Genomic DNA, 129,297 nt, shown 5'->3' on the forward strand with positions numbered 1-129,297 from the left:
GGTCTTGGAACTGATGGGAAGCTGAGAAAGATGGCAACAAAGTATAGGAGAGCTATACAGTTTCTAGGTCATATATCTGGATGGGAAGCAAATAAAAGATTAAGGGAAAATATTAGTTTAGTTCTGGATACACTATTTGACAACCAGATAGAGATGTCCAGTAGGCAGTAGGATATATAAATCTGGAGCTTAGTACAGTTGCCTAGTCTGCAGATATACAATTAGAAGACATTTATATGTGGTACTGGGTAATATTGCCCATCAATGGCCCATTGAATTTTTTTTAAGAAAAACATAAAAACCTCCAAACTAACCAGTACTGTATTGTCAGTATTCAGTTACAAGGAACAGAACCCACTGTAGCTGGTTTAAGAGGAAAGGGGTTTGTTACAGAATATTAAGTGGCTTACTTTAAAAAGCTATAAAAAAAGACTCCATTCTAAGGTTCTAGAAACAATTCCCAAAGCCACACTACAGAACTGGGTAGCTGAAGGAGCTGCTGCCTTAAAAATGATCAGGGATCTGTAATATTAGCAAACTGCCATGTGAGAAACTACTAACACTACCTGCTTCCAAACCACATCACGTTCACTAAAATCTCCACCAGCAAAAATATGACCCTGTGCCTTGACTCTCTCCTCCTAGATTAACTGCAAATCTAAGTCTCATACAATGTATCTGTCTGATTGTCAGAAGGTAAATTATACCCAGAACTCTAGGACATTTGAAGAATGGCTTGCTTTGTTTTGCTTTGGCTTTGTGTGTTGAGCTTTCTGCCTTCCACATGTTGTAAGGAAGCTGAACTGAAACGTGTGGTGAGTGAGCCAGACCCTATTACCTACCATGAAGACCAAAAGCAGAACACTGGGGAACATGAACACTGAAAGTGTAAGAAGTTTGGCCATACCAAAGAAGGTATGGCCAGAGAGGTGAGCACCACAGTGAGTGTACAGCATGGAAGCCAGTGGAAAGGAAGCAGAAGAACAAAGCAGCACCAGAAGAAGCAAGGAGTGAAGGAAGGTCAATGTCAGAAGCTGCTAAGAAGTGAGCGTTTAAACAGCTGGATAATTTCTAAAGCAGGGGCCCATCCATGGCCTGTTAGGAACTGAGCCGCATAGCAGGAGGTGAGTGGCTGGCGATCGAGCAAAGTTTGATCTGTATTTACAGCAGCTCCCCATTGCTTGTATTACTGCCTGAGCTCACTTCCTTCAGATTTTAGGGGGCATTAGATGCTCATAGGAGCAAGGGCCCTAGTGTGAACTGTGCATTTGAGGGATCTGGGTTGTGTTCACCTTATGAGACTCTAACAAATGCCTGATGATCTGAGGTGGAACAGTTTCATCCTAAAACTATTCCCCCCCAACCTCCCACCCCTTCCCATGGAAGAATTGTCTTCTGGGAAACCAGTCCCTGATGTCAAAAATGTTGGGGACTAAAGAGTATCTGATAGAGTTAGCAAAAACAAGGTCCTTTGGTGGCCTTGGCAAGAGCAATTTCAGTGAAGTGGTTATGAAGGATGCTTGCTTGAAATGGGTTAAAAAGTGACTGGGAAGGATAAATTGATTTCAATTTTATCTTCCTCTTAAGTGTGAAGTAATCTGTTAGGGCCTGAGTTTTCCTCGTCTCTTAAAATGGATTTATGCACACCTTGTATGTTTGTTTTATGTGCAACCTGATATGGCCAGGCGTTCACCACTATGATGGAAATCAAAAGAATTAACCTCACTTTTGTACCTAGGATCTCCCCAAACACCTCCTGGTTGTTGGAATTTGGGAGAACCTAGTCATTCACTACCTCATTTCTTCCAGCTTCTTCCAAATTGAGAACAGATTCATGTGACCAATGGATATCAAAGTATCAGTTTTATTCATGGTAAAGTTGGAATGAAGAAAATAGTTTGGGCTTGAGGTGAAAATGCCTTTCCCTTGTATTGAATGTGCATTCCCAGCCAGGCAGAGGAGCTAGAGGGGACACTCTGCCCAGTCTATTTACCACACTGGAGATAAGATATGAGAAAGGTCCCAGTCGTTATCCATTTTTGAGGCAAGTAGCAGGAGAGCAAGAACCAAGAGTTAAGGCCATACACATACAGTGACCCCATCTGGCAGGAAAACAAGAGGAGGCACCAAGAAAGGAATGAAGAGAAAAATGGATACGTCCTTTATGATAATTCCTCAAGACTGTTAAAGCATTTCCAGAAACCATAGAGAGGAAGAGAGAGGTACTCCCAACCTAAGGGATGATCATGTCTCTCATGGCCCACAAACAAGATGACTTTTACATCAAAATCCATGCATGGTGGAAGGGGAACATGACTAGGTCTTCATTTGCCACAAAAGCTCACAGGACGAGGAATGGGGAAGTAGCCTGACCCAACAGCCTTCACCATACCAAACACTTCAGACTAATAAGTAGATTCAGTTCTTCAAATAGGATACAGTTATAGCAGATACAGAGATATGGAGGTACCCAGATTCTCCTCCAAGGAAGGACTTGCTGCCAAGCAGCCATGAGTGCAAACAACAGTCTCCAGCCGACTTATTTTTCAGCATTTGCCTAAACTTCAGAGAGCTTTGAGACCCGACCTCACATATTCCCAAGCAGCCTGCATCTAGTGACTAATCAACACAGGGGTATACAATTCTGTCCATTTTGGTCAGATGTGAGACAACTCTGTTGTGAAATATTTGTTCTGGAGCTTCCATTCAGGTTTGCTGAGGCTTTTTTGGACCCGAATTCACCTTTACCCTCATCCTGCTTCTTTTCCCTTCCTTTTACAGATGCTAATCTCTAAAAAATATTTGACATCCTAAACTCTATCTCTGTATCAACTTCCAGACAATCCCATCTACAACAATATTGTAGTGCAAATAAAGAATAAATTCATGGTGAACACAGCTGTTTCCTTTTACCTCCCCAGAGAAGCCTTCTAGAGTAGCTTTTTTTTTTTTTTTTTTTTTTTTTTTTGAGATGGTGTCTCGCTCTGTCACCCAGGCTGGGGTACAGTAGCACGATCTCAGCTCACTGCAACCTCCGCCTCCTGGGTTCAAGCGATTTTCCTGCCTCAGCCTCCCGAGGAGCTGGGACTATAGGTGTGTGCCACCACGCCTGGCTAATTTTTTGTATTTTTAGTAGAGACAGGTTTTCACCGTGTTAGCCAGGATGGTCTCAATTTCCTGACCTCGTGATCTGCCGGCCTTGGCCTCCCAAAGTGCTGGGATTAGAGGCGTGAGCCACTGTGCGCAGCCGAGACTAACTTTTATAAAGAGGCTGCCTCCTCTCTGCCTGCTAACCTGTACTCCAACCTCTCTGCCCCAGTTTGATTTCAGATATTCCAGTACCCAGTCTCCCCTTTAAGATTCTCTGTTTGATGACTCAACTCACCTCCTTCTGAAAAATCCATGTTCTCCTGTAGGAGGCTGTGCCACCCCTAGAGGCATCCCATATTTGCTATTACACACAAAGCCTCACAACTAAGTAGTCAGATGCTTGTCAAGGCTCTCCTCTGTCAATTACCACTGGCCTCTGAAGGTGCAGAACAGAAGAGGTTGGGTTCAAACCATGAGCAAGAGTGAACACAAGAGCTCTAAGCCCCGTTTGGAGTTTCCACTAGAGAGAACTGTGACATATCTAGTGCCTATGACAGAAATACTCCCTATCAAGATGAGCCAGACAAGGTCTAATCTTGTGCTGAGAAAACAATCATTCTCCTATCAGCATGCTGTTGCTCTTCTCCTTTCTGGAACAATGGACACATTTTCTGTCTTGTTTGAGCCAAACTATACCACAGAAAAAAATTCTGTCAGTCTTCATTGATTGATCTCTTTATCATTCAGATGAAATGGAGTCAGCTCTATGCATGTTCCAATTAAACTCTATGTGGGGGAAACTGTTGGGGGCCAGGAAAGCTTCTGAATTTCCCTGCTACTCTAAGATCAGAATTAATGTAAACAAAGAACTTAGCACATTGCCTTAGACATAATAAGTGCACTTTAATTGTTTTTTGCTTTGAAAGGTGAATAAGTTAAACTACCTCTATTTACAAATGACATAATCTAATACATAGAAAATGTAAAGGAATACACTAAAAACACAATTAGAACTAATAAACGAGTTCAGCAAAGTTGCAGAATAAAAGGTCAATTTACATCAAAGGTGAGGGTGAAAAGGGACAAAAAGATCAATTTACAAAAATCAACTGTGTTTCAATAATAATGGGAGACTTTAACACCCCACTGTCAACATTAGACAGATCAAAGAGACAGAAAGTTAAAAAGGATATCCAGAACTTAGCTCTGCACCAACTGGACTTAATAGACATCTACAGAACTCTCCACCCCAAATCAACAGAATATACATTCTGCTCAACACCACATCGCACTTATTCCAAAATTGACCACATAGTTGGAAGTAAAGCACTCCTCAGCAAATGTAAAAGAACAGAAATTATAACAAACTGTATCTCAGACCACGGTGCAGTCAAACTAGAACTCAGGATTAAGAAACTCACTCAAAACTGCTCAACTACATGGAAACGGAGCAACCTGCTCCTGAATGACTACTAGGTACATAACGAAATGAAGGCAGAAATAAAGATGTTTTTTGAAACCAACGAGAACAAAGACACAACATACCAGAATCTCTGGGACAAATTTAAAGCAGTGTGTAGAGGGAAATTTATAGCACTAAATGCCCACAAGAGAAAGCAGGAAAGATCTAAAATTAAAACCCTAACATCACAATTAAAAGAACTAGAGAAGCAAGAGCAAACACATTCAAGAGCTAGCAGAAGGCAAGAAATAACTAAGATCAGAGCAGAACTGAAGGAGATAGAGACACAAAAAACCCTTCAAAAAATCAATGAATCCAGGAGCTGGTTTTTTGAAAAGATCAACAAAATTGATAGACCGCTAGCAAGACTAATACAGAAGAAAAGAGAGAAGAATCCAATAGACACAATAAAAAATGATAAAGGGGATATCATCACCGATCCCACAGAAAGAAAAACTACCATCAGAGAATACTATAAACACCTCTACGCAAATAAACTAGAAAATCTAGAAGAAATGGATACATTCCTCCAAACATACACCCTCCCAAGATTAAACCAGGAAGAAGTGGAATCTCTGAATAGACCAATAACAGGCTCTGAAATTGAGGCAATAGTTAATAGCCTACCAACTAAAAAAAGTCCAGGACCAGATGGATTCACAGCCAAATTCTACCAGAGGTAAGAGGAGGAGCTGGTACCATTCCTTTTGAAACTATTCCAATCAATAGAAAAAGAGGGAATCCTCCCTAACTCATTTTATGAGGCCAGCATCATCCTGATACCAAAGCCTGGCAGAGACACAATAAAAAAACAGAATTTTAGACCAATATCCCTGATGAACATCGATGCAAAAATCCTCAATAAAATACTGGCAAACAGAATCCAGCAGCACATCAAAAAGCTTATCCACCATGATCAAGTGGGCTTCATCCCTGGGATGCAAGGCTAGTTCAACATACGCAAATCAATAAACATAATCCAGCATATAAACAGAACCAAAGACAAAAACCACATGATTATCTCAATAGATGCAGAAAAGGCCTTTGACAAAATTCAACAGCCCTTCATGCTAAAAACTCTCAATAAATTAGGTATTGATGAGACGTATCTCAAAATAATGAGAGCTATTTATGACAAACCCACAGCCAATATCATACTGAATGGGCAAAAACTAGAAGCATTCCCTTTGACAACTGGCACAAGACAGGGATGCCCTCTCTCACCACTCCTATTCAACATATTGTTGGAAGTTCTGGCCAGGGCAATCAAGCAGGAGAAAGAAATAAAGGGTATTCAATTAGGAAAAGAGGAAGTCAAATTGTCCCTGTTTGCAGATGACATGATTGTATATCTAGAAAACTCCATCATCTCAGCCCAAAATCTCCTTAAGCTGATAAGCAACTTCAGCAAAGTCTCAGGATACAAAATCAATGTGCATAAATCACAAGCATTCCTATACACCAATAACAGACAAACAGAGAGCCAAATCATGAGTGAACTCCCATTCACAATTACTTCAAAGAGAATAAAATACCTAGGAATCCAATTTATAAGGGATGTGAAGGACCTCTTCAAGGAGAACTACAAACCACTACTCAACAAAATAAAAGAGGATAGAAATAAATGGAAGAACATTCCATGCTCATGGATAGGAAGAATCAATATCATGAAAATGGCCATACTGCCCAAGGTAATTTACAGATTCAATGCCATCCCCATCAAGCTACCACTGACTTTCTTCACAGAATTGGAAAAAACTACTTTAAAGTTCATATGGAACCAAAAAAGAGCCCGCATTGCCAAGTCAATCCTAAGCCAAAAGAACAAAGCTGGAGGCATCATGCTACCTGACTTCAAACTATACTACAAGGCTACAGTAATCAAAACAGCATGGTACTGGTACCAAAACAGAGATACAGACCAATGGAACAGAACAGAGCCCTCAGAAATAATACCACACATCTACAACCATCTGAACTTTGACAAACCTGAGAAAAACAAGAAATGGGGAAATGATTCCCTATTTAATAAATGGTGCTGGGAAAACTGGCTAGCCATATGTAGAAGGCTGATACTGGATCCATTCCTTACACCTTATACAAAAATTAATTCAAGATGGATTAAAGACTTAAATGTTAGACCTAAAACCATGAAAACTCTAGAAGAAAACCTAGGCAATACCATTCAGGACATAGGCATGGGCAAGGACTTCATGTCTAAAACACCAAAAGCAATGGCAACAAAAGCCAAAATTGACAAATGGGATCGAATTAAACTAAAGAGCTTCTGCACAGCAAAAGAAAATACCATCAGCGTGAACAGGCAACCTACGGAATGGGAGAAAATTTTTGCAATCTTTCCATCTGACAAAGGGCTAATATCCAGAATCTACAAAGAACTCTAATTTACAAGAAAAAAACAACCCCATCAAAAAGTGGGCGAAGGATATGAACAGACACTTCTCAAAAGAAGATATTGATCACGCCTGTAATCCCAGCACTTTGGGAGGCTGAGGCGGGCAGATCACGAGGTCAGGAGATCGAGACCATCCTGGCTAATACAGTGAAACCCCATCTCTACTAAAAATACAAAAAATTAGCCAGGCGAGGGGGCAGGCGCCTGTAGTCACAGCTGTTCGGAAGGCTGAGATGGGAGAATGGCGTGAACCCCGGAGGGGCGGAGCCTGCAGTGAGCCGAGATTGCACCACTGCACTCTAGCCTGGGAGACAGCGAGACTCCGTCACAAAAAAAAAAAAAAAAAAAAAAGACACTGATGCAGCCAACAGACATACGAACAAACCTGCATGTTGTGCACATGTACCCTAAAACTTAAAGTATAATAAAAAAAAAATGCTCATCATCACCAGCCATCAGAGAAATGCAAATCAAAACCACAATGAGATACCATCTCACACCAGTTAGAATGGTGATCATTAAAAAGTCAGGAAACAGCAGTCGCTGGAGAGGATGTGGAGAAATATGAACACTTTTACACTGTTGGTGGGACTGTAAACTAGTTCAACCATTGTGGAAGACACTGTGGCAATTCCTCAAGGATCTAGAACTAGAAATACTGTTTGACTCAGCCATCCCATTACTGGGTATATACCCAAACGATTATAAATCATGCTGCTCTAAAGGCACATGCACACGTATGTTTATTGCGGCACTATTCACAATAGCAAAGACTTGGAACCAACCCAAATGTCCATCCATGATAGACTGGATTAAGAAAATGCGGCATGTATACACCATGGAATACTATGCAGCCATAAAACATGATGAGTTCATGTCCTTTACAGGGACATGGATGAAGCTGGAAACCATCATTCTCATCAAGCTATTGCAAAGACAGAAAACCAAACACCGCATGTCCTCACTCACAGGTGGGAATTGAACAATGAGAACACTTGGACACAGCAAGGGGAACATCACACACCCGGCCTGTTGTGGGGTGGGGGGAGGGGGGAGGGATAGCATTAGGAGATATACTTAATGTAAATGACGAGTTAATGGGTGCAGCACACCAACATGGCACATGTATACATATGTAAGAAACCTGCACATTGTGCATGTGTACCCTAGAACTTAAAGTATAATAAAAATATATTTAAAAAATCAATTGTGTTTCTATACATTTACAATGAATACACTAAAAATGAAATTAAGAAAACAAATTCTGTTTACAATAGCATGAAAAAGAATAAAATACTTAGGAATGAATTTAACAAAAGAAGTACAAAACTTACACTCTGAAAAATACAAAACATTGCTGAAAGAAATTAAAGAACACCTAAATAAATGGAAAGTCATCTCATGTTCATGGATTGGAAAATTTAATATTGTTAAGATGGCAATACTCCCCAAACGATCTACAAATTCAACACAATTCCCATCAAAATTCTGGACCAATAATCTGATCCTAAAATTTATATGAGAGCGCAAGAAACAGAAGAGCTAAAACAACCTTGAAAACAAACAACAATGTTGGAGGATTCACGCTTCCCCATTTCAAAACTTAATACAAAATCTACAGTAATCAAGACAGTGTGGTATTGGCATAAGATAAGACATACAGATTAATAGAATGAAATTAAAAATCTATAAGTAAACTCACACTTACTGTCAATTGATTTCCAACAAGGGAAATTTTTTCCCATTGAATTGATTTCCAACAAGGGAACTACAATTGAGTCCCAACAAGGGAAATCAATTCAATGGGAAAATAAAAGTCTCTTCCATAAACGGTGCTGACACAATCTGAAAAAAAAGAAGTTAGATCCTACCTCACATCTGTATAAAAATCAACTCAAACAGGATCCAATAACTAAGTGTAAAAGCTAAAACTATAAACTTCTTAGAAAAACAGAGGTAAAGCTTCATGACCTTGTAGTAGGCAATGATTTCTTAGCTACGACACCCAACATATAAGCAACAACAACAAAAAAGAATAGGTAAATTGGATATCATAGCATTTAAAAAAAAACTTTCCTGCTTCAAAACACACAATTAAGAAATTAAAAAGGCAACCCATAGGATGGGAGAAAATTTCTGCAAATCATATATCTGATGAAGGACTTGTGTGTGGAATATATAAAGAACCCTTACAACTTAACAATAAAAAGACAAATAACATAATTTTCAAAAAAGCAAAGAACCTGAATAGACATTTTTCCAAAAAAGATATATAAATGGCCAATACGCACATGAAAAAAATGATCAACTTCATTAGCCTCAGGGAAATGCAAATCAAACCTACAATGGGCTGCTATTTCATGCAGATTATGATGGTTCTAATCAAAAAGTTAGATAATAACAAGTTAGCAAAAATGTAAAGAAATTGGAACTCTCATGCACTCCTAATGGAAATGTAACATAGTACATCTTTTGGAAAACAGTCTGGCAATTTTTCAAATAATTAAATATAGCGCTACCATATAGCTCAGCAATTCCCCTCCTAGGTATATACCCAAGAGAAATAAAAACATATGTCCACATAAAACCTTGTGTGTGAATATTCATAGTAGCATTCTTAATAATAGGCAAAATTTAGATATAACCCAAATGTCCATCAACTAATGAATGTATAAATAAAATGTGGCATAAGCATACACTTGAATATTATTCAACCACAAAAAGGAATGAAGAACTGATACATGATACAGTGTGGATGAACCTCGAAAACATTATGTTAAGTGAAAAAAGACAGTCACAAAGGATTATATATTGTATTATTCCATTATATTTAATGTCCAGAATATGGAAATTCACAGAGAAAGAAAGTAGGTTTGTGGTTTCCTAGAGCTAGGAGCAATGGGGGAATGAGGACGGATGGCCAAGGGATTTCTCTTTGTGGTGATGAAAATGATTTAAAATATATTGTGGTGATGGTTGCACAACTCTGTGAAAATACTAAAAACCAGTGAATTGTATGCATTAAATGGGGAAATTGTATGTTATCTGAATTATGTGTTAATAAAAACTTTTTTAAATTATTGATTTAAGACTGAGTAAAAGAAGTGGTTATGGATATCACGTTATGGGTTTAAATAAGGTCATTGGCTGAAGTCAAAAAGTTGAGGAAATTCCCAACTAGAAACCTCAACTTCCTCACTGAAATAGAAGGCAAATCCATCTGCCAAGTAGGAGTTTATAATCAGATAATGGTACATCAGAGGTAAAGACTGCAGAGGTGGTACAGTTCCAGGTGATGAGAGGTTCCAAGGTGTGTCATGAAAGTGGGTGGCTAAGCTGGAGAAGAGGGAGAGGAGGTGGAGGCCCAGGAAGTGACAAAGCTTAATACACCTCAAAAGTACTTGTTGAATTGAATGAAAGGATTACTTCCCCTGCCAGCACTGTATGATACATTAAGGCCTCAGTGTTACTTTAATCATCTTGGAAATTGTCACCATGTTTGCCCTAAGTAAGTTTCTTTCTTTTTCTACTAAATTTAGGGATAGGCGTATGAGTTTCAATGGAGACCATACTCAAGTTACCTCTCACCTATGGATGAAAAAAGGAAAGAAAAAGAAATTGGGGTTTTCCAAGTGTACTATGATTACACTGAGAGTATAAAAACTACTTAGGAGAATAAGCTTCTAGAAATTTAGAATGAAAACAATGCATACGCAAAACAATAAATAAGATATTAAACACATTTAACTACTGATTCAAGAAATTCACCTAAGACCTACTTTCTTTGTAGCCCCAAGTTCAGTAGAGTCAGAGGGAGGATTTCTGGGAACCCGAAACGCCTTTTCCTTGCATTCTCCCTCTGATCCAGAAGATCTTCTCAGGTCCCAGCCAATCTTTCCATTGAGGCCACCATTCTCTCACCTGTAGGGTCCCTATACCCCCCTATGTCATAGAAAGGTTTAGAGCTGAGCATCATCCCCCCATTTTCATTGCCCCCATACCAGTCCCTTCTACTAACACAAACACACAATGATAATAAAGGTTCAAGGCAAAATATAGAAACCTATCTATTTGTATTAAGCACAAAGGAATTTAATAAAGGAAATTGGGTGTTTACATGTGAACTAGAATGGCTGGAGGAGCAGGCTCAAGGTTGGGCCTCCAGGAATAACTCCTAGAACAATGCAGAACTGACTATCCAGGCAAGCTACTTGCTCTGCAGCAATCAGGATGGTGAGCAGTCAGCAGGCTGACACTGGAACTTTTGAGTTCATGAACCCACAAGGATAGCTGTGTCCCAGGATCAGAAAGTCAGGATCGAGAAGCTACTGCTGCCACACCACAACTGCCTATAACCATCTATGAAGCTAATGTCTGAACACTAGAACACCACTTCAGAAAAACGTGAGATCTTGGAGATGGTCCAAGATCTTGTTCACACACAGAAAAACAGACAATAGAAGGAAGGTGGCTTCTGTTTCACTTCTGCTTTCTACATGTAAAACAAAGCGTATTTAATAAATTCATCCAAAGGAGTCAGGGAAATGTGGTTTCCAGCATTCAAAAAAAGAGCTGGAAATGGCTGAGTGCCAATCAGCTATATCCAGCATACAAACACACTATAAATGCATACATGTGCATATATGTACACACACAATCCCAGATGACAAGATTATTGGCCCTTTTTGTTATGTGAATTTTTGTAATAACCCAAACAGAAAATAGAAAATAATACAAATGAGAAACATGGAAAATTACAAAAGTCCCAAAATTTCACATAGGCTATAGAGTCTTGGCCTCTACAGTCACTGGTTACCGACTTCCTCTAAGGAATTAAGTGCATGTCCTATGGGCAGCCCTGTGGTTTTAATTATCTTGAGGTTCAGGCTCACCAGTGCTCTCTAGTACTCAATAATAAGGAGTCTGACTCCATTGTTGATGTTTAACAGCTGACAGCTGTCAAGCCCTGCCACGCCTCCTTCCTTTTGTGCCCCACATCCAAGCAAGCTGATAAAAAAAAGAAAAAAAAAAAGAAAAAAGAAAAAAAGCCTTGGTGCTCCTTTGGCACCGATGGGAAATTCAAACCATACAAACGTTGGCCAGCATGAGGAACCCAGCATCCCAGCCCCACTCCCTAACTATTATAAAACCCCAGGCAGGGAGGTTTCCCCTCCCTGCTCTTTCAAGGCATTTTCAGATCTGCTTGGGAGCCTGCCCTGTTCCCTCTAGAAAACCTCATTACATGTGCAATAAACCTTCCATCCCCTCTTTGTGTATGTGTGGCATCATGAGTCTTGACATCTAAACCAAATTTTGTGTGGGAGGTCCATCTCACCACCGAGGGATACCACAAGAGGTTCCACCCCACAACTCGCCACCAAAACACTCCCATATCATACATTTCTGACCCCATCTTTTCTCCCTCATGATCCTTTCTCCTACCTACTGATACCGTCCAGGCAGAAGGGTGTGTCTCTTTGTATTCAGTGGAGACTTGGCTTCTCTGCAGGACAAGATTGGGTGAAGCTCAATTTGCCAGAGCTCTGCTTTGCCCAGCGAAGTTTCTTTCAGAGCACTTCCTCCCAAAGACCGCGTTAACCTTTCTCCCTATTGTCAAATCTTGATTATCGCCTCATGCCCATGTGAAACTCCCTTAGTTGATAATTTCATCCACGATTGCTTGCTGCTGTCGTTGGTGTCTGTTCTCTCTGCTCTGCTCTGCTCTTTTGGAGCTTTGATGCCTGGCTTAGCACCTTTGCCCACCTGAAGACTCCTTTGACCTTGGAATATGAGTGATGATACTCTCAAAGACATTTAACTTCAATGATATTCACCTTGCAAACTACTAACACCACCATCCTGCCTCTCATCACTGTCATCACTTTCAGCCGAGATTCAGACATCTCCAGTCATTTGTCTGCTCCCATACTTTCTTCTTAATACTGCTCACTTTGTCTGGTATCAACTGCCCTTAGACATCTTCATTTGGATAACTCCTTCTCATCCTACTGGACTCAGAGCTTTCTGTTCTTTGTCAGGGCTATCACTGCCTTTCTATTGTCCCCATTATACAAAATACATTAAAAATAACAGGAATTGTAAATTGGCATCTTACAGTCTGCCTCTGGCTAGATGCTATATTTTATTTGGCCAGCAATGGGTTTTTGAAAAAACACATTTTTCCAAAAGATTTCAAAGCAGGATCTCAAAAAGATACTTGGATGGCCATGTTCTTTGCAGTATTATTCACAATAGCCTAGAGGTGGAGGCAACTTGAATGTCCATCCACAGATAAATGGATTAACAAAATGTGTTATATACAGAAAATGAAATATTATTTCACCTTTTAAAAGAAGGAAATCCTGTCACATGTTACACCATGGATGCACTTGGAAGACATTATACTAAGCGAATTAAGACAGTCATAAAAAGACAAATACTGTATGATTCCACACATATGAGTTATCTAAAGTAGTCAAATGCATGGATACAGAAAGTAGAATGTTGGTTGGCTGGGGCTGGTAAGAGGGGGAACATAGGGAATTGTTGTTTAACATGTATAAAGTTTCAGTTTTGTGAAATGAAAAAGTTCTAGAGATCTATTGCACAAGAATGGGAATATACTTTATACTACTGAACTGTACACTTAAACTTAAGATGATAAATTTTATATATTTTTATCATAAGTAAAAATAAAAAAACAAAACTTCTAAAATTTGAATGCCTTTAGAGGGACACTCTACTTCACCTGAGGCCCAACGCTAGCCTGATTTACGAGTTTAAATGAACTTTCAGGCCCCCATAAACATTAATTTTGAGTTTGGAATAATGAGAGAATTTAAAAGTGAAATAAGATGAACCTGGAGTTCTTATTAAATAGGAGTGTGGGATTTAACATTGAGAATGATTCCTTTGTTCGGCAAACATTCATTGAACTCTAGCACCTGGCACTTGCTAGGTACTCCAAATACAAAAGTGATCATCTCAGTTCCTGCCCTCAAAGATTTTATATTCTAAGCAAACTGAATTACAGTATAGTTTAATAAGCATTGTGATCAAGGGCTGTGCAGGTTATCAAGTGCTCCCTCCACAGAAAGGAAGAGCTATGAGAACTGGTAAGATGGGCATGGGAGGATGAAGAAAGATAACCAGGGGCATCTCCTAAACTGAGCATTGTAGGATGAATAGGAGTTATCTGGGGACAATCACATATTTGAGAATTTTCCATTTCTTCTTACGTTATTGATTTCTAGTTTCATTGCATTGTGGTTAGAAAAGATACTTGGTATGACTTCAGTCTTCTTAAATTTGTTGAAACTTGTTTTGTAACCAAACATGTGATCTGTCCTGCAGAATGTTCTATGTATACTTGAGAAGAATGCGTTCTGCTGCTATTGGATAGAATGTTCTATGTATGTCTGTAAGATCCATCTGGTCCATGGTATTGTTTCAGTGCAGCACTGTTTTCTTATTTATTTTCTGTCTGAATGTTCTATTGTTGAAAGTGAGGTATTGAAGTCCTCCACTATTATTGTATTGCTATGTCTCCTTTCAAACCTGTCAATGTTTGCTTTATATATTTAGGTGCACTTATGTTAAGTGCATATACATTTATAATTGTTATATCTTCCTGATGAATTGTCCCTTTTATCATTATATAATGACCTTTTTTGTCACTTGTGATAGTTCTTAAGGTCTATTTTGTGTGATGTAAGTATAGCCAGCCTGCTATCTTTTGGTTACATTTGCATGGAATGTCTTTTTCCATCTCTTCACCTTCAGCTTATGTGTGCCTTTGATTCTAAAGTGAGTCCCTTGTAGACAGCACATTGTTAGATCTTGTTGTTTCATCTACTCAGCCACTCTATCTCTTTTGATTAGGAGTTTAATTCATTTATGTTTAAAGTAGTTATTTATAAGCAAGGATTTACTACTGTCATTGCTTTCTGTTTTGTATTTCTTTTGTTTCTCTTTCCCTTTTTTCTGTTTACCTTTGTGATTTATTGACTTTTTATAGTGATTTGCATTGATTCCTTTCTCTTTTTTGTGTGTGTATGTCTACTATGGGAATTTTCCTTGTGGTTACCTTGATTGCATGAAACACACTAGTCTATTTTAAACTGATAACTTGTTTTCCACTGTATACAGAAACTCTATATCTCTCATACACACACTTTATATTATTGATGTCACACTTTAAATCTTTTTTTTTTTTTTCTTTTTGATACATGGTCTTTCTGTGTCACCTAGGTTGAACATGGCTCACTGCAGCCTCAACCTCCTGGGCTTAAGTGATCATCTTGCTTCAGCCTCCCAAGTAGCTGGGACTACAGGCCTGTGCCACCACACCCAGCTAATTTTTTTGTTTCTTTTGTAGAGACAAAGTCTTGCCATGTTTCCCAGGCTGGTCTCCAGCTCCTGGGCTCAAGCAATCTTCAGCCTCCCAAAGTGTTAGAATTATAGGTGTGAGCCACTATACCCAGCTTATATCTTCTTTTAATACTGTATATCTATCCATAAATTTTCATATTTATAGTTATTTTTTAAACTTTTTTCATTTAACTTTTATACTAGAGCTAAATGTATCCACCAACATTACATTACCACAGTTTTCTGTGTTGGTCAATGTATTTACTTTTACTACTAAGTTTTGTACTTTCGTGTGCTTTCATATTGCTGTTTAGTGTCCTTTCATTTCAACTTGAAGAACTCCACTTAGTATTTCTTGTAAGACAGGTCTAGTGGTAATGGAATTTCTCCGTTTTTTGTTTGTCTGGAACATTTTTTATTTCTCCTTCATTTCTGAAGGACAGTTTTGACAGGTAACGTATTTTTGGCTAGCAGGGTTTTTTCCCCCACTCCCCCCACTCAGCCCTTTGAATAGATTATCTCACTCCCTTCTAACCCACAAGGTTTCTGCTGAGAAATCCACTGACAATCTTATGGGGGCTTCTCGTAAATGATGAGTCACTTTTCTCTTGTTTTTAAATTTTTCTTTGTTCTCAGCTTTTGATAATTTGATTATAATATGTCTCTGTATATAGGGTTCATCCAAATTGGGATTTTTTTAAGCTTCATGAATCTGGCTATTTATCTACCCAGATCTTGGAAGTTTTCAGCCATTATTTCTTTAAATAGGCTTTCTTTTTTTTTTCCACTCTTCTCCTTCTGGGATTCCCGTAATGCATAAACTGTTTCACTTTATAGTGTCCCATAATTCCCTTAGGCTTTATTCACTGTTTTCATTCATTTTCATTTTGCTCTCCTGGCTGGATAATTTTAAATGACCTGTCTTCTAGTTTCCTGATTATTTTTTTCTGCTTGATCAAGTCCACTATTGAAGCCCCTTAGTGAATTTTTAAGATCAGTTATTATATTCAGCTTCAGAATTTCTGTTTGGTTCTTCATAATTTCTGTTTCTGTTGATATTCTTAGTTTGTTCATGTATCATTTTCCTGATTTCTTTTAGTTGTCTATCTGTGTTCTCTTGCAACTTGCTGTGCTTCTTTAAGATGATTATTTGAATCCTTTGTCAGGCAGTTCATAAATTTACATTTCTTTATGATCAGTTACTGGAGATTTCTTTCGTTCTATTAATTGTGTTACATTTTCCTGATTCTTCATGTCCTTGTAGCTTTGCATTGGTATTTGTACACCTGAAGAAACAGTCCCTTTTCACAGTCTTTACAGACTGGCTTTGATTAGGAAAGGCCTTCATCAATCAACTCAGCTAGAGATTCAGGGCCCTCATTCCTAGCTGCTCTAGGCATTCAGCCTCTTTCTTTCAGGAGCCCATATCTCTTGCTCCCTCTGGTGTTTGACTGTGTCTGTTCCATCAGTGATCTGTGTGAGGCAAGATGGAAACTGGCCTCTCAATCAGCACTGTGAAAGGCTTCTTTCACAGTTTCCCTTCTTTCCCTTCTTTCCTAAGGGAGAAGCCTCAGTTATGCGCATTATCCCAATCTCTCAGAGCCATGCCAGCAACAGCTGCCCCAGGAATCTGGACTATTTCATTTTCTTCAGTGCTCTCTGTGACGCAGAGCATAAACCAGCCCTTTGGCAACAGCTGCCAAATTATCATTTTTAGGGAAGCAGTGTGGTAACTGCCAAACCATCACCTGAGGGACACCTGACATTCCTGGTGGGTTGGGGGAGAGCCTTCTCCTGCCCTGCTCATGCCTGTCTAGCTACTGTAACAATACCAATCTTTTCAACACTCTGTGTGTGCTAAACTAGCCCCTTGGGGAGCATCTTGAAAGGCTGGGAACCACTGGACGTTTTCCCCACTCTCCCCCACTCCCCACAAAGGAGGAGTCACTGAACTGTGCTGATTTGGGCAAGGGGCTGATGTAGGTAAAGCGAAATTCATTTTGTTATCTGTTTCAACACAGCTGCTCTTGGTTTTGTGCCTATCCAAGGGTACTGCAAGCTGTTAATTAGAATTAGTCTTCTCATAAAGGTATTTTGTTACTTACATCATTATTAAATCTGTGTTTCTGTAGAAGAATGAGGGCTGGGACTTTCTATTCTGCCATCTTGTGGACATCATTCTTCTATGCTGTTATTCTCCAACATTATCATTTTTCATGGCTACATGGTAGCTGTATTTAACTGTTCCCATATTATTCGACATTTGGTTGTTTCCTAGTGTGTTATTATGAATATTCTCATAGACAAATAATTCATAATTGTTTATTAGGAGTACATTTCTATGTGTTCAAAGGACATGAATGTTTTAAAGACATTTGATACACATTATCACATTGTCCTCCAAAAAAGCTGTACTAATATCCACCCCTATTGGTCCAGTGAGAAAGTTTTATTCCTCTGAATATTTATCAAAACTGGGTATTATCTGGATGATGCTGGAAACCATCATTCTCAGCAAACTATCGCAAGGACGAAAAACCAAACACCACATGTTCTCACTCATAGGTGGGAATTGAACAATGAGAACATATGGACACAGGAAGGGGAACATCACACACCAGGGCCTGTTGTGGGGTGAGGGGAAGGGGGAGGGATAGCATTAGGAGATATACCTAATGCTAAGTGACAAGTTAATGGGTGCAGCACACCAACGTGGCACATGTATACATATGTAACAAACCTGCACATTGTGCACATGTACCCTAAAACTTAAAGTATAATTAAAAAAACTGGGTATTATCATTTAAACGATACTTGCTATAAGTAAAAATTCATACCTTCTAATTGTTTTAATTTGTATTTTTCTGTCATTTAAGGTTGAATTCAATTTGTGAGTGTTTACTGGATATTTGTGTTTATTTGTATGGGCGAATTCCCTCAGGCTCCCCTCAAGTTTTTTTACATTGTTGATTTGTAAGGGCTTTAAAAAATATATTGAATATACTAGGTGTGGTGGCTCATGTCCAACACTTTGGGAGACCAAGGTGGATCACTTGAGCCCAAGAGGTCAAGGCTGCAGGGAGCCAAGATTGTGCCACTGCACTTCAGCCTGGGTGACAGAGTGAGACCCTGTCTCAAAAAAAAGAAAAAAAAATATATATATATATAATGTGTGTGTGTGTGTAGAATATATTAATCCTTCTTCTGTATTATGTATTCCAAACATATGATTCCAGTTTTTCATTTGACTTGATTTTGTTTGTGCAGATTATCTGCTGATCAGAAATGCTTTCATTTTAAATAATCAAATCTCTCAATTTTTTTAAAATTTTGCCATTAAGCATAGAAATAACTTCTTTACACAGATGATCTCTTTTCTATATTTTTATCGTTCACATTTATATTCTTAATAGATGTGGAGTTGTGTGTTCTAAAGCAGAAAACTTTTCTAAATGATAAGCCAATTGTTACAGCATCATTTATTGAAAGTCCCTTCCTGTCCTCATTGATTTAAAATGCTACTTTGTCACAATTGCAAAAATATGGAACCAGCCCAAATGCCCATCAATTAATGAGCAGATAAAGAAAATATGGTGTGTAATACATGGAATACTGAAAATATTATATACTCAGCCATAAAAAGGAACAAAATAATGGCATTCGCAGCAACCTGGATGGAATTGGAGACCATTATTCTAAGTGAAGTAACTCAGGGATGGAAAACCAAACATCATACGTTCTCACTCATAAGTGGAAGCTAAGCTGTGAGGATGCAAAGGCATAAGAATGACACAATGGACTTACGGGACTTGGGGCAAAGTGGGGAAAGAGGGTGAGGGATAAAAGACTACACACCGGGTGCAGTGTACACTGCTTGGGTGACGGTTGTACCAAAATCTCAGAAATCACTGCTAAAGAACTTATTTGTGTAAAAACATTTTAAAATAAAATAAATGCTATTTCATCATATACTAATTTTTTATGTAGAGTTCAGTGTTTCTACATTTTCTCCATTATGCTATTAATTTATTTACTCTTGCACCAACAGTGTACCATTTTCATTATTTTTGCTCTATAGTATTTACCTGGAGTCAGCCAAACTGTAAAGTTTAATGGCACAGTCTCCAAGACTACCCTCACCTCTGACACTGACTGCAAGTTTGAGGGGTTTGCAAAATGACCCTCAGATTTAATAATTCTGTAGAGTGATTTACAGAACTCACTGGAAGCTATTATATTCACAGTTATAGTTTATTACACAGAAAGAATACAGATTAAAATTAGACAATGGAAGAGAGACACAGGGTAGAGTCTGTGAGTGTTCCAAATGCAAAATTTCCATTGTCCTCACCATGGAGTCAGGACACATTACCCTCCTGGCATCAATGTGTGACAATATGCATGGAGTATTGCCAACTGGGAAAGATATCCAAACTCAGTGTCTGGAGTTTTTACTGGGTCTTTGTTATGTAGGCATGATTGACTGATTGATTCCCCATGTGGCTGAACTCAGTCTCAAGGTGGACTGATACCAGATGACCAAGGCCTCCGCTGTAAATCACATGGTTGATCTTTCCGGCATGGCCAGCCCCACTCTAAAATTAAGAGTGGTCAGTTCGCACCCTAAAAACAAAGACACTTTTGTCATTGACTACCTCCTAGAAGCCAAGGGCAAAGGCCAGACCTCACTTAAGTAGAACCAAATCCTTTACTACATAGTATTATGTAAAATTATGTAAAGCAAGTCCCTTCTATCATTACTCTTCCTTCCTAAAAATGGTGAGCTAGTTTCAGACCCTGCTTCATGGGCGTGTGACCTATGTAGTCTAACAGGGCCCAGGGCTCAAAAGGGCCCCATATGTGGTTTTTAATGCTCTACTGTCACTGTCTTAAAATTCTTTTATCTATTTATTTTTATTACATTTTTTTCTTTAATTTTTAGAGATAGGGTCTCTCTCTGCCACCTACGCTATAGTGCAATGGCACAATCATAGCTCACTGCAGTCTCAAACTCATGGCTTCAAGCGATCCTCTAGCCTTGGCACCCTAAAATGCTGAGGTTATACATATGAGCCGCTGCACACAGCCTTGAAATTCTTAATACATTTATTTTTCAACTTTGTTTTATAAGTGAAGTCCAATGGGACAAAGGCGCATGCATGTGAGCTGAAAAGATATTCATATGCGTGTGCCTATCATTCCTTGCTGTCCCATTTGTATTTAACATTCACAATTCCCTATAAGCATAGAATTCTGGTGGGACCATGATGCATAGGAGTTCAGTGAGACTCAAAGCAAGTACAAAGTAGGTGTGTTACAAGAGGTAACCCTTTTCATTCTTCAAATACAGAAAGAAGGCATTTTAATAATGCAAATAACCAAGTAAGTCTACCGTATCCTTTCTTACTTATGTTATTTCCCTGCATTAGCTAATCACTTATGCTAAAAATGATGACATCGAAGGAAACAGAAAGATAGGGCAACCCATGTTCTATGTCCTTTCAGTCCTTCTTTACTCATCAATAAGCTGAGGGTAGAGTGTGTTGGTAGAATGTGCATGAAGCGATATAGAGAGGTGAAGTAAAAAGAGTTAAATATGTTTTATACAGCATTTCCACTGCTGTGTAACAGTAAAAAACATGCATGTGCAAGCTACAAAATATAAATTGTGTATTTTCAGTGATGACACATATGAGTAAAGGGCTACTATATTTGCATTTAAAATTGGCATTGCATAATATAAAGATGAACAAAAGGCTGGGCACAGTGTCTCACGCCTGTAATTCCAGCACTGTGGGAAGCCGAGGTGGGTGGATCACTTGAGGTCAGGAGTTTGAGACCAGCCTGGCCAACATGGCAACACCCTGTCTCTACTAAAAATACAAAAGAAAAAAAAAAAGCCAGGCAAGGTGGCGGGCACCTGTAATTCCAGTTACTCGGGAGGCTGAGGCACTAGAATCACTTGAACCCAGGAGGCAGAGGTTGCAGTGAGCCGAGATCATGCCACTGCACTCCAGCCTGGGCTACAGAGTCAGACTCTGTCTCAAATAAAATAAAATATAAAATAAAATAAAATAAAATAAAATAAAATAAAATAAAATAAAAATAAAATAGATGAACAGAAAATTTCATACTAGTAATTGAAAATTCCAATTGTCTTTACCTAGAACAACATTAAATAGCAAATTTAAAACATCATGACTAGTTGAGAAAGAGAACATTGAAGAAAAGAAAGGAATGGGTTTTGTATTTTAATAACTGTAACAGCACTTTTTCTCTTCTTTTTGTACCAGGGGCTCCACAATTTCATTTTGCACTGGGCCTTGAAAATTGTGTGGCCAGCCCTGACCAGTCTGTATTGTTTATCCTTTCAGAAAAAGTGAAGCATCATATTGTTATTATCTAGAAAATACCATGCTTGGATTTGAGTAGGGATGGCATTAAATCAGCAGTCACATAGGTATCCTAAATGTGTGGAGGCACAGGATTTAAAACAAAAGGCAATGCCAGAATAATATAGTGCATGCTCCATTTAAAAATATTTAATGTAAAAGTTTTAAGCAGTCATGGTAAAAGCAAACAGACAAAAAAATGAATTGCAGCTCAGTTTGCTTGGATATCACGTCCTCTGCTAATGTCTGTGTCCTTTATCCTTCTGCTAAAACTGATAGATTACTTTGAGGGAGAAGTTGCATCTTTACCACATCATTTTCTGATTCAGGAACATGAATATGTCTCCATGTATTAATTTTATTTATTTATTTATTTATTTATTTATTTGTTTATTTATTAAGACAGGGTCTCTCTCTGTAACCCAGGCTAGAGGGCAGTGGCACAAATACAGCTCACTGCAGTCTCGCCCTGCTGGGCTCAAGTGATCCTCCTGCCTCAGCCTCCCATGTAGCTGGGACTGCAGGCATGCACAATCATGCCCGGCTGATTTTTTAATTGTGCCTGATGACTGTCTTTTTAAAACCTTCGTAATGTTTTGCAGTGTTCTTCATTTGGGGACATATATATTTCTTGCTACATTTGTTCCCATGTATTGTATTATTTTTTGCTATTGGGGATGACATTTTTTTCTATTACATTTTCTGAGATAAATGATATAGAGGAAAACAACTGAACCTTTTTTCTTAGTTCTAGATGGTTCTTGGTTGATTCTCCTGTATTTTTTCAAGGAGATAAACATAATAATTTTCTATTTTTCACAAGGTTACACAGTTTATTTCTTTTTCTTGCTTTATAATTGCTAGCCCTCCAAGGAAAATGTTAAATAATAGTGGTGATCATAGGCTCAGAGTAGTATGGTATCGACTTTTAAGATTGAAATTTGTTATTATGTTTTCATGCCTAGTCTGCCAAATTTGTTTTTAATGAGAAATGAATGTTCAATTCTATTAAATTCTATTAAATGCCATTTTAGCATCTATTTTGATGTTCTTGTGGTTTTTCTCCTTTAATCTATTGACATGTTAAATTACTTAATAAATTTTCCTAATACTGAATTGTCTCTAAATCATTAGGATAAAACTTATTTGCTTATAGTGCATGGTTCTTTTAACATTTTGCTATTATTCTCTTTTCCAAATATATAAATATATACAAATATATATAAATATATAAATATATATAAATATACATAAATATACAAATATATATACAAATATATATAAATATATAAATATACAAATATATATAAATATATAAATATATATATAATATATATAAATATATAAATATATAAACATATATAAATATATAAATATATAAACATATATAAATATATAAATATATAAATATATTATATATATTCCAAATATATATAATATATATATTCCAGATATATATAATATATATTCCAAATATATATATTATATATATTCTGAATATATATATTATATATATTCCAAATATATATAATATATATTCCAAATATATATATAAATATATATTCCAAATATATATATAAATATATATTCCAAATATATATATAAATATATATTCCAAATATATATAAATATATATTCCAAATATATATATAAATATATATTCCAAATATATATATAAATATATATTCCAAATATATATATAAATATATATTCCAAATATATATATAAATATATATTCCAAATATATATATAAATATATATATATTCCAAATATATATATATAAATATATGTAAATATATATATATATTCCAAATATATATATATAATTTATAAGATAATGGTTTGTAGTTTTCATCTTTATGCTGTTCTTCTCAAACTTTTGAATCATTTTCTGGGTAATCTTGTAAAATGAATTGGGAAGATTTCTATATTCTCTCCATGCTCTTAAAGATCTTAAAAATAAAAACAAATTATTTGCTACTTGAATATTTGAAAGAACTCACCTATAAAACCTCTAGGTATGGGGACTTTTTTTTTATAATTCTTTAAATTTTTTTCCAATGCCTTTTTGGGATCTATTTATTATTTCCACCTGTTTGTAAGTAAATTTTGGAACTTTTTATTTTCTTAGAAAATCCCTCATTTTCCTAAAGTACTTAAATTTATCATCATAGAATTATATCTAATCTCTTTTCTCTCTCTCTTTCTCCTTTTTTTTTTCTTTAATAGAGACGAGTTCTCACTGTGTCACACAGGCTGGTCTCAAACTCCTGGGCTCAAGCAATCCTCCCATCTCAGCTTCCCAAAGCGCTGGGATTACAGGCATGAGTCCCCACGCCCAGCTCTCCTTTTAAAAATTATCTTTTTTATGAGGATGCAATCTGTCAAATTGAGAATTAGAAAATTCAGTGTACGTATGACTATGTGTCTTTAACAAAAAATGACCTATGGGAAAAATGAGCAGGATAGTTATTCTAGACTTGAAGACTGAACAACAAATTAACTAACTGCAGTGTGTAGACCTTGTTTGCACATGGATTTGAACAAAACAGTTGTTAAAAGAGTTTGAGAACTTAAGGTAAAGTTGAACACAGACTGAGTATTAGATGATACAAAGAAATTACTATTACTTTTGTTCAGTGTAATGGTATTTATTATGGTTAAGGTTCAAATTTTTAAAGTCCTAATTTGTTTGTGATATATACTGAAGTATTTATAAGTAAAATACTATATTGTATGAATTTCCTTAAAATACTCCAAGGGAAAAATAAGTTGGGGAGAGTCAGGAAAAGAGGGAGGGAGAAAGGAGAGAAGATAAATAACAAGAATGGCAATGTGTTGATAATTGTTGAAGTTGACTGATGGGTACATAGGAGTTCATTGTCCTATTTTAAATACTGAAATGTCTAAAACTTTTCCCTCTGTATATATGGGTTGTGCCTTTTACCATTCTGAATGTTATGTGTGTTTTCTTCTAGAGACTTTTGTATTTTATTGTGTTTGTAACAAGCTTTTAATTTACTAGTCATTCTGCTTTAAAAGTAGTTTAAGATTTTATCTAAAAATAATTTATCTGTATTTTTTAGGTTAAGCTTGTTGTTCTGTTTCCTGCTCCTTGAGTTAAATGTTTAGTTCATTTATTTTCTCTTTCTGGTTACTAATTAGAGCATATAAGGGTATGAGTTTTCCTTTGAGTTCAGTCTTGGTGTATCTCAGTTCTGGCAGGCACCATTCTTATGAGGGGATACTGTGTATATATGGCAGATTGGTACTGAACATTCATTGTACTGTGTTTCTAGTGTGCCTTATTGAACTGCAGAGCCTAGAAAGCTGAAAACTACATTTCCCAGATTCCCTAGCAGACAGGATTTTAAAGGAGATTTAGATTTAGCCAATCAGATGCATTCATGCAAGTTTTTGGAAGGCAAAAAGAAGGCAGAGGCAGAGCTTCTGCGGCTTCTGCTAGCAGGCACAGTTGGAAGTAACTAATTTCTCTCCAGCTAAATTAGCAGAGGTCCTAGTGCACTCTTTAGTTTTGTGGATGTCATGCACAGGCACAAGGTACCAGGTTACTGGAGCAGATCATAGCATAGGCTGAGGTTCCAGAGCCCTCAGCAGTAATGACAGTTTCCTGTTTGTTGTGGCATCCTTGACAGTCCTGCATTTTTCTGTAGCAGTGGCTTTCTGACGTGGAAGACATAGCAGCTGCCATGGTGACACCATTTTGCTGTGTGGTTTTCAGAGTCATTTCCAAAAGCTCACTCTAGCATCTGCTCTTCACAGCATTCCTACAAACCATTTAATTCCTTGTCATAATCTTCCTAAATCTGTTCTCTGTAACTGAACCTTAACTAATATAATAAATGAAATTAGCTGTGTGGTTATATTCTACTTATGGTATAGAATTGGTTGCATTTGCTAGACCCAAAATAGCAGTAGCTTAAAAAAGTTAGAACTTTATTTCTCTCTAAAATAAATGCCTGCGCGGGTATGGCTAGTCCGCACTACAAAGTTGAGGTCATTTCTATTTTTTTGCCCTGACATCCCTAGGCTGTTACTCTTGTCTGCATTGTCCAAAATATCCCACCACTGTGTCTGGTGAGCCAAAGAGAAGGGAAAGAGAGAGAACGTTCTTCCTTTGAAAGGCATAACTTGCAAGTTGCATGTTACTAAGGATCGCATCCTACTGGCCACACTTGGCTGCTGGGAACAGTGACCCTTTTGGTTCCTCCCTCTTGATATCTTGAAATATTTTATTATATTTGTAATACTCAAAGAATGGCCTGGCCTAGAAAGGGAAAACATCCCTAATTGTGCCATATCCCTCCCCTCCCCATTATTTTGTTTTAGGAATTACAACTAGTTACTGAAGGCTGGGTTCACCTGCAGACATGTTTTGATTGGCTGTCGGAGTATTTTTAAAAAGTTTACATTTCAATGGCTTTAGATAAGCATGTGTCCCCAGACCACCACATTGCACACCACTCCCTATTGTCTTGTGGTCAAGACTGATCCATTAATTTACATTACTTTCCTGACCCCATGGGCATTTGAGTTTGTGAATCAACCTAAATTCTTTTTTCTTTTTCTTTCTTTTTTTTTTAAGAGACAGGATCTCACTTTGTCCAGGCTAGAGTGCAGTGGTGCGATCTCAGCTCACTGCAGCCTCAACTTCCTGGGCTCAAGTGATCCTCCCACCTCAGCCCCTCAAGCAGCTGGGGCTACAGGTTAATTTTTTGTATTTTTTTTGTAGAGATGGGGTTTCTCCATATTGCACAGGCTGGTCTCGAACTCCTGAGCTCAATCGATCCACCCACCTCAGCCTCCCAAAGTGCTAGGATTATAGGCATGAACCACCACACCTGGCCCCTCTAAATTATTGTTTCTTCTGACTATGTAAAACCTTCAGGATTGGAGAGTTTACAATCCTTGACTTTAAAGGAAATCAAAGGACTGCCACTGACCAATTCCTTTTCACTTATTTCCCTTATTTTTATCATGGGATATACCACATCAGTTATTTCCTTTCTTACTGAACTTCTCCTATTTTATCAACTCTAGCTTAGCCTCTTTGTTGATACTATGTCCAAGGAATGTGAACCTGATAAACTAATACTTCTGGATGTGAATTTTAAAATAGTTTATGAACTAATAATTTCTGGCTCTACTTAATTTCAGTCATTTTTGACCTTCTGAAACCCAAATTTTTCTTTCTTCTTCACCAGATTATTATTCCTTCTCCTGGAAACCAGTTCTCCTCTCATATTCAAAATCCACATAAGAAGCACAGTTCCTATATGACCCAGCAATTTCACTGTATACCCCAAGAATCATGAGAATATTTGTCCACACAAAAACTTACACACTATACAGATATTTATAGCAATGTTATTCACAATAGCCAAAAGGTAAAAGCAAACCAAATGTCCATCAGCAGATGAATGGATAAACAAAATGTGATATATCCATATTATAGAATATTGTTCAGCCACAAAAGGGAATGAAGTAATAATACATGCTCCAATGTGGGTGAATCTTGAAAACATTATGGTAAATGAAAGAAGCCAGTCACAAAGGGCCACATATTGTATGATTCCATTTCTATGAAATGTCCAGGATAGATAAATCTATAGAAACAGAAAGTTTATTTATGCTTGCCTAAGGCTGGTAGAGGGTGTTGTAGGCAGTGGAAAGTTTACAGTTAAAGGATACGGGGTTTCTTTTTGGGGTGACAAAAATATTTTAAAACTGATTGTGGCAATGAATGCATAAGTCTGTGAATATGCTAAAAACTCATTGAATTGTACACTTCAAATGGGTAAATTATATGTGTTAAATAAAATTTGGCTGGATGCAGTGTCTCAGGCCTGTAGCCCCAACAACTCAGGAACATGAGGCAGGAGGATCACTTGAGCCTAGGAGTTCAAGATGTTAAATATAAAACTTTAGCCGAATTCAATTTAAAAGCGTTAACTGAACAAAGAACAATTCAATTTGTGAATCAGGCAGCCTCCCGAGTGAGAGTAGGCTCAGAGACTCCAGTGCAGCCACATGGTGGAAGAAGATTTATGGACAGAAAAAGGAAAATGACTTACAGAAAATGAAAGTGAGGAACAGAAACAGCTTGATTGGCTACAGGTTGGCATCTGCCTTATTTGAACAGTTTGAACAGTTGGCCACCTTTGGCCAAAACTCAGTGATTGGCACAAGAGTAGGCTACAGTTTGTTTACAGTTCCATTTAGGTTATAGTTCACAATGTACAGAGAAACCTTTAGAGTGAACTTAAAATATGTAAGGAGGCAGCTTTAGGCTAACCTTCATTTAACAATTGTTACGGTGAGCTACGACAGCACCACTGCACTACTGCAATCCAACCTGGGTGATAGAGCAGAATCTCCTCTCAAAAGAAAAAAAAAATTATAGGAGGCCATTAGTTTGAACTGAGCCAAAACTAAGTTGTTTATCTGACCTTTCAAGAAATCAAGAGAGGGAGAGAAATAATAGCCAAATCCCCAAACAGACTATTTTTAGCTGGCATGAGAAGGAAGTCCCCTCTGCTTTAACATTTACAAGGAAAGTAGCTTTGAAACAACCAACACACTTTTTGTTCCTGCTTTTGCTTTCGTCCACCCTTTTCTGTCTATAAAGCCAAACTCCTCTACTCAGCTCACTGGAACACTTAATCTATTTCATGGAATAAGCTCTTGCCCAATTCTAGAGTCACAAATAAAAGCCAATGAAGATCTTTAAACTAACTTTGTTGTGATTTTGTCTTTCGACATATGGCACATGAATTACATCTCAATAAAGCTGTTTTTAAAATCCATATATGAACCCTCATATATATAGTTAACTGATATTTGACAAAGATGTCAAGATGATTCAATGGGGAAAGGACAGTCTTTTCAACAAATGGTGCGGGGAAAATTGGATATTCATATCCAAAAGAAAGAAATTGGACCCTTACCTTATATCATATACAAAAAATTAACTCAAAAGTGGATCAAAGACCTAAACATAATATCTTAAACTCTAAGATTCTTAGAAGAAAACATAGGAGAAAAGCTCTCTGTCATTGGATTTGGCAATGATTTCTTAGATATGACACCAAAAGCATAGGCAATATAAGTGGAAATAGATGAATTGGACTATATTAAAATGTACAACTTCTGTGCATCAAAGGACACAATCAACGGAGTGAAAAAGCAATCTACAGAATAGGAGAAAATATTTACAAATCATATGTCTGATAAGGGATTAATATCCAGAATGTATTTTTAAAACTCTTATAACTCAACAACAACAACAAAACGTTGGTTTTAAAATGGGCAAAGGTCTCGAATAGATATTTCTCCAAAGAAGATATGCAAATGGCCAAACATATGAAAATGTACTCAATATCACTAATCATTAGGGAAATGCAAATTAAAGCTACAATGTGATATCATCTCTTACCCATTAGGATGGCTGTTTTTTAAAAACGGAAAATAACAAGTGTTGGTGAGAATGTGGGGAAATTGCAACCCTGTGAATTGTTGGTGGAAATGTAAATTAGTATAGTCATTATGGAAAACAGTACAAAAGTTTCTCAAAAACTTACAAATAGAACTACCATAAGACTCAGCAACCCCTCTGTTGGGTGTATACCCAAGAAAAATGAAATCAGCACCCTGTAGATGTAACTGTGCTGCCATGTTCATTGCAGTACTATTCATGATAGCCAAGAGATGGGAAAAACCTAAATGCCCATTGACAGATGAATGGATAAAAAGAACTGTGGCATAGCTCTATTTATACCACAATTTTTAAAATCTATTTACAAAGAAATATGCTCAGTCTTTAAAAAGAAGGCAATAATGTCATTTGCAACAACACAGATGAACCTAGAGGACATTATGCTAAGTGAAATAAGGCACACATAAAAAGAAAAATACTGCATGATCTCATATGTGGAATCTTAAAGAAAAAGTTGAATATGTAGAAACAGAGAGTTACACGGGTGGTTACCAGGGATGGTGAAAGGGAGAAGTGGGTCGAAGGGCACAAACTTGCAGTTATGTAGAATGAATAAGTCTAGAGATCTAATGGACAGCATGAGGACTACAGTTAATAATATTGTATTTGAAATGAAAATGTGCTTAGTCAGTAGAGTTTAGGTGGTCTTACACACACACACACACACACACACACACAAACTTGCACACAAAGTAACTATGGAAGGTGACGGATAGGCTAGTTTGCTTGGCTGCAGTAATCATTTCACCATGTATATGTATATCAAAACATTGTGTTGTACACCTTAAATATATACAATAAAAAAGTGAAAAAAGTCATCTATCAGCACTAATGACATCTCTATACATGTCTGGGCTTCAGATAGAAATAAACCTTGGGATCCCTGAGCAAGTTGCTCTCTCTGTCACTAAAAGACAGCCTTCTGAAAACTTACATAAACTTGCAGCAGCTCTTACCTTCCTTTGGGACTTAGACTTGCCCAGAGGACCTCTGTCAGCACATTTACCATGGCATCTCCAAAGGGTCCATCATAGTGTGGTGTATACAATTAAGAATCATCTCATCATTAATGCGTGTATGAAATTCACTGTTACTTTTAGATTCTGGTGTATCAACTAATGATTGCAGTTTGGCAATCTCAGGCCCATAACTCCCACCGACCCCCCAATTAATAAACTTAATCTTATCTCAAGCCCCCATTTCTGCTGATGGCAAAAATGCGTCTCATCATTTCCAAACAGATTCAATTACTTTAGACATTTCTCAGTTAGTCCAGGGAACCGTGTTTCGTCTTCCCCCTGGAGTTCTGCCCATATAAGGAGGTGAGTGAAGAGAGAAGCATAAGCACCTGTGGGAAGGGGGCCATCACATCCTATGGTTCTCTGTCCACTCCAGTCTCTGCTGAGATGTGACTTGTCTTCCTGGTCTTCAACTTTTATTTATTTTTTTTTTTGAGGCAGAGTTTCACTCTGGTGCCCAGGCTGGAGTACAGTTGTGTGATCTCAACTCACTGCAACCTCTACCTCCCAGGTTCAAGCAATTCTCCAGCATCGGCCTCCCAAGTAGCTGGGATTACAGGCATGTGCCACCGTGCCCAGCTAATTTTTGTACTTTTAGTAGAGACAGGGATTCTCCATGTTGGCCAGGCTGGTCTTGAACTCTTGACATCAAGTGATCTGCCCACCTCAGCCTCCCAAAGTGCTGGGATTACAGTCATGAGCCACAGTGCCTGGCCTTGCCTGGTCTTTCGTCAGTAGCATCTGTTGTGCTGCAGAGGCCAGGTGTCCAACTGTGAACTCCAGTCTGTATCATTCAGGCCACTCCCTGTGATGGCATCCTCTCCTTGTGGCCTCAGAGTCCCTTCTCCATCATCCCTCTTTCTGCTGCTTCTGCAACCCTCCTGGAGGAATGGGGGAAATGTAGGAAGTCTTCCACCCTTTGGGTCTAAGGGAGACTCAGACTGGCGTGTGTCCTCTTTGTTGACACACGTCGCTCACAAGCTGCTGCACATTGTTGAAGCAGAGGGCTTCACTGGGAAGCCTGGCCCCATTGGGATATTGACTTAAACCTATCTCAAGTTTCTCTTAGGTCCCCTCCCGTGGCTATGCTGAGTCAGGGATGCAGCACAAGATCCCTTCTTGAAGATGCAGTGACTACTTCTTCTCCTTCCCTTATTGCTGGACTAATGTTAGCTCCTTTTAGGTGGAAACACTGGTTCTTTCTTCATCAAGGAATTTTCCCAGCTTTTTTGTTTATGGCATAAACTTCACGAACTGAGTCCTTACGTTTTTGGATCTGAATAGACTCCCAAAAGGGCAGACCCTTGCTATTGAATTCTTTGACTTTCCAGTCTACTGTCACTGGCATAAATTTCAAGCATCTATTTTAGAAATCAAGAGCCACAAATCTAACTTTTGTTCTCTGTGACTCACCTGTCCAAGAGTCACTAATGCTCAGCTCCAGAGACTAGTTATAATGGTGGAAGGGTCATGTGATGAAAATATATTATCCCTAATTTAAACTAAATATTATCTTCTTCTACCTGCCCCTGTATAAGGGAAGTCTGTAATCACAGGGGCTCTAAGAGGGTGAGAGTCAATGGAGCAGAGTAGCTCTGATGGCCAAGTCAGGGAAGGACAAGTGTTGGATTGTCCTTTCAACAACTGATTCCTTTCAAAGAAGTTATTCCCAACTCTAAACATGTCATCAGAATCCCCTGAGGGTTTTTCATTAATTTCTTATTTAGACTCAGGGGCGCATGCACAGGTTTGTTACATGGGTATATTGCATGATGCTAAGGCTTGGGCTTCTATTGATCCTGTCACCCAAAGACAGAACACAGTACCCAAAATGTAATTTTTCAGCCCTGACCCCCTCCCTCCCTTCCTGCTTTTGGAGACCTCAGAGTTTATTGTGTCCATCTTTATGGCCATGTGTACCCAATCTTTAGCTCCAACTTATAAGTGAGAATATGTGATATTTGGTTTTCTGTTATGTGTTCATTCACTTAGGATAATGGCCTCTGGCTGCATCCATGTTGCTGCAAAGGACATGATTTTGTTCTTTCTTTTGGCTGTGTTGTATTCCATGGTATATACATACCATATTTTCTTTATCCAATCCACTGCTGATGGACTCATAGGTTGAATCTGTGACTTTGCTACTGTGAATAGTGCTGCAATGAACATATGAGTGCATGTGTCTTTTTGGAAAAACAATTTATTTTCCTTTGGGTGCATACTCAGTAATGAGATCACTGGGTCAAATGGTAATTCAATTTTTAATTCATTGAGAAATCTCCAAACTGTTTTCCCTGTAGGTTTTTGGTTTTTGTTTTGTTGTTGTTGTTTTTTAGCAAGGCACACTCCCAAGCCCCACTCTGGACCTGTTCACAGAAGGCATCTAATTTTTTAAAAATTTTCAAATATTCACAGTGATGATTTTGATGTATACCTGCTATTAGAAGCCATGAGTTGAAAACAGCTGTGGCCTGAAGACCCTTCATAAAGAGGTTGTCTAGGGGAGGATCTAGAAGTGTCTAGAATCAGGTATGTAATCTGAAGTTGGGATTCACCTATCTCCACTGCTTGTAGCAGAATGCAGAGCTAACCCCAAGCAGAGGATCAGCAGGCCAAGGGGACACTTAGCAGGAACTGTCAGAGCAAGGGAACAGGTGCCAGCAAAGTCACAAGACCTGAGAGGGTGTAGAGAACTTGGCAGGCAAAAGAACAAAAAAAGCAGAGATAAGGAATCCAGATAAAGGAGCTGATGATTCTATGTTGACCTTCTGTCCCCCAGTGAAGAAAATTCTAATTTTTTTTCCTGCTAAATCAGGAAGCAGTTCCAGGAGATTTTAGTCAACAATTTGCCACCTCTGACAGACGTTGGCATAGGCTGCTGGTGTGCATACCTGGTGTGCTGCTGGAAATAAAAGGGGAATAGAGTTAGGACAAGGAAATGGGGAGATGTGCAGCTAAGCTAGATTTGAGTAGATTGACTCGTGGAAGGAGCCATTTCAGACTACAGGAATTCTGGAGTCAAAAAAACAAAGCAAAAAACGATGCCTTGCTGACAGAACCAAGAACTGCACTTCCCACCGTTTAGCTGTCCACCAGAGTCAAAACACTCATTCTGAGTACATGTCTTGATGTCTCCTGGATATGAGTGGTATTGCAAATATTTTTAATTTAAAAAGAAGCCCTCCTACAAAAACATTAAGGTTAGCAGATAGTACATGCTGCACACCGTTCTGATTTTTTAAAAATAAACAAACACAAAGCTACCTTGAACTGTTAGAAGGGCCTGCTCTATGTAAGGCAACTAACTTCCTTCTTTTTTTAAGTAACAGGCCAGTGAGTGAGGGATCTTTCACCCCAACTCTGGCCAACACATATCGATTTATCTTTTATTTTATAAAATGAAATAAACATAACAAAATTTACCATCTTAATTTCTTTAACTGTACAGTTCAGTAGTGTTAAGTGTACACATTGTTATGCAACCAATCTCTAGAACTTTTTCATCATGCAAAACTAAAATTCTATACCCATTTGACAACTCCCTAATCCTTCCTCCCCCAGCCCTCAGCAATTACCTACTTTCTGTCTCTATGAATTTGACTACTTGAGGCTAGGTGCCGTGGCTCATGCCTGTAATCCCAACACTTTGGGAAGCCAAGGCAGGAGGATCACTTGAGGTCAGGAGTTCGAGACCAGCCTGGCCAACATGGCAAAACCATGTCTCTACTAAAAAAAAAAAAAAAATTAGCTGGGTGTGGTGGCACATGCCTATATTCCCAGCTACTTGGGAGGCTGAGGCAAGAAAATTTCTTGAACCCGGGAGGTGGAGGTTGCAGTGAGCCAAGATCTTGCCACTGCACTACAGCCTGGGTGACACAGTGAGACTCCGTGTCAAAAAAAATAAAATAAATAAATAAATAAAATGAATTTGACTACTTTAGATACCTCATATAAATGAAATCATATAGTATTTTGGGACTGGTTTATTGCACTTAGCATCATGTCCTCAAGGTTTATCTGTAGTGTAGCATATGTCAGAATTTTCTGCCCTTTTAAGGCTGAATAGTATATAATCCATTGTGTTTTTTTATCCATTCATCTGTGGATGGACATTTGGGTTGCTTCTGCCTTTTGGCTACTTTGAATAGTGCTGCTACGAACATGGGTGTACAAATATCTTGTACCTTCAATTTTTTTGGATAAATATCCAGAAGAGGTATTGCTAGACCAGATGGTTGTTGATGAAAAGAGTCAAATTCTGTAAAATATTTGAAGAGATTTATTCTGAGCCAAACATGAGTGACCCTGGCCTATGACGCAGCTCCAGGAGATCTGAGCATGTGTATCCAAGGTGATTGGCCTACAGCTTGGTTTTACACATTTTAAGGAGACATAAGACACCAAGCAATACATGTAAGATGTACATTGGTCTTGTCTGGAAAAGCAGGACAACTCTAAGCAGGTGAGGGGGCTTCCAGGTCATACATGGATTCAAAGATTTTCTGACTGGCAATTGGTTGAAAGATTTTAGTTATTACCTAAAGACCTGGAATCAATAGAGGGAAGTGTCTGGGTTATTATAAGAGATTGTGGAGAGCAAGGTTCTTATTATGCAGATGAATCCTCCACGTAGCAGGCTTCAGAGAGAATAGATTTAAAATGTTTCTTATAAGACTTAAAAAGGCAAGGTTTCAGAGAAAAGGGAACACTTATACACTGTTGGTGGGAGTGTAAAATAGTTCAGCCATTGTGGAAACCAGCATGGCAATTCCTCAAAGAGCTAAGAGCAGAATTACCACTTTATGGACCCAGCAATCCCATTACTAGGTATATAACCACAGGAATATAAATCATTGTAGGCCAGGTGCGGTGGCTCATGCCTGTAATCCTAGCACTTTGGGAGGCTGCAGTGGGCAGATCATGAGGTCAGGAGTTCAAGACCAGCCTGGCCGACATAGTAAAACCCCGTCTCTACTAAAATTACAAAAATTAGCCGGGCATGGTGGCATGCACCTGTAGTTCTAGCTACTTGGGAGGCTGAGGCAGGAGAATCACTTGAACCCAGGAGGCAGAGGTTGCAGTGAGCCGAGATTGCACCACTGCACTCCAGCCTAGGCAACAGAGTGAGACTCCATCTCAAAATAAATAAATAAATAAATAAATAAATAAATAAATAAATAACTCTACCATAAAAACACATGCACACGAATGTTCATTGCAGCACTATTCACAATACCAAAGACATGAAATCAACCCAAATGCCCATCAATGATAGACTGGATAAAGAAAATGTGGTACATACACACCATGGAATACTATGCAGCCATAAAAAAGAACACAGTCATGTATTTTGCGGGAACATGGATGGAGCTGGAGGCTATTACCCATAGCAAACTAATGCAGGAATGGAAAACCAAATACCACAAGTTCTCACTTATAAGTTGGAGTTAAATGATGAGAACTTATGAAGACAAAGAAGGAAACAACAGACACTGGGGTCTACTTGATAGGGGAGGGTGGAAGGAGGGAGAGAAGCAGAAAAGATAACTATTGGATATGGGGCTTAATACCTGCGTGATGAAATAATATGTAAAACAAACCCCTGTGACATGTGTTTACCTACGTAACAAACCTTCACATGTGCCCCCAGACCTAATATAAAAGTTAAAAATAAGAAACAAGCAAACAAACAAACAAGACTTTAAAAGGTGCCAGACTCTTAGTTAATTCTCTGCTGGATCAGGGAAAAGACCTGGAAGGGAAGAGGAGAAGGGGATTCTCTAGAGGATGTAGATTTTCCACATAAGAGACAGCTTTACAGGGCCATTTCAAAACATGTCAAAGAAACATATCTGGGAGTAAAATACTTCCATTTCTTTCAGGTCCTGCTATCCGTCATGTGATGCTATACCAGAGTAAGGTTGGAATTTGGTGTCTTGTTGCTACAGAGTCTGTTTTGTCAGCCTTAAGCTCTCTGTTTTAATGTTAATGTTGGTCAGTTGTGCCTGAATTCCAAAGGGAGGAGAGCATAATGAGGCATATCTAACCCCCTCTTCCCATTACAGCCTGAGCTAGTTTTTCAGGTTAACTTTGGAATGCCCCTGGCTGAGAGGAGGGGTCCATTCAGTTGGTTGGGGGGGCTTAGAATTTTATTTTTGATTTACATGGTAATTCTATTTTTAATTTTTTGAAGAATCACCATATTGTTTTCCACAGTGGCTGCATCATTTTAAATTCCAACCAACAGTTCACTTGTCCTAATATGTGTGAGGTGATATCTCATTGCGGCTTTGAATTGCATTTCTTTGATAATTTGGGATGTTGAGCATTTTTCATATACCTGTTGTCCATTTTTGTGTCTTCTCTAGGAAAATGTCTATTCAGGTTCTTTGCCCATTTTTTAATCAGGTTATTTGTTTTTTTACTTTTGAGTTGTGTGAGCTCTTGATATTTTTGGATATTAATCCCTTATTATTTGCAATATTTTCTCCCATTCCATAGGTTGCATTTTCATTTTGTTGATTAGTTCCTTTGCTGTGCAGAAGCTTTTTAATTTGATGTAGTTCTTCTTGTTTATTTTTGCTTTTGTTGCCCATGCTTTTGGTGTAATATCTAAAGTATCTTTGCCAAGGACAATATCAAGGAGCTTTTCTCCAATTTCTTTATAGAATTTTTATGATTTTGGGTCTTACATTTAAGTTTTTGATTCATTTTGAGTTGATTTTTGTGCACGGTATAAGATAAATGTCCAGTTTCATTCTTTTGCATGTGGATATCCAGTTTTCTCAACCCCATTTATTAATGAAACTATGTTTTTTCCATGTGTCTTCTTCATGGCCTTGTTGAAAATTCACTGACCATATATGCTTTTGTTTATGTCTGCTCTGTATTCTGTTCCACTGGTCTTTGTGTCTGTTTTTAAGCCAGTACCATGTTGTTTTGATGACAATTCTGTAATATAATTTGAAATCAGGAAGTGTGATACCTCCAATTTTGTTTTTCTCTCTCCAGCTTTTTCTGGCTATTTGGGGTCTTCTCTGTTTTTATATTGTAAGGCTCTTGTATTGGTTTGAACCCTGAGAGCATGACAATGAACAACACAAGGCGGTGTCGAGCAACACACTGTTTTAATGAGCTCCTGGTTGCAGACGGGCTGAGGCCTAAAATGGCGTCAGCACCAAATGAGGACAGAGCAGGGGTTTTATAGTCTCCTCTAAACAGGAAGCGTCTCAGTCTGATGTAACTGCTACGCGGTACCCCGATGGCCTCTCTCTCAGTCTTCAGGAAGTACCTGTCTTCCAACCAGCTCTCTTCCTGCTTCTGCTATCTTGCTGATAGACGCTGCTGGCGCAAGTGGCGCTTTGGGACTGGGCCTGAGAAGGTAGGAATTATTCGCCACCCACCCCCTCAAGCTTCTAGGTCCCAGGGAAAGTCTTTCATCTATATATTTTGGAGTTGGTTTTTCTATTTCTGTGAAAAATGTCCATAAGACTTTGTTGAATCATGTTGAAGCTGTATATTGCTTTGGGTAGTAGGCCCATTGTAACAATATCAATTCTTCCAGTCCACAAACACAGTATACTGGGTTTAACCTCTTTCATCAGTGTTACAGTTTTCAATGTACTGAACTTTTACTTCCTTGGCTAAATTTATTCCTAAGTATTTTATAATTTTTTATGCTATTGTAAATAGGATTGTGTTCTTGATTTCTTTTTTAAACTAATCATTTTCAAATGGTTATTTTCAGACATGATTTATTTAGACATAGAGTAGCAGCTATTGTTGAAATTTTTTAAAGCAGATTTTCAAGCATGGATTGTAAAGCCAACTTGGCAGATCTTATATGATGTAGAGCTATGGTTTCCATGCCTCCCCATGGGTAAAATAAAGAAATGGGTAAATAATTCTGAGCATACAGCTCCAGTGCCAGCGCTGCAACTGCTACTTCAAGGAGCCCCTAGTAACACCTGAAAAACCCTGCTACGTATACTTGGTTCATTCATTTTCACCCTCCTACATGATTGTTTCGCCCTTCTTCATTCATTGCAAAACTCCATCTCTCTGAAAGCTCACCCAGCTGATGACTCTGCTTTTTAATTCACTGAAAAACTAGAGTAATCAAAAGAAGCTCCACTTCCTCCCATGCACACATCTGCCAAGCCACTGGCTCCATGCCCAAATACTCTGCCCTCCCTCCAGTTACTACAGATGAAGTAATTGTGTTCTAATAAGCCAACTGCTGCACTAAGTCTTGTCCCCTCTTACCTACTCAATGACATGTTGCCAGGTGAGTTTCTTCTTAAATTTTCCACCCAAGGTGTCTCACTTGCCTCCCAGGATCCCAGCCCTGCAGTGTTGGAACCGCCTTAAAAATAGAAGCCGCATCTGACCACTTCTCACCATCTCTACTGCTGCTGACCTGGTTTAAGCCAGGACAACTGCTCCTGGGGCTAGTGAACTACCAGCTGGTCTTGCACATCACTGCCCTCACTGTTGAGTCTTAACACAGTAGAGTTAGTCTGTTTCAGTATAAGTCAGATGAGAACAGCTCTTTGCTCCAAATTCTCCCATGACTTCCCCACCATTCAAAGCAAAAGCCAAAGTCCTGGCAATGGCCTCAGGGCCCGACAGATCTGGAGGCCAGCTACTTCTCAGACCAACCCCCACAGTGACACTGGCCACTTTGCTCTTCCTAGAATGTATTAAGTACACCCACAGCAAGACCTTTGCTTTTGCTGCTTCCTCCACCTAAAATGCTCTTCCTCCAGATATCTGTGTGGTTTGGTCCCTTTCTTTACATCTCTGCTCAAATTCAGTCTGTTGTCAGAGAGGCACTCCCTGACCCTTCCTCATAAAAGAACAGTCCCCCTCATCCTGACCTATTCTTCTCCCTGATGTTATCACCACCAGATAAACTTTATTCTCTGTCTCTTTCTGCCCATGGTCCTCTAATATATCCATCCCACCTGCTACACAGTAGTCTACTGCACCTGGTCCTACCTGCCCAATAAATGTTTTAAATTAAGTGCAAATTATTTTCATGCATGCCTATCAATTCATATATACAATATGAATAAATCTTATTTCTTTATTTTTGGATAAAACTGAGTTTTAACATTCCCTTTTCTCCTCACCTCCCCACCACCACCTTATTCTGTTCAGCTTTCTTAAGCCCCGTAACCACCCCTTACACCACCCCCTTTGTCACAGTGGCCCATGAAGAGCCCATATCACAATTTTCCTGCATGTGCAGAAGTAAAATAAGATGAGAACTGTGGGTTCATGACATAACTCTGTTATTTTCACCATCGCATCTCAGAAATGGCTTACTGCCTCTATCAAGAAAATACAGATGTTCTCTAGAACCTATTTTTAAACAGCAAAAACATCTCAACTCCCCCCTCACTGATGACCAATATATTCAAATCTAAATTAAACATTAATGGGAAAATTTTAGTTTTATGTAAACATATTAATATTTGGTATACGATGTGTGTGCAGATAAAATGTTTCTATTTATGTAAGTGCATACAAATGTTTATCAACCTATCAACCTTACATATATGCTTCCCTTTAAAAAACAATAAAGCTATACAAATGAATACTAACAGTTGTTGACCCAAATACTTTTTAATGTAATCTAGGTGTTGAAAAATGTAAAGCTTTCTTTTAAGGGTGATTCTCATCCTAGGCTAGTGCAACAACTCCCCGGAAGTCAACCAAAGACACTCTTTTTCCCCTGTGGTTTCTTTATGTAGAAATAATGACAGTCCTAGCTACCCATCTCCTACCTTTGCTTTTCAACTAGATCATTTTATCTCCCACCATTAGGCCCCACTGAAGAAAACTCAGGAGCAATGAGGATACTGACTATGTAGGAGAAAGGCACTATGTTCCATGGTGGGGAGGGAATAGTGGTACATGGCCCAGTGGAAGAACAGGCTTTCTCTATTCAGAAAAAAAGAGATGATGCTTATGGTCTTACATGGAAGGGACATCATGTGAGATGTAAAGTCAATGGAAATCAAGAGGTTTCCACAGGGGTGCGAGAAGGGGAGATGCTGGCAATAAATAGACAAGAGGGCAGGGAGAGGAATGTGGCTAATCTCTTTTTCCTGCTTTTATAGTTTTGAAGGGTACAGCCAGCCAGATTTTCCAGCTTAGTCCATTTTCCTTCTAAATAAAAGGCAGCACTGCGGGATAAGCATGACCAGAGCATAGCCAGAGAGCATGGGATGCTTATAGTGATAATAAAAGAGGGGGTGACTGAGTTGTTTACACTGAGCAGACAAACTTTACTGGAATTGAATACAGGTGGGCCTCCTGCATTCGATGCACCTGTTGACTTTAATTTGCTTCATCTGTCTGCTGCTTGCCTCCATACCTCTACTTCCTAAGTGCCTTTACCCTGCCTGTGTTTGCAACAGTGGTGGGAAGAGGTGTCAGCCGTTCTAATTGTTCTGTTAATAAAAACAAAATGAAGGCCCCTCTCTGCAATAGACCCATGACTAACCAGGACGCCAGAGAGTGCAGCTGCCTCTTCAACTCCACTCTCAGCAAGCAGCTACCTCTCCCAAATTCGCCTTTTCGGGCCTGCTCTCCATGTGACCAAGGAGAGTGGCCTAGAGAAGAAAATCAAGCCAGGGGATCTGAGTCAGTAAATCCCAACTCACCAAACTCTCGCTCCACAGGATGTGTGTTGGAGCCGGCTCACACAAGCTGGAGAGAGGGTCATTGTGCACATCTCTTCCCCGTTCCACTTGGTGACCCCACGTTGGTCATGTGGCATCTGTTGTGGCGGGAGTATTTAGAAGTCAGCAAATCTCACAAATCAGCGTGCTCGTTCTTTTCAGGTAGCCCCTTGTTAAACACCAGCACGTCATTGCTTTCAACCCTAATATTTAACTGATGCCTTCAAATGTGTAGCTGCTCTAATGGCTATTTCTGACAGCAGGATCCCAAATATTAGATAATGCAGAAAAGCATAAAGGATGTAAATCTCTACTATAAGTGTACTGCTTAGAGAGAAACACTGCTGATATTTGTGATGTATATCTTTCCAGACATAAATATGTGTGTGTTTCTAACCACATCTTCCTAGTGCAATTATTGTTTTAATGTTTTTATTTATAAAACAAATAACAGATTTGTTCATGGACACAATTTTCAAACAATATATGTCTGAAGTAAAAAGTGAAAAACCCACCTCATCCCCTCTCACCCTCCCTCTAAACTCCTACTTCCTGGGGGTAGCTTCTGTCCATAGTTTCTGGCATATTCTTCTAGATCTTCAGATAGCTAGACTCCTTTTTTTTTTTTCTTTTTTAACTAAAACTAGCATTATATATGCATACTGCCCCACAACCTGCTTTCCCACAGAAGGACTGATTGCAAGCTCCATGTTCCCGTACTTCATTAGGCTGACTCCCCTGCAGCTTCATGGTCAGAAAATAGCCAAAGCTGGGAGCTTTGGGCAAAACACACTTTTATTCCAATTGTTCTTTCCTTGATCTCTGTTGTGGACACCAGTATTAACTCAGTTCCATATATTCATCAGGCCCCAACATCCATCTGAGAAGCCCTCTCCTCTCCAGGCAAACCCATCATTTTCTTTAGACAAGAATGAAACTGCCATTGCAAAATTATGTCAGCAAGAGAAATCTGACATAGTTGACTCTGTCTTGCTTCTGAGCCCCAAGCTGTCCCTGGTCATTCCTGGGCATAGGCCATTCTTCCTAACTTCAGGAGGAATTTAGCTTATGGTTTAACTTTGAAACAAAAGTAATACTAGGCTGGATGTGGTGGCTCATGCTTGTAATCCCAGCAATTTGGGAGGTGGAGGTGGGCGGATCACTTGAGCCCAGGAGTTCAAGGCCAGCCTGGGTGATATGGTGAAACCCCGTCTCTATAAAAAATGCAAAAATTGGCCAGGCGTGGTTGCACTCACCTATAGTCCCAGCTACTCAGGAGGCTGAGGTAGGAGGACAGATTGAGCCCAGGAGGTCAAGGCTGTAGTCAGCTGTGATTGTGCCACTGCACTTCAGCCTTAGTGACAGAGCAAGACCCTGTCTCAAAAAAAAAAAAAAAAAAAAAAAAAAGGATAATAGTCTCTTCCTGAAACTAATCCCCTCCCTGTTCCAGGGCTGAAACTGCCTTTATAAGATTAATGAGAGATCACAAGATAGGTGTACTTTCTATAATCCCTTACTGCTCTGCAGTTATGTGGCCAGAGGTCACAAGATTTGGGACCTTCCCAGTTGCTCCTATAGATAACATCACTAATGTAGAACCTAAAATTGCTTTTTTGAGATATTTTTCAGACTGATCCCACCCAGACTGGTGACTCATGACCCAGCTGATCCTCTGGTCTCACCCAACGGTGGACTAGCATAAGGGACCATTTTCCACACCCTTAAGACTTCATCCCCAACCAATCAACAGTGTCCATTCCCTCTCCCGCCCACCAAATTGTCCATACAAACCCCTAACCTCCAAGCCTTCAGGGAGACTGATTTGAGTGATAATTCTAGTTCTTCCATGTAAGCTGGCCTTGTGTCACTTAAACTCTTTCTCTACTGCAATTGCCACAGTGTCAGTGAATCACTTTTGTCTGTGCAGTAGGCAGGAAGAAGCTGTTGGGTGATTACAAGAGTACCTCAGGTTTGGCTACAGAGCTAGCCATTCCATAGGCACTATGTAAGGAAGGTCTGGAATCTGGCGAACCCAGTAAGTATTCCAAATGCCCTGTCAATACCAGCTAATTGCCCTGGTGACTATTTTACAGGCCATCTCTGCTGTTCATATTCACTGATTCTGACTTTAGAGCCTTCCTGGTAGCTCTTGGAAAGAACATATGTTTTCTTTGATATTTGGTTCTAGTTTTTGTTCTTATTGTTCTGGTTTCTTTGCCAATTTTTATATTGATCCTCTCTGATTTCTCTCTTCTAGGACTTCTCAAACTGTCTGGTCTACCAATAGTACCCTCTGTTGTTTGTTTGTTTGTTTGTTTGTTTTTTGACACAGAATCTCGCTTTGTTGCCCAGGTTGAAGTGCAGTGGTGCAATCTCGGCTCACTGCAACCTCTGCCTCCTGGATTTAAGCCATTCTCCCACCTCAGCCTCCTGAGTAGCGTGGTGCCACCACGCCCAGCTAATTTTTGTATTTTTAGTAGGGATGGGGTTTCACCATGTTGGCCAGGATGGTCTTGATCTCTTGACCTTATGATCTGCCCACCTTGGCCTCCCAAAATGCTGGGATTACAGGTGTGAGCCACTGTGCTTAGCCCCCTCTCTTGTTTTATAATGCTATTATGATGCCATTCCTTTAAAAAAAAAAAAAAAGAGTTTTTCTGCACTTTCAATACAGCCTAGAGAGAAAAGGGAGGTGATGAAGATGCCCAATGTGCCATCTTGAATCTGATGTATTAAAACATTTTGATTTTTTAAAAATTTTCCTCTTAAATATAAACAATATATTAATCTTCCTATTACAAAAAAATTAAAATATATAAATATACAAACTAAAACATGAACATATTCCTTTGCCTCTGTCCTCACTCCTAAACCCTTCTTAGGAGAGTACTAATTTGAAAGTCCGTGAGCAGCCTTCTAGTTCTTTTTCTCTACAAATACACATAACACATTTACATGTAGCAAGTGGGCTCATACCGTAAGTATTGTTTTGTGACATACTGTTTTTTACATACAATGCTTCTTGTATATTTCTGTTCAATGGATATAAGTTTATTACATTCATTTAAATGGCTACACAGTATTCTGTAGTATACATTTTCTATAATTTATTATTTTGTCTCCATGTTGTCTATTTCCAACTATTTTGTTACTTAACTGAAACAATGTTGCAATGAACATCTTTGCACATACATCTTTGTGCACATGTATTTCCATAAGATAGATTCCTAGACATGTAAGCCTGCCTCAGACTTACTAACATTTAACATTTTGATAGATACTACCAAATTGCCTTCCAAAAAGGCCTCATTTACATACAATCCTCTGATAACATAAGCACGCTCATTTTCTTGTATCCTGCCAACTCTCTTTTTTTCTTTACTCCCTGCTTGAGGAGTGAGTATCCTGCCAACTCTTACTCATATCTATATTTTTAATTTGTGCCAATATAATAGGTAAAACAACCTTTTTAAAAAATTGTATTGCCCTGATTACTAATGAAATGTATGTTGTACATTCATTTGCCACTTATATTTCCTCTTCCACAAGTTGTTTTGTTTACATGCTTTGCCCTTTTTACTACTGATATTGTCCCTATACCTTATTAATTATGGGAGCTCTTTGTACCATCTGGGTTAATGTATGTTTCCTGTAAGATGTATCCTAACCATATTTTCATAGATTTTCAGTTGTCTTTAAATTCTCTTTTGTTCTGTAGAAGTTTGTGTTGTGTTTTTACTGTAATGAACTATGTAAATATTTCACTGTAAAGCTTCTGATTTTTGTGCATTTTTTACATTGGAAAGGTCATCCCTACTGTAAGATGATTAAAATTTTTTATTAAAAGTATTTTCCTGGCTGGGTGAGGTGGCTCACACCTGTAATCCTAGAACTTTGGAAAGCTGATGCAGGAGAATCGCTTGAGGCCAGGGGTTCAAGGCCAGACTGGGCAACTTAGTAAGAACCTGTCTCTACAAAAAATTTAAAAATTAGCTGGGCATGGTGGTGCATGCCAGGAGTCCCAGCTACTCAGAAGGCTGAGGTAGGAGGATTACTTGATCCCAGGAGGTCAAGGATGCAGTGAGGCATGATCGCACTGCTGGACTCCAGCCTGGGTGACACAGAGAAACCCTGTTTCTCAAAAAAACAAAATTTCCTATATTTGTCTTAAATATGTGTGTATGTGCTTTTTACCTCATTATTTTTTCTGAAATTGACTTGGAGTATAGTATGAGGTATGGGTCTAACATGATTCTTTTTATAGAGGGGTAGTGAATTTCATAACACAATGTATTGAAATGTCAGTTCTCACTTATTTGAATTCGCACCTTTAACATAAACTAAATTTCCATGTATTCATGGTCAGTGTCTGAATCCCTATGCTAACTTGTTGGTTCATTTATCTCTTCCTAATACCACACTGTTTACATATTGTGTGGCTGCCTAGCCTTCATGGTGGCTCCCATTGGCCGCTGGATCCTGGCATTCACTCATTTGTGTAGTCTCCTCCCACACTGTACCAGTATTGGTCTGTGTGACCAATAGCACAGGCAGAAGTGATGGGATGTCACTTCTATTTGGGATTCTCTCTCTCTCTTTCTCCTGTGGGAAACCAGACACCATGTCCACTGAGCAGCCCTATGGAGAGGCCCAAGTGACAAGAAACAGAGGTCTTCTGCCTACGCCACTCGAGTGAGCTTAGAAGACTGCAATTTCATGAAAGACTGAGCCAGGAAGCCACTCCCAGATTCCTGATTCTCAGAAACTGTGAGAGACAATAAATGTTTGTGTTAAGATGTCAACTTTGGGGGTATTTTCCTGCATAGCAATAACTAATACACATTGTTTAGTTTGTAATTTTGCTATTTAATAGAGCAAGTCCTCTATTCAAACTCATTTTCCCCCAATGTTTTCTCAGCTATTTCTGCTCACTCTCTCTTCTTTATGAACTTCAAAATCTACTCTTCAGGTTTAATAATCCTGTTGAGATTAGAGCCTTGACTTTACAAATTAATTCAAGATACTAAACAGCTATACAATACTGGGTCTTTCCATCTGGGAACATGGTATGTCTTTTCATTTATTAATAATAAATATATTTCCTTTCTAATACTTGTTGGTTATTTAATAACTTATATGTTATTTGTCTTATTTTATTTTTTGCCTTATTATATGGGCCAGAGCTCCAAGAACAAAGTGTTTTTGTAAATGATACATAGTCTAACCAAATCACCCCCTAAAACTTTCCTACATCTAAGAAGGCAAGTTGCACTGTTAGCTAAATGTTTAATGCATGACTATTTTTGCTGGTTTATGTTATTTTCAAGTTGTAGTATATATAATATATGAATATGCTGTATATATTATGTATGAAATATATTACATGCAGAATATTTTATATTAAACATTACACTCCTATGTCCCCATTAGGTATGGTCATTTTTGCCCAGAAGACTTCTAATATACCTTTAATATTCAAAATAATGATAAAATTTATAACAGTTGTATCATTGCTTTCATGAGAATTTATTAATTGAACCTAAATGTACTCAGTACCAAATGGTAGCTCATGGGCATAGTTCTCAAACATAATGTTTCTATGGAACAGTACAATCTGCATTTTGACCATTCATTTTATTATGGTCTCTAAGAACATATTCCAGCAAAAGGTAAGGAATACATATACAAAGTTAGCTTTAGAGAGTAAAAGCCTTTTATAAAATGTTGAATCTCATGATGCCATATTGGGTGTATTGATGTTAGAATACAGTGAACTAGGGGCCAAGAAGGTGGATTCTAAAAGCAGGAGAGCCACAGACATTTCAGACCATGAAGACCAAATATAATAATAGCAAAGAAAATTTCCCAATACCTATAATGACTATTGCATATTTTAAATATAAATACAGAAGAGAGTTTTTCAAATAGCCATTAGAGGCAGTTGCTGTGAATTGCTTAGTCAAGATAATACAAAGTAAAAGACATTTGGTATTTCCTGATTTTTTATTTTCTGAGGGTGATTCTTTATGCCCAAACTCCCAGAAAGTATTTTAATAATTTAGAAATATATTTTAGAATAAAACTAGATACTATCTCATGCCAGTTAGAATGATGATCATTAAAAAGTCAGGCAACAACAGATGCTGGAGAGGATGTGGAGAAATAGGAACACTTTTACACTGGTGGTGGGAGTGTAAATTAGTTCAACCATTGTGGAAGTCAGTGTGGTGATTCCTCAAGGATATAGAACTAGAAATACCATTTGACCCAGCAATCCCATTACTGGGTATATACCCAAAGGATTATAATTCGTTCTACTATTAAGACACATACACACATATGTTTATTGTGGCACTGTTCACAATAGCAAAGACTTGGAACCAACCCAAATGCCCATCAGTGATAGACTGGATAAAGAAAATGTGGCACATATACACCATGGAATACTATGCAGCCATAAAAAAGGATGAGTTCATGTCCTTTGCAGGGACATGGATGAAGCTGGAAACCATTATTCTCAGCAAACTATCACAAGGACAGAAAACCAGACACCACATGTTCTCACTCATAAGAGGGAGCTGAACAATGAGAACACATGGACACAGGGTTGGGAACATCACACACCAGGGCCTGTCAGGGGGTGGGGGCTAGGGGTGGGATAGCATTAGGAGAAATAACTAATGTAGATGACGGGTTGATGGGTGCAGCAAACCACCATGGCACATGTATACCTATGTAACAAACCTGCATGCTGTGCACATGTATCCCAGAACTTAAAGTATAATAATAATAATAATAACAACTGAATTACTATAGATTATCAGGAAATAACTTATAAATGCAAAAATCAAACAGACATTTTTCAGTTGCCATACAACATGGTGGGCCCACTATTTGAATTATTACTAAAAGGAGAATCTACTGACCACAACTCAAGTTATGAAAAGCATGAACGTTTCATGACTATGTATCATTAATTATTTAGAACTGGAGTTCTCATTTTTTAAATTTGTCATGTGATCTCCCACATAGCTGCTATAAAATGAATACTCATCTTTACTGAGCTTATAGACAATTGATTAAAGAGAACAAACAAGTAGGTGATACACTGACAAGTATTTTAAACTCTATGTATTTTTATTCTTTACTGCTAAAGTCACTGTCAGGTAAGTATGGGAGTGGAGCAACAATCGGATTCTAATAAAGGTGGCTTTAATTTAACTCACTGCTCTCTGCCTGAAGCAATCAGAGGTCCATGTAACCTTCTCAACCCAACCCCATATCCCTCCCCTCTCCTCCTTGTTGTCTTTGCTCCCCTCTCCTCTCTCTCCTTTTTGTGATCTTTGCTCCCAGATGCCAGCTGATTTGTCACAGGAAGGCAAACAGCTCCTGATATAGGAGGTGGGGTTGAGAGCGAGATTGGAGGGCAATGTTCTGTGTCAGCTGGAGTTGGCAGTCCTCTGCCCAGGCAGGGGAAGATTTGTGATTGATCCCAATGGACCACTGAGCCACAGGCCTCATCATCTCACTGAAGCTCTGATGGACACACAATCTTTGGTTGCCCTCAGCCCTGCCAAGGCACAAAATAGCAAACAGGATTTAGGGCCAGGTATTATCTCCTAAGAAGGTAGAGAAGATGGCTACCTACAGTCATGATGTTAGAGACAAAAGAAAAGCCCCTATAAATGCCAAGACTGGCCACTCTCCATGTTAATCTGCTTCCAGTCATTAGTCATGACATCCCCAAATAGCAGGGGTTTAAAAACACTTTAATAATAAATGCTGGCCTATGGTCAAAGGGATCAAAATTCCTTACTTTATTTTTCTGGAAAACAAGAACATATTTTCTTCTGTGATCATAAACCAATCATCGTGGGAAGTGTGATTCCTCAATAGTAAATGGTCAACTTGTCAAGAACTATAAAGAGTCTGAGATTATATTCTACTTGGCAAATTAACATATTAGCCTATTACTGTTGCATGAATGCTGACAGAAGGCACCAGACTTCTGGCTCAGAGACAAAGGACTTTATCACCCAGAGCACGGAAAGGAGCATGAGCTACACGTTCATATTAGTTCCCCTTCCCCCGACACACCCGCCGAATTCCACAAAGCAACTGCATGGATGCTCCACACACATGGACTTACATCACAGCTAAAGAAACCTAAGTTTAAGGAACCTCAATCATTTATAATGGGCTGCAAGAAAACCTTCCCAAACTTTGTTCCCAAATAGACATTATCTTTATCATATTGGACAGTAAATAATCTGTCCTCTGCTCCATAGGAAGATGCCATCTTCCAAGGCAGTTCGTAATGCAAAGGTTCTTAAAAAGATAATCAATACAAAAGCAGTTCGTGCCTCTGTTCACAAAATGTGCAGAAATGTAAGGGACCCTTGAAGAATTGTCTCCCAACACAACTCCATCAAGCTGCTATGGTTTGTATGTTGTCCCCTTCAAAACTCATATTGAAAATTCATTGCCATTGCAACACTATTAAGATGTGAGGCCTTTAAGAAGTGATAAGGCCATAAGGGTTCCATCCTCATGAATAGATTAACACCATTATCACAAGAGTAGGTTAGTTATAGTTATTGCAAGAGTTCAGCCCCCTTTGCACACTCACTTGCTCTTCCGCCTTCCACCCGGGGATGATGCAGCATGAAGACCCTCACTAGATGCCGGTGCCATGCTCTTGACTTCTCAATCTCCAGAACTATGAGCCATATAAATTTATTTTCTTTATAAATTACCCAGCAGAAAACAGACTAAGACACAAGCCTTCAGCAAGACCAAAATCTATATTCTCACCATTGGTCTCACTATCTCACATTGAATGGTATAAAGAAAGGCAATGTGGGCCGGGTGTGGTGGCTCACACCTTTAATCCCAGCATTTTGGGAGGCTGAGGTGGGAGGATTACTTGAGCACCGGAGTTCAAGATCAGCTTGGGTAACATAGGGAGAACTTATCCCTACAAAAAAAATGAAAAAAAAATTGCTGGTCATGGTGGTGTGCCTATGGTCCTAGCTACTCAGGAGGCTGAGGTGGGAGGATCACTTGAGCCTGAGAGATCAAGGCTGCACTGAGCTATGATTGCACCACTGCACTCCAGTCTGGGTGACAGAGGAAGACCCTATCTTTAAAAAAAAAAAAAAAAAAAAAAGTAAAGCTTCTGCATAATTGTTCCTCTTTGCAGTAGGTGTTATTGGGGTCCTACTCAGGTCCTGTTTATCTGGTAAATGCCTGCATTCCCCAGCTGTGTGAATGTTGGCTGTTGGCAACTCACAGCTGTACCCTTAACCTAAGAATAGCCTTCAGCAGAGCTGTCTTGCCTAGAAATGCCTGTAAGGCGTATGCCTCCCTACCCAACATACACACCCTCCATGGGCAGCACACAGGCAATGACTGACTGATGAAGAAGCACAAAAGACCCAAGGAAGGACAATTCTGTGATACCATTCATGCCCCAGAACTCCCTCAGGATCAGGTTGGGGTCAGACTTTAGCGTACATGCATCTTTGCCCAGCTTCCTCCTCTCCCGTCCCCTGCTCAGCTTACTCCTCTACTGGCTTCTCCTGAACCCACTACCTCAATGAGTCACTACATTTCAGGCTCTCCTTCTAGAGAACCTGACCTAAGGCACTTCCCTTGAACATTTCCAGAAATAGAGCTGTCTGCCTCACAAGGCATGCCATTCTGTTTTTGGACAGCTCTGATCATTAGAAAAGTTTTATTATTTTATTAGGATCACACTGCCTCTGTAATCTCCACACATGAGTCTATGTAGGGTAAGTCTAATCCCTTTTCCACGTGACAGCCTCTCAGATATTGGGGCAGGGGGGATTCCTTCTTAAATCTACTTTATTTTTAGGCTATGAGAAAAAAGGGGGAGCTTTTTTAAAAAGTTTAATATTCTAACTCAGAGTAATGTCTGCCTGACAACAAAATTGCATGAAGCAAATAATGAAAAGTCAGCCAGAAGAAAATCTGAGGAAGCTTATTTCAAATCCACTGGGTGCCAGGGGCAGAGAGAGGGGGTGGGGCAAAAAGACGTACCCAGCACAAGAGTGAAGAAGACATCAAATCTCAGAAAAAGATAAATCAGACATAAACTACTCAAAACTAGACACAATGAAAGACTGCAAGGATCCCACAGAAGAGAAACCTTATAATTCTCCAGAGATGATGTCATAGAAGTAGACCTAAAAAAACTCTAGGACTCAAATGTGTATATGTCACATGCACACCGTAGCCATACTTTGAAGATTTTTAGATAAGGATTGGTAAATACTGTCTCAGGATCATTGAGACTTACTGATGAGATGCATACCTGGAATATAACATTAAAAGAGCATGTATACCTTGTTCAAAAGGAAAACGTTTCCTTGAAAGGATAGGATAGGAAAATTGTATGTCAAGAATGTATATATTCCAGTGGAAATTTAAAATCTGAGGGTAGAAGTATTTAGAAGGGGATAAACCCAGAAAGAGATGGAAGTAGTATCTTTGAAGGACTGTAATACAGATACCCAGCACATGAAGGAAATTGGGTAAAACAATCCTAGATAGCTCTCATGAGCAGGGCAAAGTCAGAGATAACCAGGTCCATGCATGTTTGTGTCTTTACACAATGTCAGATTTTTACTGATGCTATTTTAACCACAAAAGCCACAAGCTACATGGAGTTCTCAAGAAGGCAACTCTCTCCTTAGTACTTCTCGTTCACTCGGTAGTCAGAGCACACAGGCTCAAGCCACTCCACAAGTCAGTCAATATTGCAAACCATATATAGTAGCATATTTCATGAACATATAAATGTTAAGATTAAACATTCCACACCAAAGTAATATTTAACATCAAGAGAAAGGGAATAGGAAAAAGGGTTAATGAAGTAGTCCGAGGAAAGTGACGATGAAGACAGAAAGAATCTCCTGGTCTGTGCTCGGTGGTCCAGGAAAGGTCTTGAAAAGTCTTTGATGTGGGCAGAGCCTTCAGCAGCAGATGCCAGGTGTTGATCACTAGTGACAGCAAGAGCATGTCAGTTAAGATGGCTGCTTTGAGCTGCTGAAGCCCTGCTCTTTTTACGACCACCAGAGGACTGATAGTGGAAGTGTAGTGCTTGTTTATGCCCTTATCTGGTTGGATGCAGTCTTTATTTATTACAAATTTATTAAGCAAACATCGTATCCCTGTTGGCAAAGTGTCCCGTGAAATGTAAGATGGAGTCTTTTTTTTAAGATGGAGTTACTTATGTCAAGGGTGCTCAATACAATACCCTTTGTTGGGGCTTTATAACTTAAAATGTGCTTTCTCACATTTTCTTCAATCTCAGAGAAGACTTATCAGATGAATAATACATTATCATTATTTTATGGAAGTTATAAGTGATTAATTGACCATGCCCTGTTAAGTTTAGCGTAAAGCTGCCTCCTTACATATTTTTAAGTTGAGGCTAAAGGTTTCTCTGCACATAGTGAACTGTAACCTAACTGGATGTATCAACAGACTGTAACTTGCTCTTGTACCCATCACTGAGTTTCAGCCAATTGCAGATGGCCAACTGTTTAAACCATGTTCAAATAAGACAAACATCAAGCTGTAACAATCCAGCTGTTCCTGTTCCTCACTTCTGTTTCACTTTCGTTTTTCTGTTCATAAATCCTTTTCACGTGAGTCTGTCTGAATCTATTCTGGTTTGGGGATTGCCCAGTTCATGAAACATTCTTTGCTCAATTAAACTCTGTTAAATTTAGTTTGTCCAAAATTTTTCTTTTAGCAGCTGCAGATCGCCCAACTCATCGGTGGTAGGTCTAAGACTCAAGCATGGGTCTTTAAGCCTAAAGTCTATATTCTTGCCACATAGCCATGCTATCTTCTGATACATGTAGCAAAACTGCTACAGAATTGGCCACCTGGAACCAGTTAGTGGTATCCTGCTATTAACCACATGTATTGGTTACCTGATGCTGCCATAACAAATCACCACAAACTAGGTGGCATAAAACAACAAAAAATTATTATCTCAGTGTTGGCAGCTAGTAGTCTGCAACTAAGGTGCTGGCAGGGTGATGTTTTCCTCTGACGCCTCTAGGGAACCTTCCTTGCCTCTTCCTAGCCTCTGGCAGTTGCTTGCCACCCTTGGTGCTCCCTGGCTTCTAGATGCATCACTCCAGTCTCCACCTACGATCTTCTCCCTGTCTGTGTCCCTGTGTCCCCATGCTCCTCTTTTTATAAGGATCCAGTTATATTGAATTTAGGGCCCATTCTAATCCAGTATGACCTCGTCTTAACTTGATTACATCTGCAAAGGCTGTATTTTCAAATAAGGTCATATTCACAGGCTCCAGGTGGACATAAGCTGGGGAAAGGCACACATTCAACCCAGCGCACAGCAGACGGAGAGTTTGTTCTTGGTTTGGGTTACTGACAATTTTTCCTCAGCAGGTAAAGGAATACATCTGGGAAACTTTTATCCTGGATTCCAACAAGAAAGAAGGAGGTGTCAAATGCAGAAACAAGCAAACCTTGGGATAAAATGGCCTTGATGTTTATAATAGTGAAACAGGTAATGGTCAGACCTTCAGAAAGGAGGCTTCATAAAAAGTAAGGAAAATAATAGTGCCCAAGGGAATATGTTTAGAAGAGGAATGTAGACTCTGAAAACAGGATTACTTGAGCATTACAAAAATGATCCTGTTTAGGAGGAAAGATATGCTGTCTGGAAAGAAAATATAATAGAAATAATCTCAGATAATTGACCATAAACAAGCTTGTGCTGAAAACATAAAGAATAGAAAAATAGTCTAGGAGCACACAGTTCTCAGAGAGGAGGTAAAAGGAGGGTTAGATCTGGAGTAGGAAGACTCGAGGTTCCTATGGCTCAGAGGACGGATGGGGTGGACAGACCCAAGCATGCGATAAAAGAAAGGGAAAATTTGTTTAGAGTATTATGAGAATAAAGTCTTAAAATAAAGTAGGGGCGGAGATAAATACTAAAGACAGCAAGAAAGCTGTTTTTCTTTTTAATCTCTGTAACCAAGAAAAGATCTGGGAAGAAAAACCTATGCTGTATCTCAGACAATATCACCTTAGGCCAAGCATGGTGGCTGACACCTGTAATCCTAATGCTTTGGGAGGCCAAGGCAGGAGGATCACTTGAGCCCAGGAGGATCTCTTGCCCACCAGCCTGGGCAACAAAGTGAGACTCCATCTCTACAAAACTTTGTAAAAAATTAGCCAGGTGTGGTAGCACACGCCTGTGTTCCCAGCTACTCGGGGCTGAGGTGGGAGGATCACTTGAGCTCAGGAAGTAAGCCCTCACTAGCCATGTTCACTCCACTGCACTCCAGCCTGGGCCACAGAGCAAGACCTTGTCTCAAAAAAAAAAAAAAAAAAATTACAATATAACCTTAACAAATGATAACATAATCAAAGAACCATTCAATTTTCTGCTTTCTTCCATATTCTAAGAGAGATGAACATCAATTTTGAAGCAAACATTATGAAGAGAGAATTAAAACCTACAATAGAAAAAGAGATAGTAAGAGAAATCTTCACTTACTCTGAATGACTTCAAAACTTCAGTTAATACAAATTCTATCCCAAAGTATCAAAAGAGTTTGCAGATGAGATCAGAGAACTGCTCCTGAGAATCAAGGAGAATGGAAAAGGTGACTAATGGCTGGAAAATGTTTCTACTTCTAAAAATAGTGAAAGAATGAGATCTCTATGTAAACTGATGAGCCTCATGCAGATGCCAAACAAAATTCTAAAATGGATGATTTGTAGGCAAGATACAGTAAACAAATACTAACCAGTGCGAATTCACTAAGAACAAGTCATGCCAACCAGTCTCACTTCTTTTCTTAGATTTTGTTGCCTGTGTGTAAGGAGGAAGGAATGCACATGGTATGCCTTGGTTTTAGCATAGCATTTGCCAAATATCGTGATGCACACCTTTTGTTGTTAAGATGGAGGAATGAGGGCCCAGGTAACAGCAAGATGACTGGTGGTTTGCTTCATAGTTAGGCATTCAATGTCACCCAAAGAATATTGGCCAAAGACTTGACTTCAACCTTAAAAGGCAAACTCCAAGAATTTATGATTTGCTCATTTCTGTTCAATATTTTTGTCAAAAACATGAAAACCACAGAATGCATGTTTATGAATATTTCAATTTAAAAATTAGGGAGACAGAGCTAATACACCAGGAGACAATTCAAAACTATTTCTTCATATAGAAATCAGGCCCAAAACAAAGAAAATACAAATTATTTGGGATAAACATAAGGCCAAAAAAAAGAGAGAGAGAGAGAGACTAATAATACCAATAGCTTACATTTATTGAACAGTTACTATGCATTATATAGTCACATGCTATATATACATATGTTTTGAGACTGGATCTTGCTCTGTTGCCCAGGCTGGAGTGCAATGGCACAATCTTAGCTCACTGCAACCTCCCCATCCCAGGCTCAAGCAGTCCTCCCACCTCAGCCTCCCGATAGCTAAGACTACAGGCACGTCACCACGTTTGGCTAATTTATATATTTTTTATAAAGATGGGGCTTCATCATGTTGCCCAGGCATTATATTTTTTAACCTCATAACCACCACATTATCATTAGAATTATTGCTTTTAAAATTTATCAACGAGGAAGCTAAGCCTGAGGGGCTAAGTAATTTCTGCAACTTATAGTTAGTAAGTGGCCAAGACTTAAATCCAGGTGTGCCTAAATTCAGGGCTTATGGTTTTAGCAACTTTACTAGTCTCATCAATGCAGGAATGGAGGTTACTTCGCATTAACTTATTTTGAGTTTTAATTGAAAACACCCAGATAAAAGTGTTAATATTGCACAGTAGCCACTTAATAATGCTATCTTCTTTCTTACTACAACATTGAAAATTTAGGAGAAACTTGATAGTTGAATTCAAATAATTTAAGAATTGATAAAATCTATGTAACTCAAAACAAAAAAAAACCAAGATTACAGTTAAAAATTACACTGTGATATATATATATCATATATATATGATGGAATATAGGCAATGACTTATTTATGTTAAAAGATGGAAGAAACATAGATCAGTGTAGTTAAAGCCCAGTGTAGTTCAACCATATATATATGATATATATATGATGGAATATATATATATCATATATACATAATGGAATTATATACATGATATATATCACATATATATGATGGAATATATATATATATATATATATATCTCACAGTTTCTTTATCCACTAATTGATTGATTGGCATTTGGGTTGGTTCCATGATACATATATCATATATACATGACAGAATATATATATCATATAATATATATAATATATATATTATATATATGATGGAACACTACTCAGCCATAAAAAGGAATGAATTAATGACATTCACAGCGACCTGGATGAAATTGGAAACTATTATTCTAAGTGAATTAACTCAGGAATGGAAAACCAAACATGGTATGTTCTCACTTATACGCGGGAGCTAAGCTATGAGGACACAAAGACATAAGAATGATACAATGGACTTTTGGGACTTGGAGGGAAGGGTGGGAGCCGGGTGAGGGATAAAAGACTACAAATAGGGTGCAGTATGTAGTGCTCAGGTGATGGGCACACCAAAATCTCACAAATCACCACTGAAGAACTTACTCATGTAACCAAATACCACCTGTACCCCAATAACCTATAGAAAAATAAAATAAAAATGAATGACAAAAAAAATTACACTGAGATAAATTTTTGTTCAATAACATGAACATTTTTCTATATTGTGGCTTTCCAACCACGGAATAAACTACCTTGCACAGGAATAAGTTCTGTATCAGCATTTCTATGAGTGGGTAGTTGAACTGAGAGGAGAAATCTCTAGGTGATTTCTCAGTCTTCTAAATCTGAGGTTCAATAAAGAAAACAGTTTAAAGGTTAAGTGGTGCAAAAAGGAATTCCTGAGAATCACTGACTCATAACTGCAAGGAAACTTGTAGTCATCAGCAACATAAGTTAAACAAGTTGTGGTCTAAAGCCTAATTCTCCTATTTTAATTCTTTTAGGAAGGTAAGAAACCCTCGGAACACTCCACTTATTCTATTTTATTTATCCTCAGAGTGTTTATTGAAGGTACAGCAGTCATCAACATCCCCGTTTTGTTGACTGGAAAATGAAGCAATTCCACAGCCAATGAATGGCAGGGCAAGATGGGAAGTCAGTTCCTGTAGACATCTGGTAATCTTTCCATGACATTACTGTTTTCATCTCAATAGATGATCCCAAGGCTTTTTTTTAAATTAAATATATTTTTAAAGTAATTTTAATTCTCTCATTCATATATATATACACATATATGTATATATGTACACATATATGTAATTTACCACTTGTGAAACACTTAATCACATGATTTTGATCTACATCCATATGGTTCTATGCAAATTCCTTACCAGCTAGTAATTAAGAACCCTGGTTAAATGTAACACTTGTAAAAGCAGTCCTGGAATTTTGGTGTTGGCCTGGCATGGTATAATAAAGGTGCTCATTCCTGGAATGCAGGGTCAAATTCCAGCCTGGCTCTGCCACTGACAAGTCATGGGACCTTGGGCAAGTCAAGCAACCACTGTGCACCTCAATTTCTTGGTTTCTAACATTTGTGAAGGGCTTGAACTACACTGATCTATGTTTCTTCCATCTTTTAACATAAGTAAGTCATTGCCTATCGAGAACTCATGCCTATCAGTTTACTTGTGATGGTCATTTCGTCTTTCACAGCTCAAGGCATGATTTAGTTTATAATTCTATTGATTTTTAATGTTTTTCAGCCAGTTCATATCAGAAGGAACTTTGCATGCATATTTAGCCTGATTTTAGCAATATTTTTAATCTAATAAACTTAACCAAGCAGTCTTGTTGTTGTTGTTGTTGTCAAAATTTGGGGTAAAATTTCAAAAACAGGAATATAACTTTTTAACTTTTCAACTGTACTCATGCATTTTGGTTTAGCAGTATGCTTTTTCCCCCCATGAATTCAGCAATCTTAAAATATGCTATCGCACAAGATACTCATGGGGGATTTAACACCAAATTTTGTTTTGGAACCTATAGTCACTCACTGTTCCAATCTGAAAAATATATAGATGTATCTCAAGTGTATATATTGGTTACCAGCTGGTAGATTCTCAAATATCTCCATTTCTTTCAGCTGCTTCACACTCACTACCAAGCAAAAAGGTAGGCTTCCTATGAGCAATGATATGAAATAATGTCATAGGTAAATCAAAATAATCTAGATGAAAATAAAATCAGAGTCACAATCCAATTAATATTTAATATCTCTGTAATTGAGTGTATGCTAATAATCTTTAAACATCTAGTTTCTTAAAACAGAAAAACCAAATACAGGTACATTCATCTCATTCATTACATTTAATTTTCTACTAACAAGAATGTTCAAGTTTTACAGGGTGAGTATCCCTTATCTGAAATGCTTGGGATGAGAAGTGTTTCCAATTTTGATTTTTTCCCAGTTTTGGAATATTTGCATTATACTTACTGGTTGAGCATCCCTAATTCAAAAATCCAAAATCTGAAATGCTCCAATGAGCATTTCCTTTGAGTACCATGTTGGCACTCAAAAATTTCGAATTTTGGAGCATTTCAGGTTTCAGATTTTTTGATTAAGGATACTCAACTTGTACTATCAAACTGGGAGCTCAAACTAGGACATCATTCCAAAGAAACTTTCCAGAATGTCATGACGTCATAATTAAGTTAAATGTTTTTGTTACAGAAAGAGGTCTCAATTCAGAACCCAAGAGAGGGTTCTTGGACCTCATGCAAGAAAAAATTCAGGGCAAGTCCATACAGTAAAGTGAAAGCAAGTTTATCAGGAAAGTAAAGGAATAAAGAGTGGCTACTCCATAGGCAGAACAGCGGCATGGGCTGCTCGACTGATGATACTTTTTGTTACTTCCTGATTATATGCTAAACAAGGGGTTGACTATTCATGAGTTTCCAGGACAGGGGTGGGCAATTCTCGGAACTGAGGGTTCCCGCCTCTGCCCCCGCGGACTTCTTAGACCATATAGGGTAACTTCCTGATGTTGCCATGGCATTTGTAAACTGTATGGCACCGGCGGGAGTGTCTTTAGCATGTTAGCGCATTATATAATTAGCGTATAATGAGCAGTGAGACGACTGGAGGTCACTTTCATCGCCATCTTGGTTTTGGTGGGTTTTGGACAGCTTCTTTACGCATGCTGTTTTATCAGCAAGGTCTTTGTGACCTGTATCTTGTGCCGACCTCCTATCTCATCCTGTGTCTAGGAATGCCTTAACCTCCTGGAATGCAGCTCAGTCAGTCTCAGCCTTATTTTACCCACCCCCTATTCAAGATGGAATTGCTCTGGTTCAAATGCCTCTGACAGGTAGAAATTCAGATGTTAGAAAATTTTACCTCCTTAAAATAATTTAAAGGACCAATTACTGTATAGCTTATTTATTTGGATATTTTATATGATGTTTTCTAAACATATAGTATTTATCAGTGTTTCCAGTGACAAGGTTTTTTGTGAAGGGATTTAGACCAGTGGGGAGCCCAAGGGTATTTATTTTGCTGTCGTTCTTGAGCCACTATAAATATTTCAGTTAAGAGTAGTCATAGGAGAGCAAGCAATTGGAGCTATGTGGATTTGAAAGTACTTCAGCTTTCTTCAGCATCCATGCTATCAGTAGCTGCCTAACCTTGCCTTCTGATATTATGCAAGAATTGGACGCTTCTAGCTAACAAACCTTCACTCATGCTGGCTTTTCCCATCCTTTGATCCCTTATCTTGATGCTGCTTTATGATGCCAAAACAACTCAAAGCTTGAACTTGGATAGCGTCAAAACATAAAGACAGTACTGAATCAGCTCATGAATCCTCAAAATCAAAAGTCCTTCTCCCCTGCCCACATGTCCAGCATTTGTGACTTAGTGAATCATAGGGTGGGGAAGTGACTCAGAGTCAGCCCAACAGCACTCTTTTTTTCATTAGTTGTTTCTGAAGAATTGTAAAGTTCTGAATTCAAAGCGTGCTTATAAGTTATCGAGACGGACTTTTTCTCCCCTGCAGCATGCCAGAAGCTATACAATCCACCCCCTCTGAAGGAGTTTGTTCATTAAAAAAAAAAAAAAAAAGGTAAGCATGTTTTTAAAATTTAGTTGCAGCAGACAGTACAGAAAACAGTTTTTATGGCCACAGCACATGTTTCCTGGGTCTGCTGCTTTTTCTTCTTTCCTATTTTCTCTCATCCCTTTGTTCCACTAAATCCTCCTGCTCCTACCCCCTTTTACCACCACCCCCTCCTCTTCCTCCCTCCTCCACCCTGGATCCCTAGAGAGGGTTGACCTGGGGCTAGGTAATAATCCCAGAAAGGGCTTGGGATTCCAAATTGCCAGAGATCAAGAAGGCCATCCAGGGAAAACCTGGAAGGACACAGAGTGGTCAGTGTAAATGCATCCACATGCTCCAAGTGGGCAAAGTAATTGGTTAAAATGTGTAAATGTAAATGCTAAAAATCGAATCTCTATAGAGTGGCCAATGCTATAAAAGGATTACCTTCTTCTAAACAATTTTTTCATTCTGTATTTTTCCTGCCAATCTATATATTGTTCATTATTTCACCTTCTCATTGTTGTTTTCCTGAGCTTTGGGCAAACGTCATCACTTAATGCATGCAATAAATGGGAGTAAGTTCAATTTTTCATCGAGGATAACCATGATAAAAAAAAGAAGAAATTCACTAATACTACAAACTGTGTTAACCTTGACATGAGAACTTTCAGAGGAGTAGTGGAGGCAAAAGCTTGATTGGAAGGGACTGAAGGGAATGGGAGGAGAAGAATTGAAGGCAGTAAGTATAGACAACCCCAGAAGAACATTCAGTGAAGAGCAGCAGAGATAGTAGAGCCGGAGGGAGAGTTACAGGTGGATGTGGGGTCAAGAAAGTTTTTAATATAAGTAATGTGAGAGAAATAAGAGCATCTTTATATGGTGATAGTAATGATGAGGCCAAGAGGGGAAAAACTGATGACATAGGGGAGGGAGTGTATTAGTCCATTCTCATACTGCTATGAAGAAATACCTGAGACTAGGTAATTTATAAAGAAAAAGAGGCTGAATGGACTCACAGTTCCACATGGCTGGGGAGGCCTCACAATTATGGCAGAAGACAAAGGAGGAACAAACGCACATCTTACATGGCGGCAGGCAAGAGAGCGTGTGCAGGGGAACTCCCCTTTATAAAACCATCAGATCTTGTGAGACTTGTTCACTATCACAAGAACAGCACAGGAAAAACCTGTATTCATGATTCAATTACCTCCCACCAGATCCGTCCCACAACACATGGGGATTATGGTAGCTACAATTCAAGATGAGATTTGGGTGGGGACAGGGCCAAACCATATCAGGGAGTATGTTTGCCTTTGCCAAGCAGCACTGAGGGTTTATGTTCATGAATTTAAGATGAGAGTGGAAGGACTGCTGGAGATGGAGCATGTTAGGGGTTAAATTGTATGCCCCCCTCCAAAAAAAAATTTAAGTGTTGAAGTCCTAACCTCTGGTACCTCAGAATGTTACCTTACTTATCCTAACTAGTTAAGATGAGGGGGCGTTCTAATCCAGTGTGACTGGTGTCCTTACAAAAATAGGAAATTTGGGTGCAGACAGGCACACAAGGAGAACACCATGTCGACAAGAAGGCAGAAGTTGGAGTGATGAGTCTACAAGCCAAGGATTGCCAGCAATTCATCAGAGGCCAGGACAGCAGCCTGGGGCAGCCCCCTACATGGTACCAACTCCATCAACACCTTGATCTCAGACTTCCAACCTCCAGAACTGTGTGAGAATTCATTTCTATTCTTTAAGCCACCTAATTTGTGGCACTTTGCTTTGACAGTTCTAGCACACAGGGTGATTGAGGAAGCGTGCTAGGAAGAGAGGAAGCAGGGGTCCTAGAGTGGGCGGCATGCCTTGCGGCCATGGAGGCCACACAGCTGTGGGAAATGACAGGGTCTGCAATCACGGTGATGAAAGAGGAAGGACCAGATTGTGAGAGGAAAGGTCAGTAGGGAACTGAGAGACCAGGATAATGGAGGGACAATCCATGTGTAAGTTGAACTTGCCCAGAGTTAAGACAGGAAGAGGAATGCAATGGTGAGGCAGGAACACTGAGGAACCAGGGGGAATGACTTCAGGATGACAGATGTCACAAAATGAGAAGTCAGGTGACATAACCTGATGACCTGAGATTCAATACAGGACACTTTTAGGAAAGAGAAAGAGGTAATGATGCAGAAGTGGCAATGGGGAGTGTAAAAGAAATGCACCCCACCTCCAGGCCCCATGGCACAACTGGAGGGAGCAAACCACAGCCACCCCGGGACAAGGAGAATAACGACAGAATCAGAAGGCAGTGTTCCCAGAGGACAGCCATGTTTTCATCAGAGTGAGATGGTGCTGGAAGAGTCAAAGCCAAGGTTGACACTATTGGGTTTTGCTAATAATGGACTGTGAGTTCCAGCAGGGCCCAAAAGGGGCTTCAGGATTGGGCAAGGGTAGATGTCCTCCTCTAGTCCATGACCAATGCTGATCCACACTGGACTAATTACTTCCCTGATTCCAAGCTAGTAGATGGGTAGCAGTAAATGTTCCATCTCCAGCTGTACTCACCTTGTTGACTTTATTTTGTAACTGTAGCTAATTCTGTCCCAGGACCTGGCTATTACACAGGCTGAAGCAGCAGTTAGCTCTTCTTTTCTTTGGGACCCACAGAAATCACAGCAGCTGTGTTGTTGTGGGGTTTCTTGGCATTTGTTTTGGTTTGGTTTGTTTTTTTTGCCAGTAATTTTTTTTCCCAGAAAGGCATTCTTTCTCTTCACTGCAGTGGAAGTGAGAGAGGGAGAGAGGGTGCAGAGAGGGAGAGGGCAAGTAATCAGATTCCAAGATGACCATCTCCCGAGAAGGCTTTCACTATTCCTCAACATATGGCACCATTTTAGCATCCTCAACTCTGTTATTTTCAGGGTAACCTCAGCAAACATGCTCCTCTCATGAGCAAGGTATGTGGTTTGACAAGCAGACTGTGACTTTTGTGATTAGAAAAAAGCATCCTTCCTCCTGGTGAATGCAGGCCATGTCAGGGCACTCAGCTTGACAAGGAGACAGTAGGCTGGATTTTAGATCCTATTCATTTCTTGGGCTAAGTATTCTTACACAGTCAACAAGTTGGACAACTGTACATAGCAGATCTAATGGGAGAAAAGTAATTGGGTGTTTTAAGGAATATTTTCATCAAAGTATGTGGAATATGGTATCAAGTAGTGACTGTCATGTAACAATGCCTTTTACACATTCCAATGTGTGTGAAATATAAAAAAAAAATTTCCGTGTTAATCCCCTTATAAAATAATTGAACAAGTCTTTTTTATGTGCAATTGTTTTTGAAAATATGTTAAAGTTAGCCAGAAAAGTGTTCACATTTTCAGACTATTATCTCATTCTAGGAAAAATTAGGACAACTTGACTCATGCTGGGGAGGCTAGAATCCTGGAGAGAATGAAATTAGAAAAACCCAGATTTTGGGTCCCCCAAGATAGCTCAAGTCTGTCAGTTCTGCAAAACAGAATTATGCCCCACTCCCATTCTCTCACTCCTTACCTGAGATGCAGACAGGGCTTGGAAAGGACACGCCAAGATTTGCTGCCTTGCCACACAAGCTGGGTTCTCCCTCCCTGGGCCCTGCCAACCTGGAGGTCATATTTCCTTTACCTTTTGTCCATTTTTCCCTCCCTGGGGCCTGGCTTGAAGGACAATTCTTGTTTAGACGAAATCAAGTCTAAGATGTTACTAATCTGGAAATGTTGATCTGGTCTGCCTCTAACATTTGTGGGGCCCAAAGCAAGAGTACAGACTAAGGTCCCCAAACCATGTGTCTAGTTATTTAGAAGTTATAAATCAAAGCTAACAAACTGCTGAATAAAAGATCCTATTCTCCTATCTGATAAATATACCCTCCAAACAACCCAGAAACCCAAGGTAGGAATGCGGTGGCACAGGGAGTGCCAACTCCTGGCTCACAGCCCATGCTCCCTCTTTTCCCACAGCCAGCCCTCCATGAATGAGGAACTTCCTGGGGCCACTAGTGCATGCTGCAGCTCACACAGTCAACTCCATCCACACCCCCACAAACAGCTGCCCTTTGGCCACTACTCAGGCATAAGGACACACCCAGCAGGGTATGCCCTCTGGAGGTCAGACCAGGGAAGAAGCCCTTGCACAGTCAGGAGCCAGCTCAGCACTTGTGATGCTGAATTTTATGTGGCAACTTGACTGGACGCAGGTGCTCGGATTAAACCTGATTTCTGGGTATGTCTGTGAGGGTATTTCCAGAGGAGATTAGAATTTGAATCCGTGGATTGGCAAAGTTGGTGTCTGCCCCAGTGTGGGTGGTCACCATCTACTCTCCTGAGGGCCTGAAGAGAACAAAAGGCAAAGGAAGGAGGAATTCGCCCTTAACTTGCTTGCCGCCTGCCTGCTTGAGCAGAGACATTTCATCACATCTTCTCTGGCCCTCGACTGAGATTCACACCATTGGCTTCCCTGGTTCTCAGGCATTTTGACTTGGACTGAACTACACCATTGGCTTTCCTGGGCTCCAGCTTGCACATAGCAGACTGTGGGATTTCTCAGCCTCTATTATTACAGGCGCCAGTTCTTCAAAATCAACCACTCTCTCTCTGTCTCTCTCTCTCTCTCTCCCCAGATCACAGTCTGGAAGTCTGCTCACAGTCTCAAGGTTGGCATATCCCCTAGAGTCCCCAGACTCCTCATCCCATGGGGACCAACATGGCCAGGGGAGGGCCAGAGCAGGGCCTTCTAAATCACAGACCCCAGGGCAGGAGCCCCTCCGGTCTGGATCTAAGGATGGTATTTTCAACAATTCCTAAATTTTTATCCTAGGCTCTCCAAATGGGAGTCTAAAGGTCTCAAAACATGGTCCAGAAGAAGTATGTAAAAATGTAAATTCCTAGGCCCCAACCCAGACCTATGAATCAGATGATCTGTATGGGGGTTCCAGGAATCTATATTATTAAACAATCTTCCTAAATGATTTGTATTCATACTAAAGCTTGAGAATTGCTATCAAACGGCTAGAAGTTGGAGTGAAGGGTCCTGCCTTTCCCATGAAATTCATCAACTCTATGCCCTCAAAAGCTGGGCTCTTGGATGAGCTGCTCTCCATTCTAGAGACATTACCAGCTAGGTAGCCTGCTGGTCCTCAGGAAGTTAAGCCCAGACTCTTCAGCACAGAATCAGATAAACACTGATTACATTGTACTCTCCAATTCTGAGAACACCATTACTTAATTCCCGGCAAGTTGCAATGTAATTGAGTAGGTTGTAGTTTTTTGGGTTTGGGGTTTTTTTGTTTTTTTAATATATCAGCTTCCTAGAAACACCATGATCTCTTGGTGAAAATTCCGGAAATATGCATCACTTCCTAATTAAAGTAGGGAATTTTTAAAAATTATTAAACCACATGCTTTCTAATTCCTGTTGCCCTTTCTTTTCACCCACCATTCAGCAGTCAGCAGACACTTCCTGGGTACAACAGGGTAGGACCATCCAGGCAGAACAAAAGCCATTGATCATGAACTACAGAGGAGAGTTTGGTAAATGGACCCCAGAAACCATGGCTTACAGGGGCCTGGTTTTCTCCCATCTAAATACTAACTAGGCCCAACCCTAGTTGGGCTTAGCTTCCTAGATCAGATGAAATTGGGCACATTTAGGGTTGGGGGTATGGCTCTCTATTGTAAGTAGCAAGAGTTTGAGAGAAGGAAAAAGGGGTTTTCTTTTTTTTTTCTTTCTTTTAAATTTTAGAGCATTAACTTTAAACATCAAGATCCAAACCCCAAGGATTCGGAGAATCTTGTACTATAAGCCATTTGTATTAGTCAGGGTTCTCCAGAGAAACAGAACCCATAGGAGGTATAGAGATAGAGAAATATGGAATTGGCTCCCATGATTATGGAGGCTGAGAAGTCCCTCAATCTGCTGTCTGCGAGCTGGAGACCTAGGAAAGCTGGTGGTACAAATCAGCCCAAGTGCAAAGGCCCAAGAACTAAGGGCACCATTGTCAGAGAGCAGTAAAAGACAGATGTCCCAGCTCAAAAAGAGAGAGCAAATTCACCTTCCTTCCACCATTTTGTTCCATCCTGTTCCATTCCTCAACAGGTTGGATGAAGAGCGAGATCTTTACCCAATCTCAAGTTTTTTGTGCAAATACAGAATACAAATGAAAAATACTTAAAGCACATCATCATTGATTTCCAACTTAGACGAGTTTAACTTCCCTTTTTCTTCTATCCTGTCAGTTCCTTGAGGGATCCTCTCTCCTTGTTCATCTCTGCATCTCTAGTAATTAGCACAGTGCCAGGCACATGGTAATATGGTTAAAACAGTGGATTATTGGTCTCCAACATAATTAAGCCCATCCAAAGAAAAACCAACCTCATAAATCTGCTTTGCAAAGTTCATAAACAATGGATATGCTATGTCTCAAAGGTGCTGGCCAAAAAAATTTCAGAACTTGGGAATTATGTGTTATTTTGTTTGTTTTTTTCACCAAGTCTACTTTTCTGTCACAAGAGCCCATATCAAAAACACACCCACGTATGTCCTTCTTTTTATCTACTTTTCTCCATGAAGTTTGTCACCATCAACTGTTAAAACTGTAAAGATTTGATCAGCTAAATAAGTGGTCTTTGAACTAATTCCTCTCATACTTCCTAAAGGAACTTTGAAAAACTATGTATCCCCTTGCACATTTTCAAGCAGACACCTAAGATTTTTCATCATAAATTTGAATAACTTCAAAATATGTACTTTTTATCATATTGTAAATATTGATTTTTAAATAAAATATATCGCACTTTGTATCCAATGAACTCTAAACACCATAGCAATTTGACACTTACTCTCCCACCCTCAGTCTTAAAAATTCACCAACAAACTCTTTTTTAAGAACCGAAAAATTTGTATTATTCCTTTTTAAAATTTTGAAGTTTTCTGGATTGAATTATTTTTACAATGATTTTCAGTATACAACTGACCAAAGCAACATAAATATATAGCATATTTTGATAAATAATTATAAAACATAGCAAGTTACGTGTTATTGGAAAATTAAACTAAATGAATGGATCTTTTTAAATTAGTTCGTGTATCTGTGGCTGTTCCTAACTGTTAAAATGAGACAGAGTCAGCGTCAATTCTACTCTTATTTTTTATTTTTTAGACGTAAGCCCTGAGAAAACTTGTTCAATTAAATAAGTAATGAGAATGTTAGGCATTTTCTGATAAAAATGTCACTCTGTTATTTGAATGCCTCCTTGATTATAAGTCAAAAAGTACATAGTGATCTATTATCAAAAACTATTGGCCTATCTGTTGACAACTTGGTTAGGTCCTCCTTTAATTTTATTGAAAGCAAAGAATTGGAAACTACCTAATTTACAAAAAAAGAAGAAGAAGAAGAAGAAGAAGAAGAAGAAGAAGAAGAAGAAGAAGAAGAAGAAGAAGAAGAAGAAGAAGAAGAAGAAAAAGAAGAAATGTGTTACCTAATTATTAGAGCTCACTTTCTAAGTTTCTAGGAAGTATGACCCAAAAAAGCTTGGCCAAGACTTATCACATGGCTGTTGATTATACCATCACCCTTTTACTTACAGGCGTCTTGCTTATGGAGCTAAAAAAGATGAAAATGGAGTTAGAAACAAAAACAGAAAATTGTAAATTGTGCATTTGGGGACTTTTCTCCTTGACTGTGAACAGAGACCTATATACAATGCCAAATTTCATTTTTTAAGAATGTCTCAAAATGCAGAGTAAAGAAATGACAGAAGGACAGACACTTGGGGATATTCATGTATGTACTAATAACTTCTTCCCAAATGTGACTGAAGACAATACACTTAGCAGAACTGAAATCAATATATTAACATCTGAAAGGGAGAAATTAATCCTAATTAAATCAAGCCAGTTTTCTAAAGTTCAGGTCATTGCATATTAGATTTACATTTTGGAAAAATTTTTTTGGCTTTTGAACCAATAGATTTCTGCTTTTGACAGTATAGTTTAAATACTTTATGTAAGTTGACAGCAAGAGAAAGAACTTAGTCACCAATAAGTATAGTACAAGATGATGGAAAGCACATTAAGGACTTCTAAGCACATTAGTTAGAGTATAATCTGCAATATATTCCTGTTAAATTACTTAATGTTAACTCTGTGGACTGAATTTCATTCCCCCAAAATTTATATTTTGAAGGCTTAACCCTTAACGTGACTATATTTGGAAATAGTGCCTGTGAAGAGGTGATAAAGGTTAAATGAGGTCACAGGCTGGGGTCCTACTTCAATAGGACTGGTGTCCTTTAAAGAAGAGGACAAGATGCCAGATGCTCTCGTTCATGTGCCCTCTGTCTCTCTCTCTCTCTCTCGCTGGTTCACTCTCTGTCTCTCTCCTCCTGCCCCCCATGTGAGGATATGAGGAGAAGGCAGCCATCTGCCAGCCAGGAAGAAAGCCCACACCAGAACTTGACCATGCTGACACCCTAATCTTGGATTTCTAGCCTCCAGAGTTATGAGAAAATAAATTTCTGTTATTTAAACCACCTGGTGCATGGTATTTTGTTATGGCAATACAAGCTGACTTATATATCTAATAACTACATGGCAGGAATTAATACATGACCGGGAAAGTTGTTCATGAGTGACAGTGAGCAGGAGACCTGTACCTTCATCAGAAATGAATATAGATTTCACATTTTGCTAACTTTTAGCAAAAATTAATGAAAGTGTTTCTCCTATAAATCTGAGTAAATATTTAAGAAAATACAAAATACTAACTTACCTCTAATATGTGTTTCTTTTGTTAGAAAATGTAGCCTTGATATGTTGGAAGAAATTGTAGTCTTTTCACCTTGAAGTTATGCAAATTACACTCCTGAGACATAGAGTAAAATGCAGCTAAATGAGAGTATTCACAGAGCTTGCTCTCATTACTGAGATGGTGAAATTGCAGAGAAAATGTGGTTCATAGCTCACTGGCATTTCCCAGTACACTTCTTACAAATCTTGAATATTTCAAGATAGACAGAGACCTCCCATGAGTTTGCCACCTGGATGAATAACTTACTGCCATCTTCAATATTTCTTTTTTCATTGTTTTTTTTTTTTTTTTTTTTTTTTTTTGAGATGGAGTCTCGCTCTGTCACCCAGGCTGGAGTGCAGTGGCGCGGTCTCAGCTCACTGCAACCTCTGTCTCCCAGGTTCACGCCATTCTCCTGCCTCAGCCTCCTGAGCAGCTGGGACTACAGGCACTCGCCGCCATGCCCGGCTAATTTTTTGTATTTTTAGTAGAGATGGGGTTTCACTGTGTTAGCCAGGATGGTCTCAATCTCCTGACCTCGTGATCCGCCCGTCTCGGCCTCCCAAAGTGCTGGGATTACAGGCGTGAGCCACCGCGCCCGGCCAATATTTCTAAGAGATGTTCTCTTTGTTTTTTTCTCTCTCTTTTTTTTTTTTTTTTTTTTTTTGAGATGGAGTCTTACTCTGTCACCCAGGTTGAAGTACAGTGGTGTGATCTCGGCTCACTGCAACCTCCACCTCCTGGGTTCAAGCGATTCTCCTGCTTCAGCCTCCTGAGTAGCTGGGATTATGGGGTCCCACCACTATGCCCGGCTAATTTTTGTATTTTTAGTAGAGATGGGGTTTCGCCATGTTGGCCAGGCTGATCTCGAACTCCTGACCTCAAGTGATCTGCCCGCCTTGGCCTGCCAAAGTGCTGGGATTACAGGCGTGAGCCACTGTGCCCAGCCTGCTTTATTCTCAAGTCTCTTTCCTCAGGAACAATGCCTTCTTTGCCAGTAGTGAAGACAGGAGGAAAATGCCATCACTTCTCCTGCCTAATTCCATGATACTCCTGAAGTCCAAACACCCCGACATGGGTAAGCATACCAGCTTAAGGTACGCTTTGCCCCTAAAAGAGATAAGCATAAGACAGAGAAAGATAATATGCCCTGCACCTTTGGTTTATGCTGGTTTGATTAAAGGAAAATACCCATAGTATTTCCTTCAACGGAGTATTTCCTTTGAGAGTCTCTCTCTCTCTCTCTAATACCCATAGTTTGACTTTCCTCAGCTTGGTGTCCCAGAGGTTTGTATACCCAGGGCAATTAAGGTACCACAGTATAATTTGAGTTGGATGAAAAATATGTCACTTTTTTGTAGGGCAGAAGAAAAGGAGCTATAAAAGAAAAGGTGGATAAGGAGAAGCAGCTTGATTCAGGTGCACTTTTGAGCAAATATAGAAATATATATATAGAGAGAGAGAGAGAGGGAGAGAGAAAGAATTTGGAAATTGATTCTGAGTCTGCATAGCTCTTGGGATGTCTTCATGTACCCCTAAAGCTATGCAAATCTCAATTTGAATTAAATATTTCTACCATTGCTAATAATTATCATTGCAATGTACTGGGAACCTATTTTAAACCAGGTAGTATATTAAGTTTCTCATATATATATATATATATATATATATATATACACATATATATACACACACACATATATATATACACATATATACATATATATACACATATATATACACATATATATACATATATATACACATATATATACATATATATATGGAGAGACAACATGTGCTCATTTAAATTGTACTTCTCGTATGATAGTCATTATTAACCCCATTTTAAAGATGAATAAATTGGGACTCAGGGAAAAGTAATTTGCCCAGGATCCCACGGCTAGTAAATGCCACAGCCAAATTCAACCCTAGCTCCATTTGATTGGAGAGCCTGTGCTCTGCAGTTCACCCTACGTGGCCTTGTTTCTGTGTTCTCAACTGGCAGCAGCTGAATATCTCTGCCTTCTAGAGAGCTAGTGCTTAAAAAGTAATAAGTCTCTAATGGTGGATTTCAGGATTATGTGGCAGACTTTTGAAAGGTATTTTCATCAAGACACTCTTCCTAGTGCCTCCTGAAATCATGAAAATACATTTTTTCTCTCTTTTTCTGATACACACATCACTCTGTTTCTTAATGAGGTTACAGAGGTGGGGAGAATCAAGTATGAATAGCAAATAAGCATTCAAATTAAGAAAACTTGAAATTATTCCAGGGTCTCTATTTAGTTCACTGTTAGAAATCGTAATTGTGTTTTCATACTTAATTTAAAGACGTTGTGGTCACTAGTTCTTTTTTTTCCTTAAAATATCCCCCAAAGGATTCTTTAATTCTCAATTTTTGACCTAAGCCTATGAACCCAATCCCTTTAGTGATTAACCACACAGTTAAAAATTAAAGGTAATGATGATCATAAATGACCATTAATTCTTTAATTCTCAATTTTTGACCTAAGTCCATGAACCCAATCCCTTTAGTGAATAACCACATAGTTAAAAATTAAAGGTAATGATGACCATAATAGCAAACCATAAAGAATATCCTACTATTCTCTGCAAAAATATAGACAAATTATGGTAATTAAAAAAATAGCTCCCCTTCAACCTATTTCACACATATGTACACACACAATTTTCAGTGGAACTGTGAGTAAAGTGAATCTACACTTATATTTCATTATGGAGCTTAAACTAATATTTATCTATTCTTTAAGACAAATTAAAGCTTGTATTTTGGGGTGGGTTCAGCTAAATAGTAGTTTGGACAGTAGTCCTTGGTCTGGGGCTCATGTATTTTTCAGACGTAAAGACACCTAAGAAGTTACAAGAGCACAGGGTGAATAAACAAGATCAGTTTCCTAGAGTGCAGATTTAGGAGAGGAGAGAAAGCTTAATGATCTAGACTAGAAAAGCAGTTCCCAAGACAGAAGAGCACCTCTGTTGGAGCCAGCCACGCTGCATTTTGAGACGCAGCTCAAAAAGGTGGAGAGGGGAACGGGAATATCTAAGGGATTTTGTAAGGTGAGGGAGTTGGACAGAGAAATTAATTATGCTAGTTTTTAAGGGTATATTTGGTCCTGAATGAAATACTAATGTCATATGTTTATGTTTTGCTTAAAGAACTTTTACATAAATGTATTATTCATAACTGCCTGTGGGGTTTGTGGGGAAGGCACTATTTTTGTTAAGTGGCAGAAAAGAAAATGCAGGCACAGAGAGGCTGGGTGAATTGTCCATTGTCCCATAGCTGGTTCCTTGGCAGAGTAATGATCAGACAGACCCCAATCCACGGGAGTCCCACCTCTTGCTAGCAGTCAGAAGCACTCTTTTTTAATTTGCCAAATTGTTCTAAAACTAAATATACAAGTACCATATAATCCAATATTTGCACTCTCAAGTACTTATCTCAAAGCTTTGAAAACTTACGTTCACCAAAGACCTGTATATGAATGTTCATGATGTCTTTATTCATAAAAACAAAAGCAACCCAAATATTCTTCGGCAGGTGAATGGTTAAACACACTGTAGTCTATCCATACACCATACACTGGAATACTTTTCAGCAGTAAAAAGGAACAAACTATTGATAAATGCAGCAACTTGGATAGCTCTTAATGGAATTATGCTGAGTGAAAAGAGCCAAACTGTTTTTATTTTATTTTATTTTATTTGGAGAAAGGGTCTTGCTCTGGTGCCCAGGCTGGAGTGCAGTGACGTGATCAGCCTCAAACTCCTGGGCTCAGGTGATCCTCCCACCTCAGCCTCCCAAGTAGCTGGGATTATAGGCATGAGCCACCACAGCTAATTTTTGTATTTTTAGTACAGACAAAGTTTCACCATGTTTCCCAGGCTGGTCTCAAACTCCTGAGCTCAATTGATCCACCCACCTCGGCCTCCCAAAGTTCTAGGATTATAGGAATAAGCCACCACACCTAGCCTAAAAGAGCCAATATTAAAAAGTTATATACTATATGAATTCATTTATATAACATTCTTGAAATGAAAAGTTCTAAAGATGGAGAACAGATTACTGATTGTTCATCAGGGTAGGAGTGGATGGAGGATAGCGACACAGCCTTGGTGATGGAACAGTTCTATATTTTGATTATAGTGGTGGTTACATGAACCTATACATTACAAAAGCTGCACAGAACTATACATACACACACATGCAAGAACACATCAAACAGGTGAAATGTGAATAAGCTCTGTGGATTGGCCTAATGCCAATTTCCTGGTTTTGGTGTTGTGCTATAGTTAGGCAGGATGTTATCATTGGGGGAAACAGAGTGAACCTATATACATACTATTTTTTTTTTTGAGACGGAGTCTTGCTCTTTTGCCCAGGCTGTAGTGCAGTGGCACGATCTCGGTTCACCGCGAACTCTGCCTCCCAGGTTCAAGCAATTCTCCTGCCTCAGCCTCCCAAGTAGCTGGGATTACAGGCGCCCAGCTAATTTTTGTATTTTTAGTAGAGGCAGGGTTTCACCATCTTAGCCAGGCTGTTCTAGAACTCCTGACCTCATGACCTATACATTTTTTATAACTTCCTAACTATGGGTCTATAATTTTTTTCAAAATAAATCATGAAAAAATCATTTTCTAAGTAATCATAAACCACATTTAATAGTCCATTCTCGAAATTTGTCTGGGATTAACGCAAAGCTAAGGCCAGTTTTCCTGTACCTCCCCATTTCTTCTTACCTGTTGGTTTGTGATACAATTTGGATCTGTATCCCCACCAAATCTGATGTTGCATTGTAATTGCCCATGTTGGAGGTGGGGCCTGTTGGGAGGAGACTGGATCATCAGGGTGGATCCCTCATGGCTTAGTGCTGCCCCTGCAATAGTGAGTAGTAGTTTAAAAGCGTGTAGCACCCAGGTCGGGCACAGTGGCTCGCACAAGCAATCCCAGCACTTTGGGAGGCTGAGGCAGGCGGATCATTTGAGCCCAGGAGTTTGAGACCAGCCTGGGCAACACGGCAAACCCCAGCTATATAAAAAATTAGCCTGGCATGGTGGTGCATGCCTGTAGTCCCAGCTACCTGGCAAGCTAAGGTGGGGGGATCACCTGAGCCCAGGGCGGGGAGGAGGAGGGGATTGTCAAGGCTGCAATGAGCCATGATCAAGCCACTGCACTGCAGTCTGGGCAACAGTGAGACCCCATCTCAAAAATAATAAATAAATAACTGAAAATGTTGTTAAGTATGTAGCACCTCTCTTCTTCCTGCTTTGCCATGTGACATGCTTCCTCCCACTTTGCCTTTGGCCATGAGTAAAAGCTCCCTGAGGCTTCCACAGAAGCCAAGCAGATACTGGCGTCATGCTTCCTGTACAGCCTGCAGAACTCGGAGCCAGTTAAATCGCTTTTCTTTATAAATTACCCAGTCTCATGTATTCCCTTATAGCGAGGCCTAATACAGTTTGTCTTATTGTCTTTCATTCTTTCATTTATTTGTTAATTCATTGCACACTTATTAAATGTTCATCATACACGCACTGCTGCTCCTGCAGGAGATCACTGGCCTTTATCCTATCCCTTGGCTCCATCTTTCTTCCCACCTTTCTGTGGAAACTGACAGGAGCAACTGATTCAGCCCTGAGGGTCATGAATATCCACAAAGGGAGCATTTAAGTTGATTTTACCAGGATTTTCTTCTCCCTTTCCCAGAAAAGTTGAGTGGAAAATCCCTCTTGATCAAGTCAGCAAATCTCCTGCCAAACAAATTCTTCCCAGTCTTTGAAAGATCCAATCCCCCTATTCTGGTAGGTTTGGCTATTATCCAGGAAACCTAATCTCACTCCTCTAAACCAGCAACAGAAGCCAAGTCTTCCTTTCCTGCATCCTTTTCTTCCAAAGCCAACTGGAAAGAAAAAATAAACCAAAAATTCTATCTAGACCCTAAAATTCTCTATTTTCTGTTCAAAACTCCAACAATGGAGATACAATTGAAACTTCTTAACATCACAGAATTTGTTTTTAGCAGAAATCGATATAAGAGGTCAGCCTCCTCCTCCTCCTAGAGATGAAGGGGAAATAGAGACTCAGAAGGGTATGCAATGTGCCAAGAGCCGGGCAGGACAATGCACTTGTCAGGGCCTGAGTCTTAAGAAGTCAACATTTACCAAGTCCCCACAGCCTGTCTTGTCATCAGGAACTGAAGGAAGCAAATGAGAGGGGAGCCTACCAACTCTCTGTGGTCCAGGTGTAATCAGGAGGCCCCTCCCCATGTTCTCCTCCAGGACGCCTTTGGCAGGAATGAAGAGGGGACTCTGTATGCTCCTGACTGGAGCCCAACCTACCAATCCCCAGCCTTCACACTCCACACCACTATCCTCCTTGAGACCACCAGGATCAACCTCAGCATGCTCCCTAACCTTGTTTATGTCAACACAAGAAGCCCAGGACTCCCAGGTCAGCCCTCAGACCCCACACGGCTCTATGAGAGCAAACAACCACCTCCTCAAACACACACACACGATCCTAGTCACCCCTCCTGCACTGCATTTTGTTTTTTTTTTTACTTAGCATTTATGATTATTTGATAATTCATAAGCTCTATTTACTTGTTTTTCCATCCTCTCCCAGAATAAAAGGTCTTTGAGAGCAGGAATTTTAGTTTGTTTTGTTCACTGTTCTATCTTCAGTGTTAGCACTTTGTAAGAGCTTAATAAACATTTGTTAAATCAATAAATCTCTAAGACCGTTTTTTGAAGTCTGAAAATGCCAGGATGAAAGGATGTTGGAGAAGTTTAAGAGAAGCGCCATCATTTGTGGCAGCCAGAACACTTGAAAAGGGGAAGGCTTGAATTCTAAAGATTTTCAGAACTGGCATGGATCAAGTGAAAGAACAATTAGCAGTGGGGTGTTCAGAGCAGATACAGGGCCAGACATAAGAAAAATAGTGTTCCTTCTGAAACAGGGAATAGAAATAACTTCACACCTACTATGTGCCAAGCACCGTGTCAACAAGCACTATTCAAGATGGAACTGTTATCCCCATATACAGATGAAGAAACTGAGGCAAAGAGGAGATAAGTAACTGCCCAAGATCCGCAGTTAGTAAGGAGGAGAGCCACTTTTCAAACCTAAAGTTTACCCAGATCCAAAATCCACCTCCCTTCCTCTCACTGAGTCTGCCTGGCCCATCCATCCCAGGCATCAGGCCCCCTCCTCTGTGCACCCTGTCTGAATTCTTCAGTGCCTCCTTCTCCAAGTTCCAGATGACCCAGAGGATCAATTAGTTCCCATGCAGTGCTAACAAATGCCACATGCTCAGACCCTGGGTCCTGTCTTCCTCTCTAAATCAACACTTGCAGGAAAAAAGTATGGACCCAACTAGAAAGTATTTTTAATGATTAAGTTATTAAATAAACCCCAAAAAAGTACGGTGAAAGGGATTGGTAAGGGGGATAATTACAATATAGCCTACTGGTATATCTGGTAAAGTTTTTATGATAATAAATTAAAATATCATAAAGCTTTTATAATAAATAGGATATTGATTAGTCTTTTCTAAACCTCAGCATACTTTTTTTTTTTGGTTTTGAAACAGAGTCTCTGTCACCCAGGCTGGAATGTAATAGCACGATCTTGGCTCACTGCAACCTCCACCTCCTGGGCTCAAGTGATCCTCCTGCCTCAGCCTCAGCATACTTTCTAACCTTGTTTATGTCACCACAAGAAACCCAAGGCTCCTGGGTAAGCCTTCATCCTCCACACGGCTCTATAAGCAGTAAGCAACCACCTCCCCAAACACACACACGCAATCCTTATCTTCCTTCCTGCCCTTTTGTAAAACTTAGCATTTATGATCACTTGACAAATCATATACTTTATTTACTTGTTTTTCCATCCTTTCCTGGAATAAAAGGACTATGAGAGCTGGAATTTGTTTGGACAGAAAAAAAAGTGTTTAAATAAAAGCAGAGAGAGAGAGACATGGTTTATAACAAAGTCTCATTACGATGATGAAACACTTGAATAAATTTTTACTGGGGTCGTGATCCCTGGAAAAACTTTCAAAATAAGAACTCTGACATTCACACTGAATGACTCTTCCTTCCATCACCAAGACACTCTGATCCAGATCAGATGGCCTCACAGTTCCGGCCAACTGGGTGAATCCAGGGTTAAAAATGGCCACCTACTTTTCATGGGGCCCACTTGACAGCTCAGTTGTTTGGAGGTATAGTGCTTGCAGAACCAAGGTCACATGTAATGAGCGGGATTATTGTTCATCATTAAGCATTAAGTGTATCTATGAAATGATGTTGTTTAATGGTGCTATAGGATTTTAGCAATAGAGTCATCAAGAAATATAAAATCCAGACTTTAGGTTTAGTGAGAGAAGAGGGAAAGGAAAGCTTAAAATTAGGATAGTTGTAAGAAAGATGCTTATTAAAGAAAGACGAATGGAGTTTCTCTGCTTCTAGTCCTAAAAGACACTAGTGTTACAGGTACCTGTTATTTTTCCACCTGCCCAGCAGGTGTCAGTGTAAGACAATGTTCCTAGAACTGACCAAGCTTTTTTAAAAATTGAGAGTTATCAAATTATAAAATACAGAAGACATAACAAAGATGGGTTTGCAAAAATTTTCACATGAGCCTTTAAATGAGGGAAGGAGATGACCAAAAGTAAGTTTCCAGAAAGGTAAGATGATCAGAGTTGGACGAGGGGGCCTCAGAAAGCCCCATCTGGCTCTCAGATTTCTTGTCAATTCAGCGGGAATTCCTGGAGCATCTCGGGGCTGCAGCAGGACTCAGCACTGTTAGAAGAGTTCGTTGCTGGTAACTAGCACAGTAAGAAATGAACACTCCCAGGGAAAATGGCAGTATTCCACCAGGCATACTCTCTTAAAAAACAGACACCATCTCTGCAGAGGCTTACAATAAGAACATAGAAATCCTGTAATTCATGAAAATATATTATTATAAGGACTAAAAAAGTGAATCAAGGAAAAAGAGATGGTCATCAATGGTTGCATGAATAATTTGCAGAATGCACTGAGTTAGTCAGGGTGAGCTTCCCGGAGGAGCTGGCCATTGAGCTGTGACGAAAGAGAACAGAGCCACAAATCCAGGGTTCCACCCTAGCTCCTGCCTTTCTGTTCTGCATTCAGTTTTTCTTCTCCAAATACAAATGTCCTATACACTGATGAAGGGCAAGCAATACAGAAAAAGAAAATAAACACAACTTATTTTTTTTAATTCACTATATAAAGGTTCTGTGGGTATTTTAAAGGGAAAATGGTGGCGGGCAGGGGCTCTTATCTATTGCGCATATAACAAGACATACATTATGTCATACAAGTCTAACCAAAATCCTGAGATGTAAGTAGTATTGTTCTCATTTTTGCATAAAGGATCCAAGGCTCCCAGAAGCCATAAACTTGCCCAAGATTATGATATCTAATATTTATGAGGGATTACTCCGCATACACAATAATCCTATGAAGTTACTATTATTCCCATTTATTGGATGAAGACATTAAGCCTTACAAAAAATTAGTGATTGTCTCTCCAAAGCCACAGGCCTCAGGAGCCATTGAGATGAAATTCAAACTCATGTTTGGCAAGGTGGGTTCTCTGGGAACTCAGGTTGTAGGTGTTTGCTAGGAAGTGCCCTTAGGATTAGTACCTATGGAGAGAAGGGGAGGGTGGAAGGATTGGCCAGCACTGGGCCAAAGAGCCAGGCTTTTCTACACCTGTCTCCATCAGTCACTGGATATGGGCCTCACAGGAGGGAATGGCCTTGGGGAAGGCAGCTCTGCAACTGAGGTGGACCTGAAGGGTTGGTACCTGACAACTGTCTGCTGACAGCACTCCCAGAGCTAGAACAAGTCCTTCCTAGGAGGGGCATCTGGCATCACCACGTTCATTATGCCATGCCTGTGTCTTACTTTGTTCCAGTTAATCACGTTCTCTGCTACACCATGCTGGGAGAAGGCCAGAAGGGAGGCAGTGGTAGTCTTTGATAGAGTTGGAGGGTGGGGCAGGGCTGGGGGTTGTGGAGTGGTGAGCCCAGACCCCAGACTTCCTGGGGAAATGAATACCAGGCTCTCATCCAAAGAGACATTTCATCAAATAACATCAAGTGGAAATAAACAAAGGGGTTGAGGCTGATTGCACTGGCTCCAAGTACTGTCAGCCATTAGATGCTTGTTGTTCAGTTGATTGACAGCTTCCAGGTGGCCAAGTAAGGAAGGATGCAACAGTTGGCCCAGACCTCGTGCTGCTTAGTAACATCTGATCTCCTCCTGCTGTGTGCCGCTTACTCACCCGGAGGCACCTGAGCTGCTCCATATGCCTGGTGTGCTAAGCGCTGGCCTTTCTGTGCTGTGCGGTCCTGCTCTAAGGTGAGGGTAGCCTTGAGAGGGCTGTTTGCCATTTGGAAATAGAGTCAGCTTGTGGCTCTCTCAAGAAGTGAGAACAGCAAAATTCAAGCCTGAGTGGTAACCAGTTTCTCATACTTCTGCTTGAATTCAGAGAGCAGCTGACTTGACAGAAGGCAAAAAGCCGGCCAGCTTAGCTCACTCAGTGACAAGTGAGCACAGAGCAAAACTAACTTTCCATGGTTCAATTCCTCTCCAATGTCACCCTGCTTGCACATGGAAGGGAGGCCTGAGAGACTGCAGAATGGCCCTGGAGAAGGCAAGAGACATTGTCTGGTTGGCCTGGAGTGCACGTCTGTGAGAGACTTTGGGGCAGTTCTCTCTTCTCTATGCTAGAGCCATTGATGCCCTGTGCACTTCATTGCCTTTGACCATCATTCCTTGCTCCTGGAATGCCACCTCCTCTTTGCCACAGTTAATAAAACCAGCTGAAGCCTCCATTCAAACTCTCTTCCATGAAACTCTCCATCCCCATCACCACTCCTGTCAAAAGTACAGCAGTTTTTCTTCATTTGATACCTATCACTTAGCAACAGGGGTTCCAGCATTTTAAATTGTGCGTAAGAATCACCTGAAGTGTTTGATTAAAGACAGATCTCATGGCTCTGCGCTCTAGCCATTCTGAGTCAGCAGGAATGGAGAGTACTGGGAGACTGGATTTTCATTATCAGTCTTGGCCCTCCTAGTGAACTTGGTTTGAAAAAGGATAGAGAAGTACTGGCATTATGACTGTAAAACATTTCTTCTCTCCAAAAGAAGGGATGATACACTTGCTATAGAGTCTGTTTCCTCCTCTGAAGTGCATGCAATAGTGTTACAGGACCCCAACACTTACCCAAAGGTAGCCTTTGGGAAGGGGGTTTCCACACTATAGTCCCTTCTGTGGTCAACAGAAAGATGTTACAGGACTCCAACATCTACCGGGGGTTTCCTCACTATAGTCCCTTCTGTGGTCACCAAAAAGATGTTACAGAAAAGGCATCCCCATCCAGACCCCAAGTGAGGGTTCCTGGATCTCAGGCAAGAAAGAATTCAGGATGAGCTTGTAGAGTAAAGTGAAAGCAAGTATATTAAGAAAGTAGAGAAGCCAGGAATGGTGGCTCACATCTGTAATCCCAGCACCTTGGGAGGCTGAGGCGGACAGATCACGAGGTCAGGAGATTGAGATCATCTTGGCTAACACAGTGAAACCCCATCTCTGCTAAAAATACAAAACATTAGCCGGGTGTGGTGGCATGTGCCTGTAGTTCCAGCTACTCCGGAGGCTGAGGCAGGAGAATCACTTGAACCCAGGAGGCAGAGGTTGCAGTGAGCCGAGATTGCGCCACTGCACTCCAGCCTGGGCAACAGAGCAAGACTTTGTCTCAAAAAAAAAAGAAAGTAAAGAAATAAAAGAATGGCTACTCCATAGACAAAGCAGCCCCGAGAGCTGCTGGTTACCCATTTTTATGGTTATTTCTTGATATCCTAAACAAAGAATGGATTACTCATGCCTCCCCTTTTTAAGCCATATAAAGTAACTTCCTGACATTGCCATGGCATTTGTAAACTGTAATGGCACTGGTGGGAGTGTAGCAGTGAGGACGACCAGAGGTCACTCTTGTCGCCATCTTGGTTTTTGTGGGTTTTGGCCAGCTTCTTTACCGAAACCTGTTTTATCAGCAAGGTCTTTATGACCGGTATCTTGTGCTGACCTTTTATCTCATTCTGTGACTTAGAATGCTTTAACAGTCTGGGAATGCAGTCCCATAGGTTTCAGCCTCATTTTACCCAGCTCCTATTCAAGATGGAGTTGCTCCAGTTCACATGCCTGACATTTCCCCCCTCCCTTTTATAATAGTACCCTTAATCCTAAGGGTTGCCGAGGAATGAAGATCCACCTTCTGTAAGTTCTTCAGGCTGAACACGGGTGACAATATTCCTGCCTAACTATTAGGTTCTCTTGTATTCAGGGTAGAGAGGAGCTCAGTCAGAAAGCATTGGTATACGGGCCATTCATAACTCCAAGTTCTGACAAAAGGTGATATCTGGAAGATTAATAAGTGTTCAGTTTAAGAAAACATTTAGTAAGCTTGTTCTGCATTTTTACATGCAACAGCAATATATTTCACAACAGTAAAGCAAAATAAGTAAAATTATTCCAAGTGAACTAAATTAGAGGGTTTTCCATGAACTGGGCAGCTGTTGGAACCAAGCTGATATGGAGTTGCTAGATGATTTCAGTACACACCCAGAATTAGAATATTGATTCAGATTTTTACGTTACCCATTCCTCTTGTTTCTTCTGAGCAGCAGTCAGAGATCACTGGTGGTTCACAGGGTTAGCCTAAATTATAGAAACAAACTTAAAAACAACTGATAAGACTAGAACCTAATAAGTGTACCATATTTCTTGAAATGTAATATTTCTGTCTCCAGTTTCCCATTTTTATAAAAGACAAATCATGGTAAGACTGATTTGCTTTATTATAGTTGGCCTGATTATTTGTATAAAGTACAGCAAGAGTAATTACTTTTCACATAAGCTCTTTTTAAATTGGCTTTGATGGGACTGTGTTCCATAGAAGGAATCTTAGATAAGACTTGTTTTAAAGCTGAGCCCTGCCATGGCTTTGCACCCTCAAATACCTATGAGTTGAGTAAATTCCCTTCCTCTTGGGGTCCCAAGATAACTTGGTGCTTCTAGGCCTGTTAGAAAGTGACATTCTTTACTTACCACAGGTCTGAAACCTTATACAGGGACTGTTGTAGGCAAGGTGTGAGGCTTTTCCCTAAGGGGCTTTTATTGACTTTACAAGTCAAGTTTGATTCCTTAAAGGAAAGCACACCATTCCAGTCAAAGCCTTGGTAAAATAACCAATTTCTCCAATTGTGTTCTGTTGCAAAAGAAAACAGATTCTTATTGCATTTATGTAAATACCTTATTGTCATAAATTAAGAATACTCAGAAATAGTTTCCAAATTCTGGAGAAATCAGGTAACGAGAAACAACTATGCTCCAAATTTTGTTCATAGTAATATACTTTACTTAATTGTTAAACACTGTAAATAGCTTAAAAGAAAAGTATTTCTTGATTCTGAAAAACAAAACAAAGGATCAGCAACATTTTAAGAAAAAAGTTAAAAAGATTACTTCAGCTTTTATTGGTTCAGTTGATTTAGTTAACTCCTGTTTTGCTTGATATTCATAAACATTTCAGCTCTCCATGAAAATCCTGAAAGTTTTTCTCCTCTATTCTAATGTCACAATCGCCAAAATTATTAGAAACGTGCATTCAAGAGCACCTGTCAGAGTTCTATGGTTGATTATAAACCACCTTCTAAAGAGGATTAAAACAAGACAATTGTCTGCGGATGACAAAAAGTCTTAGGACAGCCACTATTTAAGCCACAATTGACTAGGAAATGTTGGTTACATTTGTGTCACACAATGATTTTATTTAGCAATTGTAATTATTAATAACCTACACTAAGCCATATTACAATTACAGGAGGGTTTGTTTTTTTTTTTTTGAGACGGAGTCTCACTCTGTCACCCAGGCTGGAGTGCAGTGGCACAATCTCGGCTCACTGCAAGCTCCGTCTCCTGGGTTCACGCTACTCTCCTGCCTCAGCCTCCCGAGTAGCTGGGACTACAGGCACCCGCCACCACGCCCGGCTTATTTTTGTATTTTTAGTAGAGATGGGGTTTCACCATGGTCTCAATCTCCTGACCTCATGATCCTCCTGCCTCAGCCTCCCAAAATGCTGGGATTACAGGCACGAGCCACCACGCCCAGCCAGGAGTTTTTAAAAATAATTTTGGAACACATACCAATAGCATATTTACACAAATACAGCCCAAAGAAAGCCAAGTGCTATTTTACATTTGATAATGCTTTCTGTATGATTTTAATATACCAAAAATCCCAATTTCACCTTTACATTAGTATACTATTAACTTTAAACTCAATTCTTAATAAAACCTTATAGCCGTATCTACCCAATTTTAATGTTTCACTATAAGGTAAGATTTTCATAAACCTTTTATAACCCTTTACAAATTTTTGTTAAAGAGCAGATTATAGGCAGGTTTTTTGCTCTTAAGAAAAACCTGTTGTGCTTTAATTCCAATGCTTGATTTACAGAAAAATTGTATAATACCCCTTTTACTTTAGCCAGTAAGTTTACACACAGAATTTCTTTTATAATTAAGTTTTCATAAACATTTCACAACTTGCTTAAACCTTCAGCTTTATCTAACTTAAAACAATCCTTTAATCCTTTAATCTAGGCAAGAAAAATACACACTCCCATGTGTTCTTATAATCTTTTACCAAAAACACATTCTACTTTCCTTACATGCCTTGCATGTAGAACTTTTTATCAGTAGTCTAAGACACATGTTACTCTGTTAACTCTTAGTGATTTTTACTTTTGGTGAAAACCCTGGTTAGTAAGTGATTTTAATTATCTACTAGATGTGAAGTCTAGGACCCAGACAGAAATGTAGGTAAGGTCTGACTCTTTCCAGCATTTAACTTCACGTGTCCTAGGACTTACTTAGAATCTAATGCTCCAAAATAAACTGAACAATTTTTCAAAGTCAAAGAAGCAGATTATGACCGTTAAGTATTTAACAAACTTAATATCTGACCTGCATAATTTACACCAAATGTCTTTTTTACCAATAATCTTTAAAACTATCTTTATTTCCCAAACATTATTAAAGTCACATGAACTAAAAGGCATTACACTTTTTCACTTTTCTGACAAAATATTTAACTGAAGCTCTTATTTTTAAGCCAATCAGTTAAAGCTCTTTCATATACAGACATCACATGACACATATAAATACACAGACAGAAGAAGACAAAGAACTCATCTTCTAAGACAGGAATTGAATCCTGAACCCGGGCCACCGTTGCAATGGCAGAGACCAAGAGAAAGTACTGCCACATGCTTACAAGGTCAAGCATCCAAGGACATGACTGACCACAGGGAAACCTCATCCACTTTACACACACACACACACACACACACACACACACACACACACACACATAGAGGCCAGAAGTCTGACTGGTAAGAAATTCTTACCCTCTTGCCAGCATGCCAGGCTTCTGGGTTCCCTTTCCCTGAGTGACCCTAGTGATCCAGCTGGCTGCACCACAGCCCTGGGGGCCAAGATGCAACACAAAGGACAAGTTATCTCCTTCCATTCTGGCCAGAGTAAAATATATGTGACAAAATGTAGACATTAGCCACTCTGCTAGGCACCCAATATCAAACTGGCAAGGCTCAAACTTGCCCCCATCATCGTTAATCCAACCTCCAACCAGGAGTTTCAACATGTGGTCTCTGGGCAAGATGGTCACCCTGTGTAATAGAAAAGATAAGAAAGGGAAAGGAGAGAGAGAAAAGGATTGCCTGTGGCAGGGTGGGGAAGGCAAGCTGCTCAGGGAGGCCAGAGAAAGACGTGCTCATTGCAGCAACACTGAATCAAAAGTTCAAGTGGCCACTTGTTGGTTGCAAAGGAATCTTTTCCAGCAGTGCCATCAGCTCTCAAGTTTCCCCTTTTAGGGAGGAAAAATCTCCCCCTGTTTCACGATCCTATACATGCCTAACCTTGTCACCCACAGCCATCAGCATAGAGTACAAAGCAGATTAATTCAAAGAATAGCAGTTAACATCCCATAGTGCCAAACCCATTCTTAGCCAAGAGGGACTTTACCAAGAGGGACTTTACTGAAAGGGGTCTCTAACTCCCTAAATCTTAGAAGGGACTCTAATTCTCCTAAGTCCGACCTTTAAACCAAGGTTGGTCAAGTGTCCTTGCCTTTTATTCAGAGGAGCCTTTAACCCTCTCTTAGAAGAGACTCTAACTCCCCTAAGTTGGGCCTCTAACCCAATCCCATTCTTTACCTGGGTACCCCACCACTTACCCAAAGTCATCCAATCAGTGCTGCAGTCGGTTTCCTTTGGGTTGGGGTGGGGGTCTCCTAGGTATTATCCCTTCAGGGTTTGTCAGAAAGATATTACAAGACCACACCACTTACCCAAGTGTAGCCGTTGGGTTAGGGTTTCTGCACTATAGTCCCTTCTGTGGTCACCAGAAAGATGTTACAGGACCCCAACACTTACCAGGGGTTTCCTCACTATAGTCCCTCTGTGGTCGCCAGAAAGATGTTACCAGAAAGGGCTCCTGATCCAGACCCCACATGAGGGCTCTTGGATCTCACTCAAGAAAGAACTCAGGGCGAGTCCATCGAGTAAAGGGAAAGCAAGTTTATTAGGAATAAAAGAATGGCTACTCCATAGGCAGAGCACCCCCGAAGGCTGCTGGTTGCCCATTTTTATGGTTATTTCTTGGTGATATGCTAAACAAGGGGTGGATTATTCATGCCTTCTCTTTTTAGACCATATAGGGTAACTTCCTGACATTGCCATGGCATTTGTAAACTGTCATGGTGCTGGTGGGAGTGTAGCAGTGAAGACAACCGAGGTCACTCTTGTCGCCGTCTTGGTTTTGGTGGGTTTTGGCTAGCTTCTTTACTGCAATCTGTTTTATCAGCAAGGTCTTTATGACCTGTATCTTGTGCTGACCTTTTATCTCATTCTGTGACTTAGAATGCCTTAAGAGTCTGGGAACACAGCCCAGTAGGCTTCAGCCTCATTTTACCCAGCTCCTATTCAAGACGGAGTTGCTCTGGTTCACACGTCTCTGACAATAGGATAGGGACCCTGTGCTACTCATGGCTATACTCTTCACTGTATCTAGCACAGTAATTTGCATACAGTAGGTGTTCAAATGTTGTTTATCGGTCAGCTGAGAGTCTTTCTTACCTTCTGATTTTTCTTTCCCTCTTCTAGATGATTTGAAGTATGTAGGAAAGCCCACCTCTCACTCCTACTGCACACATCTTCTGGCTATGCACCATCATGTTCCAAAATCTATACTTGCTGCTGTCGTCCTCCCCACCCCATTCTATCTGCTGTCTATGACGTCTGTAGCACAGCTGTTTAACTAGGAATTTTTTCATGATTTTTAATTCTCTATCTTATATTGTATTTTATTCTAATTTTTAAAATATGCATGTTTATTAGGCATATTTTAGGGGAAAAAAACATTAAAAAGAAAACTTACCTGTAGTCTTCATTTCCTCTTTAAAGCACATTTTCCCATATCCTGAAGGTGTCCCTCTTTCTGTGGGCTGTGTCAACGACTTTTTCTTTCCAGTAGATCTCTCTTTTCTGAAAAGCCTGGGCTATTACTACAGATTGAGAAGGGGATTTGAGGGAAACAGAAAATCCAAAGGCTGTTTTTTAAGAACAAAACTTGTTCTGCTACTTACCCCAACCTATCAAAAATTAAACAAATATGAAACTAATAGTATAACTTTGACCAAGCACAGTCATGGGGAACAGACATTTGGGCAACAGCATTCTAAGGAACTCAATGTCTTTTTCCTGGCTTTCAGAATCCACTTAGTACAACAAGTGGATAATTAAGAAAATGTAGGGATAATAAACGTAATAATGATAATAAAGCAGACACATATTACTTCCTCTATGCTGGGCACTGTTATAAAGTTACATTCATTGACTTTTTTAGCCTCACAACAGCCCTATGAGGTAAGTATTGCTATTGCTGCCATTTTACAAATGAGGAAAATGAATCACAGAGAGGTTAAGTAACTGGCCCCAGGTCACACAGCTATTATAATAAGTGGTGGAGTTGGGATTTGAACCTAATCAGGCTCCAGAGCCCATCTTCTCAACCACTAACTGCAAATTAACTAGTGTTGTGTGAACAATTATAACATTTTAGTCATGTAAAGACCTTAAGTATCACTGCGCTTACGCCTTTGATCAAGGTCTCAAATATTCTGGAGTGTTTTCTTGGAAAATAAACCCACAGCTAAGCCTCAATCAGACATTTGTTTCACTCATAATTACCATGGTCCAGAACTTTATCTGTCAAAGTGTATATGCAGCCAGACTGAAAAGTGAGGATTTACTTTGAGAAAATGCTTCTTTTACTCCTGGAGTTGGTTGTTCTCTCGAATTCATTTAGGCAACAAATTTGTTGAGCAACTACTATGTGCCAGGTACTATTCTGGGTTCTTGGTCCAAAAGATCAGTGAACTGTGTTGTTTACCCACCATGGGAGAACCCAGCCTCTACTGGATCCATGGTTACGAATGGACAAGAAAGGTAGTGATGAGTTGCATATTGATAGTCAAGAAAAATGCTATGTGACATATGAGCATGGCTCTAAAACTAGCACCCTATATAAGTAACTATGGGATATCTAAAGAACAAGAAACCCAAAGGCTATGAGGGTGGAGCAAGCCTTTTTTGTCTTACTGCCAATGAGAGGAGCCACAGATATTACCACTGCTACAGCTCATCATCCATCCAGAGCCTCTGTCTCCTGGCGCTCTGAGTTGTGTGAGGTTGGGCCCTGATCCCATCTGCTGATTTGCTTAACCATCTCTTCCTTCTAGCACCACCACTTTCTAGCTTCAATACTCCTACAATAAATATGTTCTGAAATTCACCTAGGTATTAAATCCTGTCACTGAAATATCTAAATAGTACAATCAGCGAACAAAACAGCAAAGATCTCCGCTCTTGTGGGACTTACATTCAAATGGGGGAGGTAGGCAATAAATAACACTAAACATGATGTAAAAAGTAAATGATACAGTATGCTGAAAGGTGATTAAGGGCTATTGAGAATAAAGGTAGAGCAGGTAATGGAGATTAAGAGTGCTAAGGTGGAGAAGGGGAAGGGTGCAATTATAAATAGAGTGCCAGGGTAGGGCTCACTGAAAGGGTGGTATTTGAGCAAAAACTTGAAGGAGGCAAGGAACTTACATGTGAGGTATCTGGAGCAGAGCATTCTAGGCAAAGAGAAAAGCTCAGAGGAAAGCCCAAAGGTAAGAACACACCTGCTGAGTGAAGGAAGGAGGCCGAGGCCAGTGGGATTGCAAGAAGGAGAGTGGTGAGACATAAGGAGAGAGACATAATGAGATCATGCTGGGACTCCTCGATCTTGTAAGGACTGGCTCTGGCTCTAAATGAAATGGGAACCATTACAGACTTTTGGACAGAGAAGTGAGACCCAATGTTAACAGGATCACTCAGACTACTGCATTGAGAATGGATAGCAGGGGATGAAGAAAGAACCAAGGAGCCCAGTAAGATGATGATGTCTTGAACCAGGGCAGTAGTAGAAGTGATCAGATTCTGGCTACATTTTGAAAAGAGTATGTTTCAGTCACCACAGGTAGTTAAGCTGCAGGGGCAAGAGGCTCCCAAATCTCAACAGCTTACAACACTTCATATCCAGGGAGGGCTGACTATGACTCTGCTCCTTGTTGATATGGCTCTGGGTCCAGGCTGGTAGAGCAGCCTCCATCTGGAACATCTTAAGCTATTGTGACAGAGGGAGAAAGGAGACATGCAAACCACATGCTGGCTCTTAAAGCACCCACCAGAAATGATGTCTATCAATTCTGCTCACATTTCTACAGCTACAGCAAGTTATATGTCCACTCCTATTTTCAACAGAGTGGGGATATTTAATACTCCTGCAGGGAGAGGCACAGCAGGAGGAAAAATTAGATTATTTGGGGAAAAGTAATACTATCTATTATCAGCCATTCAGAGCCAACAGAATTTCCTGATAGATTGAATGTGAGGTATAAGTGAAAAAAAGCATCAAGAAAGACTTGAAAATTTTGGCCTGAGCAACCACAAAAATGGAGCAACCATCAACCCAAATGGTAAAGCTGTCAGTGAAAAAGTTTATAGTAAATGTATTCACGTGCTCTTTGGAGCATTCTTACTCTAAGGAAAAGGAACTCCTTTGGGAGGACAGGCAGAAATACATGATTTATACATGAAACACAGCCACGTTTTTCTGCTACTAACCATGGACGCCAATTACCCACTTAGCCTTCCTTGATTTCAGGTAGTAAAACCTGCTATTGCCATCAAAGGACTGCCTCATGGGTGAAGTGATTAATGTCCCAGGAGATACAATTCCTGAAGCACAATCAAGTTCCTCCCTCCTGAATACATCCTTTCTTACCTAAAGTCTTGGCTAATGTCCGAATGACACCAGAATGACAGTCTTAAGGCTTAAGGTTTTAATCATAAATTAAAGTTCAAGTGATCTTGTTATCAATCAATTATACTTTCTACTTGAATTTATCCCATCCTCCTTTCTGCACTCCCACCCTCTCCCCACACAATGTTTTGACAGAAGTGTGAGGATTTGAGAAGTTCCCCAGACAAAGAGCTCTGTCTCAGGACCTCATGGTGCTCTTCTGTCTTCCAAGAGTCCCACTCACGGCCCCACTGCTCCTCAACTCAAATCCCAGGAAGTGAGACGCCCACAAGTTACTGATGCTTCTCTGCAAACACAATCATTGACCTTCCCTTTTGCTACCTTGACTCTGCAATCCAGCTTCCCCAATCCACCTACACCAGCCTGTTTGGGACAACTTCTTTACCGAAGGGTCAAGGTAATTTTAAAAGAAAACAAGGCAAAGTTAAGCTAAGTGCTAGATTTGGCTTTCTTCAGAATCCTAAGACAACAAGCACTGGAGATGTTAACTCTTCACAGCAGGGTTCCTGCTTGGACTCAGAAGCAACCTGTTTGTAACCTGACTCCAATCTCCTCACACCCACAGCTCACCCTCAAAGAGACCCTTGCTTCTAGTTTTCAGGAGGAAAACCTCCACCACCTTCTGGAAATTTGTGCCTCTCACCCAGGAGGATCCATCCTCAACCTAGAATGCATCTACCCTCCCCCATTAGATTATGTCCCCTTACCTGGGCCTTTCATCAGGGGCTTCAGTAAGACCATCAACCACATCTGTTGATGCCGCCGTGCACTTCTGAACAATCAGAGATTGGGAGAGGAGGGGCTGTCCAGGGCAAGCATCTAGCCCTCCAGCCAACCTCCTGCTGAGAACTCACCTGAAAGCTGAGAGCACTCTCCAATTTAGTTAACACCTGTTGATCTAAAGAGGGACCCATTACACCAAGTCCTTCCACACGTTCTTCAGGGGCTAACGTTAATTTTCACAGACAGTTGAAACCCATAATGAGGAAGAAAATATTTACTCAAGTTGTTGAAATTTTTCCTTCCATAGAGTCAGGAAGTCACATTCATGCACAGATGCTGTTTCTTTCTTGTCCTTTCTTTCACATTCTTTTTTTTTTCTTTTTTCTTTTTTTTTTGAGACTGAGTCTTGCTCTATCACTCAGGCTCGAGTGCAGTGGGTCGATCTTGGCTCACCACAACCTCCATCCGCTAGGTTCAAGCCATTCTCCTGCCTCAGCCCCTCAAGTATCTGGGATTACAGGCACGTGCCATCACACCCGGCTAGTTTTTGTATTTTTTTTTTTTAGTAGAGATGGGGTTTCACCATGTTGGCCATCTGGTCTTGAACTTCTGACCTCAAGTGATCTACCTGCCTTGGCCTCCCAAGGTGCTGGGATGACAGGCACAAGCCACCATGCCCAGCCTTTTCTTTCACATTCTTGATGGTATCTCCTTTGTGAAAAAGAAAAGCTTTGAGACAAGTGAATGTTGAGGGTTTGTTGTTAGTCTTGTAAACCCAAGAGCATCTTAGACAAGTCTCAATCAATTTAGAAAGTTTATTTTGCTAAGGTTAAGGATATGCCTATGACACAGCCTCAGGAGGTCCTGACAACATATGCCCAAGGTAGTTGGGATACAGCTTGCTTCTTTCTATACGTTTTAGGGAGACATAATAATACATCAGTCAATACATGTAAGGTTTACATTGGTTCCAGCTGGAAAGGGTGGAGGTCCTCCAGGTCAGAGGTATTCTGAGTGACAGTTGGTTGAAGGAGTTATCATTAGTAGAAAGGAAAGTCTGGGTTATAATAAGGGATTGTGGAGACCTAGGTTTTATCATGCAAATGAAGCCTCCTAAAGCCAAGTAGCAGGCTTTAGAGAGAATAGACTGCACATGTGTCTTATCAGACTTAAGGTCTGTGTTGATGATAATGCTGGAGGGGTATAATGAAGCATGTTCGACCCCCACTTCCTGTCATGGCCTGAACCAGTCTTTCAGGTTAAATGTTAGAGTGCCCTGGCTGGGAGGCAGTCCATTCAGATGGTTGCAGGAGGCCTCGGAATTTTATTTTTGGTTTACAGTCTGCTCAGCTCTCATCTCGGGTAAAGCAAGGCAGTGGTCTAGCTGGGTATTTTCCACACTGATGATGTTTAAGTGCAGGGTGATGTTATTTCCCAGGTATTCTTTCCCTCCCTCCTTATGTGAATCGCCCCTCACACTTAAATGATAAGGAGAGAGACAAGTGGCCAGGGGAGGGTTCATGGCCTAGCAACATGGAGGAGGCATGAACTCAGGCTGATAACTGTGACAGCACGAAGCATGCGGTAGGGGCGCAGGTAGATGAGGAAACCAGTGGCAAATAGAGCCAAGTCATGAATGAACCAACAACCGTGCTACTCCTAGGCCTTTGGCAATATAATTGCCTTCATTGTTCTGAGGCCTAGCTGTCTTAGTCCACTTGGGCCACTACAATAAAATATCATGTACTAGGTGGCTTACAAACAACAGAAATTTATTTCTCACAGTTCTGGAGTCTGGAAGTCCAAGATCAGGGCACCAGCAGATTCAGTGTCTGGTGAGGGCCTGCTTCCTGGTTCATAGATGGCAACTTCTCCCTATGTCCTCATGTGGTAGAAGTCTCAGCTCACTGAGATTTCTTTGATGAGGGCACTTATGCTTCCCAAAGGCCCCACCTCCTGATGCCATCACCTTGGGGCTTAGGATTTCAACACATGAATTCCAGGGGAGCAGGGGGACACATTCTGACCATGGTACCAGCTTTGTCAGATTCCTGGCCATGAGCTGCCAGAAGGCTTTCACAGAAATCAAACGCTGAAATCTGAGTCTTGCAATAATGTTCTGCTTCTGAGTAACATAAAAAATTTAGGGCCAGGCGCGGTGGCTCATGCCTATAATCCCAGCACTTTGGGAGGCCAAGGCAGGTGGATCACCTGAGGTCAGGAGTTCAAGATGAGCCTGGCCAACATGGCAAAACCCCGTCTCTACTAAAAATACAAAAATTAGCCAGGCATGGTGGCGGGTGCCTATAATCCCAGCTACTCAGGAGGCTGAAGCAGGAGAATCACTTGAACCTGGGAGGTGGAGGTTGCAGTGAGCTAAGATCATGCCATTGCACTCCAGCCTGGACAACAAGAGTGAAACTCCATCTCAAAAAAACTAAAATTTAATAACTATTTGTCAAACATATGTAGAAAAAAGTGACAAATTTCCATAAATATTGATAAGACTGATGAATACAATTGAGAAGCAATCAGCAAGGAACAAATTGGTGACTAAGTATTAGTACTATATACAGTACAGTAAGTTATAGATGAAATAGCATACCCAGTAGTAAAAATATAGTTACCATAAAGCGCAAGTACTTGACACCTAAAATCTATTTCTATGAAAGTTTGTTCACAACTACATTCTATTTTTCTAAATACTAGTTATTAATAATATATTTGCCCACAAAAAAATGCTTTTACATATAATTACTTCATTTAAGCTTCACAAAAAGCCCATAAGCAGAGTGTTATTCTCTTCATTTTGATTTATGAGAAAAGGGCTCAAAAAATCCAGTGGCTTTCCTAAGGCTATACAGAAAAACTGAGACAGCCACCTACATCTTCCCTCTTAGGTCAAGTTTCCTAGAAGCAGAGCCTGACATGAGGATTCTCATGCTAGTAATTTATTGAGGGAGCGAACACCTGTATGTGCATAAGGGAAGTAGAATAGGACAGGGGAAGGGGCTGGGCTAAGATATGGGTCAGCTAGAGTTTATCACTAGCCTGATGCCGTGGGGAGCTCTGGAGCATGAGTGCTCCACAAATTTTTCCTGCCTTGAGACAAGAGAGCGAGGCTTTTATATCCCTTTATCAATCATTCATTGCCTCTTGCCCTCCAACCCACCCCACCCCTGGTGGATGGAAGCTGCATCTCTGGGCAAGGAGCTTACACTCATTGAGTCTACAGCACCTGGAAGATGGGTACCATGGCCAGGTAATGGACTTCTGGGCCAAGCACCACCACTATCTACCACATCTTCTGAATCCAAGTCTAAAATTGTTTTCATTATGTAACTTTTAATATTTTAAAAATTACATTTTATAATAATGATGAGCCTGCAATGTTTTCAAAGTCAAAAGATTTATTAAGCACTTACTCTGTAAGGATATAGGAGGATGAAAAAAGTATGAAAAAAATACAAAATCATGATTCAAGTAATTTTTTCATTCTTTTTGAGACAATCTTTGCATGCAAGTTTCCATTTCAAGAAGTTTTCCTCACTTCCCAGTGAAATGACATTACGTATATATAGATATACGCTATATATACATACACATATATATGTATGTATGCATATATATATATATATATACACATTGTATGTGTGCGTGTGTGTATGTGTGTAATTCTGAATAGGTTCTTAAAAAACAAAAAGGGAACTCTATCAGTTAGAATTAGATTTGGCTATAGAACCAGCACAAAATGACAGTAGCTTAAACAAAACAGTTTCTTTTTCTCTCACATAAGAGAAATCTAGAAATAAGCATTTCAGAGCAGTTATGGTGATTATCACAGACCCTGGCTCCTTCCAGTTTTTACCTCCACCATTCTTCTTTGTGGTTCAATGTGATTGCTAGAGCTCCAGCTATTGCATTCATGTCTCAGGCAGAAAGATGAAGAAAAAAGAAAGGAGGCCATGTTCTCTCTCTTTAAAGATATTAGTGTGTACTCCCACACATGATTTCTGTTTATGTTTCATTGGTCGGAACTTAGTTACAGGGTCATATCTGACTGCAAAAAATTTGGGGAATGTAGGGTTGTTGTTCTTTTGTGGGTTTTTTGTTTGTTTGTTTGTTTGTTTAGCTTGGCAGTCATGTGCCCAGCTGGAATTTGGGGTTCTCTTATTAAAGGAGAGATATTTGGGAGTAGACAACCAGCAGTCTCTGCCACAGATACCATTTTACTCCAGAAACTTTGAGGCTTTTTGGAAAATATGAAAAATCTAGGATCAGATTAAAGGAAAGCCAAGCAGAGCCTTCATTCTATTAAGTAAGTTGCCTTCCCCAACAGAGCTCCAGAAAAACCTCTTGCTCAAAAGCTGCAGGATCTGGAAACAAGGTGGGCCATGAGGTAAATACCAATGAAAAAAAGAAAAAAAAAAAAGGATGATGTACAGTTAAGCAGAGCAGCCAGCCCCATCCTTCCTCCTCCCCAGCCTCAGTGAGGTCTGCTGCTAAATAAAGCAGTTGAGGGTTTGCCACGAGCTCCTCACATGGGTTGCACTTCTGACTAAATTCTGGCTGCCACACCCAGCAGGGAGGGAAGAAAGGCTGAGCAACAGAGTGAAAATCACACACAAGCTCAGCCTCCATGCTCTGTAACTCATTCCTTCCTTCCCAGGGTATGACAGCTCCGACTGGGGTTGGAGCCTTGCATCCTTGGATCCTACCAGCAGAGGCTGTTGAGAAAGCAGTTGACAATGAGCACCAAAAAGACTTCAGAGACTTCAATGCCCTCAGATACCTCACCATCACATTGGTCCCTAAGCTTCGCTACTTAAAGAAGGACTTGTACATGGAGACCTGAGTTTAGGGGTGCCACATTCCAAATGTTTTCCAGTGATGCTTTAACACCTCTCATAAAATGGTGCCCATCTTTCTATGTCTGGTTGGCCTGTCCCCTTAATATGGCTCTCACTGGGTGGCACCTCACTGTGCTGTCTATATACTAACTACAGACATGATATAATAATTTAAAGATGATTTTAAAAGCTAATAGTGATATAAATGTACATTTTTCCCATCATGGAATACTGAACACATCAAGCCTTTTCCTGCTATAGGGACCTTTGATCAAGCTATTTCTTCTGCTTGGAAAGCTCTTCCCTCAAGCTTCACAAGGCTGGGTTCCCATCATTCTCCTTTTATCTCAAATGTTGCCTCCTCAGAGGAGTCTTCTTTAACCACCCCAATCTAAATTCATCATCCCCCACTCCAAGTGCCTGTCTGGTGTGCAGCCCTCACCAGACAACTGAACCTGCAGATTCCTTGGTCATGGACTTTCCAGCCTCTAGAACTGTAAGAAAATACATTTCTAGTTTTTACAAATCACCCAGTCTCAAGTATTCTGTTTCAGCAGCACAAAATAAAGTAAGACACTGTTACATATTTCATTGTCCATTAACAGTTGTGGGTTTTTGTGTGTGTGTGTGTGCATGTGTGTGTGTGTATGTGTGTGTGTGTGTGTTTTCATAGTATGGGCCTGGTGCCGTGGCTCATGCCTATAGTCCCAGCACTTTGGGAGGCCGAGGCAGGTGGATCACTTGAGGCCAGGAGTTTGAGACCGGACTGGCCAACATGCTGAAACCCTGTCTCTACTAAAAATACAAAAATTAGCCAGGCATGGTGGTGCACACCTGTAATTCCAGCTATTCAGGAAGCTGAGGCATGAGAATCGCTTGAACTCAGGAGGCAGAGTTTGCAGTGAACAAAGATCACGCCACTGCACTCCAGCCTGAGTGACAGAGTGGGATTGTCTCAAAAAAAAATTAAAATAAATAAAATAAAATAGTATGCACTGAAGAGCATTGCCCCACAATTCATCTCAACATTACTAGATTAAATTATTTAAATTATTTGATGAGCTCATGTTTAATTTTAAAATTATAATGAATTATTAGCCTTTTGATAATATTTAATGTTCATTAATGAAATTTCAAACTCCACAACCCATTTTATTAACATAGCATGCACATTTTCTAATAAAACAAAGCTGTGAAGCATTCATTACCTACTAAAAATTACACAGTGGGACCGTTATAACTTATGTCTCATCTTCTCTCCTTTCAACTGGAAAAGTCCTGGAACATTTATCATGGGGAATAAGTAAGAAAGGAAGGGAGAAAATGAGTCACCTTCTATTCCTGCTAGCAAATTCTATTTGGCTTCTTCCACCACCACCTCCTGTCCATCCTTCTGGTGCAAAAGACCAGAGAAATTGGGGGACAGTAACAAGATAGTTGAAGGAGGTTACCAGAAGTTGCATCAGATGAAATAATCGGGAGAAAGAATTTGGAAAACGACACTTCCCAGTAAGATTCCCCACAAACGTAAACCCAGTCATTTGGGTCATTTGTGACTTTGGCATATTCAAATTGTGCCAATCATTTGGCACAATTGTGATTGGCAGTCATTTGTGAGTTTCAGCATGAAACAGTGACAAGAATCTAGTCACCTCTGCAACAGAACATCCAGTAACTGACCTTGACTGTCATCTCTGCAACACTATGACCTCATTACATACCTTTCTTTAGAAAGTTTACTGTCTCTTTTTAGATTCTCTTGGATTTTCAGTTAAAAACATCAAAGATAGTTTTATGTAATAAGCCAGATGACTGTGTTTTCCTCCTTCTTTTCTATCCATTTTCCCCTAAACAACTTAGATTTTCTCAATATTCTTAATCAGAGTTGAGATGCTTACCAATACACATTACCAGAATTCTTAACATACAAAGCCAATTTTCCTCTTTCTTTGCTTCCCCAAATATTTGACTTCAGAGCATTTAGAAATAAATGCAGAGGGTAGGAAAATGCCTTTTACCTCATGTTTGTTATTCCTATGTCAAGAATACCTATTGTGATAGTTTTATTCAAATAGGAGGCACACTTCCCTTCTATGAGTTCCACGTGAAAGAAGTTCCCAGGGTTAGGAAGAAACAATACACAATGCCAGTACTTCCCAAAGGATAAGAGCCCCATGGAAACCCAAATATATTTTTCATAGAATTTGTTTATTTAACTTATCCTGACTACCCTATCTAATATAGCACCCCTTCATTCTCTGTTCCCTTGTACTGCTTCCTATTCTTCATAGCATGGATCATCATGCTATTATTATGTTATTCATATATTAGCTTACTTATTATATTAACCATCTCTCCCACTAGCATGAAAGCCCTACTGGCTTATACTCCACCGAATCCCCAGGGCTTTGAACACTGTTCAACGTACGGTGGATGCTCAATATATTGTTTGAATACAGCGGACACCATCAATGCTTCTTCCCGATCCCATCACCTCTTTGTTACCCTTGTATTGTTTCTGCACATCCCTTTCTGTGCTTTTGGTTCCAATGGCCCCACACATCCAATTCATCTTTGGAGCACTGCTCTGGGGCTCCTGGAGCTGTTTTGCCACCTCGTGCAGGAGATGGAAGTGACAGCGTTTATATCTCCCTTGGGCAGTCTGCAGCCAATGACTGCATCCTGGGAGTACAATTTCCTGCTCAGTTTCCTATGGGTCCTCAGCCCAGGTTCTGCTCTGAGGAGCCTGACCCAAAAAAGACACTGAGTGTTTGAATGAGTGCACTATGCAATTTCAGACAAACTCAAATTATTCCTTGAAAATGTCACAATAACAAAAAATTTTAACTACATTTCTCTTGATTATATTCAAAACAGTAATGGATAGAGATTTGCCACCTGAATCTATGGTAAAACTAATCACCCAGAGAGCACTGTGGGAAGAGCTTAGCTTCAAAAGTAATTTCAAAAACAATAATTATAAACCACTGGAAAAAAGTAATAACTGAGTCAGTTCCCATTAGCCATCCAGAATTAAACTTCTTTGAATTAAGGCTATGATTTGAAAAGCCTTGCTCTTTTAACAACCATGGAACTATAACAAAGAAAAATTAAAAATGCATTTGCTTTTAATGCCACCTGCTTCTCATAACTCTCTGCTAATACCTTCATTTCTCAGTCAAAATGCAGGTAAAATAAATTTACTTTGCATTCCTCAGAATATCATTAGCAAAAACGCATGCATACTTGCACATCTAATTTTGATTAAATTGTGCTTCATCTAACTGCCAGGTCTACTTCTTCAAATGCCCTTTATTTAGCTTGCACTGTCTCCCACAGTCCGTTTTCCTCTACTCAAGTGGCAAGATAGGACACAAGGTCAAAGGTCAAATCCCAATCATAACTGTGATGGCTAATTTTAGGTGTAAACTTGACTGAATTGAAGAATACCTAGAGAACTGGTAAAGCATTATCTCTGAGTGTGTCTGTGAGGGTGTTTCCAAAGGAGATTGGCATGTGAGTTGGTAGAGTGAGTGGGAAAGATCCACCCTTAATGTGGCTGGGCACCATCCAATCAGCTGGGTGCCTGGATAGAACACAAAGGCAGAAAAAATTCTCTCTCTCTCTCTCTCTCTCTTTCTCTCATTCTCGCTCCCTGCAAATGGGACACTCTTGTTCTCCTGCCCTTGGACTGCTCTATGTTCTCTGGCTCTTGTTCTCCTGCCCTTGGACTGCTCTATGTTCTCTGGCATTTGAACTCTGGGACTTACACCAGAGCCTTCTGCCTCAGGCTGAGAATTACATCATCAGCTTCCTTGGTTCTGAGGCTTTTGGACTTGGACTGAGCAATGATTTTGTTATCCCAGGGTCTCTAGCTTGTGGGTAGCCCTTGGTAGGACTTCTTAGCCTCCATAATAGCATGAGTTAATTCCCCAAATAAGTCCCTTCTTATATATCTCTATCTCTAGATTTACCTCTATCTATCTATCTACCTACCCATCTATGTACATACATCCTACTTGTTCTCTCTCTCTGGACAATCCTGACTAATACAGATATTGGTACCATGGGAGGTTCTGGAGGAAGAGAATTTTAAGGATGAGTTTCCTTTATTGGTTTGGGGTTTTCTGGAATTGGCTTTCTGATTTGATTCGACCTAAAAATCCTACAAACTCCACTTCTAGTAGTACAGAGAGCATTGGATAGTCCATGGCACGAACTGTTTATAGAGATAGACAAAATATCTACATTTGATACTTTTAATCAACCACTTATAAGACACATGGAACTTGGTAACTCTCTATATCATACTTTCAAACATTTGTGAAAAACCAAGGAATATAATGAGGATGGTTGGCTGCTTCTAATGTCACTGGACACAGTAATGTAAGAAAAACATGAGCTCAGGGATTCAAATTTCTAGCTCCAGCTCCACACAAATAGCCTAAGAGCTTCTAAGTGTGCCCTAAGGTAACATCTTCTCACCTGTAGCCACAGGACTGAAATTGCTGAAAATCAAACACAAGCCATTGTCAGGTGACTGGCTGAATTACAACAAAAGTTGAACTCTCAGTCTCATAGTGAGGGCATTGGTTGCACAAGAATGGGATCCTGTAAGTAGAAATTTGTGGGAAGACCCTGATAAAGCTGGGACATTGAGCTCCTAAATTCTGATGAGTCTTGTTTGCCAGCAAAAGTGGCCTCCCTACCCCCACCCCCAGTGGCACCAGCATTTGGTGCCAGTTCACAGTGACATGGCCTTTCCACCTGTGTCTTCAGGGTTTGACTCTGCATAGCCTGAGAAAATGGTAATGGCCTCTGCTGAGGCAATTGCTAAGCAAGACAATGTTGATTCACCCCCCTTTCCCCACCCCTCTTTGCTTCTAGACCTATATCTAGACTCAAGTCCCAGCAGGCCCTAAGAGGGACAAAGTATGACCCATGAGGAGGTGCACCACACTCCAAAAGAACTACTTGAGTTTTCTAATTTATGAGAGCAGATATCCAGGGAATAGGTATAGAAATGGATATTAAGGATGTGGGATAATGGTGGAAGGAACATAAAGTTGGATCAGGCCAAAGCTGCTAATATAGGCCCACTAAGCAGAGATTGTGCATTGCATGCTGCAGTTAGAGGAGTTAGGAAAGGTGCTAGCAGTTTGGTTGATTGGTTGGCTGTGAAGGAAACCAGAATATTTCACCCCAAAATATACCTTCTTGACAAAAATATCTTTAAGCCAGAGGCAATTGGAAAGCAACAGTTACAGAAAGAGCTATCTGAGCTGCTCTTTCTTACCTTTGGCAGGCCATAAAATTCCAGGGAAAAGGATGCAGGGGGTCTTCTGCCTCCCCTTTCTACCTAAAGACAGAGATACTAATTCTCTCTTGCTTATCAGCTCAGACACTGGTACCGGCAGGGCCAGAGGATTCTGGGAACAAACTTGACTATTGTCTCATAGTTTTCTCACCTTTTGGGAAAAGTTGGTTATTCCTTTGTCTTGTTGTTTCTAAATTTATTGTTCTTTATTAGATATGCTATCTAAGCTGGGACCCTAAGCCACCATCTGAGAGACACTTTTGAACTGATATTTCCCCTGCATAATGAACACTGCATGCTTAAATTAAAATGCTTGGTTTCGCCAGGCACGGTGGCTCACACCTGTAATCCCATCACCTTGGGAGGCCGAGGCGGGTGCATCATTTGAGGTCAGGAGTTCGAGACCAGCCTAGCCAACATGGTAAGACCCCCGTCTCTACCAAAAACAAACACACAAACAAACAAAAAATAAATAAATATACATATATATATATATAAATTAGCCAGGCGTAGTGGCACGTACCTGTAATCCCAGCTACTTGAGAGGCTGAGGCAAGAGAATCACTTGAACCCAGGAGACGGACGCTGCAGTGAACTGAGATATCACCACTGCAGTCCAGCCTGGGTGACAGAGGAAGACTCCATCTCAAAAAAAAAAAAAAAAAAAAAAACGAAGCCTGAGCATGGTGACTCACGCCTGTAATCCCAGCACTTTGGAAGGCTGAGGCAGGTGGATCACCTGAGGTCAGGAGTTCAAGACCAGCCTGACCAATATGGTTAAACCCTGTCTCTACTAAAAATACAAAAATTAGCCAGGTGCGGTGGGAGGGCGCCTGTAGTCCCAGCTACTTGGGAGGCTGAGGCAGGAGAACTGCTTGAACCCGGGAGGCAGAGGTTGCAGTGAGCCGAGATTGTACCACTGCACTCCAGCCTGGGCAACAGAGTGAGACTCCATCTCAAAAAAAAAATAAATAAATAAAAATGCTTGTTTTTCTCTTATCCATCTTTTGTGACAAAAGTGTCCCATCTACAAACTTATGAGGGTTGAGAAAAGAAATTATATTTTCTCCTCTTCACCTGAAACTTGGATCAAAAGATGACTCATGAGGCCAAGCTGGAGATCCCCCATCTCCCTTGGGTTAATGTAGAGGAAAGGGTTAAAAGGAGATTGGAATGCTAGAATGGATTTGTCACTTAAAACCTACTAACCCACACTGGGAGGGTCCAGAAGTCATAACTTTCACCAAATACTTTGAGAAATAGATGTGTGGGGGAGCCCCAGCATCCCTGAACAGTGCTATGATTGTGCTTTTCTGTAGGTTGGACCTTACAGTGGGGACCTGGATAGAGCACCCTTGACATAGCTAATTCTATCTTAGAAAAAGGCTTCATTTTATATTTCACAGGGCACTTTGCATACAAGGATAAGACGTTTTGTTTAATAAACAAATAAAAAATAAAGACCACATCCAGTGAGATAAAGACACAAACAAGCACACCCTTCCACTGTCAGTTCTCATCATCAGAAGACTCTATGACTGTAAAAGATCAGGCCTTCAGCAGCTCCAAATGGCTGCCTTAATGACACTGTCTTGCAGTCACTTACAATAAGAACTTGGTGTCTGCAGCCAAAAGCTCTGCCACCTCAAGGACTTGCAAGGCTGTCAGACCATCTGGCTCAAACCAGGATTCCTTTTGTCTTCTTAGCCCTCCCTGGACTGGCTTATTAACACTTTCTCCTATACTTTTTCCTCTTGATTTTAAATGTGACTTTGTTATGGAATGTTTAACCTGTAACATTTATATATTGATTAAGTATACTATCATGTATGGTTTGCAATATTGACTGACTTGTGGAATGTCTTGAGCCTGTGTGCCTGAAGCTCTGACCACTGAGTGAGCAGGAAGTACTAAAGGGGATTGTTTCCTTGGGAACTCCATGCAGCTTCTGGCTTTTGTGATTGGAACAGTATCAACAAAAGCCTGACAGTGTGGAAAGACACAACCACACATGGACCTGGTTATTTCTAACCTTGCACCAATCATGACAGAATTGCAGTCACTCAACTGGAAAACTTAAATGCAATGGGTATCATTGAAACCTGGTGTGGCAGGGGCTAAGTGGTGGCACTCATCTATCAAAGGCAAGGTGTGTATAGTTACCATCTTAGACAGCTGAGGCACAGCAACAATCAGAATAGTGTGACTTGTGTAAATCCAGGGTGTTGGCTAGCTAACCACGGTGTTCCTAAAAGTAAAATAGATAGGAAGCCTACTAAGTTCTTACTTGATCTGTATAAACAGAAAACTATCAGGTCAAGTGAACAAAGGTTTAATTTGAAACACAAAAACAGAGAATCATTCCCTCTCAATTAATTCCTAGACTTGAGCCAGTTCACAGACCCAGAAATACTTGAATGAAGGGGAGGCCAGGTTCTGTCCAGGAAGTACCCTGGTACACTATTGAAAATTTACACTATTAAACTTTCTCCCATCCTTCCCCAAAGGGACCTACGGCCTTTTACCAGCATAACTGTGCATTGGGGAAAAGGAAGTACAGATCTTTCAGGACTACTGAACACTGCCTCTGAATTGACATTGATTCCAGGATACCCAAAAAGTCACTGCGGCCCACAAGTCACAGCAAGGGCTTATAGAGGTTAGGTTAGCAATGGAGCTTTGGCTCAGGTCTGACTCACAATAGGTCTGGTGGGTCTGTGAACCCATCATGTGGTTATTTCCTCAGTTCCAGAATGTATGATTGGAACAGACGTGCTTGCCAGCTGGCAGAATCCCCATATTCCCTAACCTGTGGAATGAGGGCTATTATGGTGAGAAAGGCCAAATCGAAGCCATTAGAGCTGCCCCTACCTAGGAAAATAGTAAATCAAAATCCACTGATTGCGTCCCTGAAGGGACTGCAGAGATTAGTGCCACCAACAAGGACATGAAAGATGCAGGGGTGGAGATTCCAACCACATCCCCATTCAACTTTTCCATCTGGTCTGTGCAGAAGACAGAAGACAAATGGATCCTGGAGAGTGACAGTGAATTATTGTAGTTTTAACCCAGTGATGACTCCAATTGCAGCTGCTATACCAGATGTGGTTTCATTGTTTAAGCAAACTAACACAACTCCTGGTACCTGGTATATAGCTGCTGATGTGGAGAATGGCTTTTTCTCCAACCCTGTCCATAAGGCCCACCAGAAGCAGTTTGCTTTCATCTGGCAAGGTCAGCAATACACCTTTACTGTCCTACCTCAGAATTATATCAACTATCCATCTCTATGTCACAATTTAGTTCACTGGGATCTTGATCACCTTTCCCATCCACAAGGTATCATTCTGGCCCATTATATTATGCTGATTGGACCTAGTGAGCATGAAGTAGCAAGCACTCTGGACTTACTGGTGAGGCATTTTGTGTGTCAGAGGGTGGAAAATAAATCCAACCAAACTTCGGGGCCTTCTAGCTCCATGAAATTTCTATGGGTCCAGCAGTGTGTGGCATGTTGAGATATCCCTTCCAAGGTGATGAATAAGGTGTTCCATCTGGCCCCTCCTACAACCAAGAAAGAGGCACCATACCTAGTAGGCCTCTTTGGATTTTGAAGGCAATGTGTTCCTCCTTTTGGTGTGTTACTCTAGCCCATCTACCAAGTGACCTGGAAAGCTGCTAGTTTTGAATGGGGCCCAGAATAGGATAAGGCAGAGGCAACAGGTCCAGGCTGCTGTGCAAACTACTCTGCCATTTGGGCCATATAACCCAGCAGGTCCAATGGTGCTGGAGGGGTCAGTGGCAGATAAGGATGCTGTTTGAAGCCTTTCATTGGTCCCCATAGATAAATTGCAGCAGAGGCCCTTAGGATTTTGGGAGCAAGGCCTTGCCATCATCCACAAATAATGACCCTTCTTTTGAGAGGCAGTCTTGGCCTGCTACTAGGCCTTAGTAGAAACTGAACACTTGACCATGGGCCACCAAGTAACTATGCAACCTGAGCTGACCATCATTAACTAGGTGTTAACTGACCCACCAAGCCATAACACTGGGCATACACAGCAGCCCTCTATCATCAAATGGAAGTGATATACACATAACTGGGCCCAAGCAGGTTCTGAAGCACAAGTAAGTTACACAAAGTGACCCAAATGCCCCTTGTTCCAACTACACTGCCTCAGCCTGCACCGATGGCCTCATGGGGAGTATCCTATGATCAATTGATACAGGTCCCAGTTTACAGGTGGTTCTGCATAATATGCAGGCACCATCCAAAAGTGGACAGTTTCAGCAATACCATCCCTTTGTGGGACATCTTTAGAGGATAGCGGTGAAGAGAAATCTCAGTGTGTAGAACTTTGGACAGTGCACCACGTTGTACACTTTGCTTGGAAGGAGAAATGGCCAGATGTGGAATTATATACCAATTCATGAACTGTAACCAATGGTTTGGCCAGATGGTCAGAGAATTGAAAGAAACATAATTGGAAAATTGGTGACAAAGAAATTTGGGGAAGAGATATGTGGATGGACCTGAGTGGGCAAAAGATGTGAAGATGATTATGTCCTTTGTCAATGCTCACCAAAGGGTGATCTCAGCAGAGGAGGACTAATAATCAAGGAGATGGGATGACCCATTCTGTGGATACTAGTCACCCTCTTTCCCCAGCTACCCCTACCATCGTCCAATGGGCTCAAGAATAAATTGCCCAGGGTGGCAGAGATGGAAGTCATGTATGAGTTCAGCAACATAGACTTCCACTTAGCAAAGCTGACCTGGCTACAGTCACCTCTGAGGGCTCAATCTGCCAGCAGCCAAGACCCACACTGAGCCCTTGATACAGTATCATTGGCTTGGGTGGATCAGCCAGCTACCTTGTGGCAGGTTGATTACTCCAATCTCTGGAAACACCCTCACATACCCAGAAATAATGCTTTACCACTTCTCCGGGTATTCCTCAATCCAGTCAACATGACACCTAAAATTAATGATGACAAGTCCACCTCTTGTCTGTACTTAATCTACACACCTACACACCTCTCTGTAAACTGAACTTAATCTCCAAATAAAGACAATAAAAAGGTAATAGACCCACCTAACCTGATACAATTATCCTGCATACAATAAAAAACTAATCCCTTACCCAGAAGAGGGGGTAAAGTCCTTGAATGATGTTTACTTGTCTCCTGATATTTCATAACTTAAATACTATGATGTAAAATTAACAATACTTAAATACTGATATAAAGTGAATATATCTTTTTTTTTTTTTTTAGACAGAGTCTCGCTGTGTTGCCCAGGCCAGAGTGCAATGGCATGATCTCAGCTAACTGCAACCTCCACTGAGTTCAAGTGATTCTCGTGCCTCAGCCTCCAGAGAAGCTGAGATTACAGGTACGTGCCACCATGCTAATGTTTTGTATTTTTAGTAGAGATGGGGTTCCATCACTTTGGCCAGGCTGGTCTCCAACTCCTGGCCTCAAGTGATCTGCCCACCTCAGCCTCCCGAAGTGCTGGAATAACAGGCGTGAGCCACTGCGCCGGGTCTCTAAAGTCAATATATCTTATGTTAAATGATTAAGAGAGGAATGAAAACAAAGATATTTGTTTAATATATGTGTGTATACACATACACACACACACACACACACACAAATGTATTCTGAACAAAATAGGGAGAAAATACTGATGACAATTACAGTCCTCATTTCTGTAACTGGTCACACAGTCATAACTGGTATTTATAACTACTTTCTTCCAATATCCATTCTGTATTCTCTTTGCCCTCAGCAAGCACCTCAGCTAGTCATGGTTCTTTACCTGGTGGGGTGAACCTTCATTTCTGAAGGTCCTGGGTCAATTGTAGTCCTGCTTGGATTGGGTTGTTGTAATTTTCCATTGACTTTAATCACAGAGTTTGGTAATACTAAGAGATGCCCTAAGGGATCTTCTGTATTCCAGACATACTCTCCCTTAACCCCAATGTGGAGTACTCATCCAGTTTCCCCTTGGTAGTCTGGATCAATTTCCCTAGCCAACATGGTAACTCCTTTGTTTGCCTGTTGACTCACAGGCATGAGGAGCCCAAAGTGACTGGGTGGCAGTCTTAACTTCCAGTTGAATGCAATCATTGTTGTGTCTCCTGGTGGCAGCACTCTTCTCTGGTGCTAAGACTTGTAGGCCAGCAGAGCATAAAGTCACAGGAACAGGAAGCAACATTTTTCTAGTGGGTCAATAGGGATAATGGCAAATGGTGCCACTCCCACTTCCATCATGGAATGGGCAACATTTCGTTCTTACTGGCACTTACTCTGGATATAGATTTGCCTTCCTTGTATGCAATGCTTCTGACAAAACGACCATCTGTGGACTTACAAAATGTTTACCCATTATCTTGGCATTCCACACAGCATTGCTTCTGACCAAGGAACTCACTTCCCAACCAAAAATGTGCAGCAATGGGCTCATGCTCACGGAGTTCACTGACCTTACCAAGCTCCCCATTGTCCTGAAGCAACTGGCTTGATGAATGGCATTTTGAGTCACAGTTACAGCATCAACTAGGTGATAATACTTTACAGGGCTGGGATGAGGTTCTCCAGAAAGCTATATATCCTTTGAACCAGTGTCCAATATATGGTACTGTTTCTCCCATAGCCAAGATTCACAGTTCCAGGAATCAAGGGGTATAAATGGGAGTGGCACCACTCACCCTTATCCTTAGTGACCCAGTAGCAAAATGTTGTTTCCTGTTTCTGTGACTTTATGCTCTGCTGGCCTACAAGTCTTAGCATCAGAGAAGAGCGCTGCCATAGGAGACATAACAATGATTCCATTCAACTGGAAGTTAAGACTGCCACCCAGTCACTTTGGGCTTCTCATGCCTATGAGTCAACGGGTAAACAAGGGAGTTACTGTGGTGGCTGGGGAAATTGATCCAGACTACTAAGGGGAAACTGGATGAGTACTCCACATTGGGGTTTAGGGAGAGTATGTCTGGAATACGGAAGATCCCTTAGGGCATCTCTTAGTACTACCAAACCCTGTGATTAAAGTCAATGAGAAATTACAACAACCCAATCCAAGCAGGACTACAATTGACCCAGACCCTTCAGGAATGAAGGTTCACCCCACCAGGTAAAGAACCATGACCAGATGAGGTGCGTGTTGAAGGCAAGGGGAATACAGAATGGATATTGGAAGAAAGTAGTTATAAATACCAGTTATGATCATGTGACCAGTTACAGAAATGAGGACTGTAATTGTCATATTTCTCCCTATTTTGTTAAGAATACATTTGTATTTATATATACATATATTAAACAAGTATCTTTGTTTTTATTCCTCTGAATCATTTAACATAAGATATATTGACTTTATATCAGTATTTAAGTATTGTTAATAATACATCATAATATTTAAGTTATGGGATATCAGGAGACAAGTAAACATCATTCAAGGACTTTACCTCCTCTTCTGGGTAAGGGTTTAGTGGTGTTTTGTTTTGTTTTGTTTTGTTTTGTTTTTTGAGACGGAGTTTCTCTCTTGCTGCCCAGGCTGACGTTCAATGGCATGATCTTTGCTGACTGCAACCTCCGCCTCCTGGGTTGAAGCGATTCTACTGTCTCAGCCTCCTGAGTAGCTGGGATTACAGGCATGTGCCACCACATCCGGCTAATTTTGTATTTTTGGTAGAAACAGGGTTTCTCCATGTCGGTCAGGCTGGTCTCCAACTCCCCACCTCAGGTGATCCGCCTGCCTCACCTTCCCAAGGTGCTAGGATTATAAGCATGAGCCACAGGATAATTGTATCAGGTTAGGTAGGACTATTACCTTGTTATTGTCTTTATTTGGAGACTAAGTACAGTTTACAGAGATGTGTGTGGGTGCCAAGTTGACAAGCAGTGGACTTGTGATGGTTAATTTTAGGTGTCAACTTGACTGGATTCAGGAATACCTGGAGAACTGGTAAAACTTTATTTCTGGGTGTGTCTATGAGATGTTTCCAGAGGAGATTGGTGTGTAAGTCAGTGGAGTGAGTGGGAAAGATCCACCTTTGATGTGGCCAGGCACCATCCAATCAGCTGGGGACCTGGATAGAACAACAACAAAAAAAAGGCAGAGGAAAGATGATTTTCAATCTCTTTCTCTCCTGGAGCTAGGATATTCTCCTTCTGCCCATAGACTTTAGAACTCCATGTTCTTCAGCCTGTGGATTCCAGGACTTACACCAGTGGCCTCCTGGGTTCTTAGGCCTTTGGGCTTGGACTGGGAATTACACCACTGGTTTCTGGACTTTTGGACTTGGACTGAGCCATGCTATCAGCATCCCATGGTCTCCACCAGCTTGCAGGTGGCCTGTAGTGGGACTTCTCAGCCTCTATAATAGCATGAGCCAATTCCCCCAGTAACTCCCTGTCTTATATCTATAGCTATAGCTATACCATATTGGTTCTGTTGCTCTGGACAACCCTGACTAATAAATACACTGGCAGATATAGAAACAGATAATGACAGCATTTTCGAATACAGGTTAAAATAATTTTCTGAAATCAACTCTAATAAAAAGGACAACCACTTATGAAACATTTCCTGCCATATGGACCTATATAGGGAGAAGATATTTTCCAGTAATGACTTTATGATTATAATTAACATTTAAAGAAATGAAGAATGACAGCTTTTATAAGCAGTAGCTGGAATTAGCTGTAGTGAGAAAAAGGGAAGTCCTCCATTTTTACACTTTCTAGTCTCAAGTGTGTTGTTTCCACAACTTCACCCCTCTCTTATTATTTTAGTAAAATCCTTCCCTGTGTCACCCTCAACACCAAAAAATATATTAATTAAAAGCATTCTCATTAAAAATCTGTTGTGTCTTTTTATCTGCATGCATTTCTCGTTAAGTCCTGTGTGGTCTTATCTATAACAATAAAACTTCATCATCACAAGATTGCTGTCTCTGGTATTAGTTCTGATGAACTGGTTTTAGAGTCTAAGTCTCAAGAGACTTTGTTCACAGAGCAGGTTTTGCTTATGTGGACTTAGGTGGACACCCATGGCCACCATAGTCACTTTTGCTGCCAATGCCCAAGACAATAAAATCTTACTATTCTACTAAATCCCTCAGCTCATCTGTAACTCCACCCTGGCTGTTCCTTTACACTTGAGAGGCCTCAGTTGGACTTCCGGGGTATCATGGATTTGGTCCACAGCTAAACATATATTCTCAACCACTTAGTCCTAAATTTTGTGGCAAAATATCTATGGTGATAAACAAACATTGGGAACTTAATATAGTCACAGAGAGTACATACTCTATTTTATGCAGACAACCATGGACATGTGCAATAAATGATGTTAGTTGTGTGTATGTGAACAGAGTTTAGTGTTATCAAAACTGCCGAAAAGCTAATTCGGCACCTTCAGCGATGTGTCTGTTTAACATTCTGCTGCATAGTAATTATGCATAAATGGGAAGCAGTTTTCATAAGTTGTGGTGATTACTTTTACCATGCCAAGTTTTATAGTGTTTTTAGTGTGTGTGGCCGGGGGGAGATTTAATAATGTCTGTAAATAATGTCGATGTCAACAGAGTCCCCTAACATCATATAAATCCAAACAAAGGCACCAGTCCAAAGACTGATCCACCAATTTCTGGGACCCCCTGGGCAGTAGTATTCACCTGCTGGCACTGGAATCAGATTGTGTGTTTTCTTCAGTGTGCCTCTATCCTCTGGGTTGATTATCCCCCATGCTACACATACCAATGCTTCCTCATCCTTATATAAAAGAACATTGTACATCAATTAACTTTTTATCGTTCTCCTTTCAAAAAGCTGGGCCCCATGCTTTAAAGCCCCCTAATGTTACAAAACTAGAAAAGAAATGTATCAGAGAACACATGGTCACCTTTGTTCCTGGGAACCAGGTGTTCAGAACTGACACAATATCACAATATAACCCGTGATCCTAAACATCTGTTCTCATGACTAACACCATTCAGGACCCAGCAAAACACTTCTTTGCATGTCTTGCACTATGTATGCCCTATGATCTCAAAATGAAAGTTGACTCCCCCTGAATGACTTGAAGGTTTCTGGGATGTATCTGCTGACTTCTGAGCTGTTGCTTTGACACTGGGGAGATGTGAGAGATGGAAACATCTAAGTAAAATACAAATGAATTAATTTTTTAAATCTTTCTTCTCAGCTTGAATGCACTCACATTCTTATGCTAACTAAGTAGCATTTCCCAATAATGTCAAAGCTTCTCTTAGCACTCCAATTCCAGAGGGATTAGTTTAGTTCTAGGGTACTCACAAATTAATATGATATTCACAATAGCTCCATATGACCCCTTAGGAATATATATTTAGCAATATTAACCAATTCATATTACTACAAAATTATATATTTGTAGGTTTGGATACAACATTCTTGAAACTGATACCAATTTTCACATTGCTACTTGATTCTGGATATTGCTTTAAGAGATGGAAGAATCACAACATATGCAATAGTAATTTGTATAATATTGGTATATAATAGTGTGTGGATTTTTGACCCTAAATCCAAAAATGTTTCAAAGGAGTCACTGACTGCATAGAAATTTTTATAATATGTTAAATAATTTATTTCACTTTTGTTTTTATTCTACATGAGTAATAGAACAGCAGCTCTCAAAGTGTGGTCTAAAAGTTCCTGGGAGTGCCAAAACCCTTTCAGGGGGCCCACAACAACAAATTCTGTTTTCATAATAATACCAAGGTGTTATTTGTATTTTTCACTGTGTTAACATTTGTATAGATGGTAAAAAGTACTGATGGATATAATTGATGGTGCCTTAGCACACATCAAGCCAGTGGCACCAAATTTACTAGTAATCACTGTATTCTTGCTACTGCACACCACAATTTTTTAAAAGCTGAACTCTCATAAGAATATTCTTAATGAAGCAAAAAGTACTTCTGCTGCATAACAAAGTATTATCGTTATCTTGAAAAGAAGCATTTTTGTAATTAATATTATACTTCCAAGCAAAAATCGAATCTTAAAAAACCTTGTGTCACTGTGAACTTGATATCTTCCCAATACTTCAAGATTCTTCTGATGAGGTCGATGGTGATAGTAAGAAATGTGATTTTTTTGGGATCTTGTATAATAAAATGTGTCAACATTTGGAAAATTGGCATAACTCAGTGGACCCATATTTTCTAAATGACCATTGCATGACGTTACAAAATCATGCATGAATAAAAAAATCCATTCAAAGTGCAAGACAGACTGATCGACTTTAATATAACAGATTATGAAAGTTCATTGATGTAGTTTCAGGCTTGATATTGTTACAGTAGGTAGTCAGACATAAGCAGCACCAGGGAAAGGCAATCCCCCAATAGATAAAAACACCTGAAACTGGTGATCCGCAGCTTCCCAATAAGATCTCAGGAGTTGGGTATATGGGCTCAAGCATGCACATTAATGGGCAAAAGGACAGAGTTCAACTGGTATATAACCTCCCTCTAGGAGCATTTGAATGGTAAGGGAAAAACGCCACAAGTGAGCATGTGCACAATTTCAGTAAACACACTGGGCCTGCAGCCCCTCCCAAGTGCTAGCAGAACACTGCACATGCGGACAGCCCACCCCAAGGGAAGAATCAGGGAAAGAAGGGATGCAACACCCACTCACCCCCAACCAAAGCATGCCAAGGTATAAAACCCCAAGTCAAAGGTCAAACCGTGCACTTGAATCTCTCAAGTCGCCCGCATGGCCCTCTTCTAATTGTACTTTACTTTCGTTCCTTCTCTAAAACTTTTTACTAAACTTTTTCTCCTGCTCTAAAACTGTCAGGCCTCTGAGCCCAAGCTAAGCCATCATAACCCCTGTGACCTGCATGTATACATCCAGATGGTCTGGAGCAACTGGAGAACCACAAAAGAAGTGAAACAGTCAGTTCCTGCCTTAACTGATGACATTCCACCATTGTGATTTGTTCCTGCCCCACCCTAACTAATCAATCGACCTCGTGACATTCCTCCCCTGGACAATGAGTCTCATGATCTCCCCACCCTGCCCCTTGTGACCCCCGCCCCTGCCCATAAGAGATAACCACCTTTAACTGTAATTTTCCACTACCTACCCAAATCCTATAGAACTGCCCCACCCCATCTCCCTTTGCTGACTCCTTTTTCGGACTCAGCCCACCTGCACCCAAGTGAATAAAGAGCCTCGTTGCTCACACAAAGCCTGTTTGGTGGTCTCTTCACACAGACGCATGTAACATTCGGTGCCGAAACCCAAGACAGGGGACTCCTTCAGGAGACCAGCCCCCTGTCCTCACCCACAGTCCGGGAGGAGATCCACCTATGACCTCGGGTCCTCAGACCAGCCCAAGGAACATCTCACCAATTTCAAATTGGGTAAGTGGTCTCTTCACTCTCTTCTCCAGCCTCTCTCGCTACCCTTCAATCTCCCTATCCTTCCAATTCCAGTTCTTTTTCCTCTCTAGTAGAGACAAAGGAGACACATTTTATCCATGAACTCAAAAACTCCGATGTCGGTCATGGATTTGGAAAGACAGTCTTCCCTTGGTGTCTGATCATAGCGGGGATGCCTGCCTTGATCATTCACCCACACTCCATTGGTGGCAGGTCAATTGCAGGGACACCTGCTTTGGCTGCTCACCCACATTACAGCCCAGGACTCAGTCAGGGATGCCTACTAGAAGCCTGGCAGCTGCCTACCTCCATTTCTCCATGTCTCTACCTTCCTCTTTAAACTTACCTTCCCCACTATGGGCAAGCTTCTGCCATCCATTCCTCCCTCTTCCCCCTTAGCCTGTGTTCTTAAAAACCTAAAACCCCTTCGACTAACACCTGACCTAAAACCTAAACATCTTATATTCTTCTGTAATACCGCTGGGCCCCAATACAAACTTGACAATAGTTCCAAGTGGTCAGAGGATGGCAATTTTTATTTGTCTATCCTACAAGACCTAGATAATTTTTGTCAAAAATTAGGCAAATGGTCTGAGGTGCCTTACGTCCAGGCCTTTTTTTACACTTTGCTCTCTCCCTAGTCTCTGCTCCCAATGCGACTTGTCCCAGATTTTCCTTCGTTCTCTCCCGTCCACTCCTTCGGTCTCCACCCTAAGCTCAGAGTCCTCTGAATTCTCCTTTTCCACTGACCCCTCTGACCTCTCTCCTCCTCCCCCGGCCGCTCCTCGCCGGGCTGAATCATGTCCCAATTCTTCCACAGCCTCCAGTCCCCCACACTATAACCCTTCTATTACCTCCTCTCCTCACACCTGGTCTGGCTTACAGTTTCGTTCCGTGACTAGCTCTCTCCCACCTGCCCAACAATTTCCTCTTAGAGAGGTGGCTGGAGCTGAAGGCATAGTCAGGGTACATGTGCCTTTTTCGGACCTCTTCCAGATCAGTCAGCATTTAGGCTCTTTCACATCAGACCCCACTAAATATATACAGGAATTCCAATATATAACTCAGTCCTACAATTTAACCTGGAGTGACTTAGATGTCATCCTGACTTCTACCCTCTCCTCAGATGAGTGAGAAAGAGTTTATAACCTAGCCCAATCTCACACTGACGACCGCCGGCATCATAAGCCAGGCCTCCAAGAAGGCACCAGGGCAGTTCCCCAGGAGGGTCCCCAGTGTGGATACCAAACAGGCTCCCAAGATATAGCTAGGCGAGATTACATGGTCTCTTGCCTAGTTGAGGGGCTCAAAAGGGCAGCACACAAAGCTGTTAATTATGAAAAACAAAGAAACCACCCAAGGTAAGGACGAGAACCCAGCTCAGTTCATGGCCCGCTTGGCGGCTACCCTTAGACGCTTTACAGTCCTGGACCCAGACATTAGGAAAAAACTCCAAAAACTAGATTCCGGCCTTCAAACCCCACAACAAGATTTAATTAACCTCACCTTCAAGGTGTTTAACAACAGAGAAGAGGCAGCCAAGCGACAACATATTTCAAAGCTGCAACTGCTTGCCTCCACCATAAGAAAAACCCCAGCCACACCCATGGCACACAAAAACCTCAGAACAACAAAACCGCAACCTCCAGGCACTCCTTCAAAACCTCCTCGTGGACCTTGCTTCAAATGCCAGAAGCCTGGCCACTGGGCCTCGGAATGCCCACAGCCTGGGATTCCTCCTAAGCCTTGTCCTGTCTGTGCAGGACCCCACTGGAAGTCGGACTGTCCAACTTGGATTACAGCTGCTCCTAGACCTACTGGAGCAAAAAGCCAAGGCTCCTGGCTGACTTCTTCCCAGATCTCCTCGGCTTAGTGGCTAAAGACTGACGCTGCCCAATCATCTCGGAAGCCCCCTGGACCATCACGGATGCCGAGCTTCGGATAACTCTTACAGTGGAGGGTAAGTCCATCCCCTGTTTAATAGATACAGGGTCTACCCACTCCACATTACCGTCTTTTCAAGGGCCTGTTTCTCTTGCCCTCATAACTGTTGTGGATATTGACAGCCAAGCTTCAAAACCCCTTAAAACTCCCCCACTCTGGTGCCAACTTGGACAACATTCTTTTATGCACTCTTTTTTAGTTATCCCCACCTGCCCAATTCCCTTATTAGGCAGAGACATTTTCACCAAATTATCTGCTTCCCTGACTATTCCTGGGCTACAGCCACATCTCATTGCTGCACTTTTACCCAACTCAAGGCCTCTTTCCCATCCTCCCCTGGTATCTCCCCACCTTAATCCACAAGTATGGGATACCTCTACTCCTACCTTGGTGACCAATCATGCACCCCTTATCATCTCATTAAAACCTAATCACCCTTACCCCACTCAACGCCAATATCTCATTCCACAATAGGCTTTAAAAGGGTTAAAGCCTGTTATCACCCACCTGTTACAACATGGCCTCTTAAAGCCTACAAATTCTCCTTAAAACTCCCCTATCCTACCCATCCAGAAACTGGACAAGTCTTAACAGATTGGTTCAGGATCTTCACCTTATTAATCAAATCATCCTTCCTATTCATCCTATAGTGCCAAATCCGTACACCCTCCTATCTTCAATATCCCCTTCCACAACTCACTATTCTGTTATCGACCTCAAAGATGGCTTCTTTACTCTCCCCTTGCATCCCTCCTCTCAGCCTCTTTTTCACCTTTACTTGGACTGACCCTGACACCCACCAATCCCAGCAACTCACCTGGACTGTTCTGCCCCAAGGCTTCAGGGACAGCCCGGACTACTTTGGCCAGGCCCTTTCTCATGATCTGCTTTGTTTTCGCCCATCTGCCTCCCACCTTATTCAATATTTTGATGACCTTCTTCTTTGCAGCCCCTCTTACCCATCTTCCCAGCAGGACTCTATCCTGCTTCTTCAACATCTCTACTCAAAGGGGTACCGAGTATACCCCTCCAAGGCACAAATTTCTTCCCCTAGCGTTACCTATCTCAGTATAATCCTCCATCAACATTCATGTGCCCTTCCTGCAGACCGTGTTTAGTTAATCTCCCAGACCCCAATCCCCACCACCAAACAACTCCTTTCCTTCTGAGGCATTGTTGGATATTTCCGACTCCAGATACCAGGCTTTGCTATCCTAACCAACCACTTTACAAGCTCACAAAAGGTAACTTAACTGATCCCATAGACCCTAAGTCTTTTCCCCATTCTACCTTCCGCTCTCTCAAAAAGGCCCTGGAGACAGCTCCCACACAAGAACTCCCGACTCGTCCCATCCTTTTTCCTTACACACAGCTGAAATAAAAGGCTGTGCTTCTGGAGTCCTTACACAGGAGCCAGGCCCACGACCTGTTGCCTTTCTATCAAAACAACTTGACCTCACAGTTCTGGGCTGGCCCTCATGTCTGTGTGTGGCAGCAGCTACCGCTTTAATACTTCTAGAGCCCTTCAAAATCATAGGCTATGCTCCAATTACCTTTACAGTTCTTACAACCTTCAAGCATTAATATCCTCTTCACACCTTTCACATTTATTGTCTGCCCTTCAACTCCTCCAGCTCTATTAGCTCTATTCACGCTTTGTTGAAACTCCAACAGTAACTATTACCCATGGGCCCAGTTTCAACCCAGCTTCTCACTTAGCACCCAACACAAGTCCTGAACCACATGACTGTATTTCCCTAACATACATGGCATCTTCCCCCTTTCCTCATATTTCTATTCTTCCAGTTCCAAACCCAGACCACACTTGGTTTATCGATGGAAGTTCTTCTAAACCCAATCAATTTTCACCAGCTAAAGCTGGATATGCTGTCATGTCCCACACCTCTATTATCGAAGCTGCTGCACTTCCTCCCTCCACCGCTTTCCAACAAGCCGAAATGATTGCTTTAACTCGTACGCTCTCTCTCGCTAAAGGAATGCACATTAACATTTATACTGACTCCAAATACTCCAAATATGCTTTCCATATCCTCCATAACCATGCTGCCATCTGGGCTGAAAGAGGCTTCCTTACCACACAAGGCTCTTCCATTATCAATGCCTCTCTAATAAAAGCCCTCCTTAAGGCTGCTGTCCTGCCGGCCAAGGCTGGAGTCATTCATTGTAAAGGACACCAGAAACCTACAGACTTTATTGCAAAAGGAAATGCCTATGCTGACAGGACAGCAAAAGAATAGCCAATGCCTCCACACCTGCTAATATTCCAGCCCCCACTCCAGAGGGCCAGCATTTTTCTTTCTCCTCTATCACTCCCACCTACTCTGAAAATCTGCTCTACCAGCCTTTTCCAACTCAGGGCTAGTGGTTCTTAGATCATGGAAAATTCATTCTTCCTGCCTCACAAGCTCAGTCCATTCTTTCTTCCCTTCATGACCACTTCCATGTGGGATATGGAAGTGGTCATATCCTGCAGCCCCTCATCTCCTGCAGCCCCTCATCTCCTTCACTTCATGGAAATCCATCCTTAAGACCATCACCTCTCAATGCTATGTCTATCATACCACCAGCCCCCAAGGCTTTCTCAGGCCTCCTCCTTTTCCTACGCATCAGGCTTGTGGATTTACTCCAACACAAGATTGGCAGATTGACTCTACTCATATGCCCCATGTCCCTAAACTTAAATATCTCCTGGTTTGGATCGACACCTTCACCAGATGGGTTGAGGCCTTTCCCACTAGCTCCAAAAAGGCTACTGCAGTCATCTCTTCCCTTCTAACAGATATAATTCCCCAATTTGGCCTCCCTACTTCTATTCAATTTGACAATGGTCCGGCTTTTATTAGTCATATCACCCAAGCTGTTTCTCAGGCTCTTGGTATTCAGTGGAATCTTCATACCCCTTACCGTCCTCAATCTTCAGGAAAGGTAGAATGGACTAATTGTCTTTTAAAAACACATGTCACCAAGCTCAGCCTCCAACTTAAAAAGGACTCAACAGTACTTCTACCAGTTGCCCTTAGAATTAGAGCTTGTCCTCTAGATGCTACAGGGTACAGCCCATTTGAACTTTTTTTTTTTTTTTTTTAAGAGACGGAGTCTTGCTCTGTCACCCAGGCTGGAGTGCAGTGGCATGATCTCAGCTCACTGCAAGCTCCGCCTCCCAGGTACACGCCATTCTCCCACCTCAGCCTCCCAAGTAACTGGGACTACAGGCGCCCACCACCACGCCCAGCTAATTTTTTGTATTTTTAGTAGAGACGGGGTTTCACCATGTTAGCCCATTTGAACTTTTATATGGACACACTTTCTTGCTCGGCCCCAATCTTGTTACAGACACCAGCCCTCTGGGTGACTATCTTCCAGTCCTCCAGGAGGCTAGACAGGAAATTCGCCAGGCTGCTAATCTTCTCTTGCCTACTCCAGATTCCCAGCTTTATGAAGACACCCTAGCTGGATGATCGGTTCTTTTAAGAGTCTGTTCCCTTAAACTCTACAGCCTCAATGGACCGGACCCTACCTAGTCATCTATAGCACCCCAACAGCTGTCTGTCTACAGGACCCTCCCTATGGGGTTCACCATTCCAGAATAAAGCTGCGTCCATCGGACAGCCAGCCTGGTCTCTCCTCTTCCTCCTGGAAGTCACAAGTACTCTCCCCTACTTCCCTTAAACTCACTTGCATTTCTGAAGAACAGTAATAACCCTTATGACCCTAATACATCCCTTCATTCTATTAGGTCTATTCGTCCTTACCCTACTTTTTGCAACAGGGCTTTACGCAGTCACCCCCACTACTTGGGCTGCGCCCCAAAAACTTGCCATCCCTGCTATCTTCTGTCTAGTCATACTCCTATTCACCATTCTCAACTACTCATAAATGCCCTGACCCTGTTTACACTGCTGGTTTACACTTTTCCTCCAAACTATTGTAGCAGATATCTCCTGGTACTATCCCCAAAATGCCACTCTTAACTCCCTCTTGGAGTGGGTAGATGATCTTTGCTGGCAGGTCACCCTCCAAAACTTCCACCCTGATGAAGTCCTAGTCTTTACTTTTATACTCACTCTTATTCTCGTTCTCATTCTTATGTCTCTCTCTACCTCTCCCCAGCTATCTCCACCACACTATCAATCTCACTCACTCTCTCCTAGCTGTTTCTAATCCCTCATTAGCGAACAATTGCTGGCTTTGCATTTCCCTTTCTTCCTGCGCTTACATGGCTCTCCCCACCTTACATACCTACTAGGCAACATCTCCTGTCTCCCTACATCTCCGAACCTCCTTTAACAGCCCTCATCTTTACTCTTCTGAAGAACTTCTTTACTTTCTAGACAGGTCTAGAAAAACCTCCTCAGACATTTCATATCAGCTAGCTGATGCTCTTCTCTGCATCTACTTAAAAACCTTTCTCCTTATGTCAATTCTACTCCTCCCCTATTTGGACCCCTCACAACAGAAACTGCTACCCGTGTTGCCGCTCCTTTGTGCATCTCCCAGCGAAGACCCACCAGAATTCCCTTAGGTAACATTTCACCTTCTCTATGCTCCTTCACTCTTCATCTCCAAAGCCCAGCAACACACATTACCAAAACCATTGGGGCTTTTCAGCTCCGCATTACAGATAAGCCCTCTATCAATACTGACAAACTTAAAAACATTAGCAGTTACCATTGCTTAGGAAGACATTTGCCCTGCATTTCATTCCATCCTTGGCTACCTTCCCCTTATTCTTCAGATTCTCCTCCCAGCCCTTCTTGTTTGCTCATACCCAGCCCCACAAATACCAGTGAGAGACTGCTCATAGACACTCAACGCTTCCTCATACACCATGAAAATCAAACCTCCCCCTCTATGCAGTTACCCCATCAGTCCCCATTACAACCTCTGACGGCTGCTGCCTTGGCTGGATCCCTAGGAGTCTGGGTGCAAGACACCTCTTTTAGTACACCCTCTCACCTTTTCACTTTGCACTTCCAGTTTTGCCTTACACAATGTCTCTTTTTCCTCTGTGGCTCATCCACTAACATGTGCCTCCTGCTAATTGGACAGGCACATGCACACTAGTTTTCCTTTCCCCCAAAATTCAATTTGCAAGTGGGACCGAATAGCTTCCTGTTCCCCTCATGACACCAACACAACAAAAAAGGATTATTCCACTAATTCCCTTGCTTGTTGGTTCAGGACTTTCTGCCTCCACTATTGCTCTCCGAACTGGAATAGCAGGCATTTCAACCTCTGTCACGACCTTCCGTAGCATCTCTAATGACTTCTCTGCTAGCACTGCAGACATATCACAAACTCCATCAGTCCTTCAGGCCCAGGTTGGCTCTTTAGCTGCAGTTGTCCCCCAAAACCACCGAGGCCTCGACTTACTCACTGCTGAAAGAGGACTCTGTATATTTTTAAATGAAGAGTATTGTTTTTAACCTAAATCAATCTGGCCTGGTATATGACAACATAAAAAAACTCAAGGATAGAGCCCAAAAACTCACCAACCAAGCAAATAATTACATTGAACCCCCTTGGACACTCTCTAATTGGATGTCCTGGGTCCTCCCAATTCTTAGTCCTTTGATAATTGTTTTTCTCCTTCTCTTATTCGGACCTTGTGTCTTCCCTTTAGTTTCTCAATTCATACAAAACCACATCCAAGCCACCACCAATCATTCTATACAACAAATGCTCCTTCTAACAATCCCACAATATCACCCCTTACCCCAAAATCTCTTTTAAGTTTAATCTCTCCCACTCTAGGTTCCCATGCCACCCCTAATCCCACTTGAAGCAGCCCTGAGAAACATTGCCCATTATCTCTCCATACCACCCCCAAAATTTTTGCCACCCCAACACTTCACCACTATTTTGTTTTATCTTATTAATATAAGAAGACAGGAATGTCAGGCCTGTGAGCCCAAAGTAAGGCATCATAGACCCTGTGACCTGCATGTATACATCCAGATGGTCTGGAGTAACTGAAGAACCACAAAAGAAGTGAAACAGCCAGTTCCTGCCTTAACTGATGACATTCCACCATTGTGATTTGTTCCTGCCCCACCCTAACTAATCAATCAACCTCGTGACATTCCTCCCCTGGACAATGAGTCTCATGATCTCCCCACCCTGCACCTTGTGACCCCTGCCCCTGCCCATAAGAGATAACCACCTTTAACTGTAATTTTCCACTACCTACCCAAATCCTATAAAACTGCCCCACCCCTATTTCCCTTTGCTGACTCCTTTTTCGGACTCAGCCCACCTGCACCCAAGTGAATAAACAGCCTCGTTGCTCACACAAAGCCTGTTTGGTGGTCTCTTCACACAGACGCGTGTAACTAAAACTTGCCTAGGTCTCTCTTTCACTCTGCCTTATGACCCTTGGTCAAATTCTTTCTTCTGAAGAGGCAAGAATTGAGGTTGCTGCCGACCCATATGGATTTGCCACTGCTAACAATATTGCAACTAATGTTTAAGGAACTACCATTTGTCAAGTTTTGAATATTCACAATTCTTGAAAAGGCTATTATTGAATTATTGAATGCAGAAATATATATGAAAATCCAGCTAAATTTTATTCAGCCAAATATTAAATGAATATGAAAAAATGTAAAGCAACACTACTCTTCACATTCATATTTTAACAACATATTTGTACAAAATATTTTAATGTATAATGAATTTATTATTTTAAAAGCAATTCATAAAAGTTTTGAAAATTTCTCAATTTTAATTTCCAATACTGCAAAGATCAATGGATAAAATCCACATAAACCAAAGCTTTTGGGGCTCTTAAACAATATCTCAGAATCCTTTTAAGAGTATAAAGTGATTCTGAGATTTTTTTTAATGAGAACTGCTGCATTAGATTGATATAAAGTAAAAATCTATGTCCAAATTTGTCTAGGAGGTCTTTCAACACATATAAAAATAAGCAACAAAGCATTATATCAGAGTTCATTTGTCACAGTATTTTATTTCTTGGTGGAACATAAACTAATGGTTCATCTTACAATCTATAGATTCTTAGATTCATTCAAAAATGAAACCTATGTCAAGAAAACCTGCGAATAATTGCACCAAAGATGACACATAGTCCTGCATGTGCAATTAAGTATTCAATTTAGAAAAGGCTACACTTCATGATTCTTTGTATCATTAGCTTTCCCGACACATTTAAAGTGTGATCTACATTATGAAAATTCTGTTCACCCTCACTTTGGCAAGAAAGCACATTTGAGGAGCAATTATATTTGTAATGTTAGAGGTAGAACGCTGGCTTTCATTTTGGTCATGATTTTTCCCAGTAATGCATGGCTTCACACTTCCATATCTAATTCAAATTGTTTAGTTCAAAATTATCCGAAGATCTTTACTTGGCTGCTTTTTTTTTGATGGCTTTTTTTTCCATCTTAGTGAGACCACACTTCTGGAAAGAACTACACTCTATTTGATGTTCCACCAAGACATTTAACCAGCGACGTGTTGCACAGTTGACTTCACTGAGGCTCTGAGCCTTTCTTGTCATTAGGACAACCCTGAGGGGACACCCTGCTACTTACTTGTGATGCAGTCACAGGAACTTATTCAAATGAGAATTTAAATAAGATGGATTTGCAGCTTCATAGTGATTTGTGTCAACTAAGAAAAGGACATAGTTTTATAATGAAATGTTTACAATAACACACGTGAAGTTTACAGTTTTATGTACATACTTAGTTTTATCATTAATGCAGTAGTTAAATATATCTAGAAATAATTGGTGAATATTACATATGTACACACACACATATATTATGTATGCGTGTGTATCTATCTATCTAAATGATTGGTAGGCAAGAAGCAGTTAGTAATTAATTTTTTCACACCTGTGGGCAATCTTACCTACTAAGTTACCCTTAATATTTTCACAATTTAGTAGTATATAAACAAGATGCATATATTTAAGAGTTGTCAGGCGTATGGTCAGAAAATTAGCTACTCAGGTCACAGATCACTCAGAATGACTCTGAGATTTCTTGTTATTCACAATTCCCATGATTTGACATATACTAACTGAAAATACTCAGTTCATCTCACAGCCAGATATACCTCAGTTGTATTAAAGAATGTAAAGAACTATGTTGATTCTGAAACAGTAGTGAAAACTTTCAGCCCTGGTGCCATTGAAAAAAATGTTTTACTCAGATTATTCTCAGTTCTTTACAAACATAATAGTTACAGTTGCTAACTTTTTTTCTGACACACAGGAGAAATATACTCCATCCCATCAGCAATAGTGACTCATTTTTCAGTAATTTTTAACTGAGTCTCTACCTCCCTAGGGAATGCAAATCAGAAGGAAAGGCCCCACGCTGTGCATTTAACCCAAACCACCCCTGCCTGTGCTGACAGCATAGAAGGCTGATCTTAGGGACTGCAAGAGCCAGGAAAGCCCTTTTAGCCACCTTTTCTCTCCCACCTCATCTCCAGGCCTACAGCTACAAGACAACAGACTGATTTGCTTCACATTAAAATAAAGATCTCTAATGGGTTCAGTGTATGTTATTCAAGTGATAGATATCCTAAAAGGCTTGACTTGACTGCTACACAATCTATGCATGTGACAAAGTTGCACCATAATTTTATACAAATTTAATAAAACAAAATAAAGATTTCTCTGAGAAAGGTAAAACATTTGAGGTTTTCTATTATTTATAACCAGTGGAATTGCATTTATCAGCTTCTTTTCCAAGATCACATGGGGCCTAGGTGTGTATAAGTGGGTACTCTTGCCCCCTCCGCCTGGATGTATGTGCAGCATTTCATTCTGGGGTCCTGTTGCCTCCCTGGGTACTTCCAGAAGCCTGAACCTAAGCCTTTCTACTTTATTTGCATACCTCCCTCACATTTCTCTCTTTCCACCAGGAGCTGGAATTAGGGAGGGGCAGGAGATTGTATTTTTATCTGGGGTAAAGTCTTTTCTCCCATTACCTTGACCTAGACAGGTTGTTTTTTCCATAATCAACATCACAATCTATTGATAAAGTTTTGGGAACAAAATCAAGAATTTCTTACCTTCTATATACCTACCCTAAAGCAGTGAGCACAAAACAAAAATTCATGAAAACGTACCTGTGATATCAAAATTTTGTTATAGCATGACTACCATGAACTCTAGGTCTCCAACTAGCCCCCATTCTCTAGCAGAGACAGGATAATTTTGACACATTCTGGGAGGAATTGGCGAATGACATGGAAGGAAGAGCAGATGAATGGATAGATGGCAGGCAACCCCAGATCAGAGAGCAGGGAGGCAGAGGGGAGAGTTCTACCAACAAACCTGGAAAATGTCTGCCATCACCATTATAGTCCTGGAAGTCCCAGTCAGACACAGAGCTCAGAATGGGCCCTTTTGACATTTGAGCTGTTGTGAACCACTACCACCAGGATAGTCAGACCCATGGAACAGCTGGCCAGCTGCTACACAGACTCATCCCACACATTTCATGAACCATGAAATAACCCACCCCACAGTTTAAGTATTAGATTTTTCTAACCTTACTTCTCCCATTTTTATGGTAGATATTTACTTTAGATATTACTGTGCATGGTTGAATGCAGGGGATGTAAAAAGGAAAATACAGAAATAAAATAAATATGTGTTTTTATCTCAAATGATATCCTACTGGAAGGAAAAGAAAGGAAGGAAATCGGGTAGTACTGGGTCATCTAAGTATAATAGTGACAACCTGGACTGGGGCTTGGCTATGGGGCACAGTGAAGTGGATCTATTCCAAGAGTTATTTTGGAGTTAGCATCAACAGAACCTGAGGCTGGTTAGATGCAGTTTGTGAGAGGCAGGATGGGCCAAAGGGAATCCCCAGGTTTCTGGCATGGGCATCTGGGCAGATGATGATGTCATTGACTGAAACAGGACATGCATGAAGAAGAGAGGGTTTGAATGAGAAGAATGCTGCATTCAGCTTTGGACCATTGGTTTGAGATGCCTGGGGGGCCTCTCAGCAGACTGGAGGACACGGCTGCAAACCAGAAGAGAAAGCAGCCAGCTATGAGAAGAGTGACAAGCTGTGCAGCCCTTTGTTCTCAGCAGCCAGGGAGGTCTCCTAAAGATGGGCTGAGTGATTGGTGATTAAGTCCATTAGAGAGAAGGCAAACATCTCCTGTAGAGTAGCTGTAGGCCATTAACACACTCTGCTTCACTTTTCACTTGCATTGTCCTCAGACAAATAGCACATCTGGAAAGTGAAATGCCAATTCCACATCCATTATAGTCTGAAAATCAAAATTAGCCTTTTAATAACATGGAGAGCAAAACAAAATGGCATTCAAGGGTATATAAGTGATTATTCCACACTAAGTGAAGCCAGAAGTCATGGATTTAGTTTTATATTCACAAATCTCACAAGGTGTCTCTTTGTCATTGTTCATTAACCAACTTGGCTCACTCAGTCTGTAATTCTAAACCCCAGGCTAAATTATGCTTGTATTATCTTATAGGGGAAATCAGAGAAGCGATGCAGATTATTGTTGATTAATAAACTCTTTGGGATATATTTTCTATCACATCATCAACAGCAACTGCCCCTGTGTAGACACATTGTCTGAGAAAAATAATCCCCTTTTTCCTGAAATTGAAACCCAAAGTAACCTGAACAATATTTGATCATGCTTTTATAGGACAGGGGTATCAATATTTCAGTGCTGCATACCAACCTAAGCTAATTTGGTCAATCAACAACTGTCAGATTAGAAGAAAGGTGGTCACCTCTACAAACTTACTACCAGGTGGATGTTACAACAGAAGTTTCAGATCAAATTCTTGCCATGGCTGGGCACAGTGGCTCACACCTGTAATCCCAGCATTTTGGGAGGCACAGATGGGTAGATCCCTTGAGGTCAGAAGTTTGAGACCAGCCTAGCCAAAACGGTGAAACCCCATCTCTACAAAAAATACAAAAAAATTAGCCAGACATGGCGGCTTATGCCTGTAGTCCCAGCTACTTGGGAGGCTGAGACAGTAGGATCACTTCGGCCCAGGAGACGGAGGTTGCAGTGAGCCAAGATTATACCACTGCACTCCAGCCTGGGTGACAGAGTGAGATTCTGTTTGAAAAAAAAAAAAAATTGTTGCCATATATATACAAATTGATTACTACTCAGGAACAAAACCTGGCCACTCTAGGAGAAGTGTCTACTCTCTGTCCTTAGATTTGAGGAAAAAAATGTAAGGCAGTTTACAAGAATATGGAAAGGCCAAGGGTTCTTCCAGCACAGGTGTTAACGAAGGGGCATTCCAGGCAAAAGGTACAACACTCACACACACACACACACACACAAAAGTCTAAGGAAATAAACAATGGTAGGATGTTCAGAGAACTGTTAATGACTTCAGTGTACTGGACCACACAGTGGATGTTCCAGAGCAGGAAAGAGAGGTCATATGTGACCAAGAAATATGAAGTTTGAAGCATGGAGCCTGAAAGCCAGTTAGGGAACTCAGGAGGCCAGGTGTGGTGGCTCACGCCTGTAACCCCAACACTTTGGGAGGCCAAGGCAGGTGGATCACCTGAGGCCAGGAGTTTGAGACCAGCATGGCCAACATGGTGAAACCCTGTCTGTACTAAAAATACAAAAATTACCTGGATGTGGTGGCGCATGCCTGTAATCCCAGCTGCTCGGAAGGCTGAGGCATGAGAACCGCTTGAAACTGGGAGGTGGAGGTTGCAGTGAGCTGAGATTGTGCCACTGCACTCCAGCCTGGGCGACAGAGTGAGACTCTGTCTCAAAAAAAAAAAAAAAAAAGGAAACTGTTGGGGGAGTGGTGGTGAAGGCTAGAGACAGGGAGAATACAGGAGCACGATTATGTCTAGAAAGTCACAGCATCATTCCCTGCTCGCTTCAGATGTGTTTTCATTTGTTACCTCATCAGAGAGGTCTTCTTAAATCAATTTGTAATTGCCCAAAGGGTTAGCCTTGCCCACTGCCTAGACAGAACTGATTTATCAAGACAAGGAAATTGCAATAGAGAAAGAGTAATTCACGCACAGCTGGCTGTGCAGGAGATTAGAGTTTTTTTATTACTCAAATCAGTATCCCCAAAAACTCAGGGATCCGAGTTTTTAAGGATAATCTGGCAGGTAGGAGCTCGGGAAGTGGGGAGTGCTGATCAGGTCGGGTTGGAGATGAAATCACAGGGGGTTGAAGTGAGTTTTTATTGCTGTCTTCTGTTCCTGGATGGGATGCAGACCTGGTTGAGCCAGATTACCGGTCTGGGCAATGTCAGCTGGTGCATCAGAATGAGGATCTGCAAAATATCTCAAGCCCTGATCTTAGGTTTTACAACAGTGATGTTATTCCCAGGAGCAATTTGGGGAGGTTGAGACTCTTGCAGCCAGAGCTTGCATGGCCCCTAAACCGTAATTTCTACTCTTGTAGCTAATTTGTTAGACCTGCAAAGGCAGACTGGACCTCAGGCAAGAAGGGTTTTGGTTTGGTTTGGTTTGGTGTTTTCGGGGAAAGGGCTATTATCATTTTTGTTTCAAAGTTAAACTACAAACTATATTCCTTCCCAAGGTTAGTTCAGCCTATGCCCAGGAATGAACAAGGACAGCATACAGGTTAGAACCAAGATGGAGTTGGTTATGTCTGATTTCTTTCACTGTCATAATTTCCTCAGTTATAATTTTTGCCAAAGTGGTTTCAAATTTAACTAAAATGGCAATCCCCCTCCACCACTTTTTGTCCCCTTACTCTGCTTCTTTTCCCTAGCGCTTAATACCAGCTACGATTACAGTGTGTATTTTTTGTTTGTTTGTTTACTGCCTACCTTCCCCTACTAGATATATATTCCAAGAGCATGGACTTTATCTGTTTTGTTAATTGCCATCATTCAGGTGCCTGGTACACAATAGACTCATTTGTTGAATGAATACAGTTAAATAAGTAGGTAGATTAAAATGTCAAAGAGCAGAGCAGCCACAATTCAGAGACCAACTGGATGTGCGAGGTGGGAAGGGGGAAGCACTGAGGATGGTTCTGAGGTCTCTAGCTCAGTTGGCCATGTAGATGTTGATGCCATCAACCAACAGAAGTGGAACAGGTCTGGTGGGGAATGAATGAAGCACTGGGTAGGGGAGAGTGTGAGCTTGGTTTTGGACATACTGGGTTCAGGTTGCCTGTAAAACCTCCCAGAGTTGCTGCTCAGTAGGCAGCTGGGAATGTGGAAATGAAGCTAAGAGAAAGGAATTGGGCATGTGGAGACCACCTGAGTCTGAGTGACAGGAAAAGCCCTGGGATTTTCCAGGAAGAGGCACAAAGTAAGAAGAGAGCTGTGACTGTATCTGGGGGGAGAAAGCACCCTTTAAGGGACTGGCAGAGGAAAAGGAATCAGGGAGACGTGGGGGGGAGAGTCAGAGATGTGGGGGGACAGGCAGAGAAGAAGAAACCAGAGAAGAGCTGGTAACTAATGAACCAAGGGAGTATATTTTCAATTGAGAAAATGGCCAGCAATTTCAGATGCAGCAGAAGGCTGTAATGGAAGGACTAGTGAGAAGACTCCAAAGATAATTTCTGGAATATTCCCATGGTGACTCTTCCTGTTTAGCATTGGGTACAATTTAGAGAATTGCTAAAACTTCTATAAATTGTTTACTTTTTAAAATTTTTCTACCAGCCTTAGAGTAAAAAGGTTCCTAGATATAGAGACAAAAAAATTCTATTTCTGTAATTGACAGCCACTGTCCCATCTCTATGAACAGACAAATCCATGGTAAAGGAGATATTAATCCAAGCATTTTAATAACACCACAATTACAGCTACTTGGGCAAATCATTAGTGTGCTCTCACTAGCTAATGAACTCCTGTCTTGGGTAATTAATGGAAACAATATGAAGTCACTGTTTTGAGTATAATTTACAGATACCAATAGTTTGCTTCAGTCATTAATTGAAGTAAATGAGGCATTTCAAGGGAGTCAACAGTGAGCTCTTGGCTAAAGGTGGTAAAATTTTCTTTGAATTGCAACCTGTGTCTTTATTCCCTCTTCTTTGTTCTCTCAAATCCACTTGCATCTCAAGAAGATAGTTATTCCACCCGAAATTGCTCTCTCCACATGAGTACCAAACATTTGCCGACTGAGTTCAACGATCTGTTCAACATTTTCAACTGCTGTTTCTGACCTGGTTGATCACCATCCATTTTGACCTTCTCTTGGAAAGCTCTTCTCTTTTGGATTCTCTGACACCAGTGCTACGGTCTGAATGTGTGTGACTGCCTCCCATTCCCCCACACCATCACCAAATTCTTATGTTGAAATCTGAACCCCGAAGGTGATGGTATTAGGAGATGAGGCCTTTGAGAAGTTATTAAGTCACGGGGGCAGAGTCCTCATGAATGGAAATAGGGTCCTTATAAAAGAGACTCCAGACCAGGCGCAGTGGCTCACGCCTGCAATCCCAGCATTTTGGGAAGCCAAGGTTGAT

At 40.5% G+C, this 129,297-nt stretch overlaps 2 long non-coding RNA genes across 4 annotated transcripts; both read left to right on the forward strand.

Annotated features, from left to right (window-relative positions):
* The first annotated feature begins 59,145 nt into the window (after nucleotides 1-59,145).
* On the forward strand, nucleotides 59,146-121,113 carry LOC129534705 (uncharacterized). 3 transcript variants are annotated; one of them, XR_008681390.1, is made up of 5 exons: nucleotides 59,146-59,328; nucleotides 105,696-105,809; nucleotides 112,688-112,836; nucleotides 114,618-114,814; nucleotides 120,708-121,113. It is a non-coding gene; the product is annotated as an uncharacterized lncRNA (long non-coding RNA). The 3 variants fall into 3 exon arrangements; XR_010134545.1 differs by having other exon boundaries at nucleotides 120,778-121,113; XR_010134544.1 differs by having other exon boundaries at nucleotides 114,713-114,814; nucleotides 120,705-121,113.
* Nucleotides 60,004-76,947, forward strand: LOC134758874 (uncharacterized). The gene is made up of 3 exons (XR_010134543.1): nucleotides 60,004-60,152; nucleotides 61,667-61,857; nucleotides 76,566-76,947. It is a non-coding gene; the product is annotated as an uncharacterized lncRNA (long non-coding RNA).
* Nucleotides 121,114-129,297: the final 8,184 nt, after the last annotated feature.

The sequence above is a fragment of the Gorilla gorilla genome, chromosome 6 (genome assembly GCF_029281585.2).
Source record: "Gorilla gorilla gorilla isolate KB3781 chromosome 6, NHGRI_mGorGor1-v2.1_pri, whole genome shotgun sequence".
Classification (NCBI taxonomy): domain Eukaryota; kingdom Metazoa; phylum Chordata; class Mammalia; order Primates; family Hominidae; genus Gorilla; species Gorilla gorilla.